This window comes from Rhinoraja longicauda, chromosome 22 (genome assembly GCF_053455715.1).
Source record: "Rhinoraja longicauda isolate Sanriku21f chromosome 22, sRhiLon1.1, whole genome shotgun sequence".
Taxonomy (NCBI): Eukaryota; Metazoa; Chordata; class Chondrichthyes; order Rajiformes; family Arhynchobatidae; genus Rhinoraja; species Rhinoraja longicauda.
The window spans coordinates 36,375,992-36,520,170 of NC_135974.1; the positions used below are offsets into that span (position 1 = coordinate 36,375,992).

General features: G+C 42.9%; 3 protein-coding genes across 4 annotated transcripts; 2 read left to right on the plus strand and 1 right to left on the minus strand.

The window, feature by feature from the left end:
• Positions 1 to 1,254: 1,254 nt before the first annotated feature.
• On the minus strand, positions 1,255 to 13,042 carry commd7 (COMM domain containing 7). The gene is made up of 9 exons (XM_078419371.1): positions 12,878 to 13,042; positions 10,376 to 10,429; positions 9,016 to 9,118; positions 7,971 to 8,027; positions 7,847 to 7,884; positions 5,874 to 5,964; positions 4,479 to 4,528; positions 2,281 to 2,329; positions 1,255 to 2,178 (listed from the first exon to the last, which is right to left on the minus strand). Exons 1-9 carry the CDS (start codon positions 12,959 to 12,961, stop codon positions 2,102 to 2,104), a joined length of 603 nt encoding a protein of 200 aa, XP_078275497.1. The 5' UTR covers positions 12,962 to 13,042; the 3' UTR covers positions 1,255 to 2,101.
• A 600-nt stretch (positions 13,043 to 13,642) lies between these two features.
• dnmt3bb.1 (DNA (cytosine-5-)-methyltransferase 3 beta, duplicate b.1) lies at positions 13,643 to 103,076 on the plus strand. Its single transcript, XM_078419164.1, has 22 exons — positions 13,643 to 13,837; positions 27,519 to 27,595; positions 33,790 to 33,901; positions 37,620 to 37,720; positions 49,201 to 49,350; positions 60,951 to 61,118; positions 62,186 to 62,344; positions 64,277 to 64,384; positions 65,945 to 66,086; positions 66,456 to 66,581; positions 66,670 to 66,714; positions 68,638 to 68,717; positions 69,454 to 69,566; positions 70,895 to 71,078; positions 72,738 to 72,822; positions 74,006 to 74,151; positions 74,967 to 75,057; positions 83,146 to 83,294; positions 85,392 to 85,477; positions 91,016 to 91,085; positions 92,891 to 93,009; positions 98,869 to 103,076. Exons 2-22 carry the CDS (start codon positions 27,542 to 27,544, stop codon positions 99,008 to 99,010), a joined length of 2,430 nt encoding a protein of 809 aa, XP_078275290.1. The 5' UTR covers positions 13,643 to 13,837; positions 27,519 to 27,541; the 3' UTR covers positions 99,011 to 103,076.
• A 6,407-nt stretch (positions 103,077 to 109,483) lies between these two features.
• LOC144604573 (microtubule-associated protein RP/EB family member 1-like) lies at positions 109,484 to 141,640 on the plus strand. Of its 2 annotated transcripts, none has more exons than XM_078419165.1 (7): positions 109,484 to 109,616; positions 126,261 to 126,391; positions 133,794 to 133,939; positions 134,381 to 134,588; positions 137,950 to 138,071; positions 139,060 to 139,212; positions 140,458 to 141,640. In XM_078419165.1, exons 2-7 carry the CDS (start codon positions 126,271 to 126,273, stop codon positions 140,515 to 140,517), a joined length of 810 nt encoding a protein of 269 aa, XP_078275291.1. In that variant the 5' UTR covers positions 109,484 to 109,616; positions 126,261 to 126,270; the 3' UTR covers positions 140,518 to 141,640. The 2 variants fall into 2 exon arrangements, with proteins under 2 accessions (XP_078275291.1, XP_078275292.1); XM_078419166.1 differs by lacking the exon at positions 109,484 to 109,616 and adding an exon at positions 123,638 to 123,656.
• The last annotated feature ends 2,539 nt before the right edge of the window (positions 141,641 to 144,179 follow it).

The following is a 144,179-nucleotide window of genomic DNA, read 5'->3' on the forward strand; positions in this document are numbered from 1 at the left end:
TCCAGAGAGAAGGGATGGGTGACGTTTCAGGTCGAGACCCTTCTTCAGACTAGTCAGGGGAAAGGGAACGGAGAGATATAGAAGGGAAATGTAGAGAGATAAAGAACAAATAAATGAAAGATCAGCAAAAAATAACAATGATAAAGGAAACAGGCCATTGTTAGCTGTTTGCTAGGTGAGAACTTGAACTTGGTGCGATGTAGGTGGGAGAGGGATGGAGAGAGTGGGCGTGCATTGAAAACAGTCATTGGTGGATATATGGAATGACAGGCAATTAACCAATTTAATTCCCATCATAGAATTGCAGAAACACCTCAAGATCATTTCTCACTAATTGCACATTGAACCGTATTATGTATTGTACAATACGGTGGTGTTGCTGCCTCACAGCGCCACAGAACTGTGTTCGATCCTGACCTCAGGTGCTGTCTTTGTGGAGTTTTCCCTGTGACCGCGTGGGTTTCCTCCGGGTGCTCCGGTTTCCTCCCACATCCCAAAGACGTGCGGGTTTATAGGTTAATCGGCCCTCTGTAAATTGCGCCTAGTGTGTCGGGAGTGGATGAGAAAGTGGGATAACATAGAACTAGTGTGAACGGGTGGTCGACAGTCGGTGTGGACTCAACCAAAGGGCCTGTTTCCCTGCTGTATCTCCAACTAAACGAAATTGTGAGATTGGATTACATTTTTGTCTGGCTATCTCTTCCTTATAATATAGGGCACAGTGGCACGGCTGGTAGAGCCACTGCCTCACAGCATAAGAGACCCGAGTTCGATCCCTTACTTCGGATGCCATCTGTGTAGAGCTTCACAATGTCTCTGTGACCACGTGGGTTTCCTCTGGGTGCTCCGGTTTTCTCCCACATCCCAAAGTGCGAGTTTGTAGGTTAATCGGCAGTCTGTAAAATTGCCCTTAGTGTGTAGTGAGATGACAGAGAACCACTGTGAACGGGTGGATTTGCAGTAGTTCGATCAGCTGAGAAGGTTGTTGGCTGCAACCTTCTTCCCATTGACGAACTGTACACTGCAAGGGCCAGGAAGCGAGCGGGCAAGATCATCTCTGACCCCTCTCACCCTGGCCACAAACTCTTTGAAGCACTTCCCTCTGGAAGGCGACTCCGGACTGTCAAAGCCGCCACAGCCAGACTTAAAAACAGCTTTTTTTCCACTAGTGATAGTTCTACTCAATAACCAAAATCTGTAGTCTCTTTTTGCTCTGGTTTATTTCACTCATGTTTAAACCGTAATGTTGTATCCTTATTGTTTTAATGTTTTATGCTTTATTCTTAATTGTTTACTGTATGTTCGTGTTGTTACTTGCGAGCGGAGCACCAAGGCACATTCCTTGTATGTGTACATACTCGGCAAATAAACTTATTCATTCATAGTCAGCATGGACGATGGGCCGAAGGGCCTTTCCCCTTGCTGTATCAACCAAGTCAATAAAGAGACGAAAACAGCTTTCTAATGCAAAGCCTGCTCCAACTACTTTCTTTGCAACATCGCGTATATACAGTAATTTGATAATTGTGGTTAACTTTATGCTTTACATGGAACAGGGTTTTTATTTTTAAACAACATAGACTCAGATGAAGTCTACTCAAGACATCTCATCGTGACTAATAGGTGCAGCAGTAAGTAAAGGTTTACTTTTATACACCTTTATTCCGCCACGCCCAAGTTACAAGAGTTCACTCAGATTTCCTGTTCGCGGTAATTATCCCCGCTCCTGGCAGTGACTTACTGACTGCTAACTGCTATGGTGCAGCCGTTTCCGTTAACCCTCTACTAACTTGCAGTTTATCTTTTACAGATTTTAACGTTAATTCTACATATTAAACCAAACAATCTTCACTCTCAATTGGAGTTCAACTCTCAGAAATGTTTCAACATTAACCTTTATTAACACCGCTATCATTTTCAGACAAGGTAGAAAACAAAAGCTCACCACGCTAACAAATAATTGACAGAACAGTGGAAACATCACCAGGAGCTTCACCAGGTAACGAAGCCAATGTTTTGCAAACCCTAAACGTTCACGCAATTTCTGGACAAGTAGACAGGAATTTTCTCTCAATAATTTGATGCAAAAACAAGCAGCAATTTAACCAAAGCATTCGAGGCTAGTCTTGGCTTGTTCCATTTCATGCAGGAAGTTATAGAATTGAGGCAAAGTCAACTCTAAACAAATGGGAAAAAATACAAAAAAAACATTAGTGAAGGCCTTGCACAATTTTAAGCAATTAAAAAGCTCCGAAATTTCAATAGAACGTGTATACTAACCCATGTAAATAATCTCACTTTTGTTCCCCTTCTTGATAACTAACTTTAACTGAAATAAAAAGAACAAGACTATGAGTTACTCAGTGAAGCTGGTGAGGAGACTGGTCATCCCTTGTGTACTTCATGGCCAAGTGCCTTGACATGGTGAGTCTTTGCAAGTTGATTAAACACCTGACTAATGGTCATTCACTAAAAGATGGTTTACAGCTTTAGTTTTAGTTTAGAGATACAGCATGGAAACAGGCGCCTTCGGCCCACCGGGTCCGCGCCGACCAGCGATCCCCGCATATTAACACTATCCTACACCCAATAGGGACAATTTTTACATTTGCCAAGCCAATTAACCTGCAAACCTTTGGAGGTTACGTCTTTGGAGTGTGGGAGGAAACCGAAGGTCTCGGAGAAAACCCACGCAGGTCACGGGGAGAACGTAGGAACTCCGTACAGGCAGCAACCATAGTCGGGATCGAACCCGGGTCTCCGGCGCTGCATTCGCTGTAAGGCAGCAACTCTACCGCTGCGCCACCGTGCCGCGCTAAGTGTAGCGTAGTTTAGTGTTTTTGTGTTTCTTTGGTTTACAGAACTAACTCTGGTTTGAAACAGTGATCATCATATGTCAGAATTTACCCATGACGTGAACCTGGGAAAAAATGCTCCCATTGTCTGCAATCTTGGCAGCATTAGTCGTGATTTGCTCGGATCTTCAGTAAGGTTTTTAAAATATTTGTGGTCTTTTTGGCTTCTCGGATATACAATATATTCGATCTATAAGGTCTGCAAGAGATCATCTTCCTAGCCCTCTGCCAATCTTCCAGTGGATTACAAGAAGGTCTCGACCCGAAACGTCACCCATTCCTTCTCTCCTGAGATGCTGCCTGACCTGCTGAGTTACTCCAGCATTTTGGGAATAAATACCTTCGATTTGTACCAGCATCTGCAGTTATTTTCTTATACAAGACATTTTAAGATCAATTGTCAATCACAATCTCCAAGTCATAGAGCATAGAGCATGGAAACAGCCCAACTTGCCCTTGCCAGCAAAGATGCCCCATTTACACGAGTCCCACCTGCCTACGTTTGGCCCATATCCCTCTAAACCTTTCCGATCCATGAAACTGTCCAAATGTCTTCTACATGCCATTACAATATCTGCCTCAATTACTTCCTCTGGCAGCTCGTTCCATATACCTACCAACCTCTTGTGTGAAAAAGTTACCCCTCAGGTTCCTAATAACTCTTTCCACTCTGACTTTCAACCCATGTTCTCTGGTTCTTCATTAAAAAGCCAGAGCCGTTGCTCAGATTTGCTTCATAATAATGAAGGTAGACACAAAATGCTGGAGTAACTCAGCAGGACAGGCAGCATCTCTGGAGAGAAGGAATGGGTGACGTTTCTGGTCGAGGCGCTTCTTCAGGCTAGTTACGGATAAGGGAAACGAGAGATATAGACGATGATGTGGAGAGATAAACAGTGTTGCTGTGCTAATTTTTTAAGGTGCCGGAGCTGTCACTGGTGCCGAAGTGGCCGGTGTTAAATTCCCCGCTATTTTTTTTTATTTTTTTTACAGAGGTGCCAGAGCGGCACTCCGGTGACCTCCAGCAACACTGCACCTCTGGAGATAAAGAACAATGAATAAAAGATATGCAGAAAAGTCACGATAATAAAGGAAACAGGCCACCATTGTCGGCCGTTTGTTGGGTGAAAACGAGAAGCTGGTGCGACTTGGGTGGGGGAGGGATAGAGGGAGAGGGAATGCCGGGGCTGCCAGAAGTGAGAGAAATCAATATTCATGCCACTGGGCTGTAATAATTATCTTCCTACAAAGTCTTCAGTATCAATTCCTTTAGAATAAAGTCAGCGTGTACCCCTAATCGAAGGTATTTGTTCACAAAATGCTGGAGTAACTCAGCAGGTCAGGCAGCATCTCAGGAGAGAAAGAATTGGCGAAGTTTCGGGTCGAGACCCTTCTTCAGACTGAATCGAAACGTCGCCCATTCCTTCTTTCCTGAGATGCTGCCTGACCTGCTGAGTTACTCCAGCATTTTGTGAATAAATACCTTCGATTTGTACCAGCATCTGCAGTTACTTTCTTACAGTGTGTACCCCTAATGTGAGATTCAACGGGTGGTGACACACATTAAGAACAAATAGGTTGATGGAAGATTATCCTTAAAAATATAAATAATGGAAGGGTTACCTGCAAAAATATGCCCCCAACTTTCTGCAGTTCACTGCTCCCTGCAGTCACTGGTAACAACAAAGAAAATGTGGATAAGTGGATTGTTCTTGTCTTAAGTAAAACACAATCTTTGAGCCTTTCAATATTAAATGCCAGTAAATTATTTTCAATGAAGGCAAACATTGATTTACCCTGAAATGATTCATGAATTCCTAAACTACTTTTATTTGCAAATACAAATGGCGAGAAGTTAATCAAAGCAAGTGCTAACAGGTTTACAGGAAAATCAAAGCCTTTACACACACTAGGATTCTCGAGTGTCCTTTTTCTTTAATGAATTGGAGTGAACTGATAGATGCAGGACAAGCTGTGAATCCAGACTATGTCCCGTACAAGAGGCACACGTTCATACTAAACACATCATTGCACGCATCAGACATTCTGTGACCATCGGGAAGCAAAATCCGAAGGGGCTGCTCCACAAGACTACACTGGAACCAGAACTCTTGCGGTCTTTCTAGTGTGTAAGTGAAGTTGGAACGTTAAGGTTCCCTGTAGACATTGTGAATCGAGTTTGGGAGGCTTGGCTTACTGTGTGGCACATGTATCTCTAAAACTAAAACGACACTAATTAGAAGCCTTTTGTGCAATCGAGTTGTGATGTGATGCAAATTGCATTGGCAGGGTTACGGTAGAGGTAAGGTGATGTGATGTTAATTTTGGCTGAGAGACTATCGCTTAGAACCAGCTGCAATTGGTGCATTTCACTGTTGAAGTTACACAGACTTATACAAATTCTATTCAGCGGTCAGAACATTTGGATGTGTGTCCCCACAATCTGCTCTGCAGTAATGAGGTCAGGTTCCATCTTCATGTCAATGAACAACAGGCTTATCATTGACTCTGTGAACAGAGATTTCGATTGTGGGCAAAAAGAAATGAGATGGATGGGAATATGGTTCTGAGTGAAGCTTACTAAACATGTGGGAGGTGGAAACAGAGTCAACGGGGGAGTGAACATAACTGAGTTTGACTGAAGAAAGATTGCAGTCTTATCACTACAGAGTGGCTGAGTGGGATTGGTCTACAATGAGCCAACATAAACTCAACAGGCCAAATCACCTCCTTCTGTGGCTTTAGGATAGGGTTGCCAACTGTCCCGTATTAGCCGGGCATCCCGTATTTTGCACTAAATTAGTTTGTCCCGTACGGGACCGTCCCGTATTAGTAGGGTTGCCAACTTCCTCACTCCCAAATAAGGGACAAAGGGTGACATCACCGCCCTGCGCCCCACGTGACCTCACCCAGCCAGCGGCCACGTGCTCCCGCTCCACCAATGGCGGCTGCCCGGGCCGCACTCTATAGCTGTACTATAGATAAAATAACAAACTAATCATTGAGAGTGAAAATTACCTCCAAATTTCCACTCCATATCCACCAGCTGATTGACAGTGATGGTTTGGCCCAGTGCCAGCCTTGTCAGCACCGCGGAATGCAATTTCCACTGAAAGCACAAGACACCGTTAAATTATGTTCTTATTTATCCCGTTCACCAGACTTACACTTGCAGCCTTTACAATAAATAGCCAATCTTCTTTTGCATGCAGGTGGCTCATTGAGTGCATTTACTTCAAGTTAAATATTTAAAGAATTTTACTTGACAAAGTACCTGAGTGTTGGTAGACACAAAATGCTGGCGTAACTCAGCGGGTCAGGCAGCATCTCGGGAGAGAAGGAATGGGTGACATTTCGAGTCGAGACCCTTCTTCAGACTGATGTCAGGGGAGGGGGTGGGACAAAGTTATAACTTCAGATAGTCCCTGGTTTCCCTCTCTATCCCCTCCCCCTTCCCAGTTCTCCCATTAGCGTTCCTGCCTCCGACTACATTCTATCTTTGTCCCGCCGCCTCCCCTGACATCAGTCTGAAGAAGGGTCTCGACCCAAAACGTCACCCATTCCTTCTCTCCCGAGATGCTGCCTGACCTGCTGAGTTAGTTACAATAGACAATAGACAATAGACAATAGGTGCAGGAGTAGGCCATTCAGCCCTTCGAGCCAGCACCGCCATTCAATGCGATCATGGCTGATCCCTCTCAATCAGTACCCCGTTCCTGCCTTCTCCCCATACCCCCTCACTCCGCTATCCTTAAGAGCTCTATCCAGCTCTCTCTTGAAAGCATCCAACGAACTGGCCTCCACTGCCTTCTGAGGCAGAGAATTCCACACCTTCACCACCCTCTGACTGAAAAAGTTCTTCCTCATCTCCGTTCTAAATGGCCTACCCCTTATTCTCAAACTGTGGCCCCTTGTTCTGGACTCCCCCAACATTGGGAACATGTTATCTGCCTCTAATGTGTCCAATCCCCTAATTATCTTATATGTTTCAATAAGATCCCCCCTCATCCTTCTAAATTCCAGTGTATACAAGCCCAATCGCTCCAGCCTTTCAACATACGACAGTCCCGCCATTCCGGGAATTAACCTAGTGAACCTACGCTGCACGCCCTCCATAGCAAGAATATCCTTCCTCAAATTTGGAGACCAAAACTGCACACAGTACTCCAGGTGCGGTCTCACCAGGGCCCGGTACAACTGTAGAAGGACCTCTTTGCTCCTATACTCAACTCCTCTTGTTACTCCATCATTTTGTGTCTACCTTCGATTTAAACCAGCATCTGCAGTTTTGTTTCTGCACCTAAGTATTGGAATGTGACGTTTAGTTAAATCTAACCTACTGTTCAATGCTGCTTCCTTTAAGGACACAGATATGTTTTGGAATAATGATTATTGTTGTAATCAATAAGATCACCATTGAGCCGCATAATCCCACATTCACATCCCTTGATTCTCGGATGTGTAGGAAAAAAATAAATTCCATTCGATAACGTAATCAGGTGTCAGGGGTTATGGGGAGAAGTCAGGAGAATGGGGTTAGGAGGGAGAGAAAGACCAGCCATGATTGAATGGCAGAGTGGACTTGATGGGCCAAATGGCCCAATTCTACTTTTATTCCTTATGACTTTATATATCATTAAAACTAAATGGTACGGAATTTAGAGCTCACAGTGTTGGGGGGAGGGGGGTAGAGGGGGGGGGGGGGGGGGGGGAGTGTGGAGTAGAGGGGGGGGGGGAGGGGGAGGGGTAGTAGATGGGGGGGGTGCTGACATGGAATGAAGCCTGGATAATCACATAGAATTCAGAATCAGAATAAATGGGCGTCTTTTTTAACAAGTGGGTTAAAGATGAGAGGAGAAAGATTTAATAGCAATCAGATGTGGCTCATTTGGAACGAGCTGCTGCAGGAAATAGTTGAGGCCCAAGAACAATAACAATATGTAAAATGGGCAATATGTGAACGTAAATACATTGATGGAAAAACAATTTACCTGATCTGCAAAGCATCCTGCCTTCTCCTCACTGAGTCCTTCATAATTAAGAAAAGATAAAACCGCTTTAATATTAGTCGGATATTTTATTGTCAGCATTTAGTAACATTCTGATGCAACATACCCAGAGCAATGAAATCAGCTTTGACATGTTCAGCTGTCAAATTTCTTTTCAAGGCACCTGTTGGAAAGATTAACATACTTTAATTCTAATTATATACATTTTTCAAGTCAAAAAGTTTCGACACGATTTTTCTACAATCTTATACAGTTCTGCTATAATGTGTTTCCGTAACATAAAATGGAGAAAGTGTGAGTGATGAATTATGAAACAGTATTTGTATTTCATGGGCCAAATTTATTACAAGACGATTTCAATCAGGAACTAGGGAACAACTTGAACGATACTTTAGAAATTGCGAAGCAGAAGGAAGAAATTGTATTTTAACTGTAAAGGGTCAACAACTGTTTCCATGTAACACCCCCCCACCACACACATGCACACAGTAATCAGACACCACTGTCTCTTGAGCTCACAGCTTCTACTTGAACAGTGGGCTGCAGGTGAAATTGACAAGCACTCTATTGACACTGTGGGAAAAAAAACTGCAGATGCTGGTTTAAATCAAAGAAGGGTCTGAAGAAGGGTCTCGACCCGAAAAGACACCCATTCCTTCTCTCCAGAGATGCTGCCTGACCCGCTGAGTTACTCCAGCATTTTGTGTCTGCCTCTATTGGCACTTAAGCTTTGATACTCTATTATACAATGTAGCATCCAGCCTTTCTATTTAGCTGGCAGTAACAAAAAGAAACATCTCTATTGAAAAAGACCATTAATTTTGAAAATTCTGCAGGAAAAATAACTTTGCCATTGCTAGTCTGAAACTCTCTAGCTCCTAACTTCATTTCCCCATTGAGACAATTGTCTCTATGACTCCGTTATCTATAGCACAACGTTTCTTAGGAATGGAACCAATTCAGTTGCCTGATAACAGCTGGGCAAACTGTCCCTGAATCTGGAGGTGTGCGTATTTACACTTGACAAATTTGTAAAACACTGAAATGAGGTGCAATGTTTTAAAGTGGTTAAGTACAAATTTCCCAGAGGAAAATGAAGGGCGGGAAAGCTCAACAATATCAGTGCACGATAGAATTCAAGCATTCCTTACCATTAGGAACCAACAGGACACTTTTCACAATGTTCTTCAATGGGCCCAGACTCATTCCATTTTGTGAGACAAAGTCATCGAGCTCGTTCAGTAACCGTTCTGACTGAAAGTGCGGAGAAAACCCACCCCCACAGATTATAGTTAGCTCTTAAGCATTTTTAAAATTCCAAGCAGAATTAACAGCTTTACATTTGAACATGTTCTCATTAGGGTAAAGTCTTACTGAAGGCAGTGGAACAACAAGTCAAACAATAGTGTGATCGTGTTACATTTATAGTCTGATCTGGTACTGGCAATTTGTGGCTTAGAGTTGCCAATAGGCGGAGACTGAACTTAAAGCCAGAAAGCTCACTGGAAAGAAGATAATCCTGGTCTTTTCTTGTTAGCCTTCTATCGCTCAATCCTTAGCAACAATAACAAAGGGCTTGAAGTGGCATCCTTGGATACCGCCTTGGTCAGGGTTGGTATGTAATGCACAGATATCGGCTGGGCAGCTCGAAGAAGTGAGGAACAAAACACTATGGAGATGATAGAGATGTGCACACAAACACACTGCCAGAAGCAAAGAGGTCGAGTGCAAAAGTTCATGGTGCTGGAGATACAAGACTAGAAATAACCGCCTGTGTTGTTGTTGTTAGCAAGAATAACATTTATCCTGTCTTAAACGAGATTATAAAAAGAATGCCATGCAAACATTGTAGGTTTTTAGTCATTGGTAACGCCAGCAAACGTACACGTTAAAAAGTTCATGTTTACTGTCATATGAATGAGTGCAATGAGGTGCAGGTAGAATGAAAAAGGTCACAGGCACAGAGACAGACAGAAAACAAAACTCCAAAATTAGACAGAAATCATACATAAAATTCTAAAAGAAAAAAAAACTAGAAAAAGACATGAGAGTAAAGACGTAATAATTAGATAAGTAACTTAGTGTAAATAATAATATTTTGTTCTTAATTGTTTACTGTGTGTCGTGTTGTTACTTGCGAGCAAAGCACCAAGGCAAATTCCTTGTATGTGTACATACTTGGCTAATAAAATTTATTAAATTCAATTCAGAAACAGTGTTCCATTTTCGAGGAAGGGTTAGGATTGTGCAAGTTGGTTCAAGAACCTTATAATTGTAGGAAAATAGCTGTTCCTGAACCCAATGGTTAAGTTATGTTATACACAATAGACATGTTATGTTAGATTAAGACGTTTGGTTTCTCTGGAAGCCAGTGCACTAGGATTTCAGTTCAATTTATTGAACTAACCACACCAGGAACTGAACCTTCTCAATGTTTCCAATACCAGAAATGTCACCCTTTGAACACTGCCTATGCATTACAGTACTACTAAATGTAGCAACTGTTCTTACCTCCGTAGGTTCTGTAACAAAGCGGAAGAGTATTTCTGTCAACGCTGAAAATTGCTGTTTAAAAATAAATAAAAATTCATTACTATAAATGCTAATACAGCCTCAATATTCAAGTTAGTCTTAAGGCACGATGCATGCAAACAACTTAATAAGATTTTAGATAAACACAAAGTGCTGGAGTAACTCAGCGGTTCAGGCAGCATCTCTGGAGAAAAAGGATGGGTGACGTTTCGGGTTGGGACCCTTCTTCAGTCTGAAAGTAGGGTCCCGAACCAAAATGTCACGCTTCTTTTTTTCTCCAGAGATGCTGCCTGGCCTGCTGAGTTACACCAGCACTTTGTATAAGAAAATAACTGCAGACGCTGGTACAAATCGAAGGTATTTATTCACAAAATGCTGGAGTAACTCAGCAGGTCAGGCAGCATCTCAGGAGAGAAGGAGTGGGTGACGTTTCGGGTCGAGACCCTTCTTTGGACTTTGTATCTACCTTTGGTACAAAATAACATCTGCAGTTCCTTGTTTCTATACTTAATAAAATGTTACCTGGATTGTGGGCTGTATTCCAGTTATGGGAGATTCTAGAATTTGGAGTGATGGTGGGCCGAATGGCCTGTTCTTTCTCTATGTTCATATTTAATGACCCCGGTCTCTGCTGCTTTAAATGCTGGAAAATCCCACGGGTTCATCACCCTCTGGGTAACAAATTGGGCCTGTGGGGGTTTTGCAATATTTTGTGTTTTGATCTCAGTTTTCAATAAACAAATACTCAAGAAATTAATACCCACAATACTAGTGCAAAGACTTTAGACAATAGGTGCAGGAGGAGGCCATTCAGCCCTTCAAGCCAGCACCACCATTCAATGTGATCATGGCTGATCATTCTCAATCAGTACCCCGTTCCTGCCTTCTCCCCATACCCCCTGACTCCGCTATCCTTAAGAGCTCTATCTAGCTCTCTCTTGAATGCATTCAGAGAATTGGCCTCCACTGCCTTCTGAGGCAGAGAATTCCACAGATTCACAACTCTCTGACTGAAAAAGTTTTTCCTCATCTCCGTTCTCCAAAAAAGCACAAACTTCTCAGAGTACCCAAATCCATAGTTGAAGTTCATTTTGGGTAGTGTTTTGTTTAAAGGTACATCTTGGAAACAGGCCCTTCGGCCCACCAAGTCCCTGCCGACCATTGATCACCTGTTCACACCAGTTCTATGTTATTCCACTTTCGCATCCACTTCATTCAGATTATGGATCATTTTGGCAGAAGCCAATTAGCCTACAAATCTGCATGTATTTGGGATGTGGGAGGAAACCCACTCCAGTCACGGGGAGAATGTGCAAACTCCACATAGACAGCAACAGAGGTCTGGATCGAACCCAGGCGTCTGGCGCTGTGAGGCAGTGGCTCTCCATCTGTGCCACAGTTCAAGAGCCTGATGGTTCCTGGGAAGAAACATCATACTCACATTCTTTAAGCTGAGCTACAGGGAGAGGTTGGGCAGGCGGGGACTTTTGGAGCGCAGTTGCCGAGAGGTGATCTTATAGAGGTGTATAAAAATCATGAAGGGAATAGATAGTAAAACACAGTGTTTTACTTAGTGTAGCGGAATCAATAACATAAGGACGTAAGGTAAATGTGAGAGGGGAAATATTTAATATGAACCTGAGATGCAACTTCTTGTTTAGTGCGGGTGTCAGGGGTTATGGGGGGAAGGCAGGGGAATGGGTGAGGAGGGAGAGATTGATCAGTCATGATAGAATGGCAGAGTATACTTGATGGGCTGAATGGCCTCATTCTATTCCTATCACTTATGAATTATGACCCTATTCACACATATGGCATTGGATATATGGAGCCAGCCACCAGAGAAGGTAGTTTGGGTTATTGTCACATGTACCGAGCGAGGTACAGTGAAATGCTTGATGATGCATGCTATCCAAATTGTTCAGATATACCACATGTATATATACCACATGTACCACATGTTTAAACTCAAGTGCAACAGATATTGGTACAATAGTTCAGTTTATTGTCATGTATACTGAGGTACAGTGAAAAGCTTTTTTTGTTGCGTGCTAGCCAGTCTGTGGAAAGATTATAGCCGTCCAGATACAGATACAGGATAGAGGGCATAACATTTCGTGCAAGGTAAAGTCTGATTAAAGATAGTCCGAGGGTCTCTACTGAGGCAGATGGTAGTTCAGGACTGCTCTGCAGTTGGTGAGAGGACAGTTCAGTTGCCTGATGACAGCTGGGAAGAAACTGTCCCTGAATCTGGAGGTGTGTGTTTTCACACTTGTGAACCTCTTGCCTGATGGAAGAGGAGGGGGGGGGGAGAGAATAACAACATTTAAAATACATCTGGACAGATTGGTGGATAGGAAAGGCTTAGAGAGATCTGGGACAAAAGGGACTGGTGTAGATGGGGCATCTTGGACTAGTTGGGCCGAAGGGCCAGTGTCCGTGCGGTGCGGTGTTACCGGTCGGGGAGGCGTTGACGGTTACCTGGTCCGAGAATTTGTTGAGTGTTTGGATGTCGGTGGAGACAGCGTCGGCCACGGGCTCCCCGCTAAAGTGCAGCCTCTGCATCTTGTCCCGCTGTATCTCCCCTCTCTCTCCCTCTCTCCCACTGCCCCTCTCTCTGCCCCTCTCTATGTCTCCCCCTCTCAGTGTCTCCCCCTCTCTCTGTCTCCCCCTCTCTCTGTCTCCCCCTCTCTCTCTGTCTCCCCCTCTCTCTCTGTCTCCCCCTCTCTCTCTGTCTCCCCCTCTCTCTCTGTCTCCCCCTCTCTCTCTGTCTCCCCCTCTCTCTGTCTCCCCCCTCTCTCTGTCTCCCCCCTCTCTCTCTGTCTCCCCCTCTCTCTCTGTCTCCCCCTCTCCCTGTCTCTCCCCCTCTGTCGCTGTCTCTCCCCCTCTCTCTCTCTCTCTCCCCCCTCTCTCTCTCTCTTGTCTCCCCCCTCTCTCTCTCTCTCTCTCCCCCCTCTCTCTCTCTCTTGTCTCCCCCCTCTCTCTGTGTCTCTCCCCCCTCTCTCTCTCTCTCTTGTCTCCCCCCTCTCTCTGTGTCTCTCCCCCTGTCTCTCTGTGTGGCCGGGCGGAGCGGGGCCGCTGTCTCTGCGGTGCAGCGCCGGCACATTCGCCACGGCCACGGGGGAGAGGAGGGAGGGAGGGAAGCGGGCAGTCGCGGAGCAATAATTCAGGGGCTATTTTTCGAGGCGGGGTTTGGTGGGTTTGGGGGGAGGGAGGGGGGTTGTTGTTGTTGTTGTTTTGTCCGCAGCCGGAGAGGCGGTAAATGTAGGCGCGGTTTCGGGGCAAGGGATTCGAGTCCCGCGAAAAGTCACGCCTGGTGTCCGGAGCCGGAGCGGAGCAGGAGTAGAGTGGAGCAGGAGTCGTGTAGAGCAGAGCAGGAGCCGGAGATCGCGGCGCCAGCGCCAGCGCCAGCGCCAGTATCCCACACCTCCTGGAGCCGAGGTAAGCCGCACCATCCCATCGATCCGCACTTCACTGATCGCAGTTTGATTTCTGCTCACTTGGCGCTTTCCATGTCAGGTCTTTTGTATTCACCACGCTGGGCTGTGCGCGGTGATCCCGGCTGGTGGTGGTGGTGTGAGTGAGTGAGTGAGTGCGGACTGACACCCCCCTGTGCCTCACTGTACCCCCCCTGTGCCTCACTGTACCCCCCCTGTACCCCCCCCCCCTGTACTCCCCCCCTGTACCCCTGCCTGACCATCCCGGCGGCTCCTTTGTTACAACTCGGTTCCCATCAGTTACTTTCATTGTATCGCGTGGAATCGTTACATTGTGTCGCCGGTCGGATACATTGTATCGCCCGGCGTCAGGTCGGGACTCTCCCCTGAGAAACACATTCTCTCTCCCTCTCCTTCTCTCTCCCCCTCTCTCTTTTACTCTCCCTCTCTCTCTCTCTCTCTCTCTCTCTCTCTCTCTTGTCACACAGGAGCTGGAACACTCCCTCCCTCTCCCTCTCCCCCCTCTCCCTCTCCCCCCTCTCCCTCTCCCCCCTCTCCCTCTCCCCCCTCTCCCTCTCCCCCCTCTCCCTCTCCCCCCTCTCCCTCTCCCCCCTCTCCCTCTCCCCCCTCTCCCTCTTCTCCCTCTCCCCCTCTCTCTCTCCCCCTCCCCCCCTCCCCCTCTCTCTCTCCCCCTCCCCCTCTCTCTCCCCCTCTCTCTCTCTCTCTCTCTCTCCCCCTCCCCCTCTCTCTCCCCCTCCCCCTCTCTCTCCCCCTCCCCCTCTCTCTCCCCCTCCCCCTCTCTCTTGCCACACAGGAGCTGGAACACTCTCCCCTCCTCTCTCCGATTCACATCGTTGCCATCCTAGTTTATCTCCCTTTGTCTCCTGCGTTAAGGGCAACATAGTCTAAGTGATCACCATTCCTGTTATTTTTGCGACGTGTTACTTGCAGCGTTTCTGATAAAAAAGTAATGGTGCTGACAAACATTCAGGCAGTCGTAGATCTCAGTTAGGCAGCAGTAGCAGCAGCGTGTTGTGTAAATAACTGTGTACAGTGGGCGATCCTTACAATGCATGCACAAATAATGTTTTGTTTCAGCCAAGAGCTGAGGTTTGAACCAAGGACACTGTTAGAGGACGGGCAGTAATATTGCTTCGATCTGTAAAGTCGCAGCCACGTCGAGGAATCTGCCCAATTTGCACATTGTTGGGCAAAGACAAGAAATTACGTTTCCGTGCCTTTGCTCGCTGCAAAAGAAAACATAATTAACTTTAACTTACGATACGTCGCCAATTTCCTACTGCGCACCTCTTTTTAACACACACTACAGTTACACACGTATTTTAAAGTTTCAGAGTTTGGCTTTCCGTTAAGATGTGCAATGGTTAAGAAATGCAAGTGTTTGACTCTTCTGCTTGTAAAATGGGTGATTGGGTTACAGCAATCGATTGTTCTCGCCAAAGTGAAACTGATAACCAAATGGACAACATGACCATTTTATTCGTTCTTTCACGAATACGGTCAATGGTACCTTATTTATTACATGTAAGAGGAACAGTCAAATTCATTTTTGCATGCAGAACAAGGGAACACACAAAACATTTTTTTTTTAAAGGCAGCATCAATGTTTTGGACAAAGTAACTAGGCATTCGTTAAGGGGTGTTGAACACTGTGAGATTGAAATTGCAAAATTCATTTAATTGTTTTGCACACATTTATTGCAAAATTTATAATCGAAGAATTCATTTCTAATTCACTGCTTGCAGTCAACAAAGAAATAGACTCGGCTTGTACTCGCTGGAATTTAGAAGATTGAGGGGGGATCTTATAGAAACTTACAAAATTCTTAAGGGGTTGGACAGGCTAGATGCAGGAAGATTGTTCCCGATGTTGGGGAAGTCCAGAACAAGGGGTCACAGTTTAAGGATAAGGGGGAAGTCTTTTAGGACCGAGATGAGAAAGTTTTTTTCACACAGAGAGTGGTGAATCTGTGGAATTCTCTGCCACAGAGGCAGTTGAGGCCAGTTCATTGGCTATATTTAAGAGGGAGTTAGATGTGGCCCTTGTGGCTAAAGGGATCAGGGGGTATGGAGAGAAGGCAGGTACGGGAAACTGAGTTAGATGATCAGCCATGATCATATTGAATGGCGGTGCAGGCTCGAAGGGCCGAATGGCCTACACCTGCACCCATTTTCTATGTTTCTATGTAAATCTTCAATATGTCACAGTAAACTTAGGAAAAACACTTGGATAAATTACATTATAAATTTCAATTCCAAATACTTCCATTTAAATACTTAAGAAGTCCTGAACCAGAAAGAACAGGGATCTGGTTAAAAAAAAAGTTGTAAATCTGCCGATTTATTATGTAGTTTGTAAGATTTTTTATTCCCGTCATAAGTGCTTCACCATTTATTGTCTCCATGTGTCTTAATGCCTGGAAGATTTGGTTATTTAGCTTCTAATGTTCCCCCTATTGTTGAAAAACTGTGAAATATACATTTTTCACTAATGATTATCAACCTTTGTATGTAAAAGTCAGGCTTTGTCTTTTTTACTATATTGGATTTTTTATTTAGTGAACTTTTTTATTTTTGTTTATTATATTATTTATTGAATACTGTGTCTACAGGCCTGTTGTGCTGCTGCAAGTAAGGATTTAATTGTTCCATTTCAGTACATATGACAATAAAACAATCTTAACTCTTTTTTTAAAATTAATTTAATTTAAATTTTAACAAAACACATACATGTTACAGCTCATCGTACCCAATGATACCTACATTATAAATTCGATTATACATTATAAATTCGATTATACATGTATTGTTCTGTATTATCTCCCCACCCACAACCCCCTCCCCCCACCCCCCAGTTAGAAAAAAGAGGAAAAAGGAGAAGAAAGAAAGAAAAGGAAAAAAAAAGAAAGAAAGAAAGAAGGAAACCTGGAGACAAGAAGGAAACACTTCCGGCTAATTTCTTATTAAATTGTTTTTAAGGGTATCAAAACAATCCTGAAATTAAATATTTCCAATTCTTAATCCTAGTTTTAAAGTGAATGGGTTCCAAAGTTTCAAAAATAAATCATATCTATTTCTCAGATTATAAGTAGCTTTTTCTAATGGGATACAACTACGCATTTCTGCATAACATCTTTCAATTCTTATTTCCTTATGATCTTTCCAAGTGACCGCTACACATTTTGTTGCTATTGCTATTTTGAGAAATCTTTCCTGATATTTATCTAAAATTAATCTTGGTAATATTCCTTTAGTATCTCCCAATAAAAATATTGACTCTTGCAACCAAATCAAAAATCTACTACAGAACGTATATTTACTTCTGAAGAAGGGTCTCGGCCCGAAACGTCACCTATTCCTTTTCACCAGAGATGATGTCAGACCCACTGACTTACTCCAGCTTTTTGTGTCTATCTTTACGTATTTTTATGTCCTTGCTATAAAAGGGAAATGCTTACACAAACTCAGCTTCAAAACAGACAGCAGAAGCTGTTGTTTTTAAAAAGATATTCCAGCATATTGAAACTTATAGATCTGTAACTACAATCGTATGTATTTTTTTGGTTTGTAACAATTTCAAGTACTTTTTTGTGTCAAACATTGCCTTTACTTCATAAAAAAAAAAAGGTGATTACTAAACAATTTCAAAATATACGAATGAGTTTTAAAAAAGTCATTCCAGCACTCTGAAATATTCTCAGAAAGGAATACCTTTACACATGCCTCATCCATTTAATTTAACACATTTTTAAAATTCTGTTGAATTAGCTGTTTGTATGTATTAGTTGAGAGATATAACTCTTAAATAATATTGAAGAACAATCACAGAATCAATGCAGAATGCCTGTATCGGACACAATAGTTGTAATTTTTGAGGGTTTGTTCAAAACCAACCCTCGGTATTCTGACATGGTGGATACAAACTATCTCAATTGTTTGTATATTTTATTCTTTCAATTAGTATCGAGTGTAAATTGTATTTTGGAAGTCTGAGGAAGGGTCTCCCACATCAGTCTGAAGAATTGTTTTGTCGTAGGAAAAAAATACATGTTGCAGTGAAGACAGAACATAAATACAATATCAATGTAGTTATAAATCAAATTTAATAGATTCCTGCATTAATGGGATGAAACACAACCTCTCAATTGACGGAACAGTGAGAGATGCAAGAAAGAATTTAATTTGTTATTCCAGACTATTTAATTACCTCCTCATTGATTGGGGTAGGTAAGATATACGTAGACAAATATAATTAATGTATTATATATTTAAGAGGGAGTTAGATGTGGCCCTTGTGGCTAAAGGGATCAGGGGGTATGGAGAGAAGGCAGGTACGGGATACTGAGTCGGATGATCAGCCATGATCATATTGAATGGCGGTGCAGGCTCGAAGGGCCGAATGGCCTACTCCTGCACCTATTTTCTATGTTTCTATGCACAGTATTCTTTCCATGGGTCTGAAGAGGTACCCCAACCAGGACTGTTGCCTGTCCATTCCCTCCACAGATGCTGCCTGACCCGCTGTGTTAATCCAGCACTTTCTATTTTGCACAAGATTCCAGCATCTTCTTGCTGTTCTTTGCATCTTATTTCCTTGTAACTTTTAATGCCCTTCGGGAAAGGAAATGTGATGTGGATACTGGGTCTGACTGACGCGTGGGTCTAGATCGCAATCATCAGTCTGGTTTGATGCTCTAACTGGTTGAGCCCTGAAGAGTGGAGTTAGTTGCATGCGGTGTGAGAACCGATGTGGGGGAGACATCTCTGTAATCTTCATTCCAAGCAATGCCTCTGGCAGCAGATACATCTGAAGATGACAGTGGTTGGGTAAATGAGGATAGCACCTGTGGAGCCAAGGTCTCGTTTTCACCCTGAAAACACTGCTGTAGTTTTGTACTGAATGGAATAAATTCAGAACAGAAAGCTATTCAATTTTCACAGAGAGCTGGAGTAACTCACAATTTTCACAAATGGCTATGAAAATTTCAGGCATAAACCTGGATGGACTACATGGTATCAGACTACACCGATGAGCCAAAACATTATGACCTGATGAGCCAAAACATTATGACCACCTGCCTAATATGCTGTTGGTCCTCCGTGTGCAGCCCCATACACAGCAGGGTGCGATGCACTATGTATTGTGACACATTCCTCCCGTGACCACCATTAAAATTTTCTGTGACTTGTGCCACAGTCGACTTTCTGTCGGTTCGGACCAGACGGGATAGCCTTCGTTGCCCTCGCGCATCGATGAGCCTTGGGCGCCCAACACCCTGTCGCCGGTTTGTGGTTTGTCCCTCCTCGGACCACTGTCAGTAGGTACTCACCGCTGCTGACTGGGAGCACCCCACAAGCCAAGCCTGCTCTGACCCAGTCGTCTGGCCCTTTTCAAAGTCACTCAGGTCTTTACTCCTGCCCATTTCTCCTGCATTCAACACATCAACTTCAAGAACTGACTGTTCACTTGCTGCCTAATATATCCCACCCCTTGACAGGTGCCATTGTAACAAGATGATCAATGTTATTCACTTCGCCTGTCAGTGGTCATAATGTTTTGGGCTGATCGGTGTAGACTCCTGCATGTGGCCATGGCAATGTTTTGGCCGCCAAATTAATCCTGATAAGCCCTGCTCAAAAATACATCAGGATGTGCATGTGGTGAGAGAACTGTGATAGATCAGTCAAAGGAGAGCCATTGTCCCTCTAAGAATGCTATGTTCCAACCGGCATCCTGACTCCCAATAGCTGTCTCAGCAGAAGCGGCAGTCTGTGGCTGGGGCGAAGAGGTCTCCTCAACAAAGGTTCCAGGCCCCAGGATTTCTCCTGGAGAAGTTCAAACATAGGCAAGGATTGTCCTTCTGATTGCCCCCAGCCATCTTTCCTTAAGAGGAAACTATGAGAATAAGAAGGACCGGACAGTGTAGTCTTTGTGTGGGACTCCATCACTGCTTGGCTTGCTGCCCCTGCAACGAGGAATTGCAATGATGAAAGAACCAATGGATCTTGGACCATTGTCCTGAGCAGCTACACACATACATGTATCAGGAGCAATGACCACAAGGCCACTCTAGCAGAGAGGGTCTCATTTTCACACTGAAGATATCCAAAGTGTTCCACCACCATCCTGCTAAATGAAACTGATTTGAGGAAGGATATTCTTGCTATTGAGGGCGTGCAGCATAGGTTCACTAGGTTAATTCCCGGAATGGCAGGACTGTCATATGTTGAAAGGCTGGAGCAATTAGGCTTGTATACACTGGAATTTAGAAGGATGAGGGGGGATCTTATCATATCATATCATATATATACAGCCGGAAACAGGCCTTTTCGGCCCACCAAGTCCGTGCCGCCCAGCGATCCCCGTACATTAACACCAACTAGGGACAATTTTTACATTTACCCAGCCAATTAACCTACATACCTGTACGTCTTTGGAGTGTGGGAGGAAACCGAAGATCTCGGAGAAAACCCACGCAGGTCACGGGGAGAACGTACAAACTCCTTACAGTGCAGCACCCGTAGTCAGGATCGAACCTGAGTCTCCGGCGCTGCATTTTATTGAAACATATAACATAATTAGGGGATTGGACACATTAGAGGCAGGAAACATGTTCCCAATGTTGGGGGAGTCCAGAACAAGGGCCACAGTTTAAGAATAAGGGGTAGGCCATTTAGAACGGAGATGAGGAAAAACTTTTTCAGTCAGAGAGTGGTGAAGGTGTGGAATTCTCTGCCTCAGAAGGCAGTAGAGGCCAGTTCGTTGGATGCTTTCAAGAGAGAGCTAGATAGAGCTCTTAAGGATAGCGGAGTGAGGGGGTATGGGGAGAAGGCAGGAACGGGGTACTGATTGAGAGTGATCAGCCATGATCGCATTGAATGGCGGTGCTGGCTCGAAGGGCTGAATGGCCTACTCCTGCACCTATTGTCTATTGTCTATTGATTCAGAATGAATCTACCACTTCCAAAATACACGTCTTTGTGGAGGTTTGTTCATCAGGCATGGTGGAATAGACACAAAATACTGGAGTAACTCAGCGAGACAGGCAGCATTTCTGAAGAGAAGGAATGGGTGACGTTTCGGGTCGAGACCCTTTCTTCATGCACAGGCTATTAAAATAACGAAATGATAATTGATAAGACCAGCATGTGCCAAAATGTGAAAGACTCCTGTAGAGCACGGCTCAGTAAACACAACCAGCTCAGTAAACATGGTTCAGTAAACACCGCTCAGGAAAGAAGATAAAAGATCTACAATGCACATCAATGGTAGATGACGTGTAGGAAAATAACTGCAGATGCTGGTGGTACATTTCAAAGGTATCACAAAATGCTGGAGAAACTCAGCAGGTCAGGCAGCATCTCAGGAGAGAAGGAATGGGTCGAGACCCTTCTTCAGACTGATCAATGGTAGATGACAATTGGAATGTAAAACAGTACAGTGCAGGTAATGTCCACAATGTCAAGACACTCTGGACTCATCTTATTTTTAATGCATCTTATTTCAAATCCCTTTGAAATCAGTTTGTTCATTTGAATTTCATTTGATTGGAGAGGAATGATGTGTAATGTTTTAATCTTGTTCTGGAATATTTATGATCGATTATCTTTGACCTACAGTGCAGACATTTAAAACACCTTGTTTTTTTTAATGAAATGGAGACCTCTTTTAAAGGGAATTAAAAGATATTAGCAATTTAAATCAGTATGCTTTCATATACATATTGACACAGTTGGCTCATCAAGTTTTGTTGCTTTTTCTTAATAATAATAATAATAATGCATTTTATTTATATAGCGGTTTTCATATACTCAAAGACGCTTTACAGAGATTTTGAGAATTAATGATATTGTCAACCAGGCGTTGGCCAAACTGGTCTCCCGGTGGCCGAGCACTTCAACTCCCCCTCCCATTCCCAGTCTGACCTTTCTGTCATGGGCCTCCTCCTGTGCCATAGTGAGGCCCATCGGAAATTGGAGGAACAGCACCTCATATTTCGCTTGGGCAGCTTGCAGCCCAGTGGTATGAACATAGACTTCTCCGACTTTAGATAGTTCTTCTGTCCCTCTCTTCCCCTCCTCCTTCCCAGATCTCCCTCTATCTTCCTGTCTCCACCTATATCTTTCCTTTGTCCCGCCCCCCTGACATCAGTCTGAAGAAGGTCTCGACCTGAAACATCACCCATTCCTTCTCTCCTGAGATGCTGCCTGACCTGCTGGGTTACTCCAGCATTTTGTGAATAAATACCTTCGATTTGTACCAGCATCTTCAGTTATTTTCTTATACTCTTGTCAACCAGGTAACATGTTTTCAATAAGAAATACAGCCCCAAACTGTATGTTGACCATTTGTTGTAGGAAGAAAATGGCTCTGTGTTCAATCTCTTCTAAAGTTGTGACAGTTTCCTGGTTGTTATATATTTCCCCAAACTCAAGAAATATAAAAAACTTGGAGAATATCTATTTAAGCAGTTGAGATACCGAATGGATGATCAATTTTAAGTTTCTAGAAATGTCAAAAGAAATTGGTTACATTTGAGTCACAGAAACAAGTTTGTCAATACCTCCTTCTCAACAAATGCTGCTCCATTTTACCAGTGATGACTTTGTTTTAAGTCTTGAAAGAAATGAATGACATTGGGGTTAATTTATGGCACTGACCCGCACGACCAAACAGAAAGCTTTTCCGTGACTGGGTTTGGAGGATTTCTGGTGTGTGAACATAATGTAATCATTCAAATATGACAAACTTGGTAGAAATATTGTTTCTATTATGCTTTATTCTTAATTGTTAACTGTATGATTGTGTTGTCATTTGTGAGCGGAGAACCAAGGCACATTCCTTGTATATGCACATACTTGGCCAATAAACTCATTCATTCATTCATTCATTCATTCTTTCATTCATTCATTCATTCATTCATTCATTCATTCAATAGTTTTCCTTATTATTTAACTAAGAAACTCAGTTCACAGAAATATTATTTTGGATTACAGTCAGTTGTGGGACAAAGATAGGATGTAGTCGGAGACTGGAAGACTAGTGGGAGAATTGGGAAGGGGGAGGGGATTGAGAGGGAAAACAGGGGCTATCTGAAGTTAGAGAAGTCAATGTACATACTGCTGGGGTATAAACTACCCAAGCGATATATATGAGGTGCTGTTCCTCCAATTTGCACTGGGGCTCACTAATCACCAACCAAGATATTGCGTGTCTTCAACTAGAGAGGATCTATTCAGCAGCATCACCAGGTGAGTTCCCCAGCATCAAACTGGACCAGTAAATAACTGCACGAGCAGATCAGAGGCTGGGTATCCCACAATGAATAACTCACATCCTAAGTCTACAAAGCACCAAGTATTTTGAAGTACTCTTCCATAAATACGTTCAACTTTTCATCCGCTGTGAATTTTTACTCCTCGAAGAGCAGGAGGATAAGGGGCGATCTTATCGAGGTAAAAAGATCATGAGGGGGAATTGTTAGGGTCGATGCATAGAGTCTTTTACCATTGGTAGGTTAATCAAGAACCCGAGGACAATAGACAATAGGTGCAGGAGGAGGCCATTCGGCCCTTCGAGCCAGCACCGCCATTCAATGTGATCATGGCTGATCATTCTCAATCAGTACCCCGTTCCTGCCTTCTCCCCATACCCCCTGACTCCGCTATCCTTAAGAGCTCTATCTAGCTCTCTCTTGAATGCATTCAGAGAATTGGCCTCCACTGCCTTCTGAGGCAGAGAATTCCACAGATTCACAACTCTCTGACTGAAAAAGTTTTTCCTCATTTCCGTTCTCCAAAAAAGCACAAACTTCTCAGAGTACCCAAATCCATAGTTGAAGTTCATATTGGGTAGTGTTTTGTTTAAAGGTACATCTTGCCCCCCGTCAGACTCGAGGTGCCCGTAGTGGACGCCCACCTGGTGCGGAGACTTTGTTGGGTGCTGCAACGCTGCTCAAACTTCCAAACCACTGACTGTTAGTGCAAGGGCAGCAAGATATCCCAGAGAATCAGAGTTTCAAGGCAGACCTTGAAGATTACGAGGAGCCAATTTGGTGTTATTGTAACTCTATTTACTGTAGCACCAAAATAAGCACAATTTCTTGACATTTTTCTTGGCTTTTTGTGAATGGTTTGATTTGGAAATGTCAAGAAGCCAGGGTACTGTCCAATTCAACTCTACCCCATTGCGGACATTGGACTTTGTCTCTGGAACTGATGCGCTACAATGCTGAGGACTATGTTCTGCACTCTGTATCTTCCCCTTTGTTCTACCTATTGCACTTGAGTTTGGCTTGACTGGATTTATGTGTAGTATCATCTGATTTGATTGGATAGCATGAAAAACAAAGCTTTACACCATAGCTCTGTACACGTGACAATAATAAATCTAAACCTCCAGCATTCTACTGCATTTTCTTTGGCTAAATGATAACGTGTCATTCACCGCCAACTGCCTGGCAGCTGGAGTGTAGACTTTGAGGTTGTGTTGAGTCATGCACGTTTGGCTTAGTTGACCACTTTATTCACGTTAGGATTAGTTACTTGATATTATTGCACCTTTTCTTTGTTCTTGATCATTATTTTGTGTTTAATTCTCAAACAGATCAGAAGAATGTTTGAAGGTATTTATTCACAAAATGCTGGAGTAACTCAGCAGGTCAGGCAGCATCTTGGGAGAGAAGGAATGGGTGACGTTTCAGGTCGAGACCCTTCTTCAGACTGAAGAAGGGTCTCGACCCGAAACGTCACCCATTCCTTCTCTCCCGAGATGCTGCCTGACCTGCTGAGTTACTCCAGCATTTTGTGAATAAATACCTTCGATTTGTACCAGCATCTGCAGTTATTTTCTTATAGAAGCATGTTTGAGATTTATTATATTTCTAGAAATGATCAGTTGCAGAAAAATGACAACGACATGGATATGGAGGGATATGGACCATGTGCAGGCAGGGGTGATTAGTGTAACTTGGCATCATAGTTGGTGCAGACTCTGTGGGCCCTTGAGCCTGTTCCTGTGCTGTATCGTGCTGTGTTCTACGCTTGGGCCAAGTTTCGATTGGCCATGTCTAGGTTGGGATTGAGCAGACAACCTTTCCACCGTGCTGCTACCTATGGAGTTCCAGGCGACACAGTGGTGCCGTGGTAGAGTTGCTGCCTTACAGTGCCAGAGGCACAGGTTCAGTCCTGACCTTGGCCGCTCTCTGTAAGGAGTTTGTATGTTCTCCCTGAAGACTATGGATTTTCTCCAGGTGCATCGATTTCCTCCCACACTAAAGATGTGCCAGTTAATTGGCTTTGGTAAAAATTGTAAATTGTGTCTGGTGTGTAGGATAGTGCTTGTGTATGGGGTGATCGCTTGTTGGCATGGACTCGGTGGGCTTAATGGCGTGTTTTCTTCGCACTGTATCTCTAAAATCTAAAGTAAAGCAGAACTGGAAATGTACGGTCCATTATGGAACGATGTGAGACTGGGGAGAAGATTACAGAAGTGAGCATGGCTCCATTCACTGAGTGTCCTTGTTCTTCTAAGTGGTGGAGACCACAGGGCTCAGAGGTTCACTGTGATATATCAATGAATTTATTACCACTACGAGTAAGAGCTTTCCTTAAATATCTTGATCATTTCCATTGAAGATAGAGAGACCGTAATAAGACCATAAACCACAGGAGCAGAATTCGGCCATTTAGCCCATCAGGTCTACTCTGCCATTCAATCATAGCTGATCTATTTTTCCCTCCCTGTCCCATTCTCTTGCCTTCTCCCTGTAACCTTTGATCCCCTTCCTAATCAAGAACCGATCTTCTTGCGTTTGAGGCAGCAGAAGTTATGTGCTGCCCTCCAGGCGCTGTAGCCAGTGCAATGTGCTGTTGTCGAGGGCCGTGAGGTCTACCCCTCCACCAGGGGTACGGAGGACAGTGCAGTCGAAAATGCCGTGCTGCGCTGTTTGCTGGTCTGCTCCACACAAGCAGGCTGCTGATGGACGCAACCCCCAACGATGCATGTTGGCGTTGAACCGGCCGACCCCTGTGCGGAGCTGGTTCAGGGCGACCCACTCTTTGCGGGGCATGTCCGAGCCGGGTGAGGCTGTGGTGTTCGGTGCGACAGTGAATTGAGGAGGTGGCGATGTCTGTTCCCAGCTGGTTCTCCATGCTCCTAGTATGTTGAAACCGGAGCCACAGAGGGTCGCTGCATGATGGGAGAAAGGGTGACGAGATGCCAGGCGTTGAGGTCCCAGTTGCTGTGAATCCTGGGCGAGGTGGTGCAAAGGATGTTTGGCGTCCGATGGGGCCTTGCACACCAGCCTATGAGTGAAGAACTCTCTGCGAAGCTTGGCGGGTGCGATACCTGCGAGCACCGGCAGGAGATCCGTCGGAGTAGGGCGTAGGCAGCCAGTGATGATCCGCATGGTGTTGTTGATGGTGGCGTCTAGCTTGCTGGTATGAGCGCTGTGGCACCATGCTGGGGCTGCATACTCAGCGGCGCTGTACACGAGTGCAAGAGCACTGGTTCGGAGAGTAGATGTCCTGGCGCCCTATGACGATCCGGCCAAGCAACGCAGGAGGTTGTTCCGTGCCGAGACTTTAGCACGGAGAGCTTCAAGGTGTTGCTTGTAGGTCAGCTGCCGATCTTGTTTCACCCCGAGATATGTAGGAAATGGGTTGTAGGGTGACGGTTAGCTGGCGTTGAGCTTCCTTGTTGTTCAGGTGATAGGCCGTTGTGGTGGTTTTTGCCACTGTTTTAGTCTCCATGTCTTAAGGTAGCCCGCGACTACCTTAGTCGATCAACTTCGGTCTTAAGAATATCCAAGTCTTGGCCTCCACAGCCACCTGTGGCAATGAATTCCACTAAGTCACCAACCTTTGACGAAAGAGAATTCCTTCTATTCTCTGTTTTGAAGGTAGATCCTGGGGCTGAATCAAGCTGGGCTGAATGGAAATGCCTCAACAGACTGAGAGCTGGTACTGGTCGTTGTAAAGCCACTCTCAAGAAGTGGGGTTATATAGACACTGAAGACATCATCTGCATATGTGGCACTGAACCACAAACTATGGAGCACCTATTGAGATGTCCTCTATTGGAGAACCAATGCAAAGCTGACGACCTCGCAGAGAACAATGATATTGCTAAGAGTTGTGTTCAGTTTTGGTTGAAATATAATATCTAGCATGTGTGGACACGATAAGAAGGAGAAGGGAGATCCTATTATTCTGAGGGTGTAGCCTCTGGTTCTAGATTCTCCCATTACTGGAATCATCCTATCCACGTCCACTCTATCTCGGCCTTTCATTATCGGCGACTGGGCTGTTTGTTCTTTGAGAGATCAATTCTTCATCTGAAGGTTTACCAGTCACTCCACACTGAGAGCCCTGTAGAGAAGAAAGTGTTTGAAAACTTGCAGCTTGTAACTCCAATTACTTGACACATTTTCTGCATTACCATGCCGACCGCTGTTTAGAATCACCTCATGGTTGTAAGAACTTTGGGGTGACTGAGTAATGTATAATATAACAAGTTATTCTTCCATTTTAAATGGTAAATACTATCTTTATTCATCAGCATTAATTTTACATCTATAGGTATAAGTTTATTTGTTCTATTTTAATTCTCTGATATGGCAGGGAAAAATCTATATAATCTATTTTTTATAATTTGAAAACAGATTCTTAACCAGAAAGGCCGACAATGAAGTCTAATGACTGTAACTCGGAAACTATTGGTGACAACAGCAAACTAGAGGTAAAGATTTTAAATATTTAATGTTCCAATCATTACTGATGTTTAGTTTTCAATTAAAAGTGAAAGTGTTAAGGTGATGTGGTTGGAGAACATGAAGGTTGTGATAAATCCTTTCAGTCCACCTGGTATTCTGCAAGGTTCGTTGGAGAATGATTGATGTTGACTGCAGGCACTAAAGTGATAAATCCCAGCGTTCTACAACCCACATTGTGATCCGAATGCAAAACTGTCAAATGTGAATAGGAGGAATGAAAACTGAATGGGAATTGCAATAGTTTTTACGAAATAGAAAATTGATCATGTGCAACTATGAACCATTTTAGCAAAGCCAGGTTAATAGTGTTTAATTGTCGTGTGACTTTGATCGGACTTCAATGTTTTATCTTGCACACTGAATGTGTATCCTTTATCCGCGCACTGAGTGTGGCTTGATTGTATTCACGTATAGTATTTTCTTTGACTGGATAGCACGCTAACAAAAGCTTGTCACTGTACCTTGGTATGTGGAACAATAATAAACTAAACTAAACTAATGTACTGCCAGTGGAACAATGAATTACTTACTTGCAGCAGCTTAACAGCCCCGTAAACACAATATGTGGAGTTACTAAATAACGATTTTAAAAAGAGAGGCATTTACAAGCACGAGAATGAGTTAAAGTTGGCTTATGACACTAGGTCTTCAACTTTCTTCCATCAATCTGTGCGCTGGGAGCACTTTGCTGCATTTAATTTTTAATTTTTTGTTTAGTTATTGCACTGAGATAACTTTACTCTGGATTAAATCTCTGCTGTGGAGGTGAAATTGAGGCACATCTGGAAATGGTTGTGGGTGAATGGCGACTGTTATTGTTGTTTAACCTCCACAGCGGGTTCTGACCTGCCAGAGGTAGCCTTGGAAGGTGTGGAATGTGATCAAATTTCAGTCGCTAAAATTTGTGAGGATGTATTTCATTGACTGCAGTAGCCTTGCATGTTAGGACGTGTTTGGTCTTACAGAATAATCAACTCAGAGAGATATGGCAGGGCAGTTGCATTGTGCTGTTGAATAAGTTGCCTCCTCAATTTAGTGTTTCCTTTCCTCACATTGGTCCAGATTAGAAAACCATAAAAAGTATCGGAAAGAACTGTAGATGCTGGTTTAAATCGAAGATAGACACAAAATGCTGGAGTAACTCAGCGGGACAGGCAGCATCGCTGGAGAGAAGGAATGGGTGGCTTTTCGGGTCGAGACCTTTCTTCAGATTACCATAAACGTAGTGTTCCCATTTAATTTTACACACTCAACATTTTCTACTTCATTTTGGTTGCTTTTAAATGTGGTCAATTAGAACACAAGCTATGCGAAGAGTATTAACAATATAAGCTGAGTATAAAATAAAGGTGGATTTAATGAATCAGAAGCTGGATTTAGTAATTTGGAGGCTGAAGAATTAAGGGCGCTATTAAAACCAGAATAGAAATGTAGTGTTGCTGATTCAGAACTCGTTTCGTTCCACGAAGTGGAGCCTAAAGATAAATATCAAATCACATTTAACATTTCTAGATCCAAGTGTCAGAGAGAGCTTTTACATTATTTAGTCATTCTTCCTTTACAAAATACCCGTTAAGTCATCTAATAATTTGTTGTCTGAAAAAAGAAGGTATCATTTGCATGAATATAGAACTTAAAGCCTTGTGATATGATGCCTGTTTTGATTGGAATCTCTTTTACCTGTTACATGACCAAAATACTAAATTCCTTTGGCATGTTACAAGAATGTTAGACCGTTAAACTATGTGAAGATTTCATTCCTTATTAAGCTAAAACATGCACCTCGGGGCGCAAGGTATAGGAGTCGGAATTTAACTTTGCTTCAGTGTGTTGGTTTAGATAACTATCCAACCATCTGTGTCCTACATATTGTGAATAGACACCAATCAGCCAAAACATTATGACCTGATGAGCCAAAACATTATGACCACCTGCCTAATGTGCTGTTGGTCCTCCGTGTGCAGCTCCATACGCAGCAGGGTGCGATGCACTGTGTATTGTGACACATTCCTCCCATGACCACCATTAAAATTTTCTGTGACTTGTGCCACAGTAGACCTTCTGTCAGTTCGGACCAGACCAGATAGCCTTCGTTGCCCTCGCGCATCGATGAGCCTTGGGTACCCAACACCCTGTCGCCGGTTTGTGGTTTGTCCTTCCTCGGACCACTGTCGGTAGGTACTCACCACTGCTGACCGGGAGCACCCCACAAGCCTTGCCGTTTCAGAGATGCTCTGACCCAATCGTCTGGCCATAACAATTTGGCCCTTGTCAAAGTCGCGCAGGTCTTTACTCCTGCCCATTTCTCCTGCATCCAACACATCAACTTCAAGAACCGAATGTTCACTTGCTGCCTAATATATCCCGCCCCTTGACAGGTGCCATTGTAACAAGATAACCAATGTTGTTCACTTTACCTGCCAGTGGTCATAATGTTTTGGCTGATCGGTGTATAAGGACATGTAAATGTCTGAAATAAACTAATACATTAAGAATATATTTAGTAAGCAAATTAATGTAATACTTTAATAACCTTTAAGATGATATGTTTTCCCCTGTTCCAGTTTATAAATCTGACTGAGAGTAGAATTCTGCACAAGTTCTTAAACTTAAGCACGTGATCCATTGTTTCTGTGGTCAGCGATTTTCCAGCATCCTTTCAATTGTGTACAAGATTAGACAATAGACAATAGGTGCAGGAGTAGGCCATTCGGTCCTTCGAGCCAGCACCGCCATTCAATGTGATCATGGCTGATCATTCTCAATCAGTACCCCGTTCCTGCCTTCTCCCCATACCCCCTGATTCCGCTATCCTTAAGAGCTCTGTCTAGCTCTCTCTTGAATGCATTCAGAGAATTGGCCTCCACTGCCTTCTGAGGCAGAGAATTCCACAGATTCACAACTCTCTGACTGAAAAGGTTTTTCCTCATCTCCGTTCTAAATTGGTGTGGCATCTCAGATTACACAGTTGGCGTGGCATCTTTTTCCAGCGGGTTATTTTGGAGACTCGGTACTACCCCACCATCGAAGGGACCTGCAGGAGGTGCTGCCTCAAAGAGGCAGCCAATATCATCAAAGACCAGTGCTGTGGCCAGGACAATAAGTTTTTATGGCCACGTTAGGTCTCTAAAATTCTTAATTGTACCCACTTCTGAAGCTCTCTCTGGCAGCTTATTCCAGATATGGATTACCCTCTGGGTAAAAATGGTGTCCCTGAGGTCCCTCTTGAAACACTCTCCTCTCATTTTAAGCCTAAGCCCTCTAGTTTTGGAATCCTCTACCTTGGGGAAAAGAATGAGTGTTCACTTCATCTTCAGAGCGGCCATATGTCAGCCTCCGATGCTCCAATACTGATTTCAATGCAGATACCAGCTGCCCTGCCAGATCTTTCCAGCATTTTCTGTTTTTACAATCTGAAGAAGAGTCCCAACTCAACATTTTGTCTGTCCACTTTCCTCCGCAGATGCTGCCTGACCTGCCAAGTTCCTCCAGCACTTGGTATTTTTGCTCAAGATTCCAGTCCAGTAAATCCTCATTATAACAGACCACATGGGGGGTAATAGTATCCGTTATTGGCGATTTTCCGCTGTAATAGAGTAAGGGATTCACTCCAACCAACTGGCCGACACTCGGTCAAACAACGAGTGGATTTCAAATACAAAATTATTTTTAACAGCTAAATGTGTATTTTTGTTACTGCTAAAAATGCTAGGGCTGTTTGTTACATTGTTTAATAGAGTTAAGTGTCGATCAAAGGGATTGCTTGTCAATTTCAAGTCCTTGGCCATTTCAAGTCCTTGGCAATTTCAATGCCTTGTCAATTTCAACGCCTCGTCAATTTCAAGTCCTTGTCCATTTCAACGCCTCGTCAATTTCAATGCCCCGTCAATGTCAATAGCTTTGTCAATGTCAGTAGCCTCCGCAGTGTAACTAGCAGCCTGTGTTCATAAGGAGACAGCCCACTGTAACCGAAAATCGGTATAAAGAGGTCTGTAATAACAAGGGTAGACAGTATCTACAATCTCTTGTGCCTCCATGTTCTGTTTGTGCTCTTTGGTGGTGCATTGCACCAAGTTGCAAGGTTCACATTCAGATGCTGAAGGCAGTGTGGAACCAAACCACAAGGCCAATGGGAGGTGTAGGATATCTGCGTTCTGATCTGAGAGTGTTCAAATCTGGCATGGCACTTGCAGAGTATGAGCTCAGTTCTGGTGCGGACCGCTATTCACGTATTTTCATGGAAAGTGTTTAATCTGGTAAGGCTATCATTACTAACACATGCTCGCTATTTTTTCCACACTAGAACATTAGTGAATCAGATGGGTTTTCACATCGAGCCAGTAATATTTCATGATCTTTATCACTGACTAGTAGGTGCTTTTTTTAGAAACACAATGCGGATGCTGGTTTATACCAAAGATAGACACAAAGTGCTGGCGTAACTCAGTGTGTCAGGCAGCATCTCTGGAGAAAAAGGACGGGTGACGTTTTGGGTCGGGACCCTTCTTCAGACTGAAAGTGAGGGGAGGGGAGGTGAGGAGATGGACTCGACCCGAAACGTCACCCATTCCTTCTCTCCTGAGATGCTGCCTGACCTGCTGAGTTACTCCAGCATTTTGTGTCTACCTTCGATTTGAACCAGCATCTGCAATTATTTTCCTACACATCATTGTTATGTCTGTATAAGAAAATAACTGCAGATGCTGGTACAAATCGATTTATTCACAAAATGCTGGAGTAACTCAACAGGTCGGGCAGCATCTCGGGAGAGAAGGAATGGGTGACGTTTCGGGTGGAGACCCTTCCTCAGACTGATTCAGTCTGAGGAAGGGTCTCCACCCGAAACGTCACCCATTCCTTCTCTCCATTGTTATGTCTGTGTTCGCTGGACTTGGTCAGGGTGCAATTGCAGGTTTTGACCACTAAACATCACTATTGTACCAAATGCAGGCAAGTGTGATTAGTGTAGATGGAGCATGTTGGTCGGTGTGGGCAAGTTGGGTTGTTGGGTCTGTTTCCACACTGTATCATTCTGTCAGGCAGCATCTGTGGCGGGAACGGACAGACACCATTTTGGGCTGGGGACCTTTCTTCAGACTGATCCAGTCTCACGAAGAATAAGTCTGTATTCCTATGTGAACATGATTTTTTTTCTAATTGTATTTTTACCTCAAAGTCTTTTTTTTGCACTGCAATGTTTCCATTTTACAGTCTTGCAGAATTCATGTTTTTGTGTCTGAGCCTATGTGCCTGAAATTCTGCTGCAAGCAAGATTTTAATTGTACCTGTACCTCAGCGTATTTTTCCAGATGACAATAAACTCGACTTGACTTGCATCAATGATCTAATTCTTGAACACACTCAGAAATTGGAATCTTTTTCAAATTTCAGTTTTTTTCAATATTGCGCGACAGGCACTGCAATGCCAACTATTTCATTAATAAAATCATTAAATTAATTAGTCTGAAGAAGGGTCCCCGTGTCACCTACCCATGTTTTTCTAGAGATTCTGCCTGACCCGTTGAGTTACTCCAGCACGAGTGGGATAGATCAGGTAGACGCACAGAGTCTCTTGCCCAGAGTAGGGGAATCAAGGACCAGAAGGCACGGGTTTAAGGTGAAGAGGGAAAGATTTTATAGTAATCTGAGGGGTAACCTTTTAACACAAAGGGTGGTGGGTGTATGGAACAAGCTGCCAGAGGAGGTAGTTGAGGCTGGGACTATCCCATCGTTTAAGAAACAGTTGGACAGGTACATGGATGCAGGTTTGGAGGGGTATGGGCCAAACGCAGGCAAGTGGACTAGTGTAGATGGAGCATGTTGGTCGGTGTGGGCAAGTTGGGCTGTTGGGGCCTGTTTCTACACTGTGTTATTCTGTGACTCTCGATGCCACGGTGACACTTTGTGTCCTTCTCCAACATTTAATTACCTGGGACAAGCTGGTGATCCGCCTTCTCGAACCGCTGTAGTCCTTCTGCAGATGTATCCATTTTAAAGAAATCTAGGACTTCAACCCCAGTGATAACAATGGAACTGTGGTATTTTTCCAAATCAGGAGAGTGTGTGTGACTTGGAGGAGAACCTGAAGGTTCATTTGTGGTGATTATATCTGATTTTTTGTTTTCAGATATTGACCACTTATTGTATTTATTTTGCACAGCCTGTCATGAACGGCGAAACTCATCACCTGGATCAATGGGAGCAAGCAACAACATCCAGTTCCCAAAGCCCCAGCCCCAATCCCGCTCAAAGTGGAACTGACAGCACTGCAGGTAAGGCCAGGACGAATGGGTGGTTTCATTTTCCATCCTGAGCAGATTTCTTGTGCTGCAGTAATAATAGAGTCATACAACACGGAAACAGGCCCCACAGACCAACCCATCCATGCCTCATCCACATTAGTCCCGTTTGGCTGTAATCCCGCTAAACCTTTCCTATCCATGTACCTGTCATAATATCTTCCAAATGTTGTTATGGTACCTGCCTGAACTACCTCATCTGGCTGCTTGTTTCATATACCTACCACACTTTGTGTAGAGAAAAAGTTGGGTCACTGGTCCCTGACCCAAAACATCACTCATCCTTTTTCTCCAGAGATGCTGCCTGACCCGTTGAGTTACTCCAGCATTTTGTGTCTAACCAGGGAATGGAAGTTGTCAGGAGTGGCTGGCTAGAGTTTTTCCCCACTTGGAAGAAGGGACTAATGGCAGAGTTAATGGAGGATGACAACACCATGAGGGGTTGTACAGGAAGGGGCCTGTATCCCACAGGGGAGAGATCAGTGGCCAAGAGACATCAATTGAAAGTAATAAGTAGAAGCCCAGGAATGAAAGAAAGATTATGACACAGAAGGAAGCTCCATTATTGCTAGTCAAAAAATAGATACTCAACCTAATTCCCTCTTCCAACACATGGTCCACATACCCGCAGGTCATAGAGTCATACAGCACGGAGACAGGCCCTTCGGCCCAACTTGTCCATGCCGACCAAGATGCCCCATCTATACTAGTCCCATCTGCCCGTGTTTGGCCCACATCTCTCTAAACCTTTCCTACCCATGTTCCTGTCTAAATGTCTTTTAAATGTAGTTATAGTACCTGCCTTGATTACTTTCTGTGGCAGCTCGCTCCATATACCCATCACCCTTTGTGTCAAAAAATTCCCCCTCAGGTTCCTATTAATTCTTCCAATGTCCTTGTGTTCCTGATTCCCCTACTCGGGTAAAAAGTCACAGCTCTTCCAGTACGTATCCATATACTTGTTGAAAGTATGAGATTTGTCCCCCTTTAGGTTTAGTTTAGTTTGGAGATACAGTGGGGAACAGGGCCTTTGGCCGCGCCGACCAGCGATCCCCGCACACATTATCACTATCCTACACACACTAAAGACAATTTTTTACAATTACACCAAGCCAATTAACCTACATACCTGTACGTCTTTGGAGTGTGAGCTAGAGAGAGAGAGAGAGAGAGAGAGAGAGAGAGAGAGAGAGAGAGAGAGAGAGGAGCAATTGTTGATGAGCGTTTTAATTAGCTTGAAACCTCTATTCGATCTGAATTGCTGTTGGATCATTTACTACGTCCATTAGCGTAAAGAATTCGCAGTGAAGCACTACTTAAGAAACTCAGCAGAATTATGTAAGCAAAACTCACAAATCTCTTTCTGATTATTGACTCTTTTTGTAATTTCCTTTACCCTAGTGATCAGTAGCAGCAAAGTTGTAATCCTGCTGGTCTAAAACAGTGCTGAAAGAGGAAAGATAGTTTTAGGTTTCTTTGTCAATTCTGACTGGAAAAATATTCATTATTCAGTGAGGATAACACATCTCTTAAAGCCAGTGCTTTTTTTTGTGACAGTGCAGCATATCGATGCCTCTAAATAGTTAAACTCGACTTGGTAATTTTTTTTGTGTTTACTATATTAATAATATAACCTTTTCCCCAAGGTGAAATAAAGTTATATCCCCTAGTCTTTGACACTTCCACCCTGGTGGAAAGATTATGTTATTAATATACTATACCCCAAAAATCTACCAAGCCGAGTTTAACCGTACCAAGTAGAGTTGCTGCCTTACAGCGAATGTAGCGCCGGAGACCCGGGTTCAATCCCGACTCTTGGCGCTGTCTGTACGGGGTTTGTACGTTCTCCCTGTGACCTGTGTGGGTTTTCTCCGAGATCTTCGGTTTCCTCCCACACTCCAAAGACGTACGGGTGTGTAGGTTAATTGTCTTGGTGTAAATGTAAAAATTGTCCCTAGTGGGTGTAGGATGGTGTTAACGTGCGGGGATCGCTGGTCGGCGCGGACCCGGTGGGCCGAAAGGGCCTGTTTTCGCGCTGTATCTCTAAAACTAAAACTAAAAACTAAACTTATTAACACACTTTAAAGATAAGGAGAGAAGGGCAAAGTTTAAAGATGTGAGGGCAGGTTTTGTTACAGACAGTGCTGGGTATGTATGACACACTGCCAGGGCTGCTGTTAGTGACAGGTGGGACTTAACCCTTCAGATGAGCACTTGGATATGCAAGAGGCATATCAATCACATGCAGGCAGTGGAGATGAGTTAAACTTGGCATCATGTTTACAAACGACACTGTGGGCTGAAGGGCCTGTTCCTGTGCTGTACTGTTCTATGTTTAATATGTTTATATTTTAACGTGTTGATTTAATGCTTTTTAGTTTTAGTTTATTGAATTAATTTGTCACAAAATCAAAACTTGAGGGGGGATATATCAATGAAAACAGTTGGTTTTGTCTACCAAATGCACTGCAAAAAGCTAATGAGTAGTTCTAACTAATAATTAACTCATAATGATTATTTATTAACTAATATTAGTTAATAATTAAAGAACTAAATAATAATAGTTCTTTTAGCTAATTGAGAGGAAATGCAGCAGTTTCGAATATGTAAGTGAATTTAACGAAGCTCAGCTATTTTTGAGTTGTTTTAAGATCAATATATAAATATTGGGATCTGTCTTGGGGTCGTTCTTGTTATCAGAGGAACACAGAAAAATTGTTGCAGGAGTAGGCCATTCGGCCCTTCGAGCCAGCACCGCCATTCAATATGATCATGGGTGATCATCCAAAATCAGTACCCCGCCCCTGCTTTTTCCCCGTATCCCTTGATTCCTTTATCCCTCAGAGCTACATCTAACACTCTCGAAAACATCCAGTGAATTGGCCTCCACTGCCTTCTGTGGCAGAGAATTCCACAAATTCACAACTCTCTGGGTGAAAAAGCTTTTGCTCGTCTCAGTCCTAAATGGCCTACCCCTTATTCTTAAACAGAGACCCCTGGTTCTGGACTCCCCCAACATTGGGAACATTTATCCCATTAATGCTGAACATCCATATTGCAAAGCAGGTACAAAAAGATGGAGAGGCATCAGCAAAATGACCAGTGGCATCCGAGGCACAAGAAACTGCAGATGCTGGAATCTTGTGCAAATAGCAAAGTGCTGGAGGAACTGAGTGGGCCAGAAGAAGGGTCCCAACCCACAAAGTCATCTGTCCATTCCCCTCACAGAGGCTGCCGGACCCTGCTGAATTCTTCCAGGACTTGATGTTTTGCACCAGTGCGATCTCTGAGTTTCTGAATTTCAGAGGAGCCAACCTGATAACTCAATGTGTAGGAAGGAACTGCAGATGCTGGTTTAAACCAAAGAAAGACACAAAAAGCTGGAGTAACTCAGCGGGACAAGCAGCATCTCTGGAGAGAAGGAATGGGTGACGTTTCAGGTCGAGACCCTTCTTCAGTCTAAATGGGTGACGTTTCGGTTCGAGACACTTCTTCAGTCTAAATGGGTGACGTTTCGGTTCGAGACACTTCTTCAGTCTGAAGAAGGGTCTCGACCCAAAATGTCACCCATTCCTTCTCTCCAGAGATGCTGCCTGTCCCGCTGAGTTACTCCAGCTTTTTGTGTCTACCCGATAACGTAAGTTTTAGTTTGCCTCCTCTTGCTTTACGTAGATTGTCCTGTCTCTCTCAGATTCTGACATGGAGATTCTATCGAGCAAAAGCAGTCTAAGGAGGAAGCTTGCTGATGGGAGGCCAAAGGGTAAATCGAGACGCCAAGAAGAATGCGAAGAGGTGAGATTCCTTAGATCTTGCATTTACCAAGTATTCCTAGCGATGGCAGCAGACGTTTTACACGATAAAGCAAAATGGACTTGACATTTAATTTATCATTTTAATCGTAAAAGTGGTTGCATGGCATATTCGTCAAGAAGTGACGAAGTACCTGTTTGTAAACGTGGAAAGAAGAGCTGAGTGTTTACAAGAGAATTGTCAATTCCATTTTCCCAATAATGACCTGGGATTTGTTGCACGATCTTGCAAGGTTGTTGCCTGTCGTGTTCACCAATGTCCTCGTTCTGGAATATATTTATTCTCGACATCAGAACTGAGATGGATCTAGAAAATTGATGGAGATTGAAATAATGACCAATGATCAGTCCTTCCGGGGTCGTGTAAACTAATTTCTATTTGGTTCTTGCAATGGATTGAAACAGGGAGAATGTCATCTATTGTTCTGCATCTGATGCAGAAATTGCACTGTTATGGGGGTGGAATTTAACTACAGGCTCCTGGTGGATGTTTCAAAGCAGGCCAGTGGCAATAAACTGATTTGAACTGAACTGAACCTGGGGATTGGTCATAATCATGTTCCGTGTGCTGGGTCAAGACTCAATATTTTATAAGAACTTGATAGTTGAAAGGTACAAATTGGTGCCAGAAAAGTGGTGACTCTTTCTGTACTACCTCCACTATTTCTACACGACAATCATAGGACATAGAGACATAGAGTGATACAGTGTGGAAACAGGCCCTTTGGCTGAACTTGCCCACGCCGAACAATGTCCCATCTACACTATCTGCCAGCATTTTGTCCATATCCCCCCAAACCTGTCCTATCCATGTACCTGTCTAACTGCTTCTTAAATGAGTGGATAGTCCCTGCCTCAACTACCTCCTCTGGCAGCTTGTTCCATACATCCACCACCCTTTGTGTGAAAAGATACCCCTCAGATTCCTATTAAATCTTTTCCCCTTCACCTTAAACCTATGTCCTCTGGTCTTCGATTCACCTACTCTGGGGCTCCAAGGAATAGAGTCCCAGCCAACTCAACCTCTCCCTATAGCTCGGACCCTCTAGTCCTGGCAACATCCTCGTAAATCTTCTCTGTACCCTTTCCAGCTTGACAATAACATGGTGCCCAGAACCGAACACAATACTCTAAATGTGGCCTCATCGACGTTGTATACAACTGTAACATGACCTTCCAACTTCAATACTCAATACTCTGGCTGATGAAGGCCACCATTCATTGTGTAGGTCCTTCCCATGTTGGACTCTTATACTTATGTATGGTTCTGCTTATGTATCGAAGGTATTTATTCACAAAATGCTGGAGTAACTCAGCAGGTCAGGCAGCATCTCAGGAGAGAAGGAATGGGCGACATTTCGGGTGGAGACCCTTCTTCAGACTGATGTCAGGGGGGCGGGACAAAGGAAGGATATAGGTGGAGACAGGAAGACAGTGGGAGATCTGGGAAGGGGGAGGGGAAGAGAGGGACAGAGGAGCTATCTAAAGTTGGAGAAGTCAATGTTCATACCACTGGGCTGCAAGCTGCCCAGGCGAAATATGAGGTGCTGTTCCTCCAATTTCCAGTGGGTCTCACTATGGCACTGGAGGAGGCCCATGACAGAAAGATCAGATTGGGAATTGGAGGGGGAGTTGAAGTGCTCAGCCACCGGGAGATCAGATTGGTTAATGCGGACTGAGCGCAGGTGTTCAGCGAAGCGATCGCCGAGCCTGCGTTATGCCTGCGTCTGCTTATGTATAGTACATGATACTATATCGGGCGGCACGGTAGCGCAGCGGTAGAGTTGCTGCTTTACAGCGAATGCAGCGCCGGAGACTCAGGTTCGATCCTGACTACGGGTGCTGTACTGTAAGGAGTTTGTACGTTCTCCCCGTGACCTGCGTGGGTTTTCTCCGAGATCTTCGGTTTCCTCCCACACTCCAAAGACGTACGGGTATGTAGGTTAATTTGACTGGGTAAATGTAAAAAATTGTCCCTAGTGTGTGTAGGATAGTGTTAATGTGCGGGGATCGCTGGGCGGCGCGGACTTGGTGGGCCGAAAAGGCCTGTTTCCGCGCTGTATATATATGATATGATATGATGATATGATATGATTACTGGATTGTGTGCAAAATAAAGTATTTCACAGTGTCTAGTACATTTGACAATAAACTACTATTGATATTGACTATCGAGAAGAGCGCCACAGAATATGTAGGTCAAGGTGCCTTGATTAGTTGTAGCATTGTTCATATTTGAAACGCTCAGCTTTAATTTGGAAGTTATAGAAAAAGTCAAAAGCTGAACACATTGTTCAAAAAGATATTTTAAAAGAAGGAAGTGAGTGTGAATCACATGAAGTGAATCTTTGCAAGACCAAGAAAGTCCAACTTAAAATGTATTTAATGTTCTGAGAAAAAGAAACAAAGGTGCTGTTTAAAACTGAAGATCATGGAGATTAACAGAAATGTAACTGTTGTTGATGTATGTTGGTGATTATTTATATCTGAGTGTTTAACTTTCAATAGTGACCAAAAAGAAGGGAGGGAAAATGGCTAACTCTTAAGTGGAATGATTTAAATCGAAAATAAATCCAAGCAAATTCATTGGAGCTGAAACATAACAAGGAGTTAATTACAGTGGTACCTCTATTATTATAGATCAGGGAGCAATGAAATAGAAATCGATAATGGAGACACTAGAGACTGCAAATTCTGGAATCTGAAGCAAAACACAAAATGCCGGATGGACTGTTGCGGGTCAGGCAGCATCTGAAGATCAGTCTGAAGAAGGATCTCGACCCGAAACGTCACCCATTCCTTCTCTCCAGAGATGCTGCCTGTCCCGCTGAGTTACTCCAGCATCTGTGGAGGGATTGGACTCATGACATTTTGGGTGATGACCCAACTTCAGATTGCTAGTCGGTCTGTCGTTAGTCTGCGAAAGGGTCTCAGTGGGCCGAAGGGCTTGTCCGCACTGTATGTATGTATCTGCAAGACATTTATTCAACCGTGCTTATAACTAACTAGTCATTTGAAATTGAAAATAGGCTGCACTGGGTAAAATATACTTAGGAATGGTTTATTTACACTAGATAGATCGCTCTGTTTGGACCTGTCGGATGTCTAAGGGTCTCAAACTGAGATTCTTCCGTGCAACTGTAGAGACGATATTATTGTACGGGCGTGAGGGGTGGACTCGACCACTGTCCAAGTCTCTCGATGGTATCTACACCCGAATGCTCAGAAAAGTTCAAAATGTCAGTTGGAGGGGCCGCACCACCAATGCCCAGCTCTGTGGGGGAGATTCCACCTCTGACCCAGAAGATTCAGGATTCAGGATATCTTTATTTGTCATCCAAAAAACAAGTTTTTTTGACGAAATTTAGTCACCCACAGTCCAACAATAAAAGCAATAAAATAAGCAAATTATACAACCCCAACCAACACAAAAAATAGAAACATCCATCACAGTCTCCTCCAGTCACCTCCTCACTGTGATGGAAGGCCAGAATGTCTTTTCTCTTCCCCTGCTGTCTTCTCCCGTGGTCAGGCTGTTGTCGTTGCCACGTTCCAGGCCGCGCCGGACGGTGAAAGGTCCGCAGCGGGCCGACCCAAGCCCCGTGATCCGGGGGGGGGGGGTGGGCGAACACGCTGCCGCTGCATGTCAGGGCGGTCATGGCTCGCGACATTGAAGCCCCCGCCGGGCAGAGAAAATCCCGCGGCCTATTTCAGGTCGCGCCGGACGGTGAAATGTCCGCGGCGGGCCGACCCAAGCCCCGCAATCCGGGGCGGGCGAAGACGCGGGAGAAGGACGAGGCTCACTGGTCACTGCCATCACCATCCAGAAACACCAGCAAACAAGGTTGTGCTGTGGGAACCCACCCATGGAAGACGGAACCCGGGACCACCAATCAAGACCACGCTGAAGACGTTGATGGAAGACGCATATGTGGAGACACAAGAGGAGCTGGCCGGCTGTACGGAGGACAGAGATGTGTGAGGCGTCCATCACCGAGCCCGTCGGAAACCAGCGCCACTGCGTCGCTAATGTTTTCAACTATCTTAAATTAAATGAATATTTGGACTATGTTCAACCTGGTTTTCTGATTCATTATGTTGCTATTGCAAAAAGGATGTCCACTTTGCTCAGACTACAGAATAAAGTTGGGATTAAGTGAAGGAAATGAATTGAAAATGACAACTTCCCGTCTGAAAAAAGGACACTGAATTAACTTGAGACATGCCAATAAGTTCTTGCACGATTGCATTATGACATTAAGCTGTGCAGTTTTAGTTAAGGAAACGTTTGCACATTTTAGGGCCTTTTTTGGGAAGGTGCATCTTGATATCAATGGATCAACATTAACGTAGTCTAATGTTTGTATCATGCCGTGAGGCAGTGGCTCCATTAACTGTGCCATTGTTATGATGCATTGCAATTGTCTGGTCATATTGTCTGATTTTTCCCCTCATGATTTTAAACACCAAAAATAACACAATCAAAAGTTGTTAAGTGTATGAGCTGAATTTTGTGTTTACTCGCAGCTGGGAGAGATGATGTTGGTGTGGCTTTAAGCACGGAATCTGGAACTAAGTGTAGACACAAAATGCTGGAGTAACTCGAGCTGGACAGGCAGCATCTCTGGAGAGAAGGAATGGGTGATGTTTCGGGTCGAGACCCTTCTTCAGACCGGGATCTAAGTGTAGCGTTGATGTCTGTGTACCTTTACCTTCGGCTGTCGGATTATGGTGTTCCAGTCTTTCTAATCAACGTCAACAGCATGGAGTTGTAACAAACTGCAAGCTCCAAACTCAGTGTGGAAAGGAATGTCAAAAAAAAAGCCATTTGGTGGCAATTGGAAAGTGGAACGGACAAGGAGAAGATCAGACTTGTCCCCGTGAGCCCTCGTAGAATGTGCTGCCTGTGCCTGCAACAGGGAGATTCTCTTCCCTGACTGACGGGCAGAAGGATCCTGTCAGAGAAACAAAGGGTTCATGGTCGGTCATTGTTAGAGTTTTAACAGCAGGAGTGTTCACTCCTTGACAAAGGATTTCATTAAAAAGAAGGAAGGACAGAAGGTGAGTATAGCAACACATTCATTCAGATCCTAATGAATTTATTCACTCCACTCCACTCCACTCAAACACACTGATACCCAGTCTATTCACTCCACTCACAATGATACCCACACCAATTTAACTTTCAGGTAAACCCAATTTTCTCTTTTTATGGGGACATGAGAAAGTGCAGATGCTGGAATCCTGAGCAAAACACAAGGTGTTGGAGGAACTCAGCTTGCCTGGCAACGTCTCTGGAGGGAATGAATAGATGACATTTTGGGTCTTTCTTACCTTGATCATTCTAACCTGTCTTTGATCTCCCAAAGGACTTCAAGTATTACACTTGGTAACGATACGATACGATCGTATTGATAAGATACGATACGATAGAACTTTATTTATCCCAGGAGGGAAATTGATCTGCCAACAGTCATAAAAATACAAAATACATGAAACATGAAATTAAAGTGACGAATGGAAAGGGTTGGGGATGTGCAAAGATTAGGGGGGTGGGGGGTGGGGCGGGGGTGGTGGAGAGGAGTCAGTCTCCGTCTACCCCACGAGAGAAGGGGAAGGAGTTGTACAGCTTCATAGCCACAGGGAAGAAGGATCTCCTTGTGGCATTCTGTGCTGCATCTTGGTGGGACCAGTCTGTTGCTGAAGGTGCTCCTCAGGTTGACCAGCATGTCATGGAGAGGGTGAGCTGTATTGTCCAGGATGCTCTGCAGTTTGAGGAGCATCCTCCCCTCCAAGACCACACCTCCCGTGAATCCAACTCTGCCCCCAGGACGGAGCCAGCCTTCCTGATGAGTTTGTTGAAGCTATTGGCGTCCGCAGCCTTCGGCCTGCTGCCCCAGCACACGGCAGCAAAGAAGATGGCACTGGCTACCACTGATTGGTAGAACATCTGCGGCATCTTACTGCAGAAGTTGAAGGAGCGGAGCCTTCTCAAAACGTACAGCCGGCTCTGTCCCTTGTACAGGGCCTCAGCATTCCTGGACCAGTCGAGTTTACTGTCCAGGTACACTCCAAGGTATTTGTACTCCCTGGTCAACTGCACATCCGCACCATTGATGGGGAGAGGGGACAGGGGTGTTCCTCTCCTTCTGAAGTCCACCACCAACTCCTTAGTCTTGTCGGTGTTGAGCTGCAGGTGATTCAGCCCACACCGGTCAACAAAGTCGTTGACTACACCTCTGTATTCAGCTCCATACAACTCGCCCGTCACAAATGGAGAGGGGCAAATGGTGGAAACCGGAAGAGCGGTGGAAAGATTTTGTTGGATGTTCCGATCTCCACTCAGGATGATGTAGGTTTTGTAGCGGGGGAGTTGTTGACATGCAGATCATATCATATCATATCATATATATACAGCCGGAAACAGGCCTTTTCGGCCCTCCAAGTCCGTGCCGCCCAGCGATCCCCGTACATTAACACTATCCTACACCCACTAGGGACAATTTTTACATTTACCCAGCCAATTAACCTACATACCTGTACGTCTTTGGAGTGACCTGCAACAAAGGACGAATGATGGATTGCTGGGCAAGTTGTGGGGTGAATGGTGACAATAAAGATTGCAGCTGTTGGTCCCAAGCATGAGAACATGGGCTTGTTCCAAGAGTGGCCACAAATGTACCAGATAATAGCCTTCACCAGTGCCCTGCACATTACAAATGCAACGTTTAATAAAAGAAGGCCTGTAGTCTTGCAAGTTCATTGCTCCACTAATCTGCAATAGAACAGCGGAAGATGAGAATGATGTTGTCAGGCACACACTCATTTCTGTTACGCCAAATATGGGCTGTATTTAACTCTTAACACTCAACACGCTAAGAGTTAAATACAGCCACAGAAACATCGCTAAATTGTTGGAATTTTTACCCCTAAGATGTCATTGGACTGTTTCCTTTTTACTTTGGTGCCATAAAACATGATTTGCACAATTCCCAATGCATTGCTTCCGGCAGCGATAACCTTTACACAAACTAACAAAAACATGCATAAACACAAACTTTTCATAAGCAGGCAGGACTGATGGAGACTGTGCATGCGTCTGTCCTCGAGTGAGTTACTCGATGATACACGAATCCGTCATTTACAGCTCCTGTCCACTGACCACTAAAGGCCGTTTCACACTGGCACCGTATAGACGTCACTAAATATATTCCCTATGATTATTATACTTTTAAATGATATAACAGGTTGAAGACTTTATTATAATACCCAAGGATGTTCCAAGAATATGCCGTACGTGTATAATAAAATTACGAATATGAAATTAAACACAAAAATGACTCAAAAATGCATTTACATATTATTAGCCTATTTATCACTATTTCTCTCGGAACCCCTAGCGACCTCTCACGGAACCCTAGTGTTCCTGGGAACCCCGGTTGAGAAACGCTGCACTGGATGAAGGTGAGGAGCGAGAGAATCACATCTGCAACACCTGCGCCTCGTGTCAGACACAGAAATTATTTTAATATAACTCCAATATTCTTAATGTAGTTTAATGATAACAGCATTGACCCAACGAGTCCACACCAAACATCGGTCACCCGTTCACACTAGTTCTATGTTATCCCACTTTCTCATCCACTCCCTGCACACTAGGGAGTGGCAGTTTACAGCAGCCAATTAACAAAGAAACCTGCACGTTTTTTGGGATGTGGGAGAAAACGGGAGCACCCGGAGGAAAACCAAGCAGCCACGGGGAGAACGTGTAAACCACACAGGCAGGATCCGAGGTCAGGATCGAACCCGGGTCTCTGGCGCCGTGAGGTAGTGGCTCTACCATCTCCAATGCAAGACAAACAGAACCTCCCCCAGCCATGTCTTAATAACTTAGAAGTAAGCTCCTCAGTATAACAATCTCTACCTTCTGCTTATGGACTTTATTTTTCAATAAAGAACATGAATACTTTTTGGAGAACCTCTAACTCATGGATATTCTCACATTCGGAAGGTGCTGTGCAGACCAAAGAGAAACATGTAATTAATTTGAAACTGAGAATGATAACATACCTTATTTTTCTCTCTTGAGTGATCAACATACACTGGTTCGATTCAAAGAAGACTTTATAATTGAACTACTTCCATGAGATGCTTCTAAGCTAACTGCTGGAAGGCCTGCTGCCTTATAAGTACAGAGACATTCAGGCACTTGTTTCCAGTAATATCTGGATGCTCACCCAGCAGAGCTCAGCTGTGGGCCGTTGTGACTCGGTTCCATTTCTCTGGGCCACAGGTATTGCTGGCCACTCAACAATCATGAAGACTCAAGCATTTCCAAATGGCCACTCACCTCCAAACCATCAAAGCATTAGAATTCATTCGCAATTCTCTCAGTTGGAAGTTCATCCATTGGAGCTCATTCACAGAATTCTTCTCTGCTTTGAAGTACAGGGGGCAATCTTTACTCAACATCAGCAGTGGGATGGCCATGCCCACTGAATGGAGGAAGAGGAGTCCTTGGAGCAGTAGTGGGTCATGCGATCTCCAAGTGTTGCCTCGAAGAGATTGCTTTCCTATCTTTACCAGGACATCAATACATCCAGTCAATCATACCCAATGTCTTGAGGAGCAGGTATCAAAATGTTGTGTTTCTTCAGTTCAAGTTCTGCTCAGCCCTTACAAAGAAAAGTCTGTTGCATCGGCAATGGTTTTCCTTGGGTTCCTTCCAGGTACTGCCGGTCAGTTTACAGCCCATTAACAAAGCAACACAAGTCACCAGTCCATCCTTCAGCAAGGTCACTGTTCCGTGACATTTTCCCTGGACATTACCATTTAGCAGCATGGGTTGAAGGGCCTTTCTGCTGCCAGCATGTGTCTGAACTCTATAAAATGTCACGTGAGGCCAGAGTATATGGAGTTCGAAGAAGTGAGGAAAGAAGTCATGAAGAATTTGAACAGCAGGAACAGAATTTTAAAATTCGATGTGTGAGCAGACTGAGAGTCACTATGAGTGAACAGATGGATGTTGGGGGACAGAGTTTTGTGCAAATTCAGACGCAATCTTCTGAATTCTAATCGAGTTAAGTAAATAAATGGTGTAGAATAGATGAGCATTGGATTAGTAGAGTCTGAGGACAAAGGTACAAATGAGAATTTGGACGGCATTTGATACAGGACATGATCGGAAATGGGTCGTGAGAGTCGGAGGTCTCTATTACAGAGATGTATTATATAAAAAAGACCCTTATATTGAGTAAATAGATATTTATTGAATAGTGCAAATATTGTTTTCAGATGTCTAATGTTGTCTCAAGGCATAAAATTGTATTCGAATATATACTGGTTTCGATAAAATACTGCTTTAATGACTATTATAGCATACTTCAAACATATTAATACTTTGTAGATTTGACCAAGTTACTGCGTCCTGCCTTTAATGGGTTCAGTCACGTACTTCCAGGCCATTCCATCTTTGTCCTTACTATCCCCTTTGACTTTACTTGGAATCCTCGTAACCCTTCTGTTGCTGCAATTCTTTATCAGGAACTTGGTTTCCTTTCAACCCATGAAGATTTTCCTCTCAATCTTTATATCTCGCACACCCAAATCCATTCAGGATTTGAAGAGTTCTCTCAAAATATCAGCAACATTTTGTACAAGTTTCCTCACACGCTTGATGTGGATGTTTGATAAGTGACCCTTCTTTCAACTCAGTCGGGCCTGCTTCTGACCGCAAACTCTCTTGCCTTTACTTTAATAGAAACATAGAAAATAGGTGCAGGTGTAGGCCATTCGGCCCTTCGAGCCTGCACCGCCATTCAATATGATCATGGCTGATCATCCAAAATCAGTACCCCGTTCCTGCTTTCTCCCCATATCCATTGATTCCGTTAGCCCTAAGAGCTATATCTAACTGTCTCTTGAATACATCCAGTGAATTGGCCTCCACTGCCTTCTGTGGCACCGAATTATTGATATCGCCCAGCTATTAGTCTCCTGAAGGTAGACACAAAATGCTGGAGTTACTCAGCAGGACAGGCAGCATCTCTGGAGAGAAGGAATGGGTGACGTTTCGGGTCAAGATCCTTCTTCAGACTGATGTCAGGGGAGGGGGCGGGACAGAGATAGAATGTAGTCGGAGACAGTAAGACTGGTGGGAGAACTGGGAAGGAGGAGGGGATGGAGAGAGAGGGAAAGCAAGGGCTATCTGAAGTTAGAGAAGTCAATGTTCATACCGCTGGTGTGTAAGGTGCCCAAGCGAAATATGAGGTGCTGTTCCGCCAATTTTCGCTGGGCCTCACTCTGACAATGGAGGAGGCTCTGGACAGAAAGGTCAGATTGGGAATGGGAGGGGGAGTTGAAGTGCTGAGCAACTGGGAGATCAGGTAGGTTAAGGCGGACTGAGCGGACGTGTTCAGCGAAACGATTGCCGAGCCTGCGCTTGGTCTCGCTGATGTACAGGAGTTGACACCTGGAACAGCGGATACAGTAGATGAGGTTGGAGGACGTGCAAGTGAACCTCTGTTTCACCTGGAAAGACTGTTTGGGTCCTTGGATGGAGTCGAGGGGGGAGGTAAAGGGACAGGTGTTGCACCTCATGCGGTTGCAGGGGAAAGTACCTGGGGAGGGGGTGGTTTGGGTGGGAAGGGACGAGTGGACCAGGGAGTTGCGGAGGGAACTGTCTCTGCGGAAAGCAGAAAGGGGTGGAGATGGGAAGATGTGGCCAGTAGTGGGATCCCGTTGGAGGTGGCGGAAATGTTGGAGGATTATATGCTGTATGCGACGGCTGATGGGGTGGAAGGTGAGGACAAGGGGGACTCTGTCCTTGTTACGAATGGGGGGAGGGGGATCAAGAGTGGAGCTGCGGGATATCGAGGAGACCCTAGTGAGAGCCTCATCTCTAATGGAAGAGATGAACTCCCGCTTCCTAATGAATGAGGACATCTCTGATGACCTGGTACGTTTACTCCAGCATTTTGCATCTACCTTCGATTGAAACCAGCATCTGCAGTTCTTTCTAACACATTGGTTTCCTGAACTTCCTTTTCTTCAACAAAAAAGTGCCAACTTACAAATCTGTTCTTATTCTCTTAAACTTTTGAAGTGAAATCATGACTCATTTGGGAATTCTAACTCAATCTTCTCCAGGATATCTAACCTTTGGATCTCATTTCTTTCCTGGGTCTTCTCTTCTTTCTGCAATTTTAAGCTTTTGAAGCAAAGGCCATTGGCTCCAGCTTGTTCTTCCAGCTTCTCTGATGAACCTTCGTGATGTGCACCCCGACTCTTCATCGTGGTCATCATTAAACAACAAACATCTATTCGATTCCCATCGCTGTGACTTTTGTTTGTGTTTGCCACTTGGAGCTCTGAAGTACATGGTCTCCTTGTGTAGCACATTTAAAAAAAAAACAAGCCAGAGTCAACGTGAAATCTGTTTTAATAGTTGTGTGTTGCCCTTAGGCGAGGCGACGAGGAGTATCAGGTTGGGAGAGCAGTCTCAGACAAAGGCCAGCACCACGTATAATTTTCCAGGCAGGAATTTCCTTTCGCCACAAAAAAAAGAAAGAAGATATTAATATGAAACTCAAAAAGGACATGAACATTTCATTGGTATGTACATGGTAAACTGTATGGAAGGTATGTTCCTTATAAACAATACAATGTCGTTATTAACATGTTTCCATTATTAGTTACATCAGTAGAGTTTCATGTCCTTAAAATAGAGACTATACTAATGAACAGTTTAAGTGAGGCAATTATTACTAGGTGCTTTTTTGGAATAGAAACTCTGTTGATCAAAGAGGAGCTGCAAAGACTGATCTTGCCCATATCTGGATCAGGTATTACAGGATGTAGAAGTCCAGCTAGGGTAATGAGACCTGTGATCACATAGGCACCTAATCACTGCAAGCAGAAGTATCCCCTCTTTAGACTACAAAAAACTGGAGTAACTCAGCGGGACAGGCAGCATTTCTGGAGCAAAGGTTTGGGTGATGTCACCCATTCCTTCTCTCCAGAGACGCTTCCTGGCCCGCTGAGTTACTCCAGGTTTTTGTGTCTTATCTTTGGTTTAAACCAGCATCTGCAGTTCCTTTCTACACAGTATCCCATCTTTCCTGCTCTACTAGTTGGTGACACTGTGCTGTGTTTCTGCACTGACCACACTTCTCTCTGTTCTTGAACATCCATTCCTGGAAAATCTAAAAATCTACTAATCTCCATCTTGAATATAATCAGTAACAGGGCTGTGGGCAGAATATTCCAAAGATGCCCTATTGGGAATTCTAAGTCTTATATTTCCAGGATATTTAACCTGTGGATCTCATTTCCAGGAGAAGAAAGGTATTCTGTCCATTCTCTCCACAGATGCTGCCTGACCGACTCATAGAATTAGATATGCTCTTGGGGTTAACGGAATCAAGGGAAATGGGGAGAAAACAGGAACAGGGTGCTGATTTTGAATGATCAGCCATGACCTTATTGAATGGCGGAGCTGGCTCGAAGGGCCTCCTCCTGCACCTATTTTCTATGTTTTTATGTTCCTCCGGCACTAGGTCTTTTGCTCAGGATTCCAGAGTCTGCAGTCTCATGTGTTTCCATGTTCCTTCTCATCTCAGTTCGGAATGAGTAGCCTCTTATTATGAGACTTCAATCTTTGGTTTAAGTACCTCAGCCAGTATTCTCATTCCTGAACCCACCTTTCTAACCCGACAAGCGTTTTGTATGTTTTCACGCGATCACCTCTCAATCCTCCACACTCAAGATCATGCAGGCCCAGTCCAACCCCGCCATTCCTGACACCAACCTGGTGAAAAACACAAAAGTACCAGAGTAACTCAGCGGGTCAGGCAGTGTCCCAGGAAAACATGGATAGGTGACGTTTCTGGTCAAGACTGAAGAAGGGTCTGAAGAACTTCAGACTTCAAGTCTGAAGAAGTGTCTCGACCCGACTTGTCACCTACTCATGTTCTCCAGAGGTGCTACCTGTGCATCAATCTACGATGCACTTTGTTTTTGGTTGCACTGATTACTTCGCCTTTGCACTGTTATGATCTGATTATCTAGGATTATTGATTATTAATTTATTTTCTATTTATTATTGTGTATTTATTTCTTGTGCTTTTGTGACAATGGGCCTGTAAAGCTGCAGCAAGTAAGAATTGTCATTGTTCCATCGGGGTACGGGGAGAAGGCAGGAACGGGGTACTGATTGAGAATGATCAGCCATGATCACATTGAATGGCGGTGCTGGCTCGAAGGGCCGAATGGCCTACTCTTGCACCTATTGTCTATTGTCCGTCGTCAGTACATGTGGTGGGAACCGCTCTGTCTGAAGAAGGGTCTCGAGCCGAAACCTCACCCATTCCTTTTCCCCTGAGATGCTGCCTGACCCGCTGATTTATTCCAGCATTTTGTGTCTACCTTGTACTTTAGTGGTGGTGTTCTGGGCATCTAGCTTGCTTAAATTATGTCAAAGAAAGTAAGATGTTGAGCATTCGTTTTTTGATGAGAATTTCGACCACGTTGATTCTGAATCACAGAAAGTTCTGGAAACAGGAGGCCAAGGGGAATGTGTGAGGGGAGCGAATGTTTCAGGTCGAGGGACAAGGACCGTTACTGAATGTTAGCGGGAGAAAAGAAAAACCATCAAGGGGAAACAAGGCAGAAGGCACAGGTGGAAAGCAGAGAACCTCTTGGTTGGAAGTATTTATTCACAAAATGCTGGAGTAACTCAGCAGGTCAGGCAACATCTCAGGAGCGAAGGAATGGGTGACGTTTCGGGTCGGGTGTGAAGAAGGGTCTCGACCCGAAACGTCACCCATGCCTTCTCTCTGAGATGCTGCCTGACCTGCTGAGTTACTCCAGCATTTTGTGAATAAATACCTTCGATTTGTACCAGCATCTGCAGTTATTTTCTTACACTACCTCTTGCTTGGATATCACTGGAAGACAAGTGGCAATGAGTTCAACAGTAAATGCAAATTAACAAAACTGGATGCCAGAAATCTGAAACAAAGATAGAAAATCAGGAGGTCAGGCAGCATCTGGGGAGAGAGACGGAGTTAATCCTAATGCCTTTTTGACTCCTTTTTCTCGAGCCATTGTCCAACCATCTGTCATCAACCCCAAGCCCTCACATGTATCCACCTATCACTTGCCAGGCTTTGTCCTGTCTCCACTGCTCTTCCAGCTTTCTCCCCGATCTACAACGTCCGTAAAAGTGTTCTGTCTCTTACCTCCACGGATGCTGCCCGACTCGCTGAGCTCCTCTAGCACTTTGTTATTCTTTCCGCAAAACAAAGAAGGCAGGGGTGGAAAACGTTCAATTTTTGATAGAAACCAACCTTGGCAACCGCAGTTCGAAGGAGCTTTTGGTCACTCTTTGTGGCTCCTAAACCCGCAGACGTTTATAGAATGCACTTTTACCCAGGCTGTAACCACACTACCAGCTTCTTGTCATCACTACTTTTGCTCAAGGTGCCTCAGTTTACCTATTAAGTATTAGGTAAGCTAAGGTTTCCTCGGATTATAGATATTCATTTATTGTTTTTGGATTACAATGTATCACCTGTGCGTTATTGTGTTAATGGACCTGCTAAGCTGCAGCAAAGTAAGAATTTCATTGTTCTATTGCAGGTACATTGGTGAAATAAACACCCGTGACTTAACTTCACCGGTTTGTGCAGTTTTGTGACAAGTTTTGCAAAGCTGTTTTAGCGTTCTTGAAACAACATCCAGGCTATGTTGCTTTAACAATGGAATATTGTTTTAACAACAGAAAGTGTGGTGCAGATTAATTCCTCTGCCACAACTTCAATGTAGATGGCACATTGCTTTGCTCTCACAATGACACATTTCCTGGCCTGTGGTTTTGATTTGTGATTACTGTGATCCATTCTCACCAAAATCAGATTTCACTGCTGCAGGAGAGGTGAGAGGTGAAAGATTTAGTGATCTTTGTATACATTCTTTTTTAGCATTGCTGATGTGCATGAAACAGTAACACTTGCATTAAGTTACTATTAAAACACAAAATACTTGTGCTATCACACTCAACCAAGAAAGTGCTCAACCAAGAAAACCACGCTCCAAAGAGAAAGTAGTATAAAAAACTGCTTATACACACTGATGCTATAAGGCAGTAACTAACTCCAGAAGCAATAATAAGCTATCTACATGTTAACGAGCACATAACTAATCATGTAGACATAAAATGCTGGAGTAACTCAGCGGGTCAGGCAGCATCTCGGGCGAGAAGGAATGGGTGAGGTCTCTGCCTCAGAAGGCAGTGGAGGCCAATTCTCTGAATGCATTCAAGAGAGAGCTAGATAAAGCTCTTAAGGATAGCGGAGTCAGGGGGTATGGGGAGAAGGCAGGAACGGGGTACTGATTGAGAATGATCAGCCATGATCACATTGAATGGTGGTGCTGGCTCGAAGGGCCGAATGGAGGCTCCTGGCTCCTGGCTCCTGCACCTATTGTCTATTGTCTACTGTCTATTGCCATTCCTCAGACTGATGTCAGGGGAGGGGGCGGGATATAGGATATAGTCGGAGACAGGAAGACTAGTGGGAGAACTGGGAAGCGGGAGGGGATAGAGAGGGGAAGCAGGGACCACCTGAAGTTAGAGAAGTCAATGTTCATACCATTGGGGTGTAAACTACCCAAGCGAAATATGAGGTGCTGTTCCTCCAATTATGTAGATCCCAGATTATAAGAAAAGAGTTGATAATCATGTATGATTTAACAGTGTCATATTTTATAAGGTGGAGTATAAGTTATTTCTGATGATGATGCAATGATTTTGAAATCCTGCAAAGTAAGCTGCATTTACCTATTGAAGGTATTTATTCACAAAATGCTGGAGTAACTCAGCAGGTCAGGCAGCATGCTGAGTTACTCCAGCATTTTGTGCATAAATACCTTCGATTTGTACCAGCATCTGCAGTTATTTTCTTACACTGCATTTACCTATAGTGAGAATCATAAGAATCAGAGATAGCTTACAAGCTTACAAACTAATAGTGTGACCATTGAAATCTCCAATTTTAAGTGACTAACCTACAATTTTAGGTGACTAACCCTTTATTTATTTATTATTTTTTATCCCCCTTTCTTCGCTGTATTCCTCCTGGACACACCCATTTTTCCTGTATCACACCTGTATCACTCACACCTGTATCCCTCCCTCTGGTTTTACAGTTCACACATCTTCTATCCTTATCTCACAAGGTTCATCTTTCACCTTCGCCCAACCATCTGCTAATCAAACCCCCCTCGTCCGACCAGACTTTTTCCGCCACCCACTTCTCTTCCAGCTTTCTCTTCCCCCCCCACCCACAATCAGTCTGAAGAAGGATACCCACCCGAAACGTCACCTATCCATGTTCTCCACAGATGCTGCCTGAACCGCTGAGTTACTCCAGCACTGTTAAACGGCACCGATCCATGTTCTCCAGAGATGCTGCCTGACCCGCTGAGTTACTCCAGCACTCTGTGAAACGTCACCTACCCATGTTCTTCACAGATGCTGCCTGACCCGCTGAGTTACTCCAGCACTCTGTGAAACGTCACCTGTCCATGTTCTCCAGAGATGCTGCCTGACCCGCCGAGTTACTCCAGCACTCTGTGAAACGTCACCTATCCATGTTCTCCACAGATGCTGCCTGACCCGCTGAGTTACTGCAGCACTCTGTGAAACGTCACCTATCCATGTTCTCCACAGATGCTGCCTGACCCGCTGAGTTACTGCAGCACTCTGTGAAACGTCACCTATCCATGTTCTCCACAGATGCTGCCTGACCCGCTGAGTTACTGTAAATTAGCATCTGCAGTTCCTTATATCTCCAACATTGTCAACTGTGACCCTTGAAATATAGTTTGTGATACTGTGTGATCAACAATTCATTTCTGATTTGCATCATTGCCCATTGTCCAAAAACTGACTGTCAAACATTTACACACCAGAGACACAAGAGACTGCTGATGCTGGAATGTGGAGCATAAAACAAACTGTTGGAGGACATGCTCAACTTGTTTTCTCAAGCCATGCTAGATATAATCTAAATTAGCAGATAACATTTACATGAAATATAAATATGTGATGAATTGCCCAAAGCTATAATCATAAACCGTGTGGGGAATGGAGGGAAATGCATCACATGCCGGCAGAGATTCCACACGTGGCGAATCTGTGAAACTCATTGCCACAGACAGCTGTGGAGGCCAAGTCTTTGGTTTACAAGAATGTTGTAAATCCCCGCACGTCAGCACTACCCTACACACACTCGGGACAATATTACATTTACACCAAGCTAATTAACCTACAAACCTGTACGTCTCTGGAGTGTGGGAGGAAACCGAAGATCTCAGAGAAAACCCACGCAGGTCACGGGGAGAACGTACAAACCCCGTACAGACAGCACCCGTAGTCATGATCGAACTCGGGTCCCTGACGCTGTGAGACAGCAACTCTACCGCCACCGTGCTGCCTTCGTATGGATTGGTGAACATAGAACACAGAACAGTACAGTACAGGGACATATATATGTGCTTGGACAGTAGGCAAGTAACAAGAAACACATACAAGAACAGTTATCAACATGTTGCTCTTTGTTTACTTTCATATCCTCTTGCTAACAAAAGCTTCAAGGATATATCTCCAAAATATTTCAAATTATGTATCCTCAGATGAAGAGGACGAGATATTTATTATATAAGAGGGGCTTGTGGACTAAAGAGCAGTAATCAGGGTCTAGATAATTACAGATAGAGGAAGAAGGTAGACACAAAATGTTGGAGTAACTCATCGGGACACGCAGCATCTCTGGAGAGAAGGAATGGGTGACGTTTCGGGTCGAGACTTCTTCAGACTGATGTCAGGGGAGGGGGCGGGACAGAGATAGAATGTAGTCAGAGACAGTAAGAATAGTGGGAGAACTGGGAAGGGGGAGGGGATGGAGAGAGAGGGAAAGCAAGGGGTATTTGAAGTTAGAGAAGTCAATGTTCATACCGCTGGGGTGTAAGCTACCCAAGCGAAATATGAGGTGCTGTTCCTACAAATAGAGGAAGAAGGTTGATGGACTCAACACAACTTGTACCATTTCACCGTATTGTTGAAATTTCCTGCACGTTCATAACCATTATGGAAGATCTCGACAACCGAATGAAATTGCATGAATCTTCTGGATTCTGTGTGAAATGTGATAGAGCTGATATCCACCAGTAAGTCTCTTCATTTCCCTTAATGGATGTTACTTCCTCAAAATCCAGAGACATGGTGATAATATTTGACCAGGGGCTGAAAGTGCTGAGAGCATGATGTCTTCCAACATTCTTTTCCATTGACGTCTGTGGAACATCAATGCACATTTGAAGTTCAAACCAAGTATCCCAGGATGAATTGTAATTTAGTAATAGTTTATCTCAATTCTAATTTCACACGTGTATTATTTATTTCCATTATGTATAATATAATCTAGGCTTCATCTTACCAATGTAACTTTTATTATATGAACTGAGAATACACCAATTAAAAATATGTGAATATCTGCTTCACGTTGAGTGGCTCCAGGAAGAGGCAGCTGTTCATTACATTTATTGGTCCCGTGATATTAAATGCCCATTTTATTTTCCATATTCTATAAAATGTTGTTGGCGCACAGAACCTGCTGGTGTCGACTGCTGATGCAATATCCATCATGTATTTCCAACCTTTAACAAACACAAAATGCTGGAGAAACCTAGTGGGTCAGGCAGCATCTGTGAAGGGAATGGACAGGCAATGTTCCGGGTCAGAACCCTTCAACCTGATGGTCAATCATAAAAGGTGTTCTGATCCTACCCTAAATATCATCTGTCCTTTTCCTCCACAGATGCTACCTAACCCACTGAGTTCCTCCAGCACTTTGATCAATGTTCCTGCATCTTGGAATTCCAGCAGATTCTTGTGTTCCCGGCCTTTTCTGTTTCTGAACTGAAGTAATTAATGATACCGTTGGTTGCATTTTTGCGTTTGGAAATGAGTGAAGGACTTGCAATTGGTGAAGATGGACATTTACATTCTTGACAGCCTGCAAGCATGGATCTTACTCGCCTTTGAAACCTGTTCTTGATTACTTTCAATGATGCCAAGAGGCATTTTGAAACTGAATGTATTTTTCCCTTTCAGGATAAAGGCAATTTCTCCTGGTAACGTTCCTGCAATGTTAGGGAAGGATATTATTGGAGGAATTTCAGCACAACTTTACAGAGTCAAGCTTCTTGTTACAAATCTATTGTTAGAAATACTGGTTTATAAATTAAAACTATTCATGGTGGGAATCTAGAATTTGCAGTCTACTCACAAGACAACACCTCTCTCCAAGCTTCGGAACATGGTAGATGGCCGTAGATGGTTTTGACGTGGCATACTAATATAATGAAATAAATTCAGTTATATTGGTTCTAGAGCAAAATAAATTATTTGAATTTTGTCACAAGAATTGTGATTTAAAAAACGATTTTCAACTAACTCACAAAATGCTGGAGTAACTCAGCAGGTCAGGCAGCATCTCAGGAGAGAAGGAATGGGTGACGTTTCGGGTCGAGACCCTTCTTCAGATCCGAAACGTCACCCATTCCTTCTCTCCTGAGATGCTGCCTGAACTGCTGAGTTACTCCAGCATTTTGTGTTCGATTTGTACCAGCATCTGCAGTTATATTCTTACACTATCTGTTCTTCAACTAACTGTGGTTTAGAGAATAGTGGCGGCATAGTGGCGTAACTGGTAATGCTGCTGCCTCCCAGCACCAGAGACCCGGGTTCGATCCTGACCTTAGGTGGCGTTTGTGTGGAGTTTTGGTTTTCTCAGGGTGCTCTGGTTTCCTCCCACATCCCAAAGACGTGCAGGTTTGTAGGTTAATTGCCCTCTGTAAATTGTTCCTAGTTTGTAGGGAGTGGATAAGAAAGTGTGATAACATAGAACTAGTGTGAACGAGTGATCAATGGTTGGCAGGGACTTGGCGGGCCGAAGGGCCTGTTTGCATGCTGTATCTCTCTATCAGTACTGATGTACACTATTGCCATTATAATCCACAGTGTCAAAATTAGAGAGCCTAGCAACGTTATTAGCAACACCACCTTGTATTCCAGAAGTAATGAATCCAGAGTGTCAGACAATCCTTTTTAGATAAATAAAAGTTTTTGAATTCATAGACGAGAATGGACAGAAGGAAGGTAAGATTTAATATTTCAAATTATAGTATTGTTGGAACAATTTGGTCTAAGAAGAATATTATTTAAGAGCCATCTAAGATCTGGAGCAAATGTGGTTTCATTTTTTGCCATTTGTCCCACATGTCTAAATAGCTGCTGACGTCAGATATTAATGACTGGAGCATTTTATTCTACAACCATGAAGAAATCTCTATGACATCAAATTAGTCTTCTACAAGTTCAAAGACAAGTGTAAAATAGACAATTGTAAAAGAGGGTTAAAGCTCGAATATACCATTGCTTGAAAGCTTATACCAGCTTCCTCCCTGCTTTCATCAGACTGTTATTGCTGTTATAAGTTCTTGATTAGTAAGGTCATCAAAGATTACGGGGAGAAGGAGGGAGAAAGGGAAAGGTAGAGCAGTTATAATCGAATGGCAGAACAGACTCGATGGTCCGAATGGGCTACTTCTGCTCCTATGTCTGGTCTTACGAACGCTATTAAATTATGGACTAAGTTGGGATCCTGATCTTCCAACCTACCCCATTGCAGACATTGATTTTTTTTTCTGTAACTGTAATATTACAATTCCTTAACACTATTTTCTGCTCTAGGATTTTGTTCAGTTCATTGCCTGATGTACTTGTGTCTGGCTTCAATAGACAATAGACAATAGGTGCAGGAGTAGGCCATTCAGCCCTTCGAGCCAGCACCGCCATTCAATGCGATCATGGCTGATCACTCTCAATCAGTACCCCGTTCCTGCCTTCTCCCCATACCCCCTCACTCCGCTATCCTTAAGAGCTCTATCCAGCTCTCTTGAAAGCATCCAACGAACTGGCCTCCACTGCCTTCTGAGGCAGAGAATTCCACACCTTCACCACTCTCTGACTGAAAAAGTTCTTCCTCATCTCCGTTCTAAATGGCCTACCCCTTATTCTTAAACTGTGGCCCCTTGTTCTGGACTCCCCCAACATTGGGAACATGTTTCCTGCCTCTAATGTATCCAATCCCCTAATTATCTTATATGTTTCAATAAGATCCCCCCTCATCCTTCTAAATTCCAGTGTATACAAGCCTAATTGCTCCAGCCTTTCAACATACGACAGTCCCGCCATTCCGGGAATTAACCTAGTGAACCTACGCTGCACGCCCTCAATAGCAAGAATATCCTTCCTCAAATTTGGAGACCAAAACTGCACACAGTACTCCAGGTGCGGTCTCACCAGGGCCCGGTACAACTGTAGAAGGACCTCTTTGCTCCTATACTCAACTCCTCTTGTTATGAAGGCTTTCTTCACTGCCTGTTGTACCTGCATGCTTCCTTTCAGTGACTGATGCACTAGGACACCCAGATCTCGTTGAACATCCCCTCTTCCTAACTTGACACCATTCAGATAATAATCTGCCTTTCTATTCTTACTTCCAAAGTGAATAACCTCACACTTATCTACATTAAACTGCATCTGCCATGTATCCGCCCACTCACACAACCTGTCCAAGTCACCCTGCAGCCTTATTGCATCTTCCTCACAATTCACACTACCCCCCAGCTTAGTATCATCTGCAAATTTGCTAATGGTACTTTTAATCCCTTCATCTAAGTCATTAATGTATGTCGTAAATAGCTGGGGTCCCACCACCGAACCTTGCGGTACCCCACTGGTCACAGCCTGCCATTCCGAAAGGGACCCATTTATCCCCACTCTTTGCTTTCTGCCTGTCAACCAATTTTCTATCCATGTCAGTACCCTACCCCCAATACCATGTGCTCTAAGCATCATGTACAGTATGATTTGATTTAATTGGATAGCATGCAAACAAAACCTTTAAACTGCATCTTGGTGGGCACAACGCTAATTAGCCAGTACTCATCCTAATGTACTGCTGGTTCCCACTTCAGGTGGGAAATTTACGGCTTGAAGTTTCATCAAGGACTATTAAAGGCTGCAAGAAGAAGCACGACAAATGTTCTCGTTTGGATTTGAACGTTTTATATATTGTATGAGTCATGTTTCAAGATTCTTCCTATGTTAGTATGCTTATACGTTGACCTGAATATAATAAACGGAATAGTATTTGCTATCTTTTGGAGTAAACTGGATATTCCATGAAGTGAGCAGTGTGTTATGGCGAACTTAACGAGTAGATGCTTCTCCTGTGCATCATTATAGAGGATAATTGGAGATACGCATGTCTGATTGATTCTTATAGGCCTCAGTCCTGTCTTGCTAGTGATCCAGTTCATTCATCGAAACTCTTTCAGTCAAATTGAAAAATAAATTTGTCGAATAATGATTTCTCTTGTGCAAGCTGGCGCATAATATCTGACTTGAATCATTAACTCTTAACCAAAGACATTGATCGCTAAAGTGCTGGAGTAACTCAGCGGGTCAGGCAGCATCTCTGGAGAACATGGATAAGTGGCGTTCTGGGTAAGGACCCTTCTTCAGACTCAAAGCGTCACCTATCCTTGTTCGCCAGAGATGCTGCCTGACCTGCTGAGTTACCTTGTGTCTATTTGTGTAAACAAGCATCTACAGGTCATTGTTTCTCCATTGGTCGTTGGCAAGCATTATTTTAGATTTTAGATTTTAGATTTAGAGATACAGCGCGGAAACAGGCCTTTCGGCCCACCGAGTCCGCGCCGCCCAGCGATCCCCGCACATTAACACTATCCTACACACACTACGGACAATTTTTACATTTACCCAGTCAATTAACCTACATACCTGCACGTCTTTGGAGTGTGGGAGGAAACCGAAGATCTCGGACAAAACCTACGCAGGTCACGGGGAGAACGTACAAACTCCTTACAGACGGCGCCCGTAGTTAGGATCGAACCTGAGTCTCCGGCGCTGCATTCGCTGTAAGGCAGCAACTCTACCGCTGCGCCACCGTGCCAGTATTCCAACAACTTGTAGCGTTGGTTATTCAGTAAACAAATTGTTATTCTAATGTGTAATTTGCTTATTTGTAATGTGCTTATTTGTTTCTTGATATTTGTTACAGTCTCAGAAGACGAGGGCATCTACCCCCAAGGCTTTAATCACCGAAAATTCCGTCATTGACCTCACTATGGATCCGCTGGATAGCAGTAAGAAACCTCCAGTTCCAGCAGAAGGCTTTGTCTGCGAAAATAGTATTGTGAAGAGTACAGATGGAATCCCTCAGTACCAGGTAACGTGTGTCAAGATGTAGAGATGACGTTTATATATTTATGCTGCTCCCACGATGACAGGGTGGTGAGGAACCTGTTGATGTCGGCTGCCTATTGGAGGCAGAACCTCCTATAAATCCCTTTGATGGTGACGAGCTCAGTACTTGTGATAGACCGGGCAGTGCATAAGTAATTTCTGTACCCCTAAACCAGACCTCTGGTCTGTTTAACGTCAGCAGAATAGGCTCCTGGTAAGCAAACAAAATGCAAGGTCGATGAAAAGTAGTTGGTATCATAAATTATTATTACGTATAGGAAAAAAACTGCAGATGCAGGTTAAACGCTGTGAACTGTTTATGTATGTGCTGTTATGTTTATGTGCCATTGTATGTTCGTTCTTAGTACCTGAACTGACGTACAGCACTTTGGTCAACATGGGTTGTTTTTAAATGTTCTATACAAATAAAATTTGACTTGACTTGGAAATCGAAAGTACACACGAAATGCTGGAGTAACTCAGCAGGTCAGGCGGCAACTCGGGAGAGAAGAAATGGGTGACGTTTCGGGGTCTTGACCCGAAACGTCGCCCATTCCTTCTCTCCTGAGATGCTGCCTGACCCGCTGAGTTACTCCAGCATTTTGTGTCTACCATAAAATGTTATTTATATTGATGGTTCCTTACACCGGTTCACTACAGGAGAAAATGCGTGGAAATACATCAGGAGGTGCAGATCCAGAGCCAGCAACATTATGGGGGACCCCTACCACCCCAGCAACGGACTGTTCCAGCTGCTACGGTCAGGCAAACGCCTCCACTGTCACGCTGTGAAAACAGAGAGGATGAGACGGAGTTTCTTCCCACAGGCCATCAGGACTGTTAACTCTCATATCACCAGGGACTAACTTAATTTACTGTATTCATTTATTTTTTATGTTAAATTTTTTTTTCTTTCTCTATTCTGTTTTGTAGTTTAGCACAATCCGCAGGTGTTGCCACTTTCATTTCACTGCACATCTTGTATATGTATGTGACAAATAAACTGACTTGACTTGATTTGTGATGAGTGTAAACATTTTTTGTCTTCAGGATGGCAAGGGTTACGGTATTGGGGAGTTGGTGTGGGGGAAGATAAAGGGGTTCTCGTGGTGGCCGGCCATCGTGGTGTCATGGCGCACACCCGGTCGGAGGCAAGCGGCGTCGGGGTTGCGATGGCTCCAGTGGTTCGGTGACGGCAAGTTCTCAGAGGTCAGTGAGCGACGGACGGCAGACAGATATGTGTAACGTTCTGCGACATCCTGGCAACCCTGCGGTTTTGTAAAATTTTCTGAGGATTAAAAGGTGGAACTTTAGATCTGATGGAGTCGTCAATAGACAATAGACAATAGGTGCAGGAGTAGGCCATTCGGCCCTTCGAGCCAGCAGCACCATTCAATGTGATCAAGGCCGATCATTCTTAATCAGTACCCCGTTCCTGCCTTTTCCCCATACCCACTGACTCCGCTATCCTTAAGAGCTCTATCTAGCTCTCTCTTGAATGCTTCAACGTACAAATACCTAATATAATGATGCTACCTACGTTTCCATGTGTGCTATCATTATATGGAACCTAACGCTACAGATAAACAGGTTAATGCCTGCACGAAGCTGTAAACACATGAATGAAATAGAGGTTATTTCACATAATACAAAGTTTTATGTACCACATGCAAAGTAATACTACGCACTAAATTTTTCCTACTGAATTTAGTACTGGCTCTAATTACTCGTTAATGCTAATTACCAAGTACTAATTTAGTACTAAAATATTAATTTAGTACTAATTTAGTACTTGGTACCAAGTCAATCTAACAGGTAAACCAAACGCCAGTGCTATCAGATGTGCAAATGATATATTTTTGTAAATGTGTCCCTGATTTCCCATGCATTGTGGTGTGCACACACACGAAAGCTAAAATCATATTCAATGATGTCAATGATGTGAAACAGAAGGTAATACACTCTTCAACATATTTAGAATTCATTTGTCACTGGCCATTGGCTAATCAGAAAGAAACAGGCCATAATTTGTAGGAAGGGATAGACTTCACCGAGCCAACTGCCAGGGAGCGAGAGATGATAAATTCTCCCGGACAATTCAAGAAACGTTCTTCTCTCCCTTCTGATGCCATTCAGCTTCTAATTGCAGACTGCCTTGGACCTAATATCCAATACACCTCTGCTGCAGAAGGCCTCTCAAATGCTGGTTAAAGCATCTATTCAGACACTACTGATTATTTGAACTTTTGCCACTTGCAGGTTATATTACATTTGTAATTGTCTGAACAGGGGACTAATTCTGGATGATCAGCTATTGTCATAATGAATAGTGGTGCTGGCTCGAAGGGCCGAATGGCCTACTTCTGCACCTACTTTCTATGTTTCTATTAAGAAGGGTCTCGACCCGATAACGTCACCCATTCCTTCTCTCCAGAGATGCTGCCTGTCCCGCTGAGTTACTCCAGCTTTTTGTGTCTACCTTCGATTTATCTCTCTTTATTCAAACGTATTTGCCTTTTCATCCTGTAAGTTGCAACCATTGTGTTGTCAAATGATTTTGATGCTGATCAGTTGGTAAAACCCTGTGGATTTTTTCCCATTGTTATTTAAATCATATTTTGTTACATCTACAGAAAAATGTGTAATGCAGAGGCTTAATCACTGGTAATGCAAAGAAACCTCTATTGTAACAGTTCATTCATTTCTAAAAGAAGTCCTTCACTGGATACACGAGTGCACCAAGTATAAATTAGACCACACAAGAATAAAAGTTTTAAATTATTTAGTTATTTTGTAGTTTTCAGATTGTTTAGGAAATGTACTTGATAATCCCAATGATATACTTGCATCTACAGGATTCGTTTTTTTTTGTAAAGAGTGAATTAATATGTAGGTAGCTGTTTTTAATTTGCATATGGAGTAATTTCTTGTAAGTCGGTATATTTAGTTGGATAGTTAGATAATATTTTGGCTTTGGGCTTGGTTTTTTAAATTGAGCGTTTATCCTGTCTCAAATACTTTGTGTTTTAATTGTAATGTACTAGTTGCAATAAGATAAAATAAAGCAGAACTGTCCTTAAAAACATGCAGTTTTCAGAATGCTTTGGATGATTAACATTTGTAATCTTTATTGTTTTCAAGGTTTCTGCTGACAAACTTATGCCTTTAACAGCTATTGGGCAATACTTCCACACCTCTGCATTTAACAAGCTGATTTCTTACAAAAGAGCTGTGTATCAGGCTTTGGAGGTAATACATTTTAAACAGTATTTAAAATGCTGATTTGTATTGAAGTCTTTCAGACTAATTCTTTTAAAATACCCTTTCTTTTTTCAATAATGGTTGGGTTGTTTTGTTAAATTAGTTTGGAGAGGCACTTTTCGATCAATGCTGGTTAGGGTATCATAAATCCCAAGATCCACATTGAAAAGAAATCCAAGTGCCTTGGGTCCAGTTTATTGTGAATGTTAAATTGGTCATGATAGCAGAAAATGCCTGAAATACTATGCAGGTCAGGCAGCATCTGTGGGAACAAACAAGTTAATGCTTCAGCCTTTTAAAGTTTAAACCTTAAACCTCACTAGTGTAGTAGTTGTTAATACTGCACTGTAGTCAGTCTGGAGGCTGCATTCTAACATAACCTATTCAGGTTTTTGTACAAATCATAGTTTTCAGCAATTCAGTCTGCATCATCTTATTTTAAGAGGACTCTCGTTCATCCTGCTGCTCAAATTCTATTGATGATACCATCACAATAAGTCCAGTATTTTGTTTCCACATTTCAGAAAGCAGAAGATCTATGAGGGTGAACATTGTCAAACTATGATGATTTATTTAGTAGACACATGGAACTTTAAGTGCTGGTTGCCAAACAAAAGTTTGTAAAGGAAGTTATTTTAGGAAGGAGATGAGGAGGAATTTCTTTAGTCAGAGGGTGATGAATCTGTGGAATTCTTTGCCACAGAAGGCTGTGGAAGCCAAGTTAGTGGATATTTTTAAAGCAGAGATAGGTAGATTCTTGATGAGTACAGGTGTCAGAGGTTATGGGGAGAAGGCAGGAGAATGGGGTTAGAAGGGAGAGATAGATCAGCCATGATTGAATGGCAGAGTAGACTTGATGGGCTGAATGGCCTAATTCTACTCGGCACGGTAGCGCAGCGGTAGAGTTGCTGCTTTACAGCGAATGCAGCGCCGGAGACTCAGGTTCGATCCTGACTACGGGTGCTGCACTGTAAGGAGTTTGTACGTTCTCCCCGTGACCTGCGTGGGTTTTCTCCGAGATCTTCGGTTTCCTCCCACACTCCAAAGACGTACAGGTATGTAGGTTAATTGGCTGGGTAAATGTAAAAATTGTCCCTAGTGGGTGTAGGATAGTGTTAATGTACGGGGATCACTGGGCGGCACGGACTTGGAGGGCCGAAAAGGCCTGTTTCCGGCTGTATATATATGATATGATATGATATGATACTCCTATCTCTTATGATATGATCATCTGAAAAGATACTAAGTGCTGGAGTTACTTAGAGTCTTTTTTTGTAAAACGGCATCTGCAGTTCCATGTGTCCACATTTTACTGCTCCACTGTAAAATCTCCTCAAAGTATGACTATTTTGAAGACGTTCTGCGCTCTCTGACGGGAGTTCTGTGAGACCCTTTCCCATCACTCCCCCTCTGTGATTCCTGCTGATGATCTCTTGCTCCCAGCCACGTTCTCCAGAGATGCTGCCTGACCTGCTGAGTGACTTCAGCACTTTATGTATTTTTGTAATGATTTATTTAATACGTAATGGAGGTCACCATCTGTTACAGATTGCCAGCAGCAGGTCTGGAATGCCATTCCCTTCCAATGACCGGGGCACTTTGGAGGAACAGATTAAGCCCATGCTAGACTGGGCATTTGGTGGTTTCCAACCGAAAGGTTACGAAGGAATTAAACCCAAACAAAACACAGGTACACGACTGTCGATGAAATCATATCACATAGCACTCTGCAGAAATGAATGAATATAATATATGTTGGCCACCAAGTTCATATTATTTCTATTCAAAGGCAATCCAACCGGGTCAATTGTTTTCACTTTAAGCTCTTATCAAGTTCCCTCAACATGTATTCCTGAACATTCAATATTTAATGATGAACAGAGAATGATAAACTTCGAGGTTGAGATTTTTGATTTGAAATTTATTTTGGATAATTGTGGTAAACGCACCAGATGCAAGGGGAGAGCTGCAGCAGATTTGACCTGTAGTTTGATTTTTGCGCGAGATTAATCGGCTCGAAGCTCCATCCGTTCACATTAACTCTTGCGTCATTTGACAGAGAGCGACAGTGCAGGGGGCACTCCAGTCGAGGTCTGTGTCCCCGAGTACTATCCCCCGACAAAGAAACAGAAGACAAGTTTTTGTAAAAGCAAAGAAGGAACTGAGGAGGATCACCGGGGAAGAGGTAATGATCGTCTTGCTGTCACCTCCCAGTCTAAAGAACGTATTATTAGTAATTAACTCCTAACAGACTTCTTTCTTCTTATTCGTAGAAAAAATCTTCTTTCAAGTTACGTCGAATAATAAAAGCATTGAAGGTAATGTTTCTCCTTTATTAACTTTCATCGTAAATGCAGCATTACAGCGGCTGGATTTAGTTCAACTTAGTTCAGGTTAATTCGATTCACAGTCATGTAGGACAGAAACACCCACCAACCATCAGAGACCCATTGACACTAAGATAGACACAAAATACATCAGACTGATCAGTCTAAAGAAGGGTCTCGACCCGAAACGTCACCCATTCCTTCTCTCTAGAGATGCTGCCTGTCCTGCTGAGTTACTCCAGCATTATCACTATCTTCCATTTAAACTAGCATCTGCAGTTGCTTCCTACACCCATTGACACTAACGCCATTTTATTGTCCCTGCATTCCTATCAATCCGCCCTAGATTCTACCGAGTAGTAATTTACAATAGCTAATTGTCCTACTAGTTTAAATCTGTGATTTTGTAGATTATTATTAGCATGTGAACTTCAACAAAATAGATGGCAGATATTTTATCCAAAGTGGTTCAAGCCCGAATCACACAACATGGAAACAGGCCATGCCACCCAACCAATACCCTTTGATTTATTCACAAAATGCTGGAGTAACTCAGCAGGTCAGGCAGCATCTCGGGAGAGAAGGAATGGGTGACGTTTCGGGTCGAGACTCTTCTTCAGACTGATGTCGGAGGTGGGACAAAAGTGAGAGAAGGAATGGGTGACGTTTCGGGTCGAGACCCTTCTTCAGACTGATGTCGGGGGTGGGACAAAAGGGGGGAAGGAATGGGTGACGTTTCGGGTCGAGACCCTTCTTCAGACTGATGTCGGGGGTGGGACAAAAGCGAGAGAAGGAATGGATGACGTTTCGGGTCGAGACCCTTCTTCAGACTGATGTCGGGGGTGGGACAACCAATACCCTTCTCTGATTTGGTTTGTTTTTGTACGACCTGGTTCAAAGTTTAGTTCAAAATTGTTCCTCTGACATACGAGGAAAGTTAATTATTTAATTTGGTTAATGCAAAATCTGGTGGTTGTAAATATCACATTGTAAATGGTAGAATTGTGGAAGCAAACACTCGGTGAAAAATCAAATTGGATGCAAATAAACAAATAGTTCTGTGTAGAAAGGAACTGCTGATGCTGGTTTAAACCAAAGATAGGCACAAAATGCTGGAGTAACTCAGCGGGACAGGCAGCATTTCTGGAGACAAATTGTACTATCTGGTCCTGTCAATTTTCCATCAGATGGATTGGGTTCAAATGGCCTCAAACAAGTGTAAATGGAATGCTCACATTCAATGGTTCGATGATACTTTAGTTGTCACCTGTACCGACCTGTTGAAGGATATTCTGCAGATGCTGAGAGTCACGATCCATTTTTAAAAGACCTTCATATGAATGGTTAATAAAGATCATTTGAGAATGGACAGCATCTCAGAGTATCCAGAGAATGCTTCTTAAATGACAATAAATTACAATGGAAGATCAAGATGGTGCCCAACCTGGGTGACTATTTGTGTGCTAGCCACAGAAGCAGATCCACAATCACATATTACAATCGCTCCACACTCATAAATACACTGTAAATGGCTCAATTGTATTGTGTAGGAAAGAACTGCAGATGCTGGTTTAAACCAAAGATAGACACAAAAAGCTGGAATAACTCAGCGGGACAGGCAGCATCTTTGGACAGAAGGAATGGGTGACGTTTCAAGTCGAGACCATTCTTTAAGGGTCTCGACCCGAAACATCACACAATCCTCTCCAGAGATGCTACCTGTCCCGCTGAGTTACTCCAGTTTTTTGTGTCTATCATCGGCTCAATTGTAATCATGTATTGTCTTTCCACTGACTGGATAGCACGCAACAAAAGCTTTTCACTGTACCTCGGTACACGTGACAATAAACTAAACCGTAAGTATGACTGCATTAGTGACATGTGATTCTAATACATATCCTTCCTTTTGATCAGAGTTTTGTCTTGCTTGTGGCAGCATTAGGATCGGCACTTTCCATCCACTGTTTGAAGGTGGTCTATGTACTATTTGCAAGGTGAGTCTGGGCACTTTCTGAAATTACACTGTTGTAATAAGCTACTGTTGGTGCAGAATAAAGCTGAGTGGTTATTATAATGCTTATTCCAGACAGGTGCATTGATCAGGAGTATCAAATCTTGCCTTCAATTTTCACCCAGCACCTTTCATAAATGCATAAGTCATGGGAGTAGAATTAGGCCATTCGGCCCATCGAGTCTAATTCACCATACAGTCATGGCAGATCTATCTATCCCTCTCAGCCCCATTTTCCTGCCTTCTTCCCCTGACCTCGTACAACCTTAGTGGGCGGCACGGTGGCGCAGCGGTAGAGTTGCTGCCTTTCCGCGCTTGCAGCGCCGGAGACCCGGGTTCGACCCTGACTATAGGTGCAGTCTGTACGGAGTTTGTACGTTCTTCCTGGGATTCTGGGCGCTCCGGTTTCCTCCCACACTCCAAAGACGTGCAGGTTTGTAGGTTAATTGGCTTCCGTAAAATTGTAAATTGTCCCTAATGTGTAGAATAATGTTAGTGTACGGCGTGATCGCTGGTCGGCACGGACTCGGTGGGCCGAAGGGCCTGTTTACGTGCCATATCTCTAAAGTCTTAAAGGTCTAAATCCACATTCTGTGAATATTTAAGCAATGATCGGTGTGAAACCTAACATTGACTCATTGAAATAATTGCCATTTTAGGGAGATTTTATCTGTGGGGTATGGTCCTTGGTGAGGTGATAATTTATTGGTGTGTTGCAGGATATCTACCTGGAGACTTCCTACATGTATGATGATGATGGCTACCAGTCCTATTGCACTGTGTGCTGTGGTGGGCGAGAGGTGTTGCTGTGTGGGAATGCAAACTGCTGCAGGTACGGCACTTGTATAAACTCTGAAAGCCTGGATTTTCCATTACTGGCAGTCTCACAAATTACCCTACACTAACTACTTTCTTGAAGAAAGCAATTTGGCAGTTCATTTAAGAGGCTTATAGATAGAGGGATTGAAGGGTATGGATCACGTGCAGGCCGAAGAGATTGGTGTCACGTAAAACTGAGGTGAATAGGAACTTTTTCACCCAGAGAGTTGTGAATTTGTGGTATTCTCTGCCACAGAGGGCAGTGGAGGCCAAATCACTGGATGAATTTGAGAGAGTTAGATGGAGCTCTAGGGGCTAGTGGAATCAAGGGATATGGGGAGAAGGCAGGCACAGGTTACTGATTGTGGATGATCAGGCATGATCACAATGAATGGCGGTGCTGGCTCGAAGGGCCGAATGGCCTCCTGCACCTATTTTTTATGTTTCTGTTTCTATGTATGGCACATACCTTGTGGGCCAAAGGGCCTGTTCCTGTGCTGTACTGGTCGATGTAGTAACATTAACAGTTACAGTAGGAAAATAACTGCAAGATGCTGATACAAAAAGAAGGGTCTCGACCTGAAACGTCACCCATTCCTGGAGTAACTCAGCAGGTCAGGCAGCATCTAGGAGAGGGGGAATGGGTGACGTTTCGGGTCGAGACCCTTCTTCAGACTTTTACAGTTACAGTAAATCATTTGTGTTGCCTTTGGAATTTGGAATGTAATTATGTTTCCTGTTCAATACTTTATCAAAAATAGCGGTATGAACCAGAGAAATGTGACATTGTTTTACAAATTTATACTGCACTTTATACCCGGCTATGAAAGTGGATGAATCAATTCTTGCCCAATGTCCCCCAAAAAATCCTATCCATGGGTTTCTCTAATCGTTGTATTTATTGATGTATTTATCATTACGGTATGTACATTGCATACTCTGTGAACCACATGTGAGCAAGGAATTACATTGCACCCTGGTGTATATGACAACAAATTCATCTGAATCTGAATTTCAATAGCAGGTGAACAAATCTGAATCTGAATAGCATTCTCAGGTGAACAAATTTACCAAACGTTTTTTGGAAGTTTGTGTTCATCCCTACTTAAATTACTTCTTCAAGAATGTTACATGATTTCACTGGCCATCTCTCATCCTTTACAATCCATTCTCCATTTCTGTCCCAAGAGAGAGTTAGATTTAGCTCTTAGGTCTAATGGAATCAAGGGATATGGGGAGAAAGCGGGAACGGGGTACTGATTGTGGATGATCATATTGAATTGCGGTGCTGGCTCGAAGGGCTGAATGGCCTGCTCCTCAACCTATTTTCTATGTTCCCAGGTGCTTTTGTGTGGACTGCATAGATATTTTGGTGGGTCCGGGTGCATCTGAAGAAGCTAAGGTCCAGGACCCGTGGCGATGTTACATGTGCCTGCCGCACGAAAACTACGGAGTGCTGAGGAGACGCGGAGACTGGACCATGAAACTCCAAGAGTTTTTTGCTAGCGACAATGGGCAGGAATATGTAAGTTGTACGGTTTCCCCCAGGCAAGAGAAGAGTCAAGTCAAGTCAAGTCAATTTATTTGTATAGCACATTTAAAAACAACCCACGTTGACCAAAGTGCTGCACATCTGACTAGGAAAAAAAAAAGAAACATACAGTGGCAGGCAGCCAAACACAACGGCGCGGCCATCTTGAACAAAATGTTAATTCAATCACCCACAGTCCAACAATAAAAGCACTAAACAGGCACCCAAAATTACCCAACCCCAAAAACCCCCCAAAACACAGTCCAACAATAAAAGCATTAAATAGGCATTCAAATCACACACCCCAAAAACCCCCAAAAACACAGTCCAACAATAAAAGCATCAAACAGGCACTCAAACCACCCAACCCCAAAAACACACAAAAAAAAGAAACATCCATCAAAGAAACATCCATCACAGTGAGTCTCCTCCAGTCCTCTCTCTCCTCACTGAAGGCCACAATGTCTTTCCCTTCTCCCGCTGTCCTCGCCCGCAGTCAGGTTGTTGTGGTTGCAGGCCGCAACGGACGGTCCACAGCGGGCCAAGCCCAAGGCGCGTCGCGTCGCAGCCGCTCCCGCAGCCTCCAAAGACGGCCGGCTCCGCTGATGATAAGTCCGATCCGGGGCGGGCGAACACGCTGTCCCTGTCGCTGCCGCTGTTGTTGCACGTCGGGGCGGTCGTGGCTCCCGACATTGAAGCCCCCGCCCAGCAGAGAAATATCCCGCGGCCATCCTAGGCCGCGCCGGACGGTGAAATGTCCTCGACCCAAGCCCCGCGATCCGGGGCGGGCGAACACGCTGCCGCTGCCGGAGCTCCCGATGTCGGCATCCACGTGGCCCGAACCTAAGGCGAGTCGCAGCCGCTCCCGCAGCCTCCGAAGACGGCCGGCTCCGGTGGTGGTAAGTCCGATCCGCGGGCTCTGCGAACCAGAGCCCTGGAGGCCGACAGCTCCAGGAGTTGGGCCGATGGTAGGCCGCAGCAGGAACGGAGACACGGCCCAGAAAACAAAGGTCGGGTCTCCGTTCTGAAGGGACACATATTTACAGTGTTAGTTTCCCCCTCCCCCCCACATACACACACAGTACACAAACACAAAAACACCACATCACAACTACAATTAAGACAAAAAAACCAACAAAAACACAAAGACAAATGGACCGCAGGTGAGCGGCAGCTGCTAGGGCAGTGCCGCCATTTTGGTGACTTTTGGTGAAGAGTCAGCAAAGAGTTTTAGGGCGGCACGGTGGCGCAGCGGTAGAGTTGCTGCCTCACAGCACTTGCAGCGCCGGAGACCCAGGTTCCATCCTGGCTACGGGTGCTGTACTGTACGGAGTTTGTACGTTCTCCCTGTGACCTGCGTGGGTTTTCTCCAAGATCTTCGGTTTCCTCCCACACTCCAAAGACGTACAGGTTTGTAGGTTAATTGGCTTGATAAATGTTTAAAAGAATTGTCCCCAGTGTGTGTAGGATAGAGTTAATGTGCGGGGATCACTGGTTGGCACAGACCCGGTGGGCCGAAGGGCCAGTTTCTGCGCTGTATCTCTAAACTATACTAAACTAAATCCAATTTTTACGTGCAACATTGCAACATGTTATAAACCTTATCTGTGTACAAATAACTACAAATTACTGCTCTCAATTTTTTTATTCCAGGATCCACCTAAAATTTACCCAGCCGTACCTGCTGAGAATAGAAAGCCAATCAAAGTTCTGTCGCTGTTTGATGGGATCGCAACAGGTAAATATCATATTGCAGTCTGGAGAATCAAAATGCATATTAGTGATTATATCACCTAATTTCATAATTACACAGTTTGCAAATTATTTATGAACGAACATGTGCTCAAAGACTTTCCCAATCGGTAGGTGTAAAGATTGCAAAAACCATGCAAAGACATGCATGGAGGTTTTAAACCAATCCACATAATCCCAAGTGATTTTTGTTAAAACTATGGAATTAGAACACATAGTTTCCACCACAAAAGAAGACCCCAGCTGAACGTTAACTGAACAACCTCACCAACCGTTAGTTGAATCCATGCAAGTAATTGTTAAATTGGCATTACAAGCATGAAGCACAAAATGAAGTTGTGAGCCAATTGACTATTGTTTAGAGATACAGTGCGGAAACAAGCCCTTGGCCCACCAGGTCCGCGCCGACCAGCGATCCCCGTTTGTATTAACACTATCCTACACCCACTAAGGACAATTTTTACATTTACCAAGCCAATTAACCTACATACCTGCATGTCTTTGGAGTGTGGGAGGAAACGGAAGATCCACGTAGGTCATGGGGAGAACGTACAAACTCTTTACAGACAGCACCCATAGTCGGGATGGAACCCGGGTCTCCGGCGCTGCATTCGCTGTAAGGCAGCAACTCTACTACTGCGCCACCGTGGTGCTCTGATGTATGATTGAGATACTTTAGTGTAAAATTGTTAGGTTATTCATTCATTTCTACTCTCAACTATTCTTTTCATTGACCAACATATGGGACAAGCAATGTATATCGAAGATAGACACAAAATGCTGGAGTAACTTAGCGGGACAGGCAGTCACCGGAGAGAAAGATTGGGTGAAGTTGTGGGTCGAGACCCTTCTTCAGAAGAAGGTAGAGCTGGAGGGTCAACCCGAAACATCACCCATTCCTTCTCTCCCGAGATGCTGCGTGACCCGCTGAGTTACTCCAGCATTGTGTGCCTACCAGTGCTTTATTGCGATGGTATGCACTGTTACGGTATATACCTGGACCTCCAAAAAGTAAAAAACTACTTTGTTTTACAGCATCCAAGAGCACTGCATGAACAATTATATGCCATTAAGCACCTTTGTGCATTGGCTTTAATCATTGTTTGTGTTTGCATTCTTATTTTCAGTGCCTAACAGCAACTTTTCGATGTTACTTTTGTTCCCCCCAGGAAATTTAGTTTTAAGGGATTTGGGATTTAAAGTTGAGAGATATGTTGCCTCTGAAATATGTGAAGACTCGATTGCAGTGGGAACAGTCCGGCATGAAGGAAGAATCACCTACGTGCACGACATCAGGAACATCAGCCGGCAGAACGTAAGAGAAACTGATTAATATCGCAACACCAAGGGATGGAACTACAGAGCCAGCACGGCTGCAGTTGTAAAGACTATCTCTCTTGGAATGTCAATTGGCTATTTCTGCCCAATTATTATGGACAATTCTGTAGCTGGAAAGAGGGTAAATGATCACAACATCAGTTCATAAGTGATAGGAGCAGAATTAGGCCATTTGGCCCATCAAGCCTACTCCGCTGTTCAATCATGGCTGATCTATCTCTCCCTCCTAACCCCATTCTCAATACATGATTACAATCTAGCCATTTACAGTGTATAGATACATGATAAAGGGAATAACGTTTAGTGCAAGGTAAAGCCAGTCAAGTCCGATCCAGGTGTCAGTTTATTATTTGTACGTGTACAGAGGTACAGTGAAAAACTTTGTTTGCGTGCCATCCTGTCAAATCAAACGACATATGCGCAGATCAAGTCAGAGCCACGTGCAAGAGACAGCGCAAAGAGTATCGTGTTAGAGCATTATAGTGTCACAATGTCCAATGAGGTCGGCAATGAGGTAGGTTGGAAGATCGGGACTATGCCTTAGCGACTGACTAGTCTGATAACAGTGGGGAAGAAGCTGTTCCTGAATCTGGCGGGACGTGCGTTTAAGATTTTGTATCTTCTGCTTGACAGGAGAGGGGAGAGGAGGGACTGGGGTGGAAGATGTTGTGTGTACAGTACGGGTGGTGCATCACACAAGATGATGAGAAGAGGCCCAGCTACTTATTTTCAAAGAACAAAGTTAGAGTTTGATGGGCATCTTACATGGAATCGACTATGTTTTTATTTCAGATTCATGAGTGGGGTCCGTTTGATCTGGTGATTGGAGGCAGCCCATGTAACGATCTTTCTATTGTGAACCCTGCAAGAAAGGGTTTATATGGTAAGAATAATCTTTTCAAGGTCAAACCAACAAGTATGTCTCTTCAGTTTCTAACTTTCTAAACTTTTTTCCGACTTTGTGCCTTCAAACAAATATTAATCCGATTAACTTGCTTGTCACAAGAGTCTGGATGATTTATTCCACGTCATAGACTGATGTCTAGTTGGCCCCCAATTGGTCCTGGGCATATTAGGCATTAATATTATAACTTTCATCTTGGTCCTTTACATACTAAGCATGAATCTAAGTGAACAGAAGCGTGTGAATTCAGACGTCATTCTTAAGTTCCAGTATTCTGATTGTAATCTTTTCCAGGTGATTTTCACTTCATCTTTTCTCCAGTTACTTCCTTTCGACATGACTATGCCTCTGCAATTAACTGGGAGAAAGATCATAAAACAAGGGACCAGCATTAGGCCATTCGGCCCATCGGGTCTGCTCTGCCATTTGATCTTGACTGATCTATTGTTACCTGTCAACTGTATTTCCCTGCCTCTCCCCTTCTCTATTCATCGATGTTCTGAATATTGTCCCACTGAACTTTACACAAGACACCTTATGCTTTGTTCCCCGGACATTATATTAACTGGCTCCACTACTTATCTTTAATCAGGGATCCATTTCTTACGGGTGCTACTAATTTATTTAGTGTAGCTCATTGAATTACTGCAGGAAATAGATCATCTGAAACTGCACTCTGTAAATGTGCCTTAAAGAGCAATGTTGGAAAAATATCTTGCATTTTATTCAAAATAACAATGCTTATATTACATATGAAGTATTCTCAACTTAAAGAAACAAAATATTGTATGTTCATTTAGAGTGAGACAGCCTTCTATATTGTACGCTGTAGTTACAAAGAGATTTATTAACTTCAGCGAATTTTAGTTTTGTTTATTTGATTATTATGTGACTGTGTGTGTACAGTGTAGTGTTTTTAATGTACAAGTAAGTGGCATGATGTAGTAATGTGGCTGAGAGAGACGCTAAGTGCTGGAGTGACTCAGTAGTTATTCCAACACTTTGTGTCTTTTTTGCAAGCCAGCATCTGCAGTTCCTTGTATCTCCAATCTGACAGAGAGAACTGGCTTGCATGATTGATACAGAGCATATTTGAGTTCATGTTAAATGAATTATTTTGCTGCATTCCTGGCCACATTGTAATGTCTTTCGGATAGTTCAGCCATGCTGTAATCTTGTCTCCTAAGCTAAAAATATGAGAGGGCTTATTTTAGCCGGGCCCAAAATTTCCAACAGGGCTCAGAAAAAGTGGCAACCATCTCTGATTCGTTGTCAGATTTAAGACTCTACTGGCAGCATGGCTTTGGAAATAGGAACAAGAATTCCTATTCAAATAGTTTCCAATACCACGCAGGGCCTCAAAGTTGTACAATGCTTATAGAAACATGGAAAATTCGGCCCTTCAAGGCATCACCGCCATTCAATATGAAGATGGCTGATCATCCACAATCAGTACCCCGTTCCTGCTTTTCCCCCATATCCCTTGATTCCGTTGGCCCTAAGAGCTAAATCTAACTCTCTCTTGAAAACTCCTCAAGTGTGGACGGGTTAATCTTCAAACATTGTTTGTATGATAAGCTTTAAGAAAACAAGACCCTGTCAATGTCTGTTGAATGAATTTGATGCCTAAAAACGAAACCAAAATGAAGTATGGTTTTTGCTGTGGATAGACACAAAATGCTGGAGTAACTCAGCGGGACAGGCAGCATCTCTGGAGAGAAGGAATGGGTGATGTTTCGGGTCGAGACCCTTCTTCAGACTGATATCAGGGGGAAGGCTTTTGTTATATTTTTTCTTCAATTTCCTGCTCCCTTCCCGTTGTTTTAATAATTAAAATGATGTTTTTCACCCATGGTTATAAATCGGAGAACGCCCATATACCATGGAGTTGCATTCATCATATCTATTAACCTCAAGATTGTCTACTAAGATACATCGCTGCTAGACCACATCCCAACTGCCTGTGCTCCAAAGAATAGTCCTGTATTGTCAACATAGTCTTTTAGTTTAGTTTAGAGAAACAGCGCGGAAACAGATCCTTGGGCCCACCGAGTCTGCGCCGACCAGCGATCCCCCCACACTATCCTACACCCACGAGGGACAATTTACAATTATAGAGAGCCAATTAACCTACAAACCTGTTCATCTTTTGAGTGTGGGAGGAAACCGGAGATCCCGGAGAAAACCCACGCGGGCCAAACTCCGTATGGACAGCACCCACAGTCTGGATTGAACCTGGTCCCTGGCACTGTGGGGCAGCAGCTCTACAGCTGCGCCACCGTGCCACCTCCGTTTATCATTGTAAAAGAAATACAAGTCAGTTTGTCAAGGTAGTGTTCAGAGGTTGTTTTTTCAATCATTATCAGTTTAGAGAAGTGTATGCACCTGTATATACACTCTGTGTATACACCCAGTATATACACCCTGTATATGCACCTTGCATATACACCCAGTATATACACCCTGTGTATACACCCTGTGTATACACCCTGTGTATACACCCTGTGTATATACCCTGTCTATATACACCCTGGAGGTGGATTGCCACTGCCACCATCAGGCACCTAGCTGTACTCCAGGCCACAGAATCTTTTAAATAGTATTTATCTCAATTAAATTATATATATTTAAAATATATAATAGTTTCACATAATGAAAATTGTAAAGTGTTTGGGAGATAGGATATTTTATATGAGTAGGATTTGGAATTAGAGGAGCAAATATGTAGGCAGATCGCAGGTAACTGTAGGAATAATCGAGCTGAAATGATAGGGAGACAAGGAACTGCAGGTGCTGGAATCCAGAACAAGACCCAAAGTGCTGGAGGAACTCAGCGGGTCAGGCAGCATCTGTAGAGGTAATGGGTTGGGACTTTTCTTGAAATGACAGGTGAGTTTGACTTCCCTGTGAAAGTAAACAAAAAGCAGGCACTAAAAATCTAAAAGAAAATCAGACAATGTTGAAAATACTCACGGATCAGGCAGTATCTATGGAGTGAGAAATCCAGTAAACCTTTCAGCTCAGTGACCTTCTGGGCATGTATTTCCAGCATTTTCGGTTTTCAATTCGTACATGGTAAGTTGTTTTTTAAATTGAGAGGAGGTAAATGGTGGTGATATCCTGGGAGCACAGCAACTATTAAAATAATTCTTTTGTAGTGGCCTGGATACAGTTAGAATAAGTCTGGTAGCCAGGCAGGTTTCACGGGATCTTTAAGGCCGATAATCCACAGTATCTTTTTCAATCATTATCAGTTTAGAGAAGTGTATGTACCTGTATATACACTCTGTGTATACACCCAGTACACTAGTGTGTGTAGGATAGTGTTAATGTGCGGGGATCGCTGGGCGGCGCGGACTCGGTGGGCTGAAGGGCCTGTTTCCGCGCTGTATCTTTAAATCTAAAAAATCTATTAAAAAGAAAATACACAGAAGGAATGAAGGATAAAACCCCTTAGGGGAAACCCCGCAGCCTCGGGCAGTCCCTCGTCCCTGTCCATCTAGTGCAGAGGGGGAAGACCCAAGGAGTAGCCTCATACCCAGGGAAAAATGTCAACATTTGTGTTACACAAAGTTTCAATGTGTGATAAAGGTTGAGGAGGTATATTTCAAGGCAAGAGTCCAGCGTGTTTAATTGTCATGTTTACTGATATGGAACAATGACATTCTGGCTTGCAGCAGGTTAACGGGTCTCATAGATAACATAGTGAAACAAACAAAAAAAGTTCATTGAATAAAATCCCAAATATTATTGCAAAACATAACAAAAACGCTAAGTTCCTAGCGCAACCAAGATTGTTCATAGTTCGAAGTTTAGTTGGTGTTTGTAGTGTTCAAGAGCATGTTGGTTGTTGGAAAAAAGCTGTTCCTGAACCTGGTGGTCATGGTTTTCAGACTCCTGTACCTTCTTCTCGGTGGCAAGAGTGAAACGAGAGGGTGAATGAATGAATGAATGAATGAATGAATAAGTTTATTGGCCAAGTATGTACACATACAAGGAATCTGCCTTGGTGCTCCGCTCGCAAGTAACAACACGAACATACAGTAAACAATTAGGAATAAGCATAAAACATTAAACCATTAAGATGACATCATTACAGTTTAAACATGTGAGTGAAATAAACCAGAGCAAAAAGAGACTACAGATTTTTGGTTGTTGAGTAGAGCTACTACTCGTGGACAAAAGCTGTTTTTATGTCTGGCTGTGGCTGCTTTGACAGTCCGGAGTCGCCTTCCAGAGGGAAGTGTTTCAAAGAGTTTGTGGCCAGGGTGAGAGGGGTCAGAGATGATCTTGCCCGCTCGCTTCCTGGCCCTTGCAGTGTACAGTTCGTCAATGGGGGGAAGGTTGCAGCCAACAACCTTCTCGGCTGATCGAATGATTCATTGCAGTCTCCGGATGTGGTGCTTGGTGGCTGAGCCAAACCAGACCATGATGGAGAAGGTGAGGACGGACTCAACGATGGCAGTATAGAATTGGACCATCATTGCCTGTGGCAGATTGTGGTCAAGACGTTATGGAATGGGCTGGTGGAATGGACAGATGGACTTCAATACAAAGAAGTGCAAAATGGTGCATTTTGAGTGGAAGGATGGCAAAAGATAAATGGAATGCAATTCCTGAGGGGTGCTGGAGCAGAAAGGGAATTGACTAAATATTAAAAGGTTTAAAAGTTGCAGGGAATAGCACTACTGGGATTGCTCAGCACAGATCAATGGGCTGATTGTGTGCGTCTGCTGTGCATCTTCCTTGATTCCTTCACCACAGGTCAATAGGACACATTGTAAATGCAATCTATTGTGCATTTGAGGCCTGGAGGGATGTGCTTAGGCATTAAAAGGCAATGTACAAACCATTATGAAAAGATTTGGAGGGTTTATCTGTTAGCCACTATTTTAGCCAATCCCATTGTCCGTTATCTCTGTGTAACAGTTGCTGATAGGGGGTGCATCTTGTCATAACGTTTGTCTTCAAGAACCACCTCTCTTTTCCCAGCCCACACTGAATATCGTTTACCTTTTAAAGGCATGAGGTGTTGCAGAGAGCTTGCGCGTACAGTTATTTGTATTATGCGGTTCTATAATTGCACAGAAAAGATAGCAAGAATTTGACCTTTAATACCCATGTGTCACGATAATAGTCCAAAACTGTTGTCAAACAAATATTGTTCAAACTCAGCCCTGCTGGACTGTTGCGTTTAATAGAAGTGGTTTTGCTGAAATTCAAGAGTATTTTCAGTGCACTTCAATTTTTATTTGCTAATGTTTATATGAACGTGGCATATCCAGAAACTCCATCGGATCAGTACATCACCCACTGTTGACTAACAGCGCAAATATGAAATGTATAAGGTTATCATTCATAATTGACCTTACTTCCATAAGCATTTTTCAATTACTTCTTCCTCTACTAAGCATGCATCTGAAAAATAATCCTTACAAATAGTCATATAAAAATAAATTCCAACCAGAGTAAATCCTTACAATGTATGTGGTTTGGAGCTGTTGCTTAGATATTTATGTACATTTGTTCTTCTGAATTTTGTTATATCTTATTCCACTTTCCCTATGATATGTACACCTGCTATTTTGTGTCTATCTTCGGCCTGGAATCTTACAACCATCTGTTTTAAAAAATGTCCCTTCCCGGATAATGTTTGATCTGCCTTCACTCACCCTTGATGCCTGCTTTCATCACTCTCTCCCTTTATCTCTTTTTCTAGATGGCTCCCTTTCTTTGTGTCTCTCTTTGCTCCATTTTCTGATGTCTCCCTTTCTCTCTCACTCGTGTGTGTTGGAAGCCTTAACTTCCGCAGCTGCGTCACTCTGTGTTACAAGGCTTCGGTTCTGAGAGCCTGCACCTCCAAGGTTTTCAGCAGTCTGTACTCTTTCCATGTGTCTCACCATCTTACTGCCTGGAACCATCAGGTAAAAACTCGAATGCTTTTTCCTTTTCCAGACTTTGTCCATCACAAAAATACGCTCCTTCTGATCTATTTCAGCATTAAATACCCCCAGCCACCAGGCAAAACCCAGCACAGGTGCCCCTCGACTTACGATGGGGTTACATTCCGATAAACCCGTCGTAAATCATAAATATCGTAAGTCGAAAACGCATGTAATACACCTAACCTACTGAACATAGGGGCGTGACAGCCCCCAACCGTAGCTGACTGGGAGCTGTGGCTCGCTGCCCTTGTCCAGCATCACCAGAGAGTATCGTACCGCGTGAGACACTGCCAGTCCGAGCAGCGGACAGGTCTGCCAGCCCGGGAAAAGATCCAAATTCGAAGTACGGTTTCTAATGAACGTGTATCGCTTTTACACCAGCGTAAAGTCGAAATATCGTAAGTCAAAGCATCGTAAGGCGAGGAGCATCTGCACTGCTGAGTTTCAGGAGAACTCTCTGGTGCTGTCTAGAAACGTTCTGGTTGCTGCACAGAATAGCTTGTGTAGGAAGGAACTGCAGATGCTGGTTTTCACTGAAGATAGACACAAAACGCTGGTGTAACTCAGCGGGTCATATCATATCATATCATATCATATCATATATATACAGCCGGAAACAGGCCTTTTCGGCCCACCAAGTCCGTGCCGCCCAGCGATCCCCGTACATTAACACTATCCTACACCCACTAGGGACAATTTTTACATTTACCCAGCTAATTAACCTACATCATCATCTCTGGAGAAAAAGAATAGGTGATGTTTCGGGTCGGAACCCTCCTTCAGACTGAAAGCGGGGGGGAATAAACTGGAGGCGAGAAACGGCCACAATGAATCAGGGCCGGCAACAGATGACCTGAGGAAGGGTAGAGCCCACAATGGCCCATTGTTGGCCAGAGAAGGTGTGATAACAAGGATGTGAACCGAGGGACTGGCAGGCAGGGAAGGGCGAGTTGGGAGAGAGGGAATGCAGGAATTAATTGAAATTAGTGCAATTAACGTTCATACTGCCCAAGTGAAATATCAGGTGCTGTTTCTCCAATTTACATGTGGCCTCACTCTGACAGAATAGCTTCGTGGTACTGGAGATATGATAGGTTTGCTGGAGATCCTGTCAAGTTGCTGTTCATGTTCCAATACAATATGCATCCTGTCACCTTTAACTTTCTCATTAGATCAGCATTTTTTTTAGTTTAGTTTAATTTAGAGATACAGCACAGAAATAGACCCCTTGGACAACCGACCAGCGATCCCCGCACATTAACACTACCTGGCACACACTACCGACAATTTTACATTTTATAGCTAGCCAATTGACCTACAAACCTGCACGTCTTTGGAGTGTGGGAGGAAACCGAAGATCTCGGGGGAAACACACGCAGGTCACGGGAAGAACGTACAAACTCCGTACAGACAGCACGCGTAATCAGGATTGAACCCGGGTCTCTGGCGCTGTGAGACTGTAGCTCTACCACTGCGCCACCGTGCTGCCCTTACTGATATATTATAGAATAAAACCATTCATAACAGATTGATGATGAATGTACGTGGTGAGTTAGATACTTATTGATAATATACAGGTCCACCACCAACTAGTTACGGCAACTAGTGGTCTGGCACCTCCTCTAATCCGGACAGAATTATGAGGGCGCACTTGGAATCCCCCCCCAGAGGTTCCCCCAAACAGGTGAGATGGGCAAAGTTTAAATTAGATGTGTGGGACAGAGAGTGATGGGTGCCTGGAATGCACTGCCTGGGGTGGAGGCACTGCCTGGGGTGGAGGCAGATACAGCGGACAGGTCTGCCAGCCCGGGAAAAGATCCAAATTCGAAGTGTGTGGCATTTAAATGGCTCTTGGATAGGCATGTGGATAAACTGGGAATAGAGGAATCACTCGCAGCCAGAGGAAATCACTTGAACTTGGCATCATGTTCAGCACAGACATTGCGGGCTGAACTACCAGTTCCTATGTTGTACTAGTCTATGTTCTACAAATATCTCGTGCTCATTGATGCTGATTGGTATAAACAAAAGTGTTAATGAAGGGTGGAATGATGTATTTTGCATTAATACAAGTCCATACATGTGTTGCTCATCATCGTGGGTTTTCTGTGTTTCATTGCAGAGGGCACAGGGAGACTTTTCTTTGAATTTTATCGACTGCTTCATGACACCAGACCAAAGGAGTGGGAAGACCGGCCGTTCTTCTGGTTATTTGAGAATGTTGTTGCCATGGGTGTCAACGATAAAAGGGATATCTCACGTTTCTTGGAGGTAGGAACTGAATGTGTCGGGTTATATTGTTTTTGACCTTTTCTCAATGTCATTCATCGTGTGAATCTCACTACAACACTGTGTGGTCTATCATAGACCCACAGAGCTGTACTACACAGACACAGGTCCTTCGGCCCATCTTGTCCATATTGGGCTTGCCCCATTTGCCTGCATTTGGCCCATGGTCTTCTAAACCCTTCCTATCTGTCGAAATGTCTTCTAAAAGTGGTCATTGTACCTGCTTCTGCAGCTTCCTCTGGCAGCTCATTCCAGATACAGGCTGCCCTGAGAGAGAAAATGTTACCCCTGAGGTCCCTCTTACATCTCTCCTCTCTCACCTTAAGTATATGCCCTTCATATTCATATGAAGTATATAACTTCAGGTAGTCCCTGCTTTCCCTCTCTATCCCCTCCCCCTTCCCAGTTCTCCCACTGGTCTTCCCGTCTCCGACTACATCCTATCTTTGTCCTGCCCCCTCCCCTGACATCAGTCTGAAGAAGGGTCTCGACCCGAAACGTCACCCATTCCTCCTCTCCAGAGATGCTGCCTAACCCGTTGAATTACTCCAGCATTTTGTGTCTACCTTCGATTTAAACCAGCGTCTGCAGTTTTTTTTCCTTAAGTATATGCCCTTTCAGTTTTTTAATCATTTACCCTGGGAAAAAGATGGTGAGTATTTACTTTATCCAAGCCCCTCATGATCTTGAATGCCTTAAAAAGGTCACCCCTCAGCCTCCTACGCTACAAAGAAAGAAGTCCCAGCCTTTTTTTTAGAGATACAGCGCGGAAACAGGCCCTTCGGCCCACCGAGTCCGCGCCGCCCAGTGATCCCCGCACATTAACACTATCCTACACAGGGACAATTTTTACATTTGCCCAGCCAATTAACCTACATACCTGTACGTCTTTGGAGTGTGGGAGGAAACCGAAGATCTCGGAGAAAACCCACGCAGGTCACGGGGAGAAAGTACAAACTCCGTACAGACAGCACCCGTAGTCAGGATCGAAACTGAGTCTCCGGCGCTGCATTCACTGTAAGGCAGCAACTCTACCGCTGCGCCACCGTGCCGTCCAATAACTTAAGCCCAGGAAACATCCTGGTGAATCTCTTCTGTCTCATTGTTTGCAGTTCTCTTATTAATGAAGAAAACTTGCAGATAATCCTTTGACTGAATTACTTCTGTCTCAAGGGCAAAAATAAATGAAAAATGGCAAAAGGTTTTGTCAGAGGCATGGAAAAGATGCTGGAAATCTGAGATGAAACCAGAAAATTCTCCAGACACTGTTGGTCAGACAGCTCCTGTGAAGAGACAGAGTTAGTGGTTCAGGTCAATTCTCTTTTGTCTGAACAGCCATTTCGCCATCTCTAGCTATTATTGCAAAACTTAACAAAAACCACTGAGACATTAGCGCAACCAAGATTTTTCATCAGAGTACACCAGCAAAATGTGAATAATGAATTTACCAATTAATAGTATGAACAGGAGGCATAGTGGTACAACTACTGCCTTACAGTGCCTGAGACCCGGGTTTGATCATGACTACGGGTGCTGTCTGTACGGAGTTTGTACGTTCTCCCCGTGACCTGCGTGGGTTTTCTCCGAGATCTTCAGTTTCCTCCCACATTCCAAAGACGTGCAGGTTTATAGGTTAATTGGCTTGGATTCAATGTAAAAAATTGTCCATAGTGTGTGTAGGATAGTGTTCATGTATGGGGATCGCAGGTCGGTGCGGAACGGGTGGGCCGAAGGGCCTGTGTCCACACTGTTTCTGTAAAACTAAAGATTAAAACCAAAAAAAACACCAGCATTTTGTAACCTGTATCGGAAAGAAAACTACAGATGCTGGTTTAGATCGAAGGTAGACACAAAATGCTGGAGTAACTCAGCGGGTCAGGCAGCATCTCTGGGGAGAAGGAATGGGTGACGTTTTGGGTCGAGACCCTTCTTCAGACTGAAGAAGGGTCTTGACCCGAAACGTCATCCATTCCTTCTCCAGAGTTGCTGCCTGACCCGCTGAGTTACTCCAGCATTTTGGGTCTACCTTTTGCGACCTGTATTTGCTTCAACATAAAGTGTTTTCCTCTTCTCCCCCAGTGCAACCCAGTAATGATCGATGCCATCGATGTCTCTGCTGCACACCGAGCTCGCTACTTTTGGGGAAACCTACCAGGAATGAATAGGTTAGATGTTATTTTGTTCTTGCAGAGTAATTTTGTCCAGCTATTATTCAATTGCTAGTTGATATCAAATGCTTTGCGTGATGACGATAACTAATCTGATATATTAATAACCCTAAAAGAAAACAGAAATTGCAGTAAATACTTAGCAGGTCAGACATATTAAAGAGTGTGAGAAACTGGATTGTCTTTTCAGCTCGATGACCTTTCATCAGCACTGTTTCAAAGGACAGTCATTATCCTGTGGCATTAACTCTGTTTCTCTCTCCACATACATTACATGGCCTGTTGAGTGTTTACAACATTTTATATTTTTATTTTAGATTTCAAGCATCTGCTGATTTGTGATTTTGCACAAATAAACTTGTACTTGGCTGTCTGTATTCGGTGCAGTATTAGATTTTCCAGGAGCTTTGATCAACCATTCATCAAATGAATGAAAGCCCAACTGGTACATTTTAGTAGTATTGGTAGATGAAACCTTTTATATGACAGTCCCTGTGCATTAATTTAATAGGTGTGAACCGGTTTCTAGTAGTTATCTTCCACCAAGTTATTGGCAAGAGACAATGGTACTCAGTAATTATTTGTCAATACTGTTAGCACGGCTCTCCAACCTTGCAAGTGTTCAGGAGTCAAGTATATTTGTCAATGTCCTGGACATGAATTGGAACAATGAAATTCTTACTTGCTGCAGTTTTACAGGTACATTAGATGAAACCACAACCATAATAAATATATAACAAATTATCAGTTGTTATAAGTAAGCTATACCACGATAGTACAAATAGCATTACACATAGCACAACCATAGAAACATAGAAAATAGGCGCAGGAGTAGGCCATTCGGCCCTGCGAGCCAGCACCACCATTCAATGTGATCATGGCTGATCATCCAAAATCAGTACCCCGTTCCTGCTGTCTCCCCATATCCCTTGATTCCGTTCGCCCCAGGAGCTAAATCTAATTCCTCTTGAAAACATCCAGTGAATTGTCCTCCACTGCCTTCTGTGGCAGAGAACTCCACAGATAGCCTAGTGGTTTAGTACAGTTGAGGTGGGGCTGTGCAGGGTGGTTCAAGAGCCTAATGGTTGTTGGGAAGGAGGCTGTTCTTGAACCTGTAGGTCACGGTTTTCAGGCTCCTGTTCCTTCTTCCCGATGGTAGCAGCAAGATGAGAGTGTGACCAGGGTGGTGTGGGTCTTTGTTCAGTGAGAGGAGAGTGTGGGCCAGGGTGGTGTGGGTCTTTGGTCAGTGAGAGGAGAGTGTGGGCCAGGGTGGTGTGGGTCTTTGGTCAGTGAGAGGAGAGTGTGGGCCAGAGTGGTGTGGGTCTTTGGTCAGTGAGAGGAGAGCATGACCAGGGTGGTGTGGGTCTTTGGTCAGTGAGAGGAGAGCATGACCAGGGTGGTGTGGGTCTTTGGTCAGTGAGAGGAGAGTGTGGGCCAGGGTGGTGTGGGTCTTTGGTCAGTGAGAGGAGAGCATGACCAGGGTGGTGTGGGTCTTTGGTCAGTGAGAGGAGAGTGTGGGCCAGGGTGGTGTGGGTCTTTGGTCAGTGAGAGGAGAGTGTGGGCCAGGGTGGTGTGGGTCTTTGGTCAGTGAGAGGAGAGTGTGGGCAGGGTGGTGTGGGTCTCTGATGATGTTAATTGCCTTATTATTCGGCACAATTTTAAACTTGTCCTGTGTTCTTGCGCCACTGGGCTTTGAGGCTGAATTGAGAGGACTGGAAGGAGGATTTTGTTTTCTGGCAGCTGTAAAGATCCACATGGAAGATGGCAGAAAGGTCTCATTGGAAATTAAAACAATCACATCTATCCAATAGGCAAAGTTCTTCTGCCACTGAGAACAAGCACAGTGCTAAGGTGGCGAGGAGCAGGGTTTTGTTTTCATCCCCATTGATCTGGAAGGGCTTGATCTGTACATAATGTGTAGAAAGTGATAGTTTCCCCAAACTGCAACAGTGACCTCTCTCAACAAAAATAAACAATCCCAACTACAAATTTTCTCTCAAGCCTGCAAATGACAACCATTGTTAATACCAGTATGAGCATCAATATAATCAATGGTTAGAGTACTTTGACTGTCAATATCAATATTACAGACACATTCAAACTAGAACCAGGCCTTCCAAGAGTTATTGGAAAATGTGTAGAAGGTGGTAAAAATTTGGAACATGGGGCATCTTGGTCGGCATGGATAAGCTGGGCCGAAGGGCCTGTTTCTGCACAATATGACTCTCTTACCCTTCTGATGGCAGTACTTGATCCTGGATCAGGTATTAATGGTAAATATGAAGTTGGTTGATATTTGATACCAAAGGTTTTGAGGAAATATTGGGTATATGGAGTAAGGTCAGAGATCAGCACTGCAATACTTGAGAGAGTGTCTGGCCGTTTCCTGTTTTTAGGCTTCTGTCATGTTTCAAAACCAAGTGTCTGTTTCCTGTGCTGCACACTGGCCCCAGCCTGGTTTTCTGAAGGAAATCTCACTATACTGGAACATGGTCTTTTATTATTTCCTACTCATTCTCACATCTCTATGAATAAAAGTGACAATGATAGGAATTGACTGCACTCATATCTTATTGGATGGTGTGAGCCTACACTGTTAGCATTGGATCTGATCTCTCTAAATCCACTTGCGTTGAGAGTGTAAGAAAATAACTGCAGATGCTGGTACAAATCGATTTATTCACAAAATGCTGGAGTAACTCAGCAGGTCAGGCAGCATCTCGGGAGAGAAGGAATGGGTGACGTTTCGGGTCGAGACCCTTCTTCAGACAATAGCGTTGAGAGTGTATGTGGTGTGCCAAAGTATTTTAAGATTCATGTTAAGCGTGGTGTAGTGTGGGTATTCTGCCGCGAGTCTAAAGCATATAGCTTGTACTTTTTGTAGGATCTTTAGAAAACGTCATGCAGTCATATAGTTCAGACATACGTCAATTCAATAATAAGTGGAAATTTTAATTTTGAGAAGTGTTTTAAATTAATCTGATAAATTCCTAGTGTTACTCTTTAGTGAGTGTATAATTCAGAAATTACTGATTTATGCAGATGTTTGTAGGCTTTCACCAGATTTCCTTTGTCACTAAATTATTGAAGACGATAATCTCTTTACTTTAATTGGATTTATACTTCTTAAAGAACAGAAAGGGTAATCTCACTTTATTAATGATATATTCCATCAAATGACTTCCAGGCCTGAAAGTTGCATTGGGTTGAGTTTCTTATATAAACTTGAAACATTTTAATCTCTAGGTTTCATGTAAAATTATTATTCATGATTATCTTGATCCTGATCTTTTTGATGCATCATTTAAAGGAAAATGCATCATATTTTCCACATTGAGCAACAATGAATAATGATGCCAGACATATGTTTGGTTTCCAAGCATGAAACTGAGTAAATAAAAGCAGTGTCGGTATGGTTCACTACTCAGGAAGGTTTTGTGGAGAGAGAGAAGCCAGTTTTTCATCTCCGTAGTTGCAATCTGACCTACTGAGATTTTACTGTTTTCATTTCAGATTTCCAGTAGCTACTGACGTTTGGTCTTAAAAATATGTGCATGATGATCATAGACTTGAGTTCATTGAGAATAGAAAAAGCATTTGTTTAGTTCAAGAAGAAAAAAAAAGTTTGGCATAATGTAAATTGTTTAGTTGGAACACTAGATGTACAAAAACAAAGAAGCCACTTTTAAAATAATTCTTTGGAAAGAACTGTGTTAAAGTGATGGCATGTGCATATTCTTTGGCATGTAAATGGCAATATAACTGGGTTTCCTGCGGGTGCTCCTGTTCTGTTTCCTCCCACACTCCAAAACCGTGCAGGTTTTGTAGGTTAATTGGTGTCTGTAAATTGTCCCTAGTGTGTAGGACAGTTTTTCGTTTGTGGGTTGATTACTGGTCGGCATGGACTTGGTGGACCGAAGGGCCTGTTTCTACATTGTATCTCTAAAGTCTAAAGTTTTCAAATAAATAGCATACATAGCATGTACCTAATGGTTTCCATCTGTACTGAATGATACTCTGATGTTATTTTTGTCAAGAATCACCACTTGACAATAGCGTATATTGAATAGTACAGGTCGCTCCAGGTAACATCAGGGTTCCATCTGTGCAGAGGTGGGCAAGTCAGTTTTATCCGTAAGTTGGAAAATAAACCACAATCACCCCCTATGATAACCATACCTCGGCAGTATTGTAATAACTGGCATCCAAAGCACAGAAGACTGACAAGAAAGAACAATTACTAAAGGTTGAGAGAGGAAACGTGTTCTGACATTTCGCAGGAACAAATGTATGTACTTAGGTTGGGCATATTTTAATTTAACAACGTTGTGGGAGCTCGTCCATATGCAGTGGTGCCCGTAAGTCGGGTGTTCGAATCCCAGGGATGCCTGTGTTAACTTAATTGTAGTTAATTTAAATGTACTGCTGCAGCAATGTGTAGGTTAACAATGTGGGTATGTAGGTTAATTGGCTGGGATAATTAAATGTAAAAATTGTCCCTAGTGTGTGTAGGATGGTGTTACTGTGCGGCGATCGCTGGGCGGCGCGGACCCGGTGGGCCGAAGGGCCTGTTTCCGCGCTGTATCTCTAAATCTAAAAAAAAAAAAATATCTTCCCTAAAATTCATCCAGTGGGATTTATTTTAATACATAGAAGGTAGACACAAAATGCTGGAGTAACTCAGCGGGTCAGGCAGCATCTCGGGAGAGAAGGAATGGGTGACGTTTCAGGTCGAGACCCTTCTTCAGACTGATGGCAGGGGAGGGTGCGGGACAAAGATAGGATATAGTCAGAGACCTAACCCTAAACCCTAACTCCAATCCTAATACATACCTATTGCGTTTTTTCTTGCAAGGGCTCTACTGCAGCTGGTAACTACAGTGGATTTCCCCACACCTGTATAATAAAAAGGCACTGTATGTGTTGCACTGTTCATCTGGTTATTTTTCCTTCTGAATCATAAGTCGTGTCTCTCTCTGGAGACTTGAACAAAATGATCTGAGCTGGAAAGCTGAGAGAGCGCTGAACTGAAGGTGGTGCCTGCTCATAGCTGAGATATTAAATTGGTGTTGAGTTTGCTCTTTTATGAGGATGTCAAAGATCGTATGGTATCCATCAAAACCTGGTTATTGTTTGTGGGAGCTGGGTTTGTACAAACTGCCTGCTGTGATCACTTGTGCCGGCGACTATGCTTCACGTCTACCCACTGTTCATCATCAGTAAAATACTTTGTGATGGGCAGGGGCTGTGATGTTTATTGCCTAAATGCAGTTTTGTTTTGTTGTCTGTCTGTCCGTCTTTTGATCTTTTATTAGTATGTTAATGTGAGATCACTAAAATCAGTTTTTATTACTTGTGTTGCATTTCTCCATAAAGAGGTTTGTTGTTCTTTGATTAGCCAGCATCATATTTTCGCTGTTATTGTGATTAGTCTTCAGTTATAACAAAAAACATGTTTCTGCATTGGTTAAAAATGCATGATTGAGAAATTGCATGGAATATTTGACACTGAAGTCAGATTTTCCACTTTCTCAGGCCCCTGGTCGCTTCCTCAGCAGATAAACTGGAACTCCAGCACTGCCTTGAGCATGGTAGGATAGCGAAGGTAAGCTCCTCTCCATACACACTTTCATCATTTACTCACTTGAATGTTAAGTAGTCATCCATCTACATTTAGTAGATCTTTCTAGTACCCGGGGCGATTTTCATTGTAAGGATCACTGTATTACCATCTCCTCTCTCTGTGGCTTCAACAGAAATGTGTTGGGATTGTTCTCCAAATGATTTACAGGTTTGTAGGTTAATTAGCTGCGGTGAAAATTGTACATTGTCCCTAGTGTGTGGGATGGTGATAGTGCACGGGGATGGTTGATCGGGGTGGACTCGGTGGGCCGAAGGGCCTGTTTCACACTGCATCTCTAAACTAAACCAAAGTAAACTAAACAATCAATATAATAACAGTTAATATAAGTTCTTAGCCTTGTGTATTCCCCCCCCCCCCCCCCCTTTGCTGAAGGCACTGGGATCGTTCACACTGGTCACATTTTTCAAATTGAGTAAAGCGATATGAGAGATTGCCCATATTCTGTCAATGCCAATGCACTCAAGGATCTATGGAGCCTGCAGTCCAGGTATTCCAGGCTCCTGTACCAATAATCATTCCTTTTCCTGCACAGTTACTCTGCATTTGTAATATGAATCTCCTGATTAGGAAACATGGCAAATGAAATTCACTAATAGTTTCGTATTTAATTATTTTGGGAAAATAAATAAATGATAAATCTCCTCAGCCATTGATTCTGAATTGGAAAATTGATTCCAAGTAAAGCCAATTGCTGTCATTAAAATGTTCTCAGCTTGTTGGCTTGGAGTTTGGCATCGAAAGAAATGTACATCTTTCCTTTGATACTAGCAAGATTTCTACTGAAACCTGAAGGCATCATCACCTCTCTATCTGGTTACACCTATCGCATAGACCTGGCCCTCTGTGCTGCTGTAGACCGGCAAGCTTTCCTGTTTCTTCTCAGTCCTGATACTGGGTCCCAACCTGAAGCATCAACGTACGCATTTTGCCTCCACAGCTGCTGAATTCTTCCTGTGTTCTGCTCTTGTTCTGACACTGGCGGTTTGTTCTGGAACCTTTGGTCAAACTGAGCTTGCATATTGGAGATAACGACACATTAGACACGTCGTAGGCATAGAATGGAGGAGAATTTCTGAGGACTGCCAGATTTGCATCAGTTCCTGTTGATAGATGGAATCAAAGGCATTTGTACGGTCCTAAAGGGTCATGTATGCTGATTGAGGCGGCTTCCTACATTTCATCGTTTTCTCAATCTTTCTTGCTGCACCAACTCTAACAGGCTTCCTGTTGGAGAGGAAGTCATCAACAAGGTTGGCACAGAAGGAGGTATTAGTTGTCTTCATGGGCTGAAAGGAGATTAAATGAGCTGAAGAGATGTATCCCAGGCCACTACTGATGGCAGAGGAGGAGATAAGGGGGTTCTGATAGAAACTTTCAAATCCTCACCAGCCGCAGAAGAGGTGTCGGGTGATTTGAAAACAGTGCATTTTGTATCTTTATGCAAGATGAGTGTAGGGATAAGTGAGGTACTTACTGGGTGGTGGGTCTAACATCATTGGTAGGGAAATTATTGGAAAGGATTCTGAGGAATTGATCAGGGATAGTCAGCAATGTTTGTTAAGAGGAGGTCCTGTCTGACTAGTATTACATTTTGCAAGGAGGTGATCAGATGGATGTGTTGCTTTAAAAGTAATGAGGATTTTGAAAATACATAATTCTGTTGTGAAATTGAGGTAATGATTTATTTGCAATGTGTTGAAACTCAGATTTTAAATTGGATATCTCGTGAAATGGACCCTGACATTTTTTATTGCAATGTTCTACAGTTTAGCAAAGTTAGGACCATAACAACAAGGTCGAACTCCATCAAGCAGGGCAAGGATCAACATTTCCCAGTTATCATGAATGGGAAGGAAGACATTCTCTGGTGTACAGAACTGGAAAGGTGAGCCTTTCAAATGCCTCTTTCACACCCATTTTCAAGTTCATTTTTCCTCCCCATTTCAGTTTCATTGAACCTACTTTCAGTTCCTCCCTTTAACCACATAGACGTCCTCCACTCAGTGTCTGACCTTGAATCAAGCTTGAATCAAGGACATACGTGAGGAGAATCACAGTCCAACCCAGACACTTAATATTATTTAACACAGCGTTTCAAATCATAGGTGGATAACAGTAACCACGAGGGGTCCCGATCCAAAACGTCACCCATCCACATTCTCCAGAGACGCTGCCTGATCTGCTGAGCTACTCCAGCACTTTGTGTCTTTGGATTACAGTAAAGTGTTTCACATGAAATAAAACTCAATAGCGATGGAATATTATGATCTGCTGTTGATTGCATTAGCTTTTTGAAAATGTTCTGTGTCGTAGAAACTTGCAATCAGAAAAAAAATCATTTCTATACTAAAAAGAAATGTGTTTACAGCAATATAAAAATCTGCTTCAGTTACGGTGAGTATATTTAACTGGTTTGAAATTATCTTATCGCACTAGAGTAATTGCATGAAACCAATGATAAAAGATCTGGAGAAGAATGCTTACTCCCAGGAACTAAACTGCAACCCACCTTCGTTGAGACCCCAAAATGGGTAGAAACATAGAAAATAGGTGCAGGAGTAGGTCTGATCATGGCTGATCATCCCAAATCAGTTCCCCCTTCCTGCCATCTCCCCATATCCCTTGATTCCGTTAACCCTGAGAGCTATATCTAACTCTCTCTTGAAAATATCCAGTGAACTGGTCTCCACTGCCTTCTGTGGCAGAGAATTCCACAGATTCACTACTCTCTGGGTGAAAAAGGTTTTCTGCATATCAGTCCAAAATGGCCTACCCCTTATTCTTAAACTGTGACCCCTGGTTCTGGTCTCCCCCAACATCAGAAACATTTTTCCTACAACTCGCCTGCCCAATCCCTTAAGAATGTTATATGTTTCTATAAGATCCCCTCTCATCCTTCTAAATTCCAGTGAATATAATCCATATATCCATTCTTTCATCATATGTCAGTCCCACCATCCTGGGAATTAACCTGGTGAACCTACGCTGCACTCCCTCAATAGCAAGAATATCCCTCCTCAAATTAGGAGACCAAAACTGCACACAGTACTCGAGGTGTGGTATTGCCAGGTGGTGTTGAAATTGTTGTCTATTTAAATAACCAGGGGGTGTGAATATAGTACAGGCAACCCCTGTGTTACAGCCATTTCGGGTAATGGAAACTTACCCTTACAGAATTCACAAACCACTACCCAGAAATTTGAGAGGGAAAAAAATTTGCTCTCATGAAATTTATGTCAAAAAGGGTACACACTTTTTTTGCAACTTGTATTTTTTGACGCTCGTTCGGTTGATGCGGCCTCGTGTTGTGGATAATCACGATGCCGTTTTCTTGGTTGTAAGGTGTCGTAGGGAGGTCTGTACTTGACGTGATGATCTGCATTGAAACTCTCTGCCTCATCATCTTGTCTTTCAAGATGGCTGCCTGGAACTGAAAAATAGATTAAATTTTCATTTAAGCCTCATCCCAAAGAGGTGTGGATTCACCCTAGAGGCATGCGGGTTAGTAGGTTAATTGTGAGCCTCTGTAAAATTGCCCCAAGTGTGTAGTGAGTTGGTAAGAAAGCGGGATAATGTAGAGTTAGTGTGAACAGATGATTGATGGTTGGCATGGACTCAGTGAGCCGTAGGAGCTGTATCTCTAAACTAAACAAATGCTCAAGTTTAATCAAAATCAAACTATTATTCCACAACCATCTAATGTGCAATTTCTTTCTGGAGTAAACGAATGTTTAAATTTTTTTTATTTCGGATACATGATGTTAAAAAAATTGTAAACAATTGGATACGATTGGAGTTAGTACGTTCTCCCCGTGACCTGCGTGGGTTTTCACCGAGATCTTCGGTTTTCTCCCACACTCCAAAGATGTTCAGGTTTGTAGGGTAATTGGCTTGGTAACAAATGTAAATTGTGTATAGGACAGTGTTAATGTGCAGGGATCGCTGGTCGGTGCGGACTCGGTGGGCCGAAGGGCCTGTTTCCGCGCTGTATCTCTAAACTAGAAAAACTAAACAAGTTGACTAGATTAAGGTTAAGTATCATTGGGACCATTTCTGGTAAGCGACGTGGCAGATAGCTGAGAAGCAGGTGAAGGTGACGTGATCAGAGAAATAATCTTGAGAAAATTGCTCCAAGGTAAAATGACTTGCATTATTACAATGTGCATTACACAATGCAAACCATAAAAAATGTATTCTGAGCCTCTGGTAATTCTGATTACTGAAGTATACACCGACAAATGACCTCCAGGTTTACAGAAGAACAAAAATAATAGTTCAGTTCAGTTTATTGTCACTTATATCGAGGTACAGTGCGAAGCTTTTGCTGCTATTGTTGCCTACTTCCATGAGGCAATGGTTTGCTAGCATCTGGAATATGACCTATTCTTGTTGGTATGCTCTCTCCAGTCCACTGCCCACCATTTATTTCATGGGTCCTGACTATACAACGGGTTATTTGCTCTAGAGTTTTGCTGAGCTAGTGGGCCTAGACAAGTATGACCTGGGATGAAGGAAAGTGATGGAATGAGGGTTATTCAGGTATTTGTGAGTAGTCTTGGGAGCAGCCAGCAATAGTTAGGTACATTCAAGATGGACAAATTTTGTAAAAATACTTCAGATGCTAGGTACTTTATTTGCATGTGTACAGAGCTGTTTTGGGTACAGATATGTGTTTCTTTAGATAGACACAAAAACCTGGAGTAACTCAGCGGGACAGGCAGCATCTCTGGAGAGAAGGAATGCGTGACGTTTCGGGTTGAGATCCTTTATCTGGTTTATCAGTGCAATTCTATTGTCAATTTTGTGCTCACCTTTGTAATTACATGTTTGTAAAATAGTTATTAACCAATTTCTGTGCTCTATTGCAAAAGAAAACTTGATCTGAAAAGAGAAAGTCATTTCTTTCTCTGAGGATAGTGCCTGGCCTTTGTATTTGCTGCATTTTCTGATCATTTCACTTAAAGGTTTCTTAAGGGCCTGTCCCAGTTACGCACTTTCTAAGGCGACTGTCAAAGTCGTAGCAGATCGCCGAAATGTTCTTTTACCCTACGACAATGACCACGACAATGCCGAGTCAGGTCGATACAAGTTACTTTTTTGTGAAACTAGCACCTGGCTAAGAGATTACACCGTCTTCAGAAAAATCGCAAAATTCCCACGCTTACCTGACCCACTACGATTCATTGAAGACTCCTCACGATCATGCCCGCGACACCCCGGCCAACGTTCGGCGACAGCCTAGTCGCCGGCAGTCGCCTTAAAATCACCTAAGTGGGACACGCCCTTTATTTGTTACAAAATCTATGTTATAGTCTGTCTAATTGATTTAATCATTTATAGGGAAAGCCTATTGGATCAGAATAAACCAATATACTAAGAGAAAAGACCTCTCACTGTACTGTAGTTTCTGTGATCTTTAGTATTTTCTTCCTTTAAGGAAGAAATATCATCTCTAAATCGTCAGCGCTTGTACCACACATAATGTGACCTATGTGGGAAAATATTTTCTAGGATGAAATATTTTTTTGAGACTATTATGATTCAGCCTCTGTAACTAGATTTATGTTGTTCATAAAGTTCCTAAATAATAATGTCATACAAATGTTCTTTATCTGTTGCAGAATCTTTATAGCTGCTAGATGCCTTCGTGAGGCTATGTCACGTAGCTTTATATAAGTGATGCCAGGTGGCACTCATTCTGTGCAACTAAATCCGTGTACTTTTGGATGTAAGGGGAAAGTAGCTGTAAGAATCATGTAGGAAAAACTAGACCCAGGATTGATGATGTGGGCGGAGGCAGGTGGGATTAGTATCTTGGTCGGCAGGGGCAGGTTGGGCCGAAGGGCCTGTTTCCATGCTCCATGACTCTCTGTGTTCATATTTTTGCCCAGCTATCTCAACCTCCTTGCTGTGCTCTGCGGAACACATGGAAAACATAGAAACATAGAAAATAGGTGCAGGAGTAGGCCATTCGGCCCTTCGAGCCTGCACCGCCATTCAATATGATCATGGCTGATCATCCAGCTCCGTAGCCTGTACCTGCTACTCGGATAGATTAGGCGAGTGGGCAAATGCATGGCAGATGCAATATAATGTGGATAAATGTGAGGTTATCCACTTTGGCGGCAAGAACAGGAAAGCAGAGTATTACCTGAATGGTGACCGATTGGGAGAAGGGGAGATGCAACGTGACCTGGGTGTCATGGTGCACCAGTCATTGAAAGCAAGCATGCAGGTGCAGCAGGCAGTGAAGAAAGCGAATGGTATGTTGGCATTCATAGCAAGAGGATTTGAGTTTAGGAGCAGGGAGGTTCTGCTGCAGTTGTACAGGGCCTTGGTGAGACCGCACCGGGAGTATTGTGTGCAGTTTTGGTCTCCTAACCTGAGGAAAGACGTTCTTGCCTTAGAGGGAGTACAGAGAAGGTTCACCAGATTAATCCCTGGGATGGCGGGACTTGCATATGAGGAAAGACTGGATAGACTGGGCTTGTACTCGCTGGAATTTAGAAGACTGAGGGGGGATCTTATGGAAACATATAAAATTCTTAAGGGGTTGGAGAGGCTAGAAACGGGAAGATTGTTCCCGATGTTGGGGAAGTCCAGAACCAGGGGTCACAGCTTAAGGATAAGGGGGAAGTCTTTTAGGACCGAGATGAGAAAAAAATTCTTCACACAGAGAGTGGCGAGTCTGTGGAATTCTCTGCCACAGAAGGTAGTTGAGGCCAGTTCATTGGCTATATTTAAGAGGGAGTTAGATGTGGCCCTTATGGCTAAAGGGATCAGGGGGTATGGAGAGAAGGCAGGTACAGGTTACTGAGCTGGATGATCAGCCATGATCATATCAGTGGCCGTGCAGGCTCGAAGGGCCGAATGGCCTACTCCTGCACCTATTTTCTATGTTTCTATGTAACATAGAAGATCAGCAACAATCTGTAGGCTGGAATAGGCAAGTCAAAACTTACCAGATATTAGGTCTAAGAGTTCCTTCACAGCTGACTGGCCGACAGAAATGTTGTGCTTGCTACCCCAGGCAGGAACCTCACCAGCAAAGTACTTGTGAACTTTCCTGAAAGCCTCTAATGACATCAGCCATGTTTAGAACAACCTATTTTGTAAATGATTGGTGGATTCCTTGCCTGCGCAAAAAAATGTAACGTCTACATTGGGTATACATTATGGATACCTCTTTCAGCGCCAACAGTATTTTCAGCTACCAGCGCACAGCTTGCATACCTATGTTACACTGAATTCCTTTTGTGCGAAACGAGACGGTATCGTCAAATGCCGATATATATCAACAAAAGCTGCGGAACAAGTGAAAGTTTTACCTGCTGACTTACTCTGCCTCAGAAGGCAGTGGAGGCCAAGTCTCTGAATGCATTCAAGAGAGAGCTAGATAGAGCTCTTAAGGATAGCGGAGTCAGGGGGTATGGGGAGAAGGCAGGAATGGGGTACTGATTGAGAATGATCAGCCATGATCACATTGAATGGTGGTGCTGGCTCAAAGGGCCGAATGGTCTCCTCCTCCACCTATTGTCTATTGACTAAATCTAATACATCTGAAGCAGCTCAATCCATTAAGTGGATACAGGTGATGGGTGTTTTTCACGGATGGATGTTTGAAACAAAGGGTGTCTAGGATGCTGCAGTTACATTTGTAAAGAAAAGCCCAAACTGAAAATATGGATAATTTCAGTTATAATTCCATAATTTGACCAACATATTTTCTGCTCTCTTCCTGCAGGATCTTTGGCTTTCCAGTGCACTACACGGACGTGTCGAACATGGGGAGAGGAGCTCGGCAGAAACTTCTTGGAAGGTCTTGGAGTGTGCCTGTCATTCGCCACCTATTTGCACCTCTGAAGGATTATTTTGCTTGTGAATAACACAGCATATAATAGGTCTTTCAGAAAACTATGGTGCTCTCTTAGAAACTAACAAGTAGTGAAACAAATCCAGACTGGTTTTCAGTATACTGTGACACAAAATATTTGCCTGGCATTATTGTGAAGGCTGCATGCTGTACAATTATGATACTGTGGTCATTATTCACAGTCACAACTCAGGACAGAGTAGGTAGCTAGCATGCCTAATATAGTTGTTTTAGATTTTGTAATCTCATCTTTTATATGGGAAGAAACAATTCCTACTTTTAGTTGTAGCTTTCTTACAATAGTGTGAGGATTATACTTCACAGTTTTCTAGTGTACTTTGTAGCCGGTTTTATTATGGGATTTAAGGGCTTTTATCTCTTGATGGTGCTATTGTCCACCTTTTAGATTTTCAACTTATTTTCTAAACTTCCAACATAGTATTTTATTGTTACTATACATACAGTATACAGCTGGATTTTGGTAGACCAGATAATAAGTCGTGACCTATTAACAAAAGAACAACCGAGCAGAGTCAAAAATCATTGTTCAAAAATGTTGAAGGTGTTGTCCTGTTTAAACAGTATTCCAAGTATATTTTAACTTTTCAGCAAAGTGTATTTTCTTCCTGTAACCCGTTGTATGTGTAGTTGGTGAATAATCATGATACATTGTTAAATTTGTTTATGTTTCGTATTTTAGCAAGGGTTGCTGATGTATAAATGAGCAAAAAAAATTTATAAAGATGGAAAACCATTTAAGTTTAAACCAAGGCAATTTCTATAAACAGCATTGGGAGGGTGACCTGATGAAGCTGTACTGTCACCTTCCTTCACAATCATGTTCACAGTCAAAGAAATAGTTCAGACAATTTATTGGTAAAGTGATATTCTTGTTGCTGCTTCATGTTGAATATTGTAAAATGTTCACTGTAATTATTAATAACATCATGTTAAGATAATACTTAGGGTTTTTTAATTCAAGACTGCTTACAGTTTTATTCTTAAAATATACAAGTTACATTTTATATTTTGAACTATATTTTGTAAGATCCTCCATTCTTCTTCTAACAGTGTATGCTCTCCTATAGCAGAGTTGATTGAGCAACTAAGACAAAAAGCTGCTGCAGAGTTCAATGCAAAGGCAATTTTATTTTACATTGCAGTTTTTTATCAGCAGCTCAGTTTTACAAAACTTCAGGCCTCTGCTAAAATTCTCTAACCACCAGGATGTCAGGTTAAATAATTCACAGTATCAAGCAAAACAGCAATCAATGTGCACCTTGTCATTCCAATACGCCACGCCAGTACATCAGAAACCTACAAGGGCATGCCAATATTCTTTAGAAAGACGTTACAAGAATTAGTCCATGACAAATCATAGACAAGACATTTTTCTTGTTTTTATATATTTGTGGTGCAAATCCAGTCCTGGGAATGGATCTCACCCATCAATCTGGGAAGCAAGGACCAGGATTGAAACAGAAGATTGGTTTCAGGAAAGGATCTTTATCCTCTAATTCAACAGTTTGTCTCAGTCCTAAGTACTATTTGCATCACCTCTAAAGTTCCCACTCCCCATCCTTGGTCCCATGGCTTCAAATTTAATATATTTTCTATCTAACCATGGCCCTGTGTTCTAACACACCATGCTATTCAATTCTCTAACCTATTTCATTTAGAAAGTAATGCATGCCAGCAGTATCAATCCTTTCTAAAGAGCTGCTTTTCGAGACAAATACCAACAGATTTAATATGATGATATTTTAAGTTAACTCAAACTAAATTTTGCATTTAAAATAGTAAAGGTTAGCATTAACTAACAAACGAAACCAGATATGTAATGTAATTTATTCTAGATAGTAATTTAGCCCAACTGGAGTGTAGGTTGCCCATTCTGATACACAACAACATTTGGTGCATAGAAATTTCAGGTTTTTAATATAGAATTTAAACTGAATTTAAGCTTTGGTGTGAAGTCTTTCTCCTAATTTAGAACTAGTTTAGGTAACTCAATTAAAATAAAAAGTTCTCATTACAGTCATGAACAGAAAGCACATCTAGATACTGAAAGAAATCTACAACTCCCTGACACACAAGTTAGTGATGGAAATTTTGGCCAGAATTCCTGTTCTTGCCTCCGGCTCGAAATTTTAGTCAACAGCAAAAAGAATAAAGCTTAGATTTGATGCCAACATTTCTTTATGCTCAAGTAACCTGCCATCATTCATGTTGCCCAATCTGCCTCTTTAGAACCATATCTCAGAATGGTATGGGAAGAGCAAAACTGACAAGGGAAATAAACTTCCAAAAGTAAATTACTTTGGATTCAGGTGCTTTTTTATGGTTCACATACTGGAATTTTGTTTGTATCTTTGAACACAAGCACAAGATGATAATCCTTTTTTTTACTGCAAAGTAATTACATTTTTATTGTGAATTGTTGTGCACTGGGATTTCTGCCTTGAATTATATCATTGGAAATGTTTCTTCTATCATGCGCTAATTTTATTAGCATCAAAGGGCAGCTTTAAACTAAACGCAAGGCAATAGGAAACTGATTTGTGGTTTCAGTGATAACAGTAAAATAAAGAAAGATGCAAATACAATCATAGCACAGCTTTAACTGTGTGGTAACAACAGACTTGGTTCGTATATCAGAGCTTGGATTGCTGTATATTGTGGTTAGGGAAAGGAAAGTCAGGCACTGGTCCAGTTCCAGGTTACTATCCATGTGGAGTACATTACGTATGTACATTAAGCAAAACCTGGATTGACCTCATCTGTGGCTCCCTGTATGAAAATAGTCCCTAACCATACAGACAAAGCTTTAAACATCTAATTCCTAGCCTTGCTAAAGTAATCATGCATAGAATTATGCTTATTTAAAAGTAAAGGATATTATCCTTTTATTGAGCAGTAATCAATAGTAACGTCAGTCTTTACGGCATCCACTTAAAATTCACTGGAGCTTAATTTAAAATGTATACTATATTTTTAACATTTCTCAAGATTAGTCATAAAAAAATCATTTCAACTTTGGAATAGCAAAGATTTGCATTTCAGCCGTTTCATTAATATTGTGGCCGAAGAGATACTTTCAACACCTGAACTTATGCATTTATCCTATGAGGATGTGTTATATTTTATTCTGTTGAGTTGAAGATGTTTATAACCTGAAAACAATTCATTATAAATATGTCCAAAAACAGCACTAAAAGTCTGCGAAGCCCTAAGTGATGTTTACCATTTAACATCATTTAGTAGGACCTTCAGAACTCCATCATCAGACAGAAGACAACATTTCAAATGTTTAATTTCCCTTTTATGGAATTAATAAAATTAATCATGTTAGTAAGTAGATTGCATGAAACTTATTGTAGAATATTGGATTGTGAAGAACTGCCACCACTAAATACTCCCCAACTCTAAAACCTGCTTTGAATATCTCTTCATGAAGTCCAATAGCATTTCCCCCACGATTTCTAAATGTGAGTTTCTTTTTCATTTATCTTGAAGTGCTCAACAATAGCATTTCTAAAATTCTTGATATCTAAATCTAACATCCACATCCAAAGTTGGAGGACATTCTATTTCAAGTAAATTCATTGAAAAGATGTGACTATTTAAACTAGCCATGGTAGCTTTCTAAATCTTGATAAAAGGCAGGTCGAAAGATTTTTTTCTTGGCAGTGCCGAAAATGGTGCCATTAGTGTGTATATTTTTTTGCATAAATTACATGCAAAAAGAACATCAGTGTAACTATGTGAATTTATCCTTCTGTACTTTCAAATCAACACTGTTTACAATATATTACATTTATAATGGGGTGCAGCTACTGTACGTAGAATTGTTTCTATTTCATAATTTGTTTAAAATGAGCCATCTAGCAAAAATATAGTGATGACCAGCATTAAAACACTTCAAAATTTAGATTACTTTAAAAAGATTCTCATTTGATTTATAAACAATTTCCTTTGTCAACCAATGTGTGTTTGAACAAGTTGTGTTGATGTTCATCACTTTCACTTTACTACATGGCACAAAGAATTTAACTATTCCTTGTGCGCAAGTTCAGAGGTACAAGTTGTAGCACTGCTTATCTGTTTACAATAAATGATTATCCCCATTGTTACGCTTGTGTGTGTAATGGTGATTTAATTTATTGGAGTAATTTATATTGGAAAAATGTAAAGCACACGCACTTCAATGTTGCACACTTTTTGAGAGTTAATTACCATTGCAACAAAACATGTTCCCAAAGTCGGGGGAGTCCAGAACCAGGGGCCACAGTATAAGAATAAGGGGTAGGCCATTTAGAACGGAGATGAGGAAAAACTTTTTCAGTCAGAGTTGTAAATCTGTGGAATTCACTGCCTCAGAAGGCAGTGGAGGCCAATTCTCTGGATGCTTTCAAGAGAGAGCTAGATAGAGCTCTTAAAGATAGCGGAGTCAGGGGATATGGGGAGAAGGTAGGAACAGGGTACTGATTGAGAATGATCAGCCATGATCACATTGAATGCTGGCTCGAAGGGCCGAATGGCCTCCTCCTGCACCTATTGTTTATTGTCTATAAAACCTAAACTGTAGGTAGTTATGGACAACTGAAAAAAGGAACTACCTGAATGCTGCCATTTCCACAACTCCACAAATCAAGCCAGGAAATGACTGATTTTACAAACATTTAGCATATTAGGATTAAATTCTTCTCCCTGCAGTTTTATTATCATTGCTAACTTGTTTAAAATGAAGAACGATTTAGAACAATAACTCAAACAATTTATAAAATGGTTTTGTTTGAGTTAAAATCTCCTTCGATAAACTCATTCATAATAAAATCCAGGTTCCAGTTCTTATTTTTATTGCAAAGAATGTATATGTTAGAGATTTGTAGACATGACATTTGACAGCACATTACAACCAAGATTAAATGTTACTTTTTAAATTTTGTTGTATATAATATTGAAGCTAAATATGCGTTGCTGTCATTGCAATCTAAACAATCTCTAAACAACTTCCTGGAGTTTTAATGTAAACTTTGTCCAAATTAAGCCAGTACAGCAACAAAAGAGATGTATCAAATTCTATAATGTAGTAAATGCTGATGCTGGTTTATACCAAACATAGACACAAAATGCTGGAGTAACTCAGTGGGTCAGGCAGCATCTCTGGAGAAAATGGACGTGATTTTTTGGGTCGGGACCCTTTTTCAGACAGTCTTGACATTCATTTTCGAGAGAGAGGCTGCCTGACCCGCTTAGTTACTCCAGCATTTTGTGTCTATCGTTTATATCAAATTCTATGTTCTTCCTTGTTTCTTGCAACAGTAAAGGAAAAAAAAACCTGGAAAATATTCAAAGTTATGGGAGCATGCCACAACTTGCTGGAGTAACATAAGAGCACAAGAAAATAGTGCAGGAGCAAGCTAGCTCGCCCCTTCAGTGAATCCCATCCTTCAGTATAGTCATAGTTGATCTACTTCATGCCTCAATTCCTCCTCGGTTATAATCCACAATTACACAATCTTTCAAAAATGTATCCACCCCATTTTTAATTCTTCTAATGACCGAACTTCCATAACTCTGCAGCAGGAAAAAAGTCTTTGATTCTAAATTTTAAATGCCAGCCCATAATCTTGAAACATTTGGGACTCACAACATCTACCCTGTCATATTTCTTTTTGGATCTAGCATTGAAAGTGAAGTCATGGTCATCTTCGAACCCAAAGACGAACAACAACAGCATTTTACAATGAGATCATCTCTCTTTCTTCTAAATTCCAAAGGGGACAGACCGAGCCTGTTTATCTTCTCTTGAAGGAACAATCGGTAAATGGCAACATAGATTGGTCAATGGTAGATTTTTAACCAATCTGGTTGAATTTTCCTGAGGAAGTAACAAAATGTGTTGACGAGGGCAGGGCGATAGGTGTGGTTTACATGGCTTCAGTAACATCTTCGACAAGGACCCACACATGGGAATGATCCAAAAGATTCAGGGCCTTGGAATCCAGGGCAAGTTGGCAAATTGGATCAAAATTTGTGTGGCAATAGGAGGCAAAGTGTGATGGTAGATCAGTGCTGGCAATCTTGCAATGAATACGATTTCTTGCTACCTATGCCTGTGATATGAACTCAGTTTTTCTCTCTATTAGAGCCGCCTAACATGGGTATATCATACAGCTCTGCATTCCTTTTAATATTCTCACTATCGGTGATCATTTTATCATTTGTGTTCATTTCCTCTCTTATTAATTTCTTCCCTTAACTCATAACACAGATGACTCATGGTACATCCTGCAGCATTTTGCAACTTTCATGTTCCTTTTTAATATTTTCACTCATTTATTAGTGCTCATTTAATAGTTTGTGATCTCCCCATAAAACTATGGACCAGAAACTCGTCAATCTACCTACACAGCAATGCTGGTCTCACCTGTTCATATTCTTATTCAGACATATTCTTTTCATTCTGGGCATCCCTTCGCACCTTCCCTGCAACTTAAAATTTAGTTCATTTCTCTCTTGTGTTGGAAGGAAATGCAGATGCTGGTTTATATCAAAAATAAACACGAAGTGTTGGAATAACTCTGCGGGTCAGGCAGCATCTCTGAAGAAAAGGAATAGGTGATGTTTTGGGTCGGAATCCTTCTTCCCTCGTTCCCCGCTCTGGTGAAAGATTTTCAACCTAATTCTGCTTTTCTTCCAAAGTACTGGAGCAGCTGGTCGTGCTGCAGCCTCACAGCGCCAGAGACCCCGGTTCAATCCTGACCTCGGGTGCTGTCTGTGTGGAGCTTGCATGTTCTCCCACTGACCATGTGTGAGTATGCGTATACACTGAACTTTTTTTCTCATTTATTATATTATTTACAATGTACTATGCATTACAGGACTCTGACTCCTCCGGGTGCTCCAGTTTCTTCTCACATCCCAAAGCCAAGAGGGTTATGGGTTAATTGCCCTCCGTAATTTGTCCCTAGTGTGCAAGGAGTGGATGTGAAAATGGAATTACATTGTACTAGTGTGAACGGGTGATCGACAGTTGGCGTGAATTTGTTGGGCTGGAGTGCCTGTTTCCATGCTGTGTCTCTAAACTAAACTAAACTCAGCTGGTATAGATGCTGCCTGACTTGTGGAGTTAAGCCAGCACTTAGTGTCTTCCTTTGTAAACAAGCATCTGCAGTTCCTTGTGTCTCTATTTTTCTTTCCACATTTGCAGCCCAACCTGCAAAGTGTTTCCAGCATTTTCTGTATATCAGATTTAGATTCATATTTTGAGAGAAATAAAATTTTCCCCGCCCTTAAGTTTCCTTTCTTTGGCATCTTGTGGTGACTTTGAGTTTTGGAACTTGCACAACAGCTGCAACGTGAAACCTCAAGCACATGTATTAAAATTCCATCGACCCAACCCTAATAAGACAAATACAATTAACAGTTGCAAGTGCCATGTAATCAAATAGCATGTAGCCAGAATTAACATGATGCAAGTAGACCATGCAAGTGAGGAAGGGTGAACAGGGGTTGGTGATGTGGAGTATATAAATACCACCAATGACCTGTTGGGGAACAAAATCTATTTCTGTGCAACAGATGTTATGTAAAAGGCAGAATTTCTGGTACAGAAGCTATTGAACCCAGCCATTGAACCCAGATTAACATTGTGGAGAAAATAATATCATAAAGCCAGAAGGCATGGCTGTCTGATCATGACACTAACACCATAAGTGAATCACACTAATATGAATAATGCAGGTAATATGAGAGGAGGCCACAACATCCACCTGTATTTTGACAGCATCGCTAAGGCGGTAGGAAAAATGGCACAACCTGCTGAAGTCACTCAGCGGGTCAGGAAGCATCGCTGGAGAAAGTTGTTAGAGATGGTTTGTATAAAGTAACACCGATAAAAGAATATCACTTGTATTTCAGAATAATTGATAGATACAGCGTTGAACCAAGTCCTTCGACCCATGGAGTCCATGCTGACCATCGATCACCCGTTCACACTTGTTCAATGATTCAATTTGATTATATTTTATTGTCACATGAACCTAGGTACAGTCAAATTCTTTGTTTTTGCATACATAGAAACATAGAAAGTAGGTGGAGGAGGCCATTCGGCCCTTCGAGCCAGCACTGCCATTCATTGTGATCATGGCTGATCGTCCCCAATCAATAACCCGTGCCTGCCTTCTCCCCATATCCCTTGATTCCACTAGCCCCGACAATACTAGCAGCTACAATACACAAGTACATAAAGAGTTGCTACATATCTGGCGCTGTAGCCTACTTTCACATCCACTCCCTCCAGATTAGGGGCTGCAATTTACAGAGGCCAATTTAACATGCATATCTTTGGGGTGTGGGAGGAAACCGAGTTCTTTGTAAAAATACACATAACTCTCCTCACCCGTCTGTTGCATCAGCCGAGGGTCTCTGAATATTGATTGAAAATGAATATTGATTTCTCTAACTTCAAGGAACCCTTGCATCTCCTTCCTCTCTCTCTCTCTCTGTGTCCCTCCCCCACCCTAATCGTCGTACTAGTTTCATTGTCATCCTATTGAGTTTCATTGTTTTTATAACTTGTTATCACCTACCCACAGCCAACGATGAACCATTGTGGGCTCCACCTGGCTCATCCAACTCCAAGAGAGTTAGATTTAGCTTAGAATCAAGGGATATGGGGAGAAAGCAGGAACGGGGTACTGATTCTGGATGATCAGCTGGAAGTTGCTGAATGGTTTTCACCTTCCTTTGATCATTATTGCTTTTTGGCACATATTTCAGCCATGTGGTCTATTTACCTTCTATATCCCTCTCCCCTGACTTTCAGTCTGAAGAAGGGGAGAGGGATACAGAAGGTAAATACCTATGAGAGAAAACTGAGTGTCATCAAACTCAGGGTGGAACCTGCTCCAAGACAGACGTGTTTACAAAATGTTAAATGGCCAGCTCGACATAGATGACCAAATCTACACCAAACCTAAATCTATCAGGAGCAGACAAGGGCATTCGATTCAATTCGAGATACCAGTTACCAAGACAGATGTATACAGCAAATCATTCTTTCCTCGCACAATTAAAGCATGGAATAATAATAATAATAATAATATTCATTTATTGTCATTGCAACGAGTACAACGAAATTAAAAAAATAGCCAATCCTGACGGTGGTACAAACATATATGCAATAAATGCAAAAACAAATAAATACATAAATACAATTAAATACAATTATGTTAAGTACAAAGATTTTTTAGTGTTGCCTAGTGCAAAGGTAGTGTTCAGTTCTCGTATGGCCCTGGGGTAAAAACTGTTCTTAAGTCTGTTTGTTCGGGATTTTATCGACCTGAAACGTCGACCAGAGGGCAGATGAACAAACAGACGGTGGCCGGGGTGGGATGGATCTTTTATTATTTTGCCTGCTCTACTGAGGCAGCGTAGGCTGAACAGGTGCTCCAGGGAGGGCAGTGAGCAGCCGATGATTTTCTGGGCCGTCGTGATGACCCTCTGAAGGGCCTTCCTGTCCTTTTCTGAGCAGCTGGCATACCATGTGGTTATACAGTATGCCAGCACACTCTCGATGGAGCAGCGATAGAAGGACAACATGAGCTTCTCCTGCAGGTTGGTTTTCCTGAGGATCCTCAGGAAGTGGAGTCTCTGCTGTGCCTTCTTTACTGTGGTGATGGTGTTGGTAGACCAGGTAAGATCCTCTGCGATGTGCGTACCCAGGAACCTGAAACCTGAAAGATAGTCTTCACCCTACTATAGTTACTCAACCAGACGCAACTACATTTCAGGTAACTTCTTCTCCAAGAAGCCCTTCTTGCTTAAGTCCATACTCCGCCACCTCCAGTTTAAGTAAAGTTCAAGTCAAGTTTAGTTTATTTGTCACATACATATATACAAGATGTGCAGTGAAATGAAAGTGGCAACGCTTGCGGATTGTGCCAAACTACAAAACAGAATAGAAAAAAAAAAATAACACAAAAAATGTATTAATACAGTAAATTAAATTAGTCCCTGGTGATATGAGAGTTAACAGTCCTGATGTGACCTGTGGGAAGAAACTCCGTCTAAATATACTTTGAAATATTTTGGAGGACCAAATAAGAACCAAGACCGGGTGTCTCGACCCGAAATGTCACCCATTCCCTCCTTCTCCAGAGAGTTGCTGTTGCGGCTGAGTTTACTCCAGTATTTTGGGGTGCCTGTCTTCGGTGTAAACCGGCATCTGTTCTGCAGTACCTTCTTGGAGGCTTCTCCTCTCTCGCTGGGGCGCTGGGCCCGGTCGCTGTGGCAACGGGCGGTGCGGAGGGAATACGCGTGGACTTGCGGCGGGTACGCGCCGACGTTTTTCGGGTACGCACTGACGTCATGGGGGTACGCGCTGACGTCTTTCGGATACGCGTTGGCGTCATGGGGGTACGCGCTGACCAGGGCGGGGATTCGCGCAGACGTGAACCCCCGTGACGCGCTGGCGTGGCGTGGCGCGGTTACGTGATGACGCGAGGCGTCAGCGCGCCGGACCGGTTTGAATCGGCGGCTCTTGCGTTGGAGGGAGACGGCGCGTCGGGTCCGGGCGGCGACAGAAGGAGCGAGGTGCTGAGGCGCGGCCGGTGAGTCACCCACCCCCACACACCCCCTCCTCTCCCTTATCCCCTATCCCCCCTCCCCCCCCCCTTTCACCCACCCAGGTAAAACACCCTCTAATATCACCAAACATCTTCCCCACTCACAAAGCCGCTGGAAATGCATTGAAAACGGACTGAAACAGCCGTCTGCTGGGCTGGGCCGTCTCTCTCTCTCTCTCTCTGTTTAAGCCACAAATTGCTCCCTTGTATATTATCTCCCGGCAATGCTTATATATACGTGTGTGTGTTTAAACAAGTTTCTGCTGAGGAAGAAAAGCGGTTCCTCTTTTTATTTTATGATAATTTTCTTCATGCACGGTTATCCGATCCTGGCTTTCAGTCGCTTTTTTGCTTGTAAGATGGAGATCCTGTCGCAAGGAGGCTGCCTTGAGGCTTCATCCCCCCCTCTCCTCCCCCGGGTGGTTGTGGCACCCCGAGGTATTTGGGGAGTAAAGTGTGTTTTTTCCAGAGAGGAGGTGTTTAATGTAAGACGAGTTTTTCCTCTACACCCTTCCCTTCGCACTACCTGTCAAACGCGAGGGAGGCCCGGTGTAGTGGAGACGAGCGGACGGACGGGCCCGTCTGCGGCCCGGAGTCCCGCCCACTCACCCCTCCCCGGCGCCGCCCCATTGGCCGGCGCCGCTGTCACTCTGGCTAGTCTAGTCCCGCCCCTGACCCCGACGTCATCGCAGCCGCTCCCATTGGCCTCTGCCGCTGTCAATCGCCGTGCATCGTCCTGTCCCCGCCTCTCTGCCGCGCTCCCATTGGCCGCTGACCTGCCGTGTCCGCGCTCCAATTGGCCGCTGCCGCTGTCAGTTACAGTGCCTCGTCCCGCCCCACCCGTCTGCCGCGGTCTCGCAGGCCGACGGCGTCCGCGCTCCCATTGGTCGCTCCCACTGTCACTCCTGCCTGTCCCGTCCCCTGACGGCGGGAACACGTAATGGTCGGCGCTGTGATTGGCCAACGCGACTGGTCACTCGTGTTGGTCCCGCGGGGACGGAAGTTGCGGCGGCGCCGCGGGGAGACGGTGGTGCAGGGCTGGGGGCTCACTCACTCACTCACTGGCGGAGGCACCACCCGCAAATGACTGTCTATCATGGCGCTGGCTCCGTGCTGCACAGGCTTTGGGGAGCTCTTTACATACATAGACAATAGGTGCAGGAGGAGGCCGCTCGGCCCTTCGAACCAGCACTGCCATTCAATGTGATCGTGGCTGATCATCCACAATCAGTAACCCGGCTCATGCCTTCTCCCCGTATCCCTTGTGATTCCGCTAGCCCTAAGAGCTAAATCTAACTCTCTTTGTGTCTGTACACGGGCTTCCTTGTCTGCTTCCCCCTCTGCCTTTTAATTCTCGGCCGAATGGGAACCCGGACCTGCAGACAATGAAGCAGCGGTCCCGGATCAGCGGCTAACGCCTATGTTGGCAATGGTCCTTGTCTTCGTCCCGCACCCGAATTTAAATATCCCTGTTAATCCAAGATTTTACCTACGTCGCGGGGGAAAACCCCCCAAAGTGCCTATTTGATAAATTGAATCTGTAATTAAAGTATATTCCACATCGGTTTTAAACCTGTGCATCTTTATTGAGAAAGTCTGAAGAAGGGTCTCGACCCAAAACGTCACCCAATGCTGCCTGTCCCGCTGAGTTACTCCAGCATTTTGTGACCACCTTTATTGAGAAGCAGGCTGATTAACAGTAGTCTAAGACATGAGATTGGATGTATTAAAATATGCAACAAGGTTTTTTATTTGATGTAAAGTTACGTTAATTTAGAAATTGAAGGACTGATTCAAGTACTTAAGATCAATACCTACAATACTAGCATCAATGCGATTACAGATACTTGCATTAAAATGATTGCTAATTTCTCGATTTAAATATTAATCTGCCGGATATACTTTTGAAGTGCATTCATTCTCTGACGCTAATTCTGGCAGTTAATTGAAGACTGATTTGTATGGCAAATATTACTCGGTAAAATTTTAGTTCTTAATTAGAATAAAAACTGCAGTATTTCTGTTACTTGTGGGTGTGTTGTTCATTGGTACTAATACGGGCATCATGCACTCAAACTGATACACTTACATACTTGTATTCAAATTTTGGCTTCTCATATTCCATGCCTATTGAAGGTTTATTGAGACAAAGCTAATGCTGCATTACTATCTTTTATTGTAGTACAACACTGCAGGGGATGCAAAAGTAAAAAAGCCGGAAATGCGTCAGGCAAGATTTGTCCAAACCATTTCCTGCACTTATGTATGCTCACTCCTTCCCTATACAAGGTTTCACATCATCCTCAACACCAGCTTCCTTATTCAAAGGATTTCATTCCTCTGCCACTAGCCAGATCTTCCTCTAGTTCTTTTTCATGCCACTGCAGCAACCTGTTGACTAATATAGTATACTTGTGCTATCGTGTGAAAATTCAGAAACTGCAATGTCTGTTTTCAACTCCCTCACTGTCTGGGTTCAAGATTAGAATGTTTATCTTCCTAGTAGGAGATCACTCTCTACACAGCTCTGTTATATCTGGAGATGTGCCACCAATAGACAGACAATAGACAATAGGTGCAGGAGGAGGCCATTCGGCCCTCCGAACCAGCACCGCCGTTCAATGTGATCATGGCTGATCATTCTCAATCAGTACCCCGTTCCTGCATTCTCCCCATACCCCCTGACTCCGCTATCCTTAAGAGCTCTATCCAAGCTATCAGTTGTCAATTGTTTGGGTCATGAAAGCTGCAATATGGGAAGAGGCGGTAGTATGGGAAGAGGCGGTAGCTATCTCAGAGCCAGAGTTCAATCCTGACTTTGGGTGCAATCGATTTGTATTTTCTATCAATGACCATGTGTTTCCACCAATGCTCTTTCCCCCACATCTCAACGATCTGCGTATCGGTAGATGAATTAGCGATCGCGGATTGCCCCTAATGTTAGGTAGCATTAGAATCTGAGTTGACAGAATGTAAGGAGAGTGTGAGTAATGTAGGGTTATAATAAATGGGTGGTTGATAGTCGTCCTGGACTCTGGCCTGTTTCTGTGGCTCTCGCTGCTTTGCTGTCTCTGCCTAGACAAAAGACAATTCGTAGTATTTCAAAATCAGAATTACAGGGAATGAAAAGTTCAAGTGGCGAGTGACTAGGGTCCTTCCGCTGCTGGACATGGGGGGGCATGGGTGGAGACACCCCTCAAAATAAGGGAAGGGATTCCACACCAGTGGGCCACATGAGTGGCAAGGGTGTGGGGTAAAATTGTGTAATTTCTGTAAACGGTATTGTATGTATAGCCTCCGAGAATGTTGGGTGGAGTTTTGTAAGGATCATGTGTTGTATATATTTATTTCTTGAATAAAGTCTATTTTGAAATTTTAAAATAATAGTGACTAGAAGGTCAAGGTCGCTTTTGCACACATAACCACAATGTTCTACAGAGTGGTTACTCAATCTGCTTGGTTTCTGCAATGTAGAGAAAACAACATCCTGAGCACTGAATGTAATACTAAATTGGATGAACGAGTGAATTGCTGCCTTTGGAAGGTGGGAAGGAATCTGGTAAAAGGGCAAGTGCTGCATTTACATGGATTGCATTCAAGTTATTAGAAGAGGGTCAACTGATGGAGATGGAAGAGCAAAACTGAGAGTTGCAGGCCAACTGGTCTCTTCAGAATGGTATTATTATTGTCATCTGTATCAAATGATGGGAAGAAGAGGTTTGTCTTGTGGGATTCTGTAGGAGATGCAGCACGTTATGAATGATGATCTGGTGGGGATGGAAGATGAGGACAAGGGGGGTCGACCTAGTTTTGCTCTGGCTTGGAGGAAAGAGGTGAAATTAGAAGTATGGGGAAATTGAGCGCCCTCAACTGCATCACCTCAATCAACCATGGTAGAGGTGAAGGCAGACCCAAGATGCCAGTGGTTTGCAACCAAAATCCTCAACAAGTACAGACTCTCACAACTGTCCTCTCACCCACTTCTTTTAAGGACTCCATTCTATTCTGTCTCTTCAATGTATCTGCAATGAGGTTCCTAATGTTTCTGTGTAGGAAAGAACTTCAGATGCTCGTTTAAATCGAAGGTAGACACAAAATGCTGGAGTAACTCAGCAGGATAGGCAGCATCTCTGGAGAGAAGGAATGGGTGATGTTTCGGGTCGAGACCCTTCTTCAGACTGATGTCAGGGGAGTGGACGAGACAGAGATAGAATGTAGTCGGAGACAGTAAGACTGGTGGGAGAATCTGACCTTTCTGTCCTGGGCCTCCTCCATTGTCAGAGTGAGGCCCAGTGCAAATTGGAGGTACAGGACCTCATATTTCGCTTGGGTAGCTTACACGGGTATGAGCATTGACTTCTCTAACCCTTGCTGTAAAGGAGAAAAGGGGATTTAAGGGTTAAGGTGTATGTGACCAAATGCTACATGAAGATGAACTGTCACTAAATTAAAATGCATACCTCAGATGCCGGCAAGTCTACCTCTGTGTAGATGCTCGCTTGAGATTGCAGAAGGGGTGTTGTAATCTTACAAAGGACAGGATACGGATACAGAAGAGCACCAAGTAGACTTGAGCCTCTTAAACAATTACCACAAGGTTGAGCCCCAGGAAGATGTGTTTATGTTAATAGACTGAGCCTCGTTACAATCACTCTAAAGTTGAGCACTAGGAAGATGTGTTTATGTTAATATACTCAATTGTTAACCTCGGACAATGGCCAATGATAGTGGGTGATGATTCATTGAACTCCCATCCCTCTTGCAAGACCACCTGTCCCTCTTGCAAGACCACCTGTCCCTCTTGCAAGACCACCTGTCTGGGGTGTCTTCTGTTATCACTTCTAAAAACCCATTGTATTTGGTGCATAAAAAGGTTGCTGAAACACTCTGTAAGTGAGTGGGGTCTTCGAGTGGCTGCTAGTCAGCTCTCCCACTCCCGCTGGCGTAATAAAGACTCTAATGTTTTACCACTTTATGGTATTGTTGTCTGTTTATTAGAATCGAACTTTAACATTGCTTTCTCTCTATCTCCATCCCTTCCCCTTCCCAGTTCTCCCACCAGTCTGTCTCTGACTATATTCTACCTCTGTCCCGCCCACTCCCCTGACATCAGTCTGATGCTGCTCCCCAGTGATGCTGCCTGTCCCGCTGAGTTACTCCAGCATTTTGTGTACCTTCCTAATGTTTCTGTCGAGTCATTTTCTTCCCTTTCCCCTGATTTCCGCACTGGAATAGGGCTTTTAACATTTACCTCTTCTTCCCACATATCTTTCAACCCATGTACTCCTGGCCAGAATAAAAATGGGTCTCCCTTGACTTCCATCCCATCAGCTTCCACATTCCATGCACCTTCCTCTGTAACATCTGCCATGTTCAATGCAATTTCAGCTCCAGACACATTATTATTTCTGCATTCTGAAAGGGTTGTATTCCTCTGTGATTCCCTGGTTTGTATTTCTCATTTCCACTAAACAATCTTTCTCTCAGCACTTTCTTGTATGACCACAGAATAGTGCAAGACGTGCTCATTTATGTCATCCCTTTCCACTGTCCAGGAACCCAGACTCTGTATCCTGGTCTACTTATCAAATCCAGTATCAATTTTATATTTTGTTGCAAATTTTTTTTGGTCAGGAAATTATTATTTCCCCAGTTCTTAAAGGTTTGAACTGTTCTATTTTTCCTTTAAATCAGTGCTCTGTATAAACTGCTCAGTTTTGATTGTATTGTCAAATTGATCATTACCTGCTCCTATTCTAGTTGTCCATGCTAAATCCTCTGATTCCATTAGTGTAGGAATAACTGCAGATGCTGGTACAAATCGAAGGTATTTATTCACAAAATGCTGGAGTAACTCGGCAGGTCAGGCAGCATCTCAGGAGAGAAGGAATGGGTGACGTTTCGGGTCGAGACCCTTCTTCAGACTGATGTCAGGGGGGCGGGACAAAGGAAGGATATGGGTGGAGACAGGAAGATAGAGGGAGAACTGGGAAGGGGGAGGGGAAGAGAGGGACAGAGGGACTATCTAAAGTTGGAGAAATCAATGTTCCTACCGCTGGGCTGCATGCTGCCCAAGCGAAATATGAGGTGCTGTTCCTCCAATTTCCGGTGGGCCTTGAGGCAGTGGACATCTATCCATATCAATTCCATCTTTGAGCACTTGGCCCATAGCTTGGAATATCTCGGCTGTTAAAGTGCTTGTTTAGACACTTATTTGGAAAGAAGTTTTAGTCATTTCCCAGTGATCATGGATAAATATTTCAAATCCAAATTTTGGGCCTCTTTTTACAAAAAGTTCAACAATTAAGAAAATGTAATACCTAAATAGTGAATACACAATGTGTAAAATAAATTTTAAGTTTATTTTCTTTTAAAAATTTATCATGCTCAAATGTGAAATGGTACCTATGATGCCATACATGGATGATCAGCCATGATCATATTGAATGGCGTTGCTGGCTCAAAGGGCCGAATGGTCTACTCCTGCACCCACTTTCTATGTTTCTACAATCAAGTCAACCTCAAATATAATAGGTAAAGCAAAGGGAAGAGCATTTAGAAATGGTGATAGATTTATAGGTAGTAAAGACGTTTAAGAGAGTAAGTGATTGTAGAGGATGATAGTAGATCTTTCTCTGGGAAGAGCACGTGAAGAGTCACCACGCTCCAACACTATCTTGCTGCCTACCCAAGTACATTACTGCAATTAGCAGCTTTATGCAATGTCTAAATTGGGACGCCTTTAGAATCTATTATATAATGCAATTGCTGAGAGTGGATGCCAGCTGTGATTTGGGTTATCATTTATTAAAAGAGCTGTATGAATATGATTTTTCTATTAAAGAGAATTTTGATTGAACACTGGTGTTATTCATAAACTGTTTTAAGCCTGAGTGCTGAGAAAGATGCTGTCATGCTATCACTGAAGATAGACACAAAAAGCTGGAGTAACTCAGCGGAACAGGCAGCTTCTCTGGAGGGAAGGAATGGGTGACGTTTTGGATCGAGACCAGGGTCTCGACCTGAAACGTCACCCAATCCTTCTCTGCAGAGATGCTGCTGTCCCGTTGAGTTACTCCAGCTTTTTGTGTCCACTGTTTAAACCAGCATCTGTAGTTCCTTCTTGCACATGTGTGTATGTGGGGGGGAGGGGGGGAACTGTAAAATTGTAAATAGGTGTCCCTTCCGAACGGAGACCCGACCTTTGTGTTCTGGGTCGGGTCTCCGTTCCTGCTGCGGCCTACCATCGGCCCAACTCCTGGAGCTGTCGGCCTCCAGGGCTCCGGTTCGCAGAGCCCGCAGACCGGACTTACCATCAGCGGAGCCGGCCGTCTTCGGAGGCTGCGGGAGCAGCTGCGACTCGCCTTAGGCTCGGGCCGCGTGGATGCCGACATCGGGAGCTCCGGCAGCGGCAGCGTGTTCGCCCGCCCCGGATCGCGGGGCTTGGGTCGTGGACATTTCACCGTCCGGCGCGGCATGGAATGGGCCGCGGGATGTTTCTCTGCTGGGCGGGGGCTTCAATGTCGGGAGCCGCGACCGCCCCGACGTGCAGCAACAGCGGCAGCAGCAGCGTGTTCGCCCGCCCCGGATCGGACTTATCATCGGCGGAGCCGGCCGTCTTCGGAGGCTGCGGGAGCGGCTGCGACTCGCCTTAGGCTCGGCCCGCTGCGGACCGTCCGGCGCGGCCTGCAACCACAACAACCTGACCGCGGGAGAGGACAGCAGGAGAAGGGAAAAGACATTGTGGCCTTCCATCACAGTGAGGAGAGGACTGGAGGAGACTCACTGTGATGGATGTTTTCTTGATGGATGTTTCTTTTGTGTGTTTTGGGGGTTGTGTAATTTTAATGCCTATTTTGATGCTTTTGTTGTTGGACTGTGGGTGACTGAATTTCGTCCAATTTGGATGACAATAAAGCTATCTTGAATCTTGAATCATGCTATCTTTATCCTTTGGCCTACGAATTAAGTAAATCATATAATAGAATGAATAAAATCAGGTCCTACACGCCCCTGCTTCCCACCTCCATCCTTTCCTAAAACAAACCAAATTATGTTACTTCATCAGATACCATATAAATGTGTTTAAATTATTCTTGCATTGCACATATTTGATAGTTACGAACAAGCTGGGACAGATTTATCAGCCACTCCCAAATGAAAGAAAATAACTGGTGTGGAATTGCAATAAGAATGGATAAGTTGGCTTTCTTTTTGCAATATCTACTGAGTTCTAGTGGATCTAGTGTTTCATGATGAGGCAGATTTTTATTAAAACATCTGATTAAATAGTATCAAAAATTAATCAAATTGATTTATTTGCAACATTTTCACTTGTGTTCTAGTTTTTAATCTGATGGCAGGGGGAATATATAAGCTAGACAATGATTCAGGTAGTCTTTATTACAATTGGTTTTTTTTGTTCGCTTAGTAACATTTGATATAGCATAATCCTAAAATCTTTTTCAAGCAGCTTGTGAGCACTGACGGGTTTTTTTTTTCCAAACCTGCTCTTGTCCTGCATTTGAAAAGCCCATTATCTTTAGAGGGTTGAAAGCAAAGTAAATTTGTAGCAAACCTTGCTTTCCATGTAAAAAATTATTGCTTTGTGTCCGAATAGAAGCCAATCAAGTTTTAGTATGGCAAATAGCTTCATGTTGTCAGAATGAAATGCTCTTTCCAAATATATTGAAATGTCCTGTTTAATCTATTAGATTCATAGCTGTTTGAAATACCCGAGTATTATTATCTTACTAGGTGAATTGAGTATTTTTAACTGTTGTTTGACAATGTATTCTGGCATCTGGGGATAATAATTCAAAGATCAGTATTATGAAATGAGATATAATATAGAATGAGGTCACCTCTCACTTTACGACATTGCAGAAAGTATGTTAACAGTTGATCATGAGGAATGGTGGGTCCTTTTCACTGCAAACGTTTCAGAATGTTTCTAATTTATGGTTTTACTCGTACCAGTTGGAATAAAGTAAAATACCTTAACTGTAGTATTCTTGAAACTGGCACTGACCTTGCAATCTATGATTTAATTCATCTGACTTTCAATCTTAAGTGCTGTATATACTTTTAAAAGGCTGGTTTGATATTTGTGCTTAACTGCACAAGCTGTTCTTTTGTGACTGTGCTGTACAGGCAATGACGTGTAAAATGTAATTGTGGTTATGAAACACCAGTTAGGATTGACTTTGTTAAAAATGCAAATGTCGGTTTATTGGGTCAGCTATGAAGTCCTCTGGAATGGGAGTCAGTTCATATTAAATTACACTTATTGCATTATAAAGTGCATCATCAAACACTGTAAGAAATACAATCTGTTCTTGCCAGGTGTTCTAATTGATTGTTATCCCTCTTGTTCTGACTCTTTTTACTGACATTTCATTGCCTTTTGTCAATTTAAGTTTTCATTTTCTTGGATTTTCGTTTTGATGTGGGACTCAAATCCCTCAACACCATGTTCCAGCTTGTCTCGGATTTTTTGTGTTTGTCAGTGGTCAAATCAGTTACCATCTACCACCGCCTCTCTTTTGCCTGACTGAACTTGTTCTTAAATCAAACAATAATACTATTAGATCAAAAAACTGCAAATGATACAAATCTGAGACAAAAAAACTCAATGCTGGAAACTTTCAGTATATACTCAGTTCTTTGTTGTAAGTTGTGCTAAAAAAAAGTGCTGGGGGAACACGGTGGGTCAGGCAACAGGGAAATAGACAAACAACAGAGTGTAGAAGGGTCCCAACCCAAAATGTCATCTGTTCATTCTCTCCACGGATGCTGCCTAACCCGCTGCGTTTCTCCAGCACTTTGTTTTGTCCAAGATTTCAGCAGCTGCAGCCTATTGTCTCCATTGTTTTCAAGAGAGAGTTGGGGATAACGGGGGCTAACGGAATCAAGGGATATGGGGAGAAAGCAGATACGGGGTACTGATTTTTGATGATCAGCCATGATCATATTGAATGGCAATGCTGGCTCAAAGGGCCGAATAGCCTACTCCTGCACCTATTTTCTATGTTTCTATGACCCATCATATTTAATGATTTATTCTTTAAATGTCATCCAGTCGAATAATTTCACTTTGAAATCAAAGGAAGTGTGGATAACAAAGTCCCAGTAAATTTAACAGGAATGCAGGACTAGATTTCCCCTTCAAGTGGAAGGGGATGTGGGAAAATGACGGCGAGTAGGAGGGGAGTGTGGAGGCCAGCACCACAGTGAGCAGCAAGGGAGTGCAGGAAACATCACCTTTGCATTCATGGGTAATCAATTGTGCCCTTTAAAATACATTAGTTTGAGCAGCTGCATCTCTCTGTTTCCACGTTCCTGTCTTTCAATAGAACCATTGGAATTGCAGGTCAAAAGCCAGATACCAAATGATTGGGATTTCTGAACAGTTTGATTGCATTTGCCTTCAATAGCCTGACAATGGAATTTAGGAGCAGGAAGATTGTGGTACAACTTTACAAGAGTTTGGTTAGGCCACAGGTGAAGTAGTCATCCAGCATGGAAACAGGCCCTTTGGCCCATGCTGACCAAAATGCCCCATCTGATCTAGCCTCATTTGCTCATGTGTGGCCATGAGTCCAGTTCTGGCTGCCATGCCTGATTGCTTTGGAGAGGATGCACTAATATGATGCCTGGACTAAGGCATTTCAGTCAGAGAGACTGGCCAGGCTGAGTTTGTTTGCTTTGAAGCAGAAGAGACGCTGATGGAAGCATACAAAATTGAGGGCCAGAGATGGGGTAGATGGAAGGAAATGTTTCCCCATGGCAGATTTGTCCAAAACTAGAGAGCATATCTTTAAGGTAAAGGGTGATGGTTTTCGATGGGATATGAGGCGAGAAACACTTTTTCCGAGGTAGTTTGAAATCTGGAATGCGGTCCTGAATGGGTGGCAGAGGCAGGTGCTCTCACTGATCTGTGCGTCTAGGTGAGAATTTGAATTGTCATTCCACAGAAGGCTTAAGGACCAGATACTGATAACCTAGTACAGATGGGGGGTTATGCTTGGTATGGATGTAGTGGGCCACAAAGGGCCTGTTTCCATGTTGTCTGATCTGTGATTTCCTGCAACACTATGATTAGGAACCAATAACAAAAGAGTCCATTCTAGATTTAGCCATTCAATGAATGCAAAGCAGAATTGTTTAATTGACCAAAAGGGAACATCTTTCAATTAATGACCTTCAAATGATTTTGTGCTAGTTGGGAAGGGAACAACAGCAAGATTAAAAAAGTTGAAAATTAAATGAATACCGTAAATTGGTATTTTTGTGAATAGAGAGTATGTATTCAAAGTCTTTAATAAAATACAAGTAACTCTTTTGCAAAGAGGCTGTATGTGCATTTATTAAATTATGAAAATGATGAGAGATAAACACATCACTCCAAGGGACAGGGTAACATGGACTCCAGCACACAGAGCTCATCAGAGCTTCAAAATAATATAAAGAAAACAGTAAACTGAACATAAAAACTTGCAAGAGGTGGTAAAGCTAATAGTAGCTTTATAAAGTTCAATAATTTTGCCTGCATATTTTCCCATGTTTAAAAAAATTGTATTTTCTCAAACTAGTAAAAAGGAAGAACATTTTTTTTAGAGCTGTGCTCTAAAAAACTTAAACTTAAAAAACAGATATTGAAAAACTTAATAAATGAAGAACAAATAAATAGTGGATGTGAGAGCTTTTAAAACTCATTTTTCTGCAGATCATCACAAAAATTATCTATACCTCAGATGTGATGATTTCCTCTGGTGCTGACAGGAACAAATTGCCAAATTGAAATGGGAGGGGGAAAATGGGGAACACAATGATATAGGATTTGATCAAGTATGACACAATCCACAATTCCACCTGAATTTTGAGACTTCATTTCATACAAGGCCTTTAAGGATAGATAGCAGTGACCGTGACTGATGATTTCCACATGGCATTTGATAAGGTTCCAGATCTGTTCTATTTTCAAGAAAAATGCTTACAATTAGGTGTCTGAACATTTTTTCTAAATGTTAGGTTTGCCTTAGATAGGCACAAAATGCTGGAGTAACTCAGCAGGACAGGCAGCATCTCTGGAGCGGAATGGGTGACGTTTCGGGTCGAGACCTTTCTTTAGACACTTGCCTTGATTGGTGCCTATCTAGTGGTCTGTTATTGAAGTAGGATTTCATTTTTGGATTCTTGCTGTTTACCCTGCAAAATGAATTGACTAATTACATAACATTTAATTACCTACCACATAAGTATTTATCTGACATCTGTCAACAGTTGACTGGCATTGATTGACGTTCTCATCTGCCTCACTGCTGCTTTGGGTCTTGTTCCCGCCAGACCAGTTTAAACCTTCTAGAGTGCCTATAACATATCTCCCTGCTCAGTTCAGATACAACCCGGGTAATCCCTGACCATTACATCAACTTCTCGGCTATACAGTCATAGAGCCAGACAGCATGTAAACAGGCCCTTGCGCACAACTTTCCCACGCCAACCAACATGCCCCATCTACGCTAGGCCTACCTGCCTACATTTGGCCCATATCCTATCCTCTCTATGTACCTGTCACCGTGGGCGGCACGGTGGCGCAGCGGTAGAGTTGCTGCCTTACAGCGAATGCAGCGCCGGAGACTCGGGTTCGATCCTGACTACGGGCGCCGTCTGTACGGAGTTTGTACGTTCTCCCCGTGACCTGCGTGGGTTTTCTCCGAGATCTTCGGTTTCCTCCCACACTCCAAAGACGTACAGGTATGTAGGTTAATTGACTGGGTAAAATGTAAAATTTTTCCCTAGTGTGTGTAGGATAGTGTTAATGTGCGGGGATCGTTGGGCGGCACGGACTCGGCGGGCCGAAGGGCCTGTTTCCGCGCTGTATCTCTAAATCTAAATCTAAAAAATCTAAAATGATTTTTAAACATTGTACCTGCCTGAACTACCTCCTTTGGCAACTTGTTCCATAATACCTACCTGTGAAAAAAAAAAAGTTGTTCCTCGGATTCCTATTAAATCTTTCCTCCCTCGTCTTAAACCCCTGTCCTCTGGGTAAATGCACAAAGCCATTTATCCAATCTATTCCGCTCATGATCTTATACAATAAGATCACCGGTCAGCCTCCTGTGCTCCAAGGAATAAAGTTTGAGTCGGCTCAACCTCCTTTTCGCTCAGGCCTTCTGGTCCTGGCAACATCCTCGTAAATCTTCTCTGCACCCTTTCCTGTCTTCTGGCCTTGCCTCCTTTTTCTATTCTCTCTTGTAGGTGGCTATGGAAATAATCCAGCAATTACTATCTTTTGACATCTTGCTTGTTAGTCTCCTGCCCGACTCTACATTCACTCTGCAGGACATCAACCTTTTTTTTTTAATACCTGTGTCATTGGTACCAACATGTACAGTGACCTCTGGCTGCTCACCCTCTCCCTTGAGAATTTTCTGCTTTGTTCCAGTGAGTACAAAATCCCGAGAGACGTAGATAAGGTGATTGGTCACACTCCTTTTCACATAACTAGAGGGCATAGGTTTATGGTGAGAAGGGAAAGATTTAAGCGACCAACAAGAAGAATGTCTTTACACTGAGGGTCATGCGTCAATGGGATGAGCTGTCAGGAACTATAGACGCAGGTTAAATGGTGACGTTTAAAAGACCTTTAATGTGGTACGTGGACAGAAAAGGTTTAAGGGATATGGGCCGAGCACAGTCAAATGGGAGTAGCTCAGTTCTAAAACCTGGTCAGCTTGGATCATTCAGGCCAAATGGTCTGTTTCCATCTGGTAACTCAAATTTCACTGTACCTTAATTGGTACATGTGACAATAAATTGATCTTGAAATCTTGTATTATTAAATAACTATAAATGTTTAATTGTTTGTATTCATGGTTTTTGAGACTAACAACATATTTAGTTAGAGGAAATCTAATCCACAGGAAGGAACTGCAGATGCTGGTTTATACTGAAGGTAGACTCAAAAAGCTAGAGTAACTCAGTGGGTCAGACAGCATCTCCGGAGAAAAGGAATGGGTGAGTTACTCCAGCTTTTTGTGTCTAACATATTTAGTTACACTGAATAGCCATGGACACTATCAAGAATCTGTGTGGAGACACTCATAACTGCTGGTCTTGGAGCAAAGTTTAAGTTGAGGTCTTTCAAAGGTTGTCAATGAAACATTGAGACTGTAACTAATATAAATAGGAGTATAAAATTTTAAAATCGCTCTATTAATATTGAGAACAAAAGTGTGGATGTTGAATTTTAGTATGGGTGAGTATATAAATTTGGTTATTTGGGCCCAAAGGAAGTATATTTGACTAATATTGATACCTCAAACTAGAAATTGTGGAAATCCATTGAGATACGAGTCCATGCATCAAAATGTGATAAATTAATGCAATAGTTTGAAAACAGAATTTTGACTTTTAATGCCTACATAATAAAGCGGAGGAAAGTTTGCTGTAGCTGTACAAATTCCTAGTTAAAACACTTTCTGAACACTGCTTACTGTTCTGGGTATCCTAGAAAGGATGCATTGGCTTCATAAGGGCTGGCAATAGCTTTACAAAATTGTGCTTAAACCACATGTGGAGAACGTTTTTACTGTGTGCCCTTGGAAGAATGCGTCGGCCGTGGAATACAGCACACAGTCATCCGAATTTTAACAGTGGTCCAAAGATTATTCCCTGACACTGAAATAAAATCTTGGCTTCAATCAAATTTCCTCAAACTCAACTGCAACAAATCTGAAATCATCATCATTGGTCCAAAAACGCTCACCAAATCCACCCAAAACGTCATCCTCAATATTGATGGTCTCCCAGTATCCACCTCCCCTCACATCCGGAATCTTGGAATCATCTTTGATCAAACCCTCTCCTTCGACAAACACATCAAACACATCACAAAGATAGCCTTCTTCCACCTCAAAAACATTGCCCGTCTCCGTCCATCCCTCTCCTCCACAGCTGCAGAAACCCTCATCCACACCTTCATCACCTCCCGTCTGGACTACTGCAACAGCCTCCTCTATGGCGCACCCTCAAAAATCATCAGTAAACTTCAATACATTCAAAACTCCGCTGCCCGTCTACTCACCCACACCCCGATCCGTGACCATATCACCCCCGTCCTTTACAAACTCCACCGGCTCCCCATCTCCCAGAGAATCCAGTACAAAATCCTCCTCATGACCTACAAAGCCCTCCATAACCTGGCCCCATCCTACCTGACCGACCTCCTCCACAGGCACACTCCCACCTGCACCCTCCGCTCGGCTGCTGCCAATCTCCTATCCCCCCACATCCGGACCAAACTCAGATCCTGGGGGGACAGGGCTTTCTCCATCGCTGCTCCCACCCTATGGAACTCACTACCCCAAACCGTCAGAGACTCCTCCACACTCACCACATTCAAAACATCACTGAAGTCTCACCTGTTCAGTACTGCCTTCAACTACTGAAGGTCACCTCACCTTCTGTCTCCTTTCTCTGTTCGTTTACTTATTTATCTATTTATTCACTTCCCTATGTTCTCTAAATCCCTGTAAAGCATCTTTGAGTATATGAAAAGCGCTATATAAATGTAATGCATTATTATTATTATTATTATGAAAGTTCAAAGCATTCCCAGGTTAAATATTGCAACATTTGGACTCCTATCTCCCCAATTAATGCATTTAAGGTGTGTTTCTGTGCTGAAGGAATGTGGACAAAGGCAATCTACTCTGTTCAGGAGAGATGACAGGAAAAGCTTCATTCTGAATGGTCATATGCCCCATTTTTCCATTAAAAACCCCCCAATTCTATGCTTGTCCAATTAATTTAAAATCTGGAGTTTAATAGAATTTTGCCAGAATATTGATGCAACCTAATTGAATTGAATAATGTGGTTTTTCATGATTTCTTTGTGTATATTTTGAATACCTCTGTCTTAAAACTGAGTGGTTTTGATTAATTAAATGGGAGGAAAAAACTCCCATTGCATAGATTTAGTGTAATGTCCAAATAAGCCAACGTGAAAATTTTGTTAAATGCAGTAAACCATAATATTCAGGAAAACACAATGATTGTGGCAGACTCGATAATCATATTCAGAAGATAGTTGGACATATAAACTGAAATCTTATTTTGTTTCCAAAAGTCTTTTGGAGCATAGGGTAAACCAATAAACATTGATTTAGAATAAATGCCCTTGATTCTGTATTTGGTCAGAAGTAATAAAATGTTGTGCATTTGTTAGTGCAAACAATATTTGTAAGACGAAGGTAGATACAAAATGTTGGAGTAACTCAGCGGGACAGGCTTCTCAAGAAGGGTCTCGACCCGAAACATCATCCATTCCTTTTCTCCAGAGATGCTGCCTGTCCCGCTGAGTTACTCCAGCATTTTGTGTCTTCCTTTGATTTAAAACAGCATCTGCAGTTCTTTCGTACGTAATATTTGTAACATGTTGAACTTGACAAAAGAAACTTAAAGTTCAAAGTGTCAGGTGCAGTTCTAACTTTGTTTTGTTCTGGAGATTTGTACGGAAGAACAATTCGAGACTTATCTAATATACTTATTTATGGGGGAATAATGGTATTATCATGGTTTTCATGTACAAATGTTGAAAAGTTATACTTGCTTTTCCAGGTTTTAAAAAATGGCAGTAAACGTGTATTCTACATCTGTGACCAGTGACAACCTAAGCCGGCATGATATGTTGGCGTGGATTAATGATTCTCTTCAATTGAGCTACACAAAAATTGAACAGCTGTGCTCTGGTAAATATAATATATTTGGAGTGGATACCTAATTTTGTAAATGCATGTGTTTGTCAAAAGACTATCCATCCCATGTTATAAATCATAAAAGAATGTACGTTTCATGTGGGTAAGAGGAAGACGTCAACAAATGCGTTGTCCTGTGAGGTTGCATTATATATTTTCTATTTTTTCCATACCCTTGCATCCCCTTTAAAATCAATTGATTGCTTTTTGTTTAATTTAGTATCCTATCAAATTTTCTCAGCCTTGGCATGCTGCACTCTCAGCTGATTTAGTCACAGGTTCAGGCCTGACTCCAGAGACCTAATCAAAGCTGACACTTCAATCTAGTGCTGAAGGAGTTATGCACTATTGAAGATGATGTCTCTCAGATGAGACATGATGTTGGGGCTGGGCCTGCCCCTCAGCTGACCTTATGGATTGTCTGGCATTGTTGGGTGAGATCACAGAGCACACCAGGCCTCAGGGGAAAAAGCCCCCCTCAAACAATGTGTAAAACTGGTGATTTGGCCACTCATTGATTGACTTTTTTGCGTGACCGTTGCTAGTTAGAAATCGGTCGCTTGTGATTCCCTACAGCATTCATAATGCAATAAACAAGTCAATATAAATACCTATTGCTCAAAATCTACAATAGCCACAAGGAATGGCAGATGTTGGAATCTTGAGCAGAACATACTGCTGGATGAACTCAGCGGGTCAAACAGCTTCTGTGGAGGGAATGGACAGGCGACACTTTGGGTAGGGACCCTTCTTCAAGCTGATGGAGTGGTGGGGGAAAGCTGGAAAAGAGCTGGCATGTGATGGGTGGGTTTAGATTGGCAGATGGATGGACTAAGTGTCCAAGGTTAGAGGTTTCGACCTGTGTCTCACTTGCACTGTGCAATTCAGATGTGGTTAACGACAGTATCTACACAAAGGGTAATGGATGAATTAAATCAGTGGCACCTATGACACACTATACATCCATTTCAAGCACTTTACCAACTCCGATGGCTGTCCTCAGCATGTCAGACAGTTGCTGAAAAGGTCGTGGTTTGGATAATTTCACTTTTTCAGACACCTTTGAGCACTCCTTGGCCCATCACATCAGTGCCCTGTACGTCACCATCAGCCTTCCCCCAGTGGTCTGTGGGGAAACGACCAGTGACTTAGATGCAGCCCGACTTTGATCATCTTGGAGTTGCACCATGCTGTAAATGGCACTGTAACTGAGATCCAGCTCTGTCAACAGTCAACAGAGCTTTATTTGTCATTCGGTACCAAGGTACCGAACGAAACTACATAGCAGTCACACAAAAAAGAAAAAGAACACAAGACACATGACCCCAACACAAACATCCATCACAGTGACTCCAAATACCCCCTCACTGTGATGGAGGCAACAAAACTTCCACTCTCTTCCCCACGCCCACGGACAGACAGCTCGTCCCCGACCGACCCGCACAGTCCCCGCAAGGGGATGGCCAGCGGCCGAGCCGCACCGGGCGCTGAAACGTCTCGCGGCCGAGCCAGGCGATGGAAGGCCCCGCGGCCGAGCCGTGTGCAGCTAAGTCCCGCGGCCGAGCCGCGCCGGCGATGAAAAGTCCCGTGGCCGAGCCGCACTGGGCACTGTTAAGTCCAACGGCCGAGCCGCACCGGGCGATGTTAGGTCCCGCGGCCGAGCCGCACCGGGCGATGGAAGGCCCCGCGGCCGAGCCGCACCGGGCGATGGAAGGTCCCGCGGCCAAGCCGCACCGGGCACTGTTAAGTCCAGCAGCCGAGCCGCACCGGGCGATGTTAGGTCGCGCGGCCGCGCCGGGCGATGGAAGACCCCACGGCTGAGCCGCACCCCGCGCCGTGAGGAAGAGACCAAAAAGAGAAAGGTTTCCCCCATCCCCCCACCCACACCACCACCCCCCACACATACACAACCAAAACAACAAAAAAACCATCCCAACACCGACACACAACCAAAAAAAAAGGAAAAAAGACGAACAGACTGCTAGCGAGCCGCAGCCGTTAGGCGCCGCCACTTCCGCTTAAGTGGGTGTGAATGACTATACTCTGGACATGAACAAACGTGGAGAGAAGAGTTTCTTTACTTGTGACTACATGACAAAAGTATTAAAATTCTTCTGGCAGTCTTAATTAGGATCAAGATTCTTATGCCTATTGCTCATCACATCTTTTGCTGGCTAATTTATTTCATCAGCTCGAGTCTACTTGTAGTGCCTCTGCTCATTCATCCCCTAGGGGATGGCATGTGTAAAATTGAATCCAAACATCATCTTGCTTTTCAGCTTTTTCTTTTTCTGTCTACAGGAGAAGTTCTATGTTTTTCGTTTACATCACAATAAAGCGAGGACTATTGTTTCTGAGTTGGAGATTTACAATTAATTATTTTTAGCTATTGGGTTATGCAGTGAATAGGAGCCTTTGGGTTAATGATTACCTTTACAATTGTGTGTGCCATGAATGAGCGGTGGCAGTGCAAGTGGACTCGAGCTGATGAAATAACTTAGCCAGCAAAGATGTGATGAGCAATAAACATTAGAATCTTGATCCTAATTAAGATATAAAGGTAGTGCTGCTGAAATGGCACAGCTTTATTCATTTGTGACTTAGTCATAGAGTGATCCAGTATGGAAACAGGTTCTTCGACCCAACATGCCCCAGCTACACTAGTCCCACCGGCCTGCCTTTGGTCCATATCTCCCCAAACCTGTCCTATCCATGTACCAGTCTAACTGTTTCTTAAACGTTAGGATTGTCCCAGCCTCGACTACCTCCTCTGGCAGCTTGTTCCGTACACCCACCACCCGTTTTGTGAAAAAGTTATCCCTCAGATTCCTATTAAATCTTTTCCCCTTCACCTTGAACTCGTGTCCTGTGGTCCTCGATTCCCCTACTCTAGGAAAGAGGCACTGTGCATCTACCTGATCTATTCCTCTCATGATTTTAGACACCTCTATAAGATCACCCCTCGTCCTCTTGCGCTCCAAGGATTAGAGCCCCAGCCTACTCAACCTCTCCCTACAACTCACACCCTCTAGTCCTGGCAACATCCTCATAAGTCTTCACTGAACCCTTTTAAGCTTGACAATATCTTTCCTGTAACATGGTGCCCAGAACTGAACACACTATTCACCAACATCTTGTACAACTGTAACATAACATCCCAACTTCTATACTCAATACTCTGGCTGATGAAGGCCAATGTGTCAAAAGCCTTTTTGACCACCTTATCTACCTGCGACTCAACCTTCAAGGAACCATGCACCTGCACTCCTAGATCCCTCTGCTCTACAGCACTCCCCAGAGGCCTGCCATTCACTGTGTAGGTCCAGCCCTTGTTTAATCGTCCTAAAATGTAACACCTCAAATTTCTCTGTATTAACTTCCATCAACCATTTGTCAGCCCACCTGGCCAATCGATCCTGATCCTGCTGCAATCTTTCACAACCATGTTCACTATCTGCAAAACCACCCACTTTTGTATCATCAGCAAACTTGCTAATCTTGCCCTGTATGTTCTCATCCAAATCATTGATGTAAATGACAAACAGTAACGGGCCCAGCACCAAATCCTGAGGCACACCACTAGTCACAGGCCTCCAGTCCGAGAAGCAACCTTCCACCATTACCCTCTGCTTCCTTCCATGGAGCCAATTTGCTATCCATTCAGCTATCTCTCCTTGGATCCCATGCGATCGAACCTTCCAGAGCAGCCGACCATGCGGAACCTTGTCAAACGCCTGAGAGGTCCCACTCTCTCTAGTTATCCTTTTTCCCCCTTATGTATTTATAAAATCTTTTGGGATTGTCCTTAATGTTTACCCGCCAGAGCTACTTCCAGGCCTCTTTTTGCCCTTCTGATGATCTTTTTCAGTTTACTCCTTGGTTTCCGAAACTCCTCCAGGGATGCACTTGATCCCAGCTGCCTCTACCTGCCCCATGCATCCTTCTTGTTTTTGACCAATACCTCAATTTCCCTCGCCAACCAAGCTTCCTTACGTCTGCCTGCTTTGCCCTTCACTCTAATGGGGACGTACGTATCCTGAGCTTTTGTCAGCAAACGTTTAAAAACATCCCACTTGGCTGATGTTCCTTTCCCCTCAAATAACCTGCTCCAGTTAACTTGAGCGAGACCTTCTCTCATACCCTCAAAGTTGGCCCAGTTGAGCATTTTAACACGTGGACCCTCTCCGTCCCTATCTGTAACTATCTTAAACCTAATCGAACTGTGGTCCCAAAAGGCTCCTCCACAAACACTTCATTAACTTGCCCGTCCCAATTTCCCAATACTAGATCCAGTGTTACCCTCTCATGTGTGGGGGCTCTACATATTGCTTTAAAAAAAACCTCCTGAACATTTTTGAGGAATTGAACCCCATTTAAACACTTCACATTATGATTTTCCCAGTCAATATTGGGAAAGTTAAAATCCCCTACCTTATTTGACCTGCAGCTGTCTGCAATCTCCTGGCATATTTGTTCTCCTGGTACTTCGGATCTGTCTTCACTAAGGAAGACACAAACAATCTCCCAGATGTACTGGAGGACAAAATATCTAAGGGGGTAGAGGAACTGAAAGAAATTTTCATTAGGCGAGAAATAGTATTGGGTAGACTAATGGGACTGAAGGATGATAAATCCCCTGGGCCTGATGGTCTGCATCCCAGGGTCCTCAGGGAGGTGGCTTTAGAAATAGTGGACGCATTGGTGATCATTTTCCAATGTTCAATAGATTCAGGATCCGTTCCTGTGGATTGGAGGATAGCTAATGTTATCCCACTTTTTAAGAAAGGAGCGAGAGAGAAAACGGGGATTTACAGATCAGTTAGCCTGACTTCGGTGGTGGGAAAGATGCTGGAGTCAATTATTAAAGAGGTAATAACTGCATTTGGATAGCAGTAAAAGGATAAGTCCAAGTCAGCATGGATTTATGAAAGAGAAATCATGCTTGACTAATCTTCTGGAATTTTTTGATGACGTGACAAATAAAATGGATGAAGGGGAGCCAGTGGATGTAGTGTATCTAGACTTTCAGAAAGCCTTTGATAAGGTCCCGCACAGGAGATTGGTGACTAAAATTAGAGCACATGGTATTGGGGGTAGGGTGTTGACATGGATAGAAAATTGGTTGGCAGACAGGAAGCAAAGAGTAGGAGTAAACGGGTCCTTTTCAGAATGGCAGGCAGTGGCGAGTGGAGTGCCGCAAGGCTCGGTGTTGGGGCCGCAACTGTTTACCATATATATTAATGATTTGGAAGAGGGAATTACAAGCAACACTAGCAAGTTTGCGGATGACACAAAGCTGGGTGACAGTGTAAACTGTGACGAGGATGTTAGGAGGTTGCAGGGTGACCTGGACAGGTTGGGTGAGTGGGCAGATGCGTGGCAGATGCAGTATAATATAGATAAATGTGAGGTCATCCACTTTGGTGGCAGAAACAAGGAGGCAGATTATTATCTCAATGGAGTTAGGTTAGGTAAGGTGGAGGTGCAGCGAGACCTGGGTGTCCTTGTACAGCAGTCACTGAAAGTTGGCGTGCAGGTACAGCAGGCTGTGAAGAAAGCTAATGGAATGTTGGCCTTCATAACGAGGATTTCAGTGTAGGAGTAAAGAGGTTCTTCTGCAGTTGTATAGGGCCCTGGTAAGACCACATCTGGAGTATTGTGTACAGTTTTGGTCTCCTAATTTGAGGAAGGACATCCTTGTAATTGAGGCAGTGCAGCATAGGTTCATGAGATTGATTCCTGGGATGGCGGGACTGATATGAGGAAAGATTGAAAAGACTAGGCTTGTATTCACTGGAGTTTAGAAGGATGAGAGGGGATCTTATTGAAACATATAAAATTATAAAAGGACTGGACAAGCTAGATGCAGGGAAAATGTTCTCAATGTTGGGCGAGTCCAGAACCAGGGGCCACAGTCTTAGAACAAAGGGGAGGCCATTTAAAACTGAGGTGAGAAAAAACTTTTTCACCCAGAGAGTTGTGAATTTGTGGAATTCTCTGCCACAGAGGGCAGTGGAAGCCAAATCACTGGATGGATTTAAGAGATAGTTTGATAGAGCTCTAGGGGCTAGTGGAATCAAGGGATATGGGGAGAAGGCAGGCACGGGTTATTGATTGGGGACGATCAGCCATGATCACAATGAATGGCGGTATTTATTCACAAAATGCTGGAGTAACTCAGCAGGTCAGGCAGCATCTCAGGAGAGAAGGAATGGGCGACGTTTCGGGTCGAGACCATTCTTCAGACTGATGTCAGGGGGGGTGGGACAAAGGAATGATATAGGTGGAGACAGGAAGACAGTGGGAGATCTGGGAAGGGGGAGGGGAAGAGAGGGACAGAGGAACTATCTAAAGTTGGAGAAGTCAATGTTCATACCACTGGGCTGCAAGCTGCCCAGGCGAAATATGAGGTGCTGTTCCTCCAATTTCTTGTGGGACTCACTATGGTACTGGAGCAAGGTGATCACCCCTTTCTTGTTCCTCAGCTCCACCCATATAGCCTCACTAGTCGAACTGTCCATAATGTCACCTGTGACCACTACCGTGACATCTTCCTTAACCAATAATGCAACCACCCCCTCCTCTTTTTCCCGCACCCCTGTCTCTCCTGAAGCTCCTGTACCCCGGAACATTGAGCTGCCAGTCCTGACCCTCCCTTAACCAGGTTTCAGTAATGGCTACAACGTCCCAGCCGCTCGTACCTATCCAGGCCCTAAGCTCATCTGCCTTACCCGTCAGGCCCCTCGCATTAAAATACATGCAGTTTAAGCCAACCCTCCTTTCTCGCTCTCCACCTTTCACCTGCCTATTCTGTCCACTAACTTTTCCATCCCCTCGCTCCATACCAACTTCTAACCTCTCACTTGCCTCTGTCCTGTATGAGATCACACCCCCTGCCAACGTAGTTTAAACTCTACCATGTAGCATTAGCAAACCTGCCCGCCAGGATGTTGGTTGCCCCCTCCAGTTAAGGTGCAACCTGTCCCTTTAGTACAGGTCACTTCAAAATACTAAACAAGATTTATGATCAGTAGTACATGTAAACTGTGGTCTTCAAGTTGGTTTTCACAATATCGTAACGTGCCATTAGTGGTTGGGAACAAGGACAAGTTTACACCGCTCTCAGCTGCATATTCTCTGGCTTCTCAAACAAATCGATGGATGGTGGTATTGCTGTAACTGAAGTTTTAAAGAAAATTCCACTACTGGCAGTTTTCATAATTTGCTCCTTTCCACTGCCCAGGTTATAATGGTCTTTGCCCAGACCTAATTATAGTTAGAACGTAATTTTTTTTCAAACAAAACTACGGCTAAAATAATCACTCTTGCAACTGAGAAATACAAGGGAGATGCTGCAGCTTTAATTATAAAACAAATGTTTTGTTTTGTTTTGAAGGTGTGGCATATTGCCAGTTTATGGATATGCTATTCCCAGGTAGTGTTGGATTGAAGAAGGTAAAATTTCAAGCCAAACTGGAACATGAATATATTCACAATTTCAAGCTTTTACAAGCAGCCTACAAGAGAATGGGTGTCGACAAAGTAAGTTCATTTATAAATTCCTTATTTTGCATATGAAGTATGGTCATTTTACAAGAGGTTTAATTGCACTGGCTTGATTTTCCATTATTTATATTGTACTGTAGAATAAACATACTAGTCTGCAACCGGCTTTCACCAGTTATAATCTTTACTCCTCACCTCTGTAAAGTCCGTTGTGTTAATTAATCTTCATTTGAAACAGCATTTTGTTCATTGTTATCTTCCTGATTTTTGTCTTTAAGTACCCGAGTCAAATCTCTGCCATAAATGGGCTCTTAAGTTCAAATTGTCGTGAAAATGGGCATATTGATCTTGTGTAACTTCAAGAAGTAATAACCTGTGACCTTTATACCCTTGTACTCCAGATTCTATTCAGATGAATAAACGAATGCTATTAAAGTGGGATGAAATATTAAAATGTTTGTTTTCTATTTTGTTCAGATTATCCCTGTTGATAAACTAATAAAAGGGAAATTTCAAGATAATTTTGAGTTTGTTCAATGGTTCAAGAAATTCTTTGATGCGAACTACGATGGTAAAGATTATGACCCGATACTTGCCCGGCAAGGTCAGGATGCAGCCCCGCCACCTAACCACGGTGACCAGCCCTTGAACAAACCCAAGAAGACACTCGGTACTGGAAGCACAGGTATTTCACTTAATTTAGCATGATTTATTCAGTAATTTTGATTAAAATATGTGTGGCAATGTACTGTTTAGATTTATTCAAAACTTATCTAAATATATAAGTTTGATTTCCAGATTTGATTATGTTCGGCTAAACCATTCAGTAAATTTAGTTTTTGTAGTGATTAAAATGAGCACGAGCTTGTATCTGTTCGCATTGCCTAACTAAGCATCTCTTTTGTTTAGTAAGTTTCAACTCGCAGAAAAATTACTCAGAACTGTGTATTTTGGAAGGTGGTGTTGCAATTCTTTTGATTCACCGTATTTATATGCCAGGTCTGATTTTTTTTTAAATCAGCACAAGGACTAAAATTTAATGAAGAAAATAATTTTGTGACACCGACCGGTATTTCCAGTTTAAAAACTAGATTTTCAATTTTTTTTCATATTACAAAAATCTCCTAAAATTAAAAAAAATAAAAATTGGATTAGGCGGTCAGGCCCTTAAACAGCTCAAGCAGCTTATGACGGCAAACTACCAAAGACACCAATAGCAAGGAATGATTTATGTACCGATACCTTTTTATCTAAAACTACAGCATTCAGCGTCACATCTATCGTGTGCACTTTGATCTTGTTGCATCTGGAATAAATCAGATGTTTGGGAGCTAGGGATACATTTGATGCAACCTTTTTATATAGTCCAATTGGACCCTGTAAATTAGGGGTGAGAACTTTATGCTTGGAAGGCTGTTTTCAACTTCCAGGCAGAAATTGTTACTGGTGCTAAATTCTTTTATGTCTCTGACCTACTGGGTATTTGAAGAGAAATCAAATGGTTCAGGGTCTTGTTGAACTTTGCATACATCCACTGTCTGAAGACATAGAAACATAGAAAAATTCGGCCCTTCGAGCAAGCACCGCCATTCAATATGATCATGGCTAATCATCTAAAATCGGTACCCCTTCTGTGCAGGGAATTCCACAGATTCACAACTCTCTGGGTGAAAAAATGTTTCCTCATCTCAGTCCTAAATGGCCTACTCCTTATTCTTAAACTGTGACCCCTGGTTCTGGACTACCCCAACATCGGGAACATTTTTCCTGCATCTAGCCTGTCCAATCCTTTAAGAATTTTATATGTTTCTATTAGATCCCCTCTCATCCTTCTAAATTCCAGTGAATAGAAGCCCAATCGACACATTCTTTCATCATACGTCAGTCCCACCATCCCAGGAATAACCTAGTGAACCTACGTTGCACTCCCACAATAGCGATAATGTCCTTCCTTAAATTAGGAGACCAAAATTGCACACAATACTCCAGGTGCGGTCTCACCAGGACCCTGTCCAACTGCAGTAGGGCCTCCTTGCTCCTAAACTCAATTCTCTCGCAATGAAGGCCAACATGCCATTAGCTTTCTTCACTGCCTGCTGTACCTGCATGGTTACTTCACTGAATTGTCAAAACAAAAGCATTCTGATCAGTAGATCCACTCAAACGTGCCTTGAATGCAATAAATTATTATTCTTGGTATTTCAGTCATTAAACTTTTCCTGACTTGGGAGAAAAACCTTGTAGTTCAACTTAATGATCATGGCAATATACATTTTAAAATGGAATAAATTTATCAGTGAGGGTTGTAATTGGATTAAGGCCTAATTCTCTTTCTAGTAATGTTTTTGTGTGCAATTTGTAGATGGACATTATGTAGCCACTAGGTGTCACATAAAATGCCCTCACATTCATATCTATTTGATTTTATGGCTGCTGCCATCAAAAACCTGAAACTATATTGGGGATTAACTATTTAAAGCAATTCGGCAAAGAGTACAACAAATTACCTTTTTCATCATGAATTATCAAGATGTTTATTGTTTAGAGATGTAAAAGGGGAAAAGAAAATGTTCAAGTAGCTTCAAATGCTAAGTATTTGTTGCCTGAAGATTTTGGACACTATTTGAAATTCCCTTTTTATAATCCCTATTTTCAGATATTGTGCTCTATCACTTTTTTTGCATTATTAAAATGTTATTGGTTTCTGCAAATTTCCTCTTCTCTGGGGAAATCTTGTAGGATTAACTTTCTTGTGGTTAATGCCAGAATCCACGAATATTAAAATAAAAGGATTTCTATTCCCATGTGTCAATAGATTAAAAAGTCTGATGTCTTAAAAGAAAGCCAGCATATTTATATGCAGGCCTTCTTGGGATTCCTGTTGTATAATTTTCTGTTCTATAAATTACAGATGACAGTTCAATTATCAGCTGCAGAAAGGAGCCTCTGAAACCAAGATTTGAATCAAATTTAAAGAGAAATATTGGTATAATATAATCTATCCTTTAAACAAAATATAGTGTTCTGTTAACACACATGGTGGTGTTAAGAATAAGCATGGAATTCAACACATCTGTTTAAGTAGATTATTTTGCACGCCATTTGGAGATTAAGTTGCACATGGTGAACAAAGAAAAGGAAAAACCCGGGATTAAATCAAAATAATGTACAACAATTATTCTATGTAAATCAGCCCTCTTCCAATAGCTGGTGGATTTCAAATTGAAAAATCCCCAAACTAATTTGGCAATACATTTTTGGGGTAAGTGCTTAAGTATGCAGTGATAATAGGAAAATTAATTTATTAACTTGATTAATTATAGAAATATCTGGGGACTGGTAACACCGGGGAAGTAAGAACTAGATCCTACAAATTTTGACAGCTTAATGAATTTAGCATTTATTTTTGTGGTAATTCCAAAGTAATTCCGTACAAGACTTGGATGTCCTTTTATCCACTCCTGCCGTTCTTAGTGCAGCGCTAACACCTTTTCCCTCTCCCATTGTTTCTGATTTAAGCCCATATGGGGGACACTGCTAAAATGAATGAATGTCCTGGGAAATGACATGAATTGATTTTTCAAATTGTGTTGCTTCCTTGAAAGCACAAATAATAAAGTTAGACATTATATTTGGATACAATTAATTACAAAGGCCTAAAGTATTTGGAGATTAAACATATGCTGCTATTAGATTTACTGAACAAACCTAGCACATTTTCAACATGCACTGAAAAGATAATATCTTCCTCGTAAGTATAGTGAAGGAGTTAAACCTGAATATCAAGTGTATTTTCTTTATTCCTATATTTAATTCTCACTGGGTTCCATTTCTTTGGTTTTGGTTGGAGTTCAGGTTTTTAAGGTATCACAGTGGCACTTTGTTTATTAATCTGGCCAGGACAAATTCTAGTGTTACTTGTGAACTTAAATCTAATGTTGCTTGTGGACTTAAAAGTATCAACTCTTGGGGTCAGCTACTGTATCTTGTTAATAATATTTGGCATTTTTCTTACCTATATTTGTGAATGTGGTTATTTGTCATAGTAACTCAAAAAGTTTATCCAACGCCAAAAGTTTCAACTACTACAAAACCTGTGTCGACTGTGTCAAAAAGACCTGCAATGGTGGGGAATGGCGATGCGCAAGTTGCAGAGTTGGCTCAACAGGTAACTAAAGTTTTAAGATCATGGAGTATGTACATGTATTTGAGAGCTTTCCTGGGTTTTAACATTGTATTTGATTTAAATTGTAAGCTATTTGGATCATAAAGTGCACATTTTCAGTTGTTAATATAACTATGATAGTGATACCCAAAAACTTCAGTGCAAAATGTGCATTAAAGTATAAAGAGGAAGAAAATATTCAGTTATTAGAATGTGTAATCTAGGTGAAGGTCTTTATTCATCGAATTTTGTGTTGGGTTGTGTTCAAGAAAATGTAAAAGACTCAATGGCCTTACAAGAGAAAATGGCAGAGCAGGTGGCTTCTGCTCTGTCCGGATTCAATACTGCCCTCTAGCCTAAAATTATTAGATTCCATAAACTTTTATGATTGATTCTATTTCATTTGAATTTTGAGAAATCATATGAGAAATCTGCTTTAATAGTGTGGTCCTCATTTTGGAAGGATAATATTTTATCATACATGGTTTGTGTTTTAAAAAGACAACATACTTCAGATCTGCAGCCTTTGTTTTACCTTCCAAGAAATTCCAAATGTCCTAGAATTGTGTTTTTCCCTGTTTCTACACAGGGATGATGGCGATTTGGTTTGGATATGCCATTCATCACTGACGCTTCAGACTAATGCCATTGATAGATCCAGGTTTCATTCCTGGTCTACAGTATGTAGGTTAATTGGCTGGGTAAATGTAAAAATTGTCCCTAGTGGGTGTAGGATAGTGTTAATGTACGGGGATCACTGGGCGGCACGGACTTGGAGGGCCGAAAAGGCCTGTTTCCGGCTGTAGATATATGATATGATATGATATGAGTGTGGGGAACCTTTATCCCTACATTTTGATAAACAGAGTTACCAATAAATTCTCATCTTGGGCCTCTTTACATAGCATATTTTGTCTTTTTTTAAAATAACATTTGATTTTTAAAATAATGCATATCTACATTATTACAATGAAATGTTATGTTTTCACAGATCCACGTACTAAAGATTACAGTGGAAGATCTTGAAAAGGAAAGAGACTTTTATTTTGGCAAACTGAGAAATATTGAGTTAATCTGCCAAGAAAATGAACAAGATAACGATCCAGTCATCCAGCGAATTGTGGAGATTTTGTATGCAACTGATGTAAGTTGTTTGCCTTTATAATACTGGCTTGTACAAAATAGCAAGCACAGATACATTATAATCACATATTGATTACGTTCTGAATTATGAGGTTTCCTATTCTGCATATTTATTTCCCAAACTAAACTAATTTTCTTTAAACTCGAGCAATATAGTTTTGGTCTGGGAAAGTATATTTTGAGTGAAAATTCAATATTGCATAAGCAACCGAAACGAGCAACAGATGCTCGTTTAAAAAAAAATGGTGTTTCAAATAAATGCAGCCACCAAACATGTGGTGATGTGTGTGACTGGGTTCTGAGTGAACATGGTGCATGGATTTTAGATATATGATTTGGAACAAATAAGAAGTTAATTTGTGAGGTAGATTTAGGTCTGAAACATGGGTGTCATCAGTTTTAATCGGTCTAAGAATTAACTTTGAAAAGAACTGACTTTCATTTGCACCTTCATGCAATAACATGACAATAGAAACTGTTTGTTCTAGACTATATTTGTCTGTCTTGTACATGCATAAACTTTCCCTGGCAGTTGAATGAAAACTTGAAATCTGAGTGTTAACAGCTTTATTTTGTATTAGGTGGGGATGCATGACAATTTGGATTCGATTAATATATTTCATTAATACATAATATATTTCAACAGTACAACTTGCAATAGAGTTTCAACTTTGCAAATGAGTAGCTCTGGGTACTCTTTATGACCAAATGCAAGTCATTTGAATATCTTAGATGATAAGAGATGCATGTAAGAGAATCATATATTTATTTTTATTATTTCCTTGATGGAACAGAACAATATTTTCAACCAATGTAACTTCATTTAAAACAAACGAAGATAATGTCATCATATTTTATCATCTAACTTGACTGAAAAGCTAATTCCACCCCCCCCCCCCCCCCCCCATATTTTGTGTCTCTCGCACACTTTAGCTGCCTGACTGGAATAAACTCCTGGTTTCAAATTTTCTGTATTAATTATTTTATAATTATTTATGTAGTCTATATTAATTACTGGCTGATCACTTCCTTATAGTAATTGGCCATAGCAAATGTATTCAAAGGTGACAGTAAGAGGCGTTTAAAAATTTGGATGGCTTTTCTATTTGATCAAATGTGCATTGGCTTGGGCCACACCATTTTAAGTAGCTTCTAATTTAAAAAATCAGATTCTCACCTGTGACAAATGTAGCTATTTTTTATTTCATTTCAGTGAAATGATCCACTTGAATTAATTTCATTGCAGGACGGATTTGCTGTGCCAGATGTAGCAGATGAACAGCCAGAAGAACAAGAAGAATATTAACCTTGGATGCTGCATACCTATGGTTGGAATATCCTGCTAAAAATCATGTGTGCACATGCACATCCACAGAGGAAAAGACATTCTTATTTTCTGTAAAGTCAAAAGAGCTTTGTTTGTAATTTTGTTAGTGTAAGCAAAATTAAAATGTACCTCCTTTCTAAATAAGTGCACTTTGCAGAAGTTTCAGTCCATATTAAGCAATGAGTGCTTCTACACTTCACATCCTGAGCAGCATTAGCAGGTGTGGAATGGATATTCTTGAAGGTCCTGCAGAGTACTAATATACTGTAACATCTTGATTTCTTTTTTAATTTGCCAACACCAAAAGCAGTCCTGCTCTTGACAGTGTTAAAGAGGTTGATTATAGAATGATCACTGCATGATGACTGAAAATTGCACTGTAATGGAAAGTGTATAGTATGGTTCAGATCTTTATACATTATCAGTTATGTTAATAGTTAAAGTGCGTCCCAAACTATGTTGTGTGTACGTGGCAAGCCAGTTCATTTGATGTGCAAGAAATAAGTTGGCAATTAAATGCCGTGCATGAGTTTTGTATGGTGACATGTCGTTGGATCAACTACAGGAAATTGCTGTGGTGCTGACAGTTCCTACCACCAATTGTGGTTGTACTACAGCAGTAAAATATTTCCTGAATTCTTCTGTGGCCTTTTATTCCTTTTGTTGCCCTAAGACTTCAGTATGCTGTAAGAAAAAAAATCAAACTTGGTCTTAAAACTACAGGGTGTTTTTCTACTTGGATCAATTTCTAATAATAAAGTTTGATATTTCAACAAAATTGTCTGTTGGAAATGTTGGTACATTTATAATCTTTTTAAATATTCTGATTACTTAGAACATTTCTAAAGAATAGTTTATTGCTAATTTAATTCAATCGGTTGTAATATTTAAAGCTACATTTGTTCTGATATAAGATTTTTAGTTTATTCAGTAACATGGATTAGAACAAGAAAGGAGGTTAATTAGGCTACGTTATGGAAATATTTTTCTCTGCCGCTTTATTTCCTTCCTAGTTGGAAAAATGTCCTTTTTATTTAGTGTTATCAATAAAATGCCCATCTTTTGTATATTGAAAACTATTAAAAAATCAATTTAAGATGTATTTTGTCATTTACTTGCCACGTTTTTGTGGTTTCACTTGCAACGATTTTAAGCCATTGTTTTTCACTTATACTCGGTTCTGTCATACTTCTGGTGGTCAAAGAAAACTACCAACAAAAAGTCCTTGCCTGCCTCCTTGTCATGGTTGGGGATGTGAAGTAAATGACCTGTCTCTAAAAATATTCCCTTATCTGAAATTTTGAGAGTAACAGACATGCACGGATTCAAGGAGTTGCACCCATTATATTAAATATTCCTCACACAGTTGTATATGTCGTTAAATTAATAATGTGTTTGATGCTGGGACATTGTTTGCAGATTGCTCTGTTAAATAATCTCTCAGTTCTTTCTGATATTTAAGTCATTGCTTTGCAAGCCATGACTGATGTGAGTGTTCTTATTCCACTGATAAATGGCCACATAAGACGTTTACTTATTAGCGGAACGGCTGCGGCTCGCTAGCAGTCTGTTCGTCTTTTTTCCTTTTTTTTTTGTTGTGTGTCGGTGTTGGGATGGTTTTTGTATTTTTTTTTTGGTTGTGTATGTGTGGGGGGTGGTGGTGTGGGTGGGGGGGTGGTGGTGTGGGTGTGGGTGGTGGGGTGGGGTGGGGGAAACTTCTCTTCCTCACGGCGCGGGGTGCGGCTCGGCTGCGGGGCCTAACATCGCCTAGTGCGGCTCGGCCGCTGGACTTTACATCGCCCGGTGCGGCTTGGCCGCTGGACTTAACAGTGCCCGGTGCGGCTCGGCCGCGGGACTTTTCATCGCCCGGTGCGGCTTGGCCGCGGGACTTTACATCGCCCGGTGCGGCTTGGCCGCTGGACTTGACAGTGCCTGGTGCGGCTCGGCCGCGGGACTTTTCATCGCCCGGTGCGGCTTGGCCGCGGAACTTTGCATCGCTGGTGCGGCTCGGCCGCTGGACTTAACAGTGCCCGGTGCAGCTCGGCTGCGGGGCCCAACATCGCCCGGTGCGGCTCGGCCGCGGGACTTTGCATCGCCCGGTGCAGCTCGGCCGCGGGACTTTTCATCGCTGGTGCGGCTCAGCCGCGGGACTTAACATCGCCCGGTGCGGCTCGACCACGGGACTTAGCTGCGCAAGGCTTGGTCGCGGGGCCTTCCATCGCCCGGCTCGGCCGTGAGACGTTTCGGCGCCCGGTGCGATTCGGCCGCGGGGACTTCCATCCCCTTGCCGGGACTGTGCGGGTCGGTCGGGGACGAGCTGTCTGTCCGTGGGCGTGGGGAAGAGAGTGGAAGTTTTGTTGCCTCCATCACAGTGAGGGGGTGTTTGGAGTCACTGTGATGGACATTTGTGTTGGGGTTATGTGTCTTGTGTTCTTTTTTTTATGACTGCTATGTAGTTTCGTTGGGTACCTCGGTACCGAATGACAAATAAAGTTCTGTTATACTGTTATACATTTAGGTTTATTATTGTCACGTGTACTGGGGTACAGTGAAAAGCTTTTTTTGCACATATATACAGTCAATTCAGGTAATATCAATCAAGCCAAACTAAAGTACAATAGGTAGAGCAAAAGAAAAGATACAAAGATACAGAGTGCAGAATATAGTTCTCGGCATTGTAGCATAACAATTCCAAAGATGAGATCACGGAGTCAGGAGAACAACCTGGCCTGTTACTGTAGAAGCATGGGCCCGCTACTTTATAACGTAAGGAGGAAGAGTTACCTCCAAAAACGTACAGGTTTGTAGGATAATTAGTGCAGAAGAGTAAAAGGCTGCATCTTTATGAATTGGGAATATTTATGGAACTTTACATTAGCAATATGTTTGAATATGCAAATTATTTTGCCAAGAGAATTCCTCAGAGCCTGTTTCCCTGTGGATTCTTAGACATAAGAAATGTTGCATCTGTGCTCGATGTCTATATGAACATCTTACCATTCAAATAAATTTAGCAGTAGAATGTATCACTTGATGGCTTATCTATTGAATTTCCCATTTGAGGATGCCTTAACCTTCTTTGATATTAAATCTTAGTCTTAGTTTTGTTTATTATTGTCAAGTGTACAGTGAAAAGCTTTTTTTGTTGCGTGCTATCCAATCAGCGAAAATACTACATATGATTACAGTAAAGCCATCAACAGTGTACATGGATACTGGATAAAGGGTATAATGTTTAGAGCAAGATAAAGTCCAGTAAAGTTTGATTAAAGACCATTGAAGTAGATGGGAGATCAGGACTGCTCTCCAATTGGTGAGAGGACGGTTCAGTTGCCTGATAACAACTGGGGGAAAAACTTCCTGAATCTGGAGGTGTGCATCTTCAAACCTCTGGAACTCTTGCCTGATGGTGGAGGAGATGAGGGAGTGAGCAGGGTGAGACTGGTCGTTGATTATGCTAGTGGCCTTGTTGAGGCAGTGTGAAGTGTAGATGGTGTCAATGGAAGGGAGGTTGGTTTACGTGATCGACTGGGCTGCGTCCACTACTGCAATTTCTTGTGATCTTGGATGGAATTTTTCCCAAATTATGCTCTGATGCATCCTGATAAAATGCTCTCTATGGCACATCTATAGAAATTGTC

Excerpts from the sequence above, each read along its gene's own strand:
- commd7 (XM_078419371.1), bottom strand. The coding sequence starts at position 12,961 with ATGCAGAGGCTGCACTTTAGCGGGGAGCCCGTGGCCGACGCTGTCTCC. Across the intron at positions 7,885-7,970 it reads AGCTGATTTCATTGCTCTGG|GACTCAGTGAGGAGAAGGCA; the intron begins GTATGTTGCATC and ends TTAATTATGAAG. Across the intron at positions 4,529-5,873 it reads TATGGAGTGGAAATTTGGAG|TGACTGCAGGGAGCAGTGAA; the intron begins GTAATTTTCACT and ends TGTTGTTACCAG.
- dnmt3bb.1 (XM_078419164.1), top strand. The coding sequence starts at position 27,542 with ATGAAGTCTAATGACTGTAACTCGGAAACTATTGGTGACAACAGCAAA. Across the intron at positions 62,345-64,276 it reads GTGACGGCAAGTTCTCAGAG|GTTTCTGCTGACAAACTTAT; the intron begins GTCAGTGAGCGA and ends ATTGTTTTCAAG. Across the intron at positions 64,385-65,944 it reads CTGTGTATCAGGCTTTGGAG|ATTGCCAGCAGCAGGTCTGG; the intron begins GTAATACATTTT and ends CATCTGTTACAG.
- LOC144604573 (XM_078419165.1), top strand. The coding sequence starts at position 126,271 with ATGGCAGTAAACGTGTATTCTACATCTGTGACCAGTGACAACCTAAGC. Across the intron at positions 133,940-134,380 it reads AGAGAATGGGTGTCGACAAA|ATTATCCCTGTTGATAAACT; the intron begins GTAAGTTCATTT and ends TATTTTGTTCAG. Across the intron at positions 134,589-137,949 it reads ACTCGGTACTGGAAGCACAG|TAACTCAAAAAGTTTATCCA; the intron begins GTATTTCACTTA and ends TATTTGTCATAG.